Source organism: Equus przewalskii, chromosome 22, assembly GCF_037783145.1.
Source record: "Equus przewalskii isolate Varuska chromosome 22, EquPr2, whole genome shotgun sequence".
NCBI lineage: Eukaryota > Metazoa > Chordata > Mammalia > Perissodactyla > Equidae > Equus > Equus przewalskii.
In genome coordinates, this window is record NC_091852.1 from 39,981,116 (window position 1) to 40,125,294 (window position 144,179).

Consider the following 144,179-nt stretch of genomic DNA (forward strand, 5'->3'; position numbering starts at 1 on the left):
TTATATATATAAAGCTCGTACACTTCAGACAGATTTTGAGAGTATAGTTCTGGCACAGATGGGCACCCTTGCTCATGTGCATCAGGATCCACATACAAGAATGCTCATAGCACCATTGCTGAAATAACTGAACGACAACAACAACCCAAGTGTACTTCACCTGTAGAATGGATGAATGAATATTTTCAGCACATTCATAAAACTGTATATAACACTGAACAAAATGTACATCTGGAAAATGGAAGAATAACATACAAACATATATTGTAACACATTCAATGCAAAATTATTACCAAAAGTAAGTTAAAATTCTCATGATGATTGTATTAGTTCTCTATTGTCATTGTATCAAATTACCACAAGTGTAGTGGCTCAAAACAATACATACAGTTTCAAGGTCAAAACTTTGAAATCAGTTTCACTTGTTAAAATCAAGGTGTCAGCATGGCTATGTTCCTTGCTTTTTCCAGTTTCCAGTGGCCACCAGCATCTTTGGCTCATGGCCCTTTCCTCCATCTTTAGAGCTAACAGCATAGCATTCTCATTCTCTCTCTGCTTCCATGCCACAGTGCCTTCTGTCTCTCTGACTTCCTTCTTACCTCTTATAAATGCCCTCTATGTTTACCTAATGCCCAGCTGGATAATCCAGGATAATCTGCCTATTTGAAGGACCTTGACTTAATTATATCCACAGAGTCCATTATGCCATATAAGGTAACATATTCACAGGATTCAGGGATTAGGAAGTGGACATTTTTTTGGTGAGGGACATTATTTAGCCTACCACAATGATATACCAAATTATATTAACTACAAAAGCACTGAAAGTTTCAAATTGAGGAGAAAAATTTTCTCCAAAATAATTGATCGATGTCTAAGTAAAAATAGCAAGAAAGAAAATATTTCTGTTCAAAAACTTGCATTTCATCATGACTAACAAATGTTAATTAGCACCTCGGCTTTGGAGAATAAAGGAACTGACTATAGGCTCATGTCAGCTACCAGTGTTTTTTGTGTAAGTGATAATCCCATCAAACAGTACCTCTAAAAATTTGATGTGTAGAAACTCTTTCTCATTTACAAAAATTTGAGTGACTTTTTACTACCTCTACACTTAGCTCTACCCAGTAAATTTCCTTCATGATCTCAAAACCTCCTTAGTGTAGAATTTGAGAAAAAATGATTTTAAGAAACATTTTTTTCCAGCCCAGTATTCTATACAAGGGTCAAAATATACTTATGTGTTGTCTTCTTATAAACTCCCCATGCCCATTTATTCATTTATTTCATCATTCTTCTCTATAAGTATTTATTGAATTTCTATTATATACCAGGAATGGAGGTAGAATGTGGGGATATATCATGTAAAAGGCAACATAGTTACATGTAATTTTTCATTCAAGTAGCATAAGAAATAAGGGAGGAAGACACTATTACCAGCAGAAAAAGACAAATGTATTGTGCTAAGAATTTTGAGATATGAAGCCATTCTAAAGAAATCCGAATAAAAGAAGGCTCTACCTCCTCATGAGTGATTCAACTAAGGCTGCAAGGAGAAGGTGACACTTTGAGATGATTCCACAATGCATGGACAGTGACACGCAGCTGGACAAGGCCAGGGAAAAGTCATTCCTAACACAAAGAGCACATGCTAAGCCAGTGGTTCTCAGCTGGGAGCAGTTTTTCCCCTGGGGAACATTTATCAATATCTAGAGACATTTCTGGCTGTCACAAAGGGCTGGGGTGGGGAGTAATGCTACTGGCACCCAGGAGACTGAGATGTGGATGCTGGTCAGCCTCCTGCAGTGCCCCGAATAGCCCTCTACAGCAAAGAATTGGTCAGCTTAGCCTATCAATAGTACCAAATTTGAGAGACCCTGTCCTGAGTCATGCAGGGGTGAGATAGCATGTCATGTTCTGAAATCACAGGAAGCCCTGTTTATGGCTATTATTTATTAAGACCATACTATGTATGTTACTGTTTGAGCATAAGGACAAGTTGAAGTGACGATGAAGAACAAGTGGTGGGTGGTAGGAGGAAGCTTTAAAGAAAGGATTAGTGGAAATAATGGTAAGAACTTTCATGAGAATGAGGCAAATGATGATATATTGTCATTAAAGAAAAGCCCTCCAAAACAAAATTGCTTAAGCATTGAATCTAATGTACACAGGTGTAAGGTATCCTCCTCAAAAAGTCCAATGTAGAGATTATAGTTAGAAAAATATAATTTCTGCAGTTACCTTAAGGAAATCAGGCTTGGTTGATCATTATATTCCACAATTAAGCATCTAGATTCTCCTAGTATGAATATATATTTTTATTATGAACTAGTTTTGAAGATATATTATTATCATTTTCAAGATCTCAGTTTTCTTTTAGTATCATACAAATAGTACACACATATTTCTTACCAAGTTCCAGTCAAAGATTCCGCAAGCCAAAAGACAATTTTATGATTTGGAATCGTTATCATGTTTTAGGGGCCCAAAGGAGGAAGTGTTCAAGTGTCTGAGAGCGTTCCCAAATCCCCAGATGCAATGCCAGGCACATGCCCAGTATTTTTAATTGTTTTGAGTACTTTGGAAAAGTTTCAGAAGCCAAGCCAAGCTTGAAATAAAATTCAGAGACATTATTATACAGTCAGCACCCCCAAAAACTATCAGAATTTTGTGGGTGTTTGGATATTGTTTTTTTAAAAATGCAGAGCAAAATCCATTTTAGTGCACAGTGCCCTCAGAGAAATAACTTGTCAATTATGCTGAATAGTCGCATGGTTTTCAATGTGTAGAAAACAAACAGGGACTGACCTTAGACTCCTTAAAGCAATGAGCTCAGCTGGTTCTAAACCCAGATCCTTAGGGTGACAAGGCGGCTGCATTACCCTCCGCATTAACTAGTGTGTTTGTTTCTATTGATGTCCTGTATTGTGCTTTCTCAGACAGAACCCAGCAGTCACAAGTTAGTGTCCTTGGCATTAGAACTTTAGAAAATGTCTGCAGTTTAAGCAACAGTGATCAAAAGTAACTATCTCATATCACGAGGGGCCAGTTCTGGTTTTTACAGTAATCCAAAATAAGTAAAGAACATCATGTTCGAAGGAACTGTTTTGCACAAGACTTGACTGTTAAGTCTGATGAATTTGTGGGTGAAAAATATTCTTTTTGATCCAAGTTCAGTGGTTGTTACCTCCTATGTGAAGAGTTAGTCGGATAGATAATGAATTAGATTGGAATGTAAAACTGAGAAGGTACAAAGTAATAATTTCTCTAAAAGGCTGGTCTCAGAAAAAGTCACATTCAGAAATGGTCCAGTTTCAAAACCACAGGAACCAGGCTGCAGAAGAGAAGGGAGTAGAAATTTGATGTTTGGGGAAATTCCTCCTTTTGGAAATCACAATTCTGTTTCTTTAATCATTAGGAGATCTACTCAGGCATCTGAGAATCAGCTTTGACTCCTTAATTCTCATTTTCTCCTGAGATTTTCCATTGGTCTATATAGCCCTTTTCCCTTTAGACAAGTCCTGCAGAGCTGTCGATCTCATGGGCATCCATGCTAGTCTGATGACGTGCAGCTGACAGAAGTCTCAGTACTTGGTTTCTACGGTTGGAGTTCTATTATTCAGTTATCGACTTTCTTCCCTTGAGGTCAATATCAAAATATATTCAAATAAGAAATCCTGTTCAAACAAATTCAATTTTGGTCAAAAAGTGAAATTCAATACATCGTACCAGCCTGTATGATAAAATAAAATAATTCTGGGGATAATAGTGAAATGATCACACAAATGCATATATCTTTTATACTTGACTGGAAAAAGAGATGATTTGGTAATGTGATTTGGAAATATTTCCAGCTCTCTTACTCTTTTTATTAATAAATTATAGCAGGACCAATGTGTTAATCTAAAAAATAAAACCAAGATCTTCGAAAAGTTAATAAGAAAGATTCAAACTATTTGTGGTATCACAGGTTGGTTTTTATTGGATACGCATGCCTTTGCGAAAGATCTTCTCTGAGATGTCATTACTCACATACTCTAAGATTTCAATCATTTATTAATATGTTTTGAAATGGCCAAAGAAAGCATCTATCAATTAGCAGTTTTAAACAAGAAATGGTCTTTAAATATTTAGTATAAGAAGTTCCCAGACTCTCTTCTTTCAAACCAAGTAGTTACACTGGCATGTCACAATGCATTGAAATTAAAAGAGAAATTCTATATTTCTTCTTTTCCATCGACTCCCAGCAATCAGAACAATACCCAGCTGCACAAGGAGGCTGGGATCTGCAGGTCTACTGGGGAGGAGATGTTCTGGCCACAATTCATTTACTATGAAAGAAGGGGAGATGAGATTTAGTTTAACAGCTAATGGTTTCCACTGTGCAATCTGTTTTTAAAATTAACAATTAGCTGATCTCTTTTCTCTAGGATGCTTTATCCCCTCAAGAAGCTTCATGTAAATATAATCCCTTGGGATCTGCCTCATTGGTCCATCAGAAATTTCCCAAGAAAATCACATAGGGTCCGGCCAGTTCGCCTCCTGTAAAAGCCAGTATGACTTGCAGAACTTGGGTGCAGAAAAGCGTGAATTAGGGGTTGGTTAGCTTGAGGCTCCTCACTTAACGTTTTGAGTTTCTTCATCTACAATGAGTGTTGCACTGGGTGATCTATCAGCCTCTTTCTTTGTCTAAACTTCTAGGATTGTTGAGATCAGGGGATAATTTACTGTGAAGCAAATCAAGCCTCAGATTGAAAAGACCCTTCAGTTTATACATTGGGAAGGAACCTTGCAATATGTTATAGTCATCCAATTTTGTAAATTTTGCAAGACTAAGACATTTTAATTGCAATCAGTAAAATACTTGTCTCGGTCATACTTCCCTTTGTGTCAGGAGCACTGGTGAAATGGATATTTTATATTAGCAATTTGGATTTCTTTTGTTTTAAAAGGAATCCCAAAATTCTATGACCCTCAGGCTCCACAAACACTGGATCCCCTTCTACTTAAGATGTCTATGCTTTCCCTTTTTGGGTACCTGTAAACTCAAGACATTTAAGTAGTCAGCTGTCATAATTGTTGTAGTACAAATTGGAGTGAATAACCTCCCTAGACTCCTTTCAGCCCAAAGGTTCTTCCCACCTTTATACAGTAAGAATGTTAGTTGTTTCAGATTCCACAGACCAATATTTGTATCCAAACAGCAATTATAACTCTAAATGGGATAATAAGAATTGAGAATTGTCTTCCTTTGGTTAGCAGTCTGGGTTGCCGTATCCAGGAAAATATAGTATCCATGGCAACTTGATGTTCAGCTTGTAACTTTTAAACACTTTGCCTTTTTCTTTACATTGTTATGATTTATAATCACACTAATGACCTCCCAGTTAGGCGTTTTCTGGCCATTAATGACAGGCTGGTGGATTAAAGGCCCCCAGCTTCACCTGAGACCACCGAGGCTTTCCATTTGTCATTAATGCCAAGAAAATACCTAGTCTGAAGGTCATTATTGCTTAAATAGTAACTTGGAAAGTCATGCAAGGCTAGCAATTAGGTTGGCTTTCAGACTATTTTAGAACGTCTGTATAAGCACCACAATCAGACAAAACAACAATAATAATGAAAGCTCAGCCCACTGATGAAACTGAAGAAAAGGTAAAAATTTCTCTTCAGGTTGTTAGCCTTTTAAAAATAGATTTGAGACTTTAATAATGTGAGAACGATGTGCAGTCTGGAATTATTAACTTGCTTACTCTTCCTGAGTCTCCCATTAAGAGTCCACCCACTCCTCTAGGAACTGTCTGCCCCAGAATGCATTTCCTGCTGTGTTAATTACCTTGCAAAGTCAGGAGTATCACTGGCCTGTTTGTGTTAATTGCCCTTGGTGGTTTTACAAGCAAGAGGGAGGAGAGAGCCAAAAATTAACATGGAAAGCTCTCAAGATCTACCATGAACAATCAATTGAACTCATGTTTTAAAATTTGAGTCATTTAAGACGTTTCGTTTTTCTTATACAAACAGCATACATTAACACAAAGGGCAAGGGGCCATTTTGGTCACAAAATACATTTTGTCCTTCTTTCTCTCATGGCAACTATTTATCCACTTCATTGATAACCTCTAAGTGACCCCCCACATTTTTCTTCTCAAAACAAAAATTGTTTATGAGTTCCTCCGCTCTTAAAAATGAAAACCTTCTATACTTTGCTCCCTTCATAGCAAGCCCCCTTTATCTTTCCTTCAAAATCAAGTATATAAAAATTATAGGCTACAGTGACCCTCTTCACACCATTTACTCCTTCATTCCTCAGTCCATCCCACCCTTCTGAGACATCACTTCAACGAATGCTGCCACAGATAGCCTGATAACCAAATTGGACTGACATTCTTTACTTCTTATCTTATAAAACCTCTTGGATCCACTTTCTACCACTCCATATAATCTCAAAAGTCTTTTCTTTTTGTTCACACAACTATATTATACATTATAGTTCCATTCTCATTACAAAATTCTCTGTGTAATCCTAATCTGATCATCCTTTAAACGCTGCTGTCTGTAGGACTCTATCTTTTCTTCTCTCCTTTCTTTATGTACTTTTCCTGGGTGATTTATCCTAACTCCGTGGGTTAAAATGCCATCTGTATTTGAATAGTACACAATCTGAGCTCCACATCTCTCCTGTGACCCATTTCCTGTATATATCCATTTGATTTTTCATTACGTTATCCTAAAATTGCTTTTAATGTGTATGTCCTTCCTCATTGGATGGTGCTTCCTTCCACTCAGTCACCAAATTTAAAAATACAGAAATTATCCTCCGTTTCTCCTTTTCCACAACTCTCATATTCAATCTCCAAATCCTATAAATTCTACCTTGTTAACATTTCAAAAATCTATCCCCTCTAAGATACCATGCCACTGATGCAGCCTGAGTTCTATTTCTCCCTAGACATGAAGTTTTCACCTGTACACACCAAATCCATTCTCAAATATAGTTATCTTCAAAAACACAAATTTCATTATGTTTTCCTTCTGCATAAGATTTTTCAGTGACTTAACCTTTGCCCATATGACCAAGTTTGAATTTCTTATCATTGTTTAAAGGATAAGTCAAATACTAAAGATAAGCTCCATGAGAGCAAATTCTGTATCTTTTCATTCATCACTTTTTCCCACTTGAGATCTTACTGGACCTCACAGCAGGTGGAGCTGAATGAATGAAAGGCTCTCAGACAGGCCTATGATTAGTTCATCTGTCTAGCTTACTTATCTGTCTCATCTCTTGACAAGCTTCCAATTACACCCTATTTTCCAGCCATTTGGAACGCTTGGGACTGAAATTTCCTGAATATGCCATTTTGGGTAATGCTTTTGGGTTTTGCCTCCTTTGCTTGGATTAGCCTATCCATTGGCTCTGACTGCAACTGTTTATTCACTTTTTAAGTTTCACTTTAATGCATCTGAACACTGTTACAGTATTATGCATATATTTGTTTTACCTTTAAATCGGTAGATATTTTATACATTTAATTACCTGTCTGTTTTATCAATAAAAACACGTGAGAGGGTTGTGACACCACATTTTTCTTTAAATAAAAAGGATAGAATAGAAAATACTACATTCTTAGTAGGCTGAGGATCGTTTTATGAAATTTTGTTTCAGATACACACAAATACACAGGATGCATTTGTGAACCACATTGTAAAGTGCAATGTACCTTGTGCAATGGATCATGGCCAAAAAGGGTTAAAAAGCCGTACTAGACTGAAGTTTCTTTAAAAACAGGAACTGGATCTATACAACTTTTTATTTCCAGCATAGAGCACTTTGTTAGGCATACATTAGTTGCTGAAAAATATTTATTATTGAAATGACTTTCTCTCAAAAAGCATGACTTCTAGACCTTCTGAGTAGTGACACAGTATAGGACTCAGGCACTTAACTTTATACCACTGTGTGCGAGTTCTCATCTATGGTAAACAGAAAAATAGTCCCCTAAATTATATGTCCACATCCTTACCCCTGGAACCCTATCCGATATATTACCTTACATAGCAAAAGGAATTTTGCAGATGTGATAAAGTTAAGATCTTGAGATAGAAAGATTATCCTGGATTATCCAGATAAAATGAATATTATCACAAAGGCCTTTAAAGAAGGAAGCAAGAGGATCAGAGCCAGAGAGAAGCTGTGATGACAGAGCACAGGTTGGAGTGATGGGCCTTGAAGATGGAAGAAGGGGCCATGAGCTAAGCAATGCAGGTGGCCTCGAGAAGCTAGAAAAGACAACGAAATGGAGTCCCTCCCAGAGCCTTGAGAAGAAGCTAGCCCTGCCAACACTTTGATTTTAGCCCCTAAGACCCATTTTGGACTTCTGATCTCCAGAATGGTAAAAAAATAAATTTGTGTTGTTTTTAAGTCACTAAGTTTGTGTTATTTTTTTACAGCAGCAATAGGAAATTAATAGACCATCTCCTCACCCAAAGGAACACCCCCCACACATTGTATGTTCTCCTATTGGAAGCACTGAGCTAAACGTACTAGAATCCAACCCTAACTTCCTGACACTACATTCTGTTTTCCTTAGAGGAGCTAGAAAAAGGACTTCTGGCTGCTGCCCTGGTTTCACTAGACTCTATTTTTAGTACATATTTATATCTTCCCAAAGGACTGGTAGAGCCTCAAGAGGAGAGGAGGAAACTTAACATCAGTCTTTACTCACATCACCTAGCACTTTCTCTTGAATGTCAATAACACCAATTAATGTTTATTGGTTGACACTGTTTGTGTGCTTTTGCCTCAGAAGACATTCACATTGTCCTGGGCAATGGATGTTTCTGAAGCTGGATATGACAAAACATACCCTAGACTTTCAAATTTTGAAATCTGCCTTTGTCATTTTGATAGCGTCCCTGTTAATATGTCTAACAATTACCACGTTTTTAATGCATGCAGATATAACGTCTGCGCTTTGTAGTATTTGAACTCTGATTTAATCTATGGCCATCTTGTCTTTGTAATGCCAAGAGTCTCTCAGTTCTAATCTCTGTGCCGAATATCATCTTAAATAAAAAGAAACATATTCATCAGATAAGCACCACGCATGGAAAAGAACAACACTGAAATGAACATCCATACATAGCCAGTGCCGTACATGTGGGAGGATCCTAGTCTATAGCTTAGAATATCAACTGGTGTTTCTTCAACCACATGCTATGCAGGCTAACGTGAGAAAGATAACAATTGCATGCTTTTTCTTTATTACAAGCTTTGTTAATACATGCTTACATCGATCCCAGTTATCTAATCATTTAAAAAGTTTTCTTTATTATCTGATTGTTTTTATTTGTGTTTATTTGTGTTTTTTTTCCCCAATGTCCAACAACCCATCACTTTGTCTGAGGTATCCATAATATATCTTGTTAGCCAGGACATTACTGGGTTTTCATCCCAGGACTGAAAAGCAATGATGAAGGTCGAACTGTACCCCTACACCTGGAGAGAAGGCTTTTCTTCTCCTCTGGGATCTTTTCCCTCACAGCCACTGCAGGCTTTTCAAGGAGCGGATCAGGAAATCTGCCATTTTGAATGTTACACTTAGGGTTATGGTAATTTGCAGTTCTTACTGGTGTGGAGCTTAGCAGTCTAAGTCTGTATACTTAACGTGTTCATGTGATTCTGGAAAGCCCAAACAACGTCCATTCGCTAAGATTTAAGAATTGAACTTGGAATAGCTGATTGGTCTTTCTAGTAATAAAGATTTGAATCCTTACTCTAAAAAGAATATAAAGCATAAAATAACATTTCCGGAAATAAAAGCTTAGTTGATCCTTTGACTTCATTTTAAAACTGTGTGAGCCCTCTAATTGCTCTGCTAGAGTTTCTGGCATGGGTTATATCATTACATTATCCCAATATTTGTTGTACTGTGCAGTCTATATTTACCACTGTTATGTGTGACATTAATGTCCCACACAGAAAATAAGCAGGAAAGAACAGGTCATTTTTGCAAATGTACTGTAATTTGTTAGCTTCTATGAATTATGTATCAGTCTGCCTGTCATTTTATTAGGATTTGTAGATATAGAGAACAAATGCCTCATTAATTTTAAAAAATGCATCTTTCTCCTTATTTTCTACAAGAAGTTTTTAACATATAAAACAGTGACAATAACGTGAGATCACGGATGATTAAAATAAAACACTTACTTAGGTCCTAGCCTGGTATCATGTAAGCACTAAACTCTGATTTAAGAATCCTGGGTCCTAGTTTAGGCTTGTTACTAACTAGACAGTGTTCCTAGGACTCCGACGTCCTCTCCCTTGGCCCTAGTTTGCTCATGTGCAAGGTAAAATATAGATGATCTCTAAGTGACATGGTGCGGTATAGTGCAGGCACAAAAGCTTTGCAGAGAGATTTGCATTTAAACTGTTTACTAACATGTATTAGCTGCATGAACTTGAATGAGTGTTTTAGTTTTTTGAGTATAAATTTCCACATCTGTAAAATGTAGCTAACACACATCTATCATTGAGAAAAGTAAACAAAAATGAGATATTTGATTATAGCTTGTGTGTGATGGGTTTCCATTATTCACTATCAGATTTGCTCTTATTATAATTCTTTCTAGCTCATACAATAAAAATAATGATAACAGCAAACACGTATAGCAAGTACTATGTGCCAAGTCCTGTGCTAAGCAATTCACGTACATTAAGTCACTTAATCTTCATGACAACCCAATGAAGTAGTAACTACCATTTTACCCATTTTGCAAATGAGAGAAGTAGGAGCACAAAAACAGGAGTTAGTTATCCAAGTTTACTCAACTGGTCGGTGGCAGAGCTGAGACTTGCACACTCAAAATCTGGATCTTGAGTCCATGCTCTTAGTTATCATGCTATGTTGACAACCATGAAACAGTGCCATCTATCATATATTATGATGAACTTTGTTTCTAATTTTAATTAGACAGCATGTATTAGAAACAGGATTTGAATAGAAATCAAGAGACCTGACTTTTGGATCCAGCTTGTCAATCACTAGCTATAACATGTAACCTCTCTGACCTACTTTCTCCCTTAATAAATCATATTTAACCTCTCAACTTTATAATTCTATTTAAATAAAATGAGAGAGATAATATTTAAACTGATTTTGTGGGTTTTAAAGCAATAGCCAAAAAATGGAATTTGTATCTTTAATCACGACATCAAAGTTTTACAATTTAGACAATAAGCAAGTAAATAAATAAATACATAGCCCTCCTTTTCTCCTTAATTGTTATAACCCTATCAGGAACACTCACACAAACAAACTGATTACATAGAGTGAGGGACAGGACAGGTATTAATTATCTAGATTTTGTGGAACTGTGTTTGAGTCATCTCACTTAATACTCACGAGAGTGTTGCCAGGTCTATACCATCCATCTACAAAAGATCACTTACCAGAGTTAATCAACTAGTGAGGAAAAGACTCAAGACTTGCACTCCGACCCCTGCTATTTGCACAGACTATCTCCCACTGCTCTAGGGCAGAATCCAGAGAAGACTATGGTATCCAACAACCTTTCAAGAACAAACTGGAATAAAATTTTGCCCATTAAATTTGAGTTAACTATTTTTCCTTAAAATGCTTTTTAAAGGAGTTGGATGTTTCCTATTTTACATCATGAGCAATAATAAATCAAAAGAAAATTCAAAGAGGAAAAGATACTTTTTAAATGTTCCATAAATTGTCAGCATGCTTCTAACCCAGAAATTTTTTGAAATTGGCTTCTCAGTCCTTCCCAACATTTATGATATTTTGTTTGATACTTACCATTAAAACGAAAGAAGGGAGACATAGGGAGCACATCCAGCAAGAAGGAGAGATAGAGAGAGTGGAGGAAGAATGAGAAGGAAGAATGGTTAAAGAGAAAAAAGCAAAAGTATGTAAGTGATCAAAACAATTGAAGTTGGGGCAAAAAAGATGTTTCCTTTGATTTTTTTTCAGAAGCTTAAAATGTTTTTAGAGTCTAAAATTGTCTGACTGTAGAAGTTGTAAGGATAGGGACAAGTTGTATATGAGACTCATGTACTCTTTCTCCCTCATTCTTAAGAATTTTGTTAACTTTATGAAAGTTATCTGATTTAAATGGTGAATTTCTTGCTCAGAGACTTGTACTTCAAAGAATATGTTAAGATAATGACTACATACCAGAAAAGAAAATGTGACAATAGAGAAAAATCGATTCAACTGATTCTTTGAAATGCTCTGAATACAGTCCCTGTTTCAACCTGATTGTTGCTTCTTATTTTATTTTTAATAGAACTTTATAAATTAGTGAAAAATACCCAGCTACATTTTGTACCCAGTTTGCAGTTCAAGGAGCTGCCATAAAAAAATGGCCACCCATTTTGTAAAAATGCTTATATTCATTAGTTTTGGCGAAAATGTTCTGGGATATCTCTGATCACTAGCAAATACATGAAGTCTGTTATTAAGTATATTTGATAATGCAAGAGATACAATCAAGGAAGGAACTAAAAGACATAAATGAAGAATTTGGGGAAATTGAAATGCAATATCACTGGAGAGCATGACACCCGGATGGGTAAAGACTGACTTGTTGGGCGTACATCTGCAAGGAACTCATCCCAGGAACAGGAGGTCCTGGGTCTTTGACACCTAGACTAACTCAAGAGCGTACTCAATTGTGGACTGTATTGTTCAGGATTACCTTGAGTACTGGCAGGTTGAATCACGTGTCACCATCAATATTTGACAAATTTTAACCTGCAAAATAGTCAATTCCATACTCCATATACTGGATAGGGTTAAGCCTGCATATGGAAAGTATCTTTGAATCCAGCTTGAATGGGGTGGGAAGCCTACACATACTCAAAATAGAAAGGTGTTGCTTTAGTATATTAAAAGAAGATGTTGTATAATCCAAGAAAAGGTGAGCCACTATTTTCCCCTATTGTATGAAAAAGAGAAACAATTCAATTTTGGGATTCTTTACGTAACAATAAAACCAAAAATCATGACACTTGAAACACTCTTGCTGAGGTTTCACCGAGTCTATGCCGACCACAGCATGTTTTTAAGAAGGAATGATTAGTTATCATGGTCTATTTAAATCAAGTCTGCTCTCCTTACAAAAATGTGCACATTCTAACTTAATTTTAGATAGCTGGCCTGTAGGAACCAGAAAAGAGAATGTAATTGTTTGGCGGTAGCAGTAAGTGACCAGAAGTAACCATCTGCAAAAACACACGTTTGCTTAAGGAAATGTGCCTCGGGGAGATACCACAGCATATCCAATCCCATTGCAGGACTCAGGATGAAGGGTTTGCTTTCTTTCAGTCTTGTCCTACTTAAAAAGTGTAATTGAAGAGACTAGCTGCCAAGTTGCAAGGCCCAATACAACAGTTATACCACTCAACCAAAATGTTTGTTAGCACTAAGAATAATTTCTAGTTTTAATCCTCCAAAAGGATGCTAAACCATGGTTTACGGAAAACATGAGAAATATTATACAAGGCAAAACATGCTACTTTGATTATCACAGACATAATAAATGGGTTAATTTGTACTTTGAAAGCTTCCTGCAGCACATTCTGCATTGACTACTTTGAATTCCAGCCATCTTTGCATATCAGCTTTTTAAGCGCTCAAGGCTGTGGCCATTTGTTCAGATTCGGTCTGTCTTCAGTAGATAAGTCTCTCAGGTAATTTGAAGCACAAGGGAAAAATGCAGTGCTTTTGATGGTCTGAAAGTAGGAAATATCTCTTGCCCAATTAACTAATGCCTTTCTTTTAAATTTCCGATTTGAGATTTGTCTTATGTTCTCACACGTGTGGACACCAATGGGCAGCTTCAAGATGTTATTCCCAGTTGTGTTTGGAAAGAAACACATCTGTGGAGAAAGATGTACCTTTTGCTAAATGACTATCAGGTAAACACTGATGTCTGAGACAAAAATGTACAGTTAAGACCCGGTCTTGGGTCTTGCTTTGCAGTCCCTCAACTCTATCTGCTAATTGTTTAAACTCTCTAAACCATAACTCACTCCCTTGAGACATTAACAATAGTAACACCTTCATAGACTTTTTATGAAGAATAAAGGAGATTATAAAGTAAAATGATTAGTCTAGTACCTGGCCCATACCTGTGTTTTTGTTGTTGTTATTTAGGTTAACAGGGCTGTTCCCTTATATCCACAAGGACAAAGTAAACTCTCCCGGGGGGTCAGGGTTGGGGGTGGTGGGTGAAACAAAGAAAGTTTGAACAGAACTTTCAATGATTGGGAGTTTATCTCAGATAAGCTGTTTTAAAATGAAATGAAAGCGTTTAAATCAGAAGCAACTGAGTTTTAGTTAGATGGATAACTTAACTTTTCCCCACTTCCCAATGAGGTAGAGGGGAAGACTGGATGAGTTATAAGCATTAAGTCTTATTTTGTTAGCACATCTACACTTGTCACCATTAAATCTGAGCCCTTTCCTTTCACATAAAGGGGATTTTGCAGCATTTATTCAGAAAATATTTACAGAAATTTCTGTGTCTTCACTTGACAATTCTATGTGCAATAGCAAGAAGGCTCAAATGTGATCTTACAGGTTATGTTCTAGTCACAGGATAAGACAAGCACACATTCTCCCACCCAAAATAAGTATAAATGGAAAGAAGGCTATAACTTTAATACAAAAGAGACACTAACGTCAGAAACCAACATGAAACAAATGATTCAAAGAACTAAGATATTCATGAGAAAATAGTAAACACTATGTTTTAGTCTTATAAAAAAATTTTTTTGATGGAGAAGATGATGAAGGAGTGGCTACAGTTTGGGGTCCCAGTACAAAATGAAAATGTGGAGTCCCATGTTCAAAAATTATTAAGAATTTCAAATGACAACAGAAGAGCATCAAACAAAGCCTGGGCCCTTCTGAGCACAGGATTCTATGCAACTGCACGTGTCTCACGCACATAAAGCAGGCCTAGCATTGACCAGAATTCAGAAATTAAGATACAGCTTGAGTAGCTAAAGTGGAAGGTGGAAGGGACTGTTTTAGGTAGGGGAATGTGTGAGTTTGGATCCTTCAGGAAGCAAACACGGAGACAGAGTTAGGTGTACAAGAGTTATTTCAAGGAGGGGAGGGGGGAACAATGCAGTGAAAGATAAAATGGGAGGAAGCCAGGATGGAGTAGGAAGACCCATCAGATTGTGAAGAAGATCTGATACCTGTGGAGGGAAAGAGGAGAGAAAGAAAAACTGAGCATGAAGAGCCTCAGACATTAATCCAGATTTAGCAAAGTCTCAGCCAAGCCCATGGAGAGCTCCAAAGTAGATTGCCTATTAAGGGGCCCCAAGTTGGATAGAAATGGCCAAGCCTTAGCAGCTCTGCCATGCTTCGTCACTGGCTGGGAGCTTCCCAAGAAGAACATGGCATTGACTCAAAGTTATGGTGGGTACTGAACGTGTTATAGTTGGAGGCTGTCATATAGTTGCTCTTCTTGCAGCTGAACAGCAAGTTCTATCTTGAAAGGAGATCTGAGCAGCACACTTCCATAGTTGTCACAGGGAGCAACATCAGTGATTTTCCGAACAGGACTGAATTAAAGAAGGAATTCAAACTTAAAACTTTGTTTCGACTCGAATAAAAATCCTTTATATTTATCCATTACTTTATGATTTTCACATCACTTTCATATTCATATCTCTAATTTGATCATAAAATTATTTCTTGCCAAAGTGTTTAAAAGTAAGTGCATCAGTCTGAGCTTGCTCTGTGACTCTGTTCTAAATTTCCCAGCAGGGAGGGTGACAATGCTGGGAGATGGCTATATCTTATTCAAAGTATTGCACTGCCGTCTCCCTTATCAAATAGGACTATCCTGAAAATTCTTTTTACATGAATTATACATAGAAGCAAATTTCAGGTGGAAGGTAACTTAGAAATTGCCCAATCTATGTTCTTTAAAAAATGTAATTTTTCCTCTCTTTCACCTTATAATCAAAGAGTCTATTTTGGAGTAGAAAATAATTTTAAGGATTATCTATCACATTCATTCATTCATTCATTCATTTGATCATACATTTATTGGGGTCTGGTATGCATCAGTACTGTACTAGAAGCTTGAGATAAAATGAAAAATAGTACACAGCCCCTGACTTCTGGCAGTGATTTTTACACTTTAGTTTGTGTAATAATTATTATAGAATCTGTTAAAATGAAGATTCCTGAGCACCAAGTTCAGAGATTTTAATCTTAAATGTGTGATTTGATCTGTGAATCTGTAATTTTTAAAGTGCTCCAAGGAATTTTGAAGAATGTAGCTCTCAGAGATGTTAAAAGATAGACTGAGGCATATTAAAAATTTCAAGAGTTTATTTGAGCATAAATTGATTCTAATCAGACAGTGACAAACTGGAAGTGATTAAGAGTGCTCTGCTGATAGAGGCCAAAGAAAAGACTTACAACGAGAAAGTATGGAAACAAAGAAAGGAAATTATTGATAGGCTCTAGCTAAGTCGAGTTGGCTGTTTGTGATTGACTGTCCTTAGCATTTGGATTTTGTAATCTTGAGGCATTTACAGGCTTAGATTTTGGTTTGTTTTTGTAGGCCTCCAGGGCGTTAGAGTCACATCAGTCTGATGGCATCCTTGTTTATTTTAACAGAGAATTGTTTGAATACTCTTTACTGTTGATTGAAGGTGAAAGACATTTAACAGCAATTCAGTTAATCCTATATGCAGTAGGCTGAATAACGGCCCCCAAAGATATTCATATCTGAATCCCCAGAATCAGTGTGTATGTCATTTTATATGACAAAAGCGGCTTTGCACGTGTGATTAAGTTAAGGATCTTGAGATAGAAGGATTATTTTGGATCATCCAGGTTGGCCCAATGCAATCACAAGGGTCCTTATAAGTGGGAGAAGATAGTGTCAGAATAAGAAGAGGAAAGGTTTGATGACAGAAGCAGAGGGTCAGAGTCAGAGAGGGATTTGAAGATGCTATACTGTTGGCTTTGAGGCGGAGGAGGGGGCCAGGAGCCAAAATGCAGTTGGTCTCTAAAAGCAGAAAAAGCTAAGAAAACGTATTCTCCCCCTACATCCTCCAGAGAACATATAGCCCTGACAACACCTTGATTTTGGTGCAGAGAAACCCATTTCAGACTTCTGACCCTCCAAAAGTGTAATAAATAAATAATAAGCCATTGAGTTTGTGGTAATTTTTTACAGCAGCATTAGGAAACCAAAACACTCTATAACAGAATTACATTAAGCAGAATGGGGACATGGAGAAGGGAATACTTCACTCTGATTTCAAAGAATTCAAAAAGCTTATATTTTTCATGTTTGGGATGAAGGAAATGAAGAAATTTCAAAATCAAGAAAATGAAAACATTAAATCTTGGGGGAGTTGGAGTTTTCCAGGAAAAAGCACAAAACACATTCTAGACGGAGGAAACTTTTGCAAAAGGTGGAGGAGAAAGCAAGCAGGGCACTTTTGGAGAATTGTAACTAGTTTGATTAGCAGGGCCATAGTATGTACGCAAATAAGGCAGGAAAAGTAGACAGATGTCAAACTAAGAAAGATGTGAATAATAGGTCCTGTATTTTGCTTTTACTTTATCACGAAGTGGATGGAATCAAAAGATTTTAAACATCAGCACAACAGGATCATGGTGGTATAATTATGGACTCTGGAAGCCATCTAGACCATGACTGATATAGATGAAATTCTGCTGGAGCTTTCCAGGTGAAAAATGTAGAGGAACTAAGACATCCTTCATGCGGATTGAAATAAGTGGGTTCAATTTACACATTCAGAGATTCTAAAATCTGAAAAGATCATGATGCACCCTCCTCTCCCTACACATAAGAAACAAAGCAGCCCATTGTCAACTATAAGTACAAAACGTAGCTTTATGCTGAATTTTAATTGTTCTTTCTAGGTTTCCTGATTGAAAAGTTCTGGGCACATTGACCAACCCTGAACTTTGCTCAGTGTGTGTGTGTGTGTGTGTGTGTTTGTGTCTGCATGTCAAGCGTGTATGCCTGCATGCGCACACACGTTTGACATGCATACACATTTGCTTTAGATGGTACTTTAAAGATAGTTGGCCTGTTGGACAAGAAGAAGCAAGGGGAAATATTTAGAAGATTTGACAGAGTTGGGAAAATAGGTTTTGAATGCGAGGAAGTGAAGGAAAGCTAGGAATCAAGAATAAATTTTAGGTTTCAGTTTTAAGTGATTAGAGGGTATTTGTGCTATTAATTAAGATCAGTAACATAAGATAGAGATGTTTTTGTTTCGTTTTCCTATCTAGAGGTATACCAGTTCAAATAAGAGCCAGGTTAAAGATTGCTCATTAGATTTTGAATCTAGAATCGTAAGTTTATGAAAATACTTTCAGTGGAAAGGTAAGAAAAATCAGATTGCTTTGCATTGAGAAAAAATTGAGGTGATAAGGTCTACCTTGAAAGATGTAGAGATTGACCTTGAAAAGACAGATTAACAGCAGAATGGCAAAGAAGGGGGAGTTAAGGAAAGAGTTCTTCAAGATAGCAAATAATATTCTTAAATACTTAATAATTCAGCACATAAAGTACCTATGAACCTGTCTTGAAAAATCAGCCTAATAATCAATAAAAATACAGAACTCAAGAATAAAGAAGCAACGTTAAACTCTTGGTGGCCAGTATTGATTTGTTTAAACATATAACAGAGAAAAAAATTAGAAGAATTATGGTAAAAGAACTGAATATAAATGTTCTAATTTCTGACATGTAAAATCAGTAACATAATAATAAAAGTTGAAATTCTAGTGAGAGTGGAATTTGGAAAGTAGTTAAGCTTACTTATGTCCTGACCATTTAGAACAGAAAATAGAAATTGTATAGTATGGAAAGATGTAGTTAAAATTAGGGGAAAAAAGTCTTAATTTTTAAAATAATGACTTCATTTTAAAGAAGAAAATATTTTCTTCATTTTAAATTTCTCTAATTTTGCAGTAATTAATATTTCTGTTCATAAAAATAAAACCAAAGTACAACAATCTTTCCAGATAGATTTGTTCCTTTTTTAATTTTAATTTTATTTTTCCTTCTTCTCCCCTAAGCCCTGAAGTACATAGTTGTATATTTTATTTGTGAGTCCTTCTAGTTGTGGGGTGTGGGACACCACCTTAGCAGGGTTTGATGAGTGGTGCTAGATCCCTGCCAAGGATCCGAAATGGCAAAGCCCTGGCCCGCTGAAGCAGAGTGCGCGAACTTAACCACTCTGCCACAGGGCCAACCCCAAGATTTGTTCTTTCTTTTGTTGAAATATTAAAGAAACACATTTAATTATTTTTTATTTGAAAAATGTCAATTACCGTATAATTTTACTCTCTAAAACTATCTTTATCACTATCTTTCACTTACTCTAAACACACACACAGACATAAACACTCCACTTATCTGGGAAGATCATCATCAAATATTACATTTGATGGGTTATGAGATCTGGGAAATTTATTTTAGTATTCCTTAAAACTTTCGTAGTTAACATATCATTTTTAGAAGAAAAAGTATGGTTATTATTCTTAAGATGTACAGAACTTTGGTGGAATTATCTAATTCTTTGCCTGAATTATTAGATACTAATTATTAATTTCCCTTTCTATTATTTTTTCTTATTGAGGTCACACTGATTTACAACATTGTGTAAATTTTGGGTGTACATCATTATATTTTGGCTTCTGTTTGGAATGCATCATGTTCACCCCCAAAGTCTAGTTTCCATCCATCACCATACAGATGTGCCCCTTCACTCTTTTCACCCTCTCCTCACCCCCCCTTGCCTCTGATAACCACCAATTTGTCCTCCTCTTCTATGTGTTTGTTTGTTTATCTTTCACACATGAGTGAAATCATATGGTATTTGTCTTTCTCTAATTTATTTTGCTTAGCATAATACTCTCAGGGTCCATCCATGTTGTCACAAATGGCATGGTTTTGTCTTTTCTTATGGCTGAGTAGTATTCCACTGTGTATATATACCACATCTTTATCAACTCATTCACTGATGAGCACTTATGTCGCTTCCAAGTCTTTGCTATTGTGCATAACGCTGCAATAAATATAGGGGTATATACATATCTTTTTGAATTAGAATTTTCATGCTCTTTGGATAAATACCCAAAAGTGGAATAGCTGGATCATATGGTATTTCTATTTTTAATTTTTTGAGAAATCTGTTTTCCATAGTGGCTGCACCAGTTTGCATTCCCATCAACAGTGTATGAGGGTTCCCTTTTGTCCACATCCTCACCAACACTTGTTACTTCTTGTTTTTTTACTAATAGCCATTCTGATGGGTGTGAGGTGATATCTCAAGGTAGTTTTGATTTGCATTTTTCTAATAGTTAGTGATGTTGAACATCTTTTCCTGTGCCTGTTGGCCATCTGTGCATTGTCTTTGGCAAAATGTCTGTTCATATGCTCTGCTCATTTTTTGATTGGGTTGTTTGGTTTTTTTGTTGTTGAGCTGGATTAAAGATTTGAAGGTATGACCTGAAATCATAAAACTCTTAGTAGGAAACATAGGCAGTATGCTCTTTGCCATCAGTCTCAGCAGCATCTTTTTGAATACCATGTCTACTCAAGCAAGGGAAACAAAAGAAAAAAAAACAAATGGGACTACATCAAACTAAAAAGCTTCTGCATGGCAAAGGAAACAATCAACAAAATGAAAAGACAAGCCACCAACTGGGAAAAATATTTGCAAATCATTATTCTGATAAGGGATTACGTTCCAAAATATATAAGGAACTCATATAACTCAACAACAAAAAAACAAACAATCCCTTTCCATTCTCTTGATTCTTCTGCTCTTTAATCTCATTTACCCCTTTTTTCTTCACTAATACATAGCCTGTTTCCTCATTTTCATTTTCGCTGTTCCTTTGATGTTTTCTCTCTGGGTTTTTAGGCTTGTTTACATATATTGATATCTCTCATGTCTTAAAAAAATGACTGACACACAGGAGGTACTCAGTATATATTTTTGCACTGAACTTCCTCCAATGACTGGGACTGCCCAAGGCTTTTTTTCTTTTTTGTTTCCTATACATCTCTGAGTCCCCATAATTATTCTCCCTGGAAATGACATTTGTTGAAATTATGCCATAACACAATTTTAAATTTTATTAATTTCTGAATGATATTTTTATTTCATACTTTTTCATACATTTTTAACAATTGGAGTAATTATGTTCGTTTGAATAGTGAATGACAGGTAAAGTGAGAAAGACAGTTTTAGGAACTAAGATTATACCATGTAATACTTTTATTTTTTCTAGTATTTTTCAATGTCATGACCAATACTGTAAGAAAGAGCCAAAATCCTCTACTCTCCTTAATATTGAAGCCATATTGAGAATACTACAATTTCTACTAAATGTAATCGGGACACAAGATCTTTTATTGAGCTTCATCTCATTGGTTTTCCCCTGAAAACTTATTATCTTGAGTCCTTATACCTAAGTGACTCCACCTAATTGTAGACACATGGAATGCAGTGGCTAGAATCTTGTGTTCTCGCTTCTAAAAAGTATGATAGTTAAAGGCATTAGGTACTCTTTTATAAGGAATAACGAGAAATGCATATGTACAATAATAGACACAAATGTGTATGTGTGATTTTCTATTAGAACTAGGACCATCTTAGAGGAGGTCTGATATTCTTGACACAAATGAATGGAGATTCACATTCTCTGTGCTCCCATAATAGCTGTCTTATTTTTGTCACTGCATTTATTGTGTCCCAAACTACATCTCATGATCCTTCTGAAGTCTCAGGCTCTGTTTTATTTATCTCTGAATTTTTGGCACCAAAACACATTCTTATGTATATATCAGATGCTTGGTAAATATTTGTAGACATACATAAATGAATTAATGAATGAATAAATGAAGGAATGAATTCATCCACAGGTATCTCCCCAATCTACAAAGCCTGTGTGATATCTGGTCCCCCACTTCATCTAGTCAGCTTTCCAGCGGCCGCAGACCTGTCATCTGTTTTGGTGTTTGAGTATATCCCTTTTCCTTCACCAGAGTTTTGACTAAGTAAATGGTCTATTTGTTTCTTTAGCTTCATTTTGGGACTCCTTATGAGCTGGCCACAGGTAGCCACAACCTATATTCCCAGTAACTGCACTCTCTCTTTTATAAAAAGGATAGTTTCCAGACAGTGATGGTAAAACTATTATTCTTTGAAAAAGACAACTTTCAGTAAAAATTAATACTTATATAAGTACGAAATATGATTGCCTTACTGAAGAAATTTCTTAGAACCTTCTAATTTTACTAGTTTCCATTGAGTTTCTGAATAGAATAGCCATCGCTAACTCTTTTATATAATTCCATTACCAATTCTTCAAACTTTATCATGAAAAAAGTCTCATTGGTGTATTTAACTAAAATTGGTACATAATTGGATGTTTTTTCTCATCTCATAGCTCTGTTGTATTTTTTTCCTAACAAATGCATTGTTAACACCAGTTTCTTTGAAAGTCTAGCAAATTGAATTTAGCAGTCACCAAAGAATATTGTTTTATAATGAGTCAGAAGACAAAATAAATATTTAAAAAATTTCAATTAGGTCTATAATTGAGAAAAAGGCACTTTAAAAGATTTTAAAAGTTGTTGCTTTCAAGCTGTTCTATTAATTCCTTAATTCATCATAACCCACAATTCACCCATACTGTAATTTTATAACCCATACCACAATTTTGCAATGATTTTATATTATATATATTTTTAATACCTATGCGTATACGTATACACCTTTGCTTTTATTAAACAAACAATAAGATCATATTCTACTATGAAAACTTTTTGTGTTGATCAGACTTTTAAAAGAAAACATAAAGTGAAGATGTTATAAGTAGACTTGTGATGGTGAATTAAAGTAACATTTGATCATTGTTGACATTGTCATCTCAATATAAAAACTGAAAATTCTTTAAGTCTATGAGAATGAATTACAAATATCTATGTGACTAAGCAATTAACAGAAACAACAAAAATTTTCAGTTTGTTGGATGTGTAATTCAGTCATGTTCCACTGGCGTAGACACAGCTTTATCTCCACGAGGAAATATAACCATCTGCATTACTCTAGACCAGTATCAGTCTCCTTCTCTTGGGAAAATGAATTGGAAGCATGTATACTAACAGATTGCAGGTTACCTGTAGCTATGGGATTTCCTGCCTCCTTTCTAGACAGGCTATAACGTCAGCCACTCTATAATGAAGCAATACTTAAAACACCAGAGTTATTCTAAAGTGAAGAATAAAGGCCATCTTACGTAGAGAATTTTAGTGAAGGGATGTAAGCTTTTGATTTAGTTAGAAATTCTGACTACATTGTGGTTTAGAAACTGTTGATAGAGTAATCAAAACATTCCATAAATCAGGGCCGGCCTGGTGGTGCAGCGGTTAAGTGCACATGTTCCGCTTCTTGGTGGCCCAGGGTTTGCCGGTTCAGATCCTGGGTGTGGACATGGCACTGCTTGGCACGCCATGCTGTGGTAGGCGTCCCACATAGAAAGTAGCGGAAGATGGACACTGATGTTAGCTCAGGGCCAGGCTTCCTCAGCAAAAAGAGGAGGACTGGCAGTAATTAGCTCAGGGCTAATCTTCCACAAAAAAATAAAATAAAAATTCCATAAATTTTTTACTAAAAAGAAAAAAACATATATTTAGAGTTTGCAGGACTAAAGGGCTTCATAATACTTAGTTCTTTGTGAATTTACACTACACGGATTTTTTTCATATAGAGGGATGCTAATAACTAAAGGTTGTAAATTATAAAAACAAATAAAAAACAATATAATGCATTAATATGAAATACTAGTTTATACACACATGTACATACATAGATATGCTTGCTTTTATTAAACAAACAAGTGGGATCATATTCTACTATGAGAAATATACATATTGGTATATATGCCTAGGAAAATACTGGAAGAATATACACAAAAAGTAAACACAAATTACCTTTTGATAATAGAAATTTAGGTACTTCATTTATAAAACTTCTAAAATTAGCATGAATTACTTTTGAAATCAGAAGAAAGAACATAAGAAGTTCTATAAAAGTAAACAGCATGTATGTTGTCCTTTAAAGAGTTTGCAAGCGCTTTAATTTATATAAATTATATTCTCATTGAAGCAGCAAAACCCTCAGATGAGGTAAGTTTTATGCTAGACCCACTCTGTGTTTCAGGGGTATCTTGACTAAAAATCCAACAGGCAGAACCATGATTTGAAGTTCCTATCACCACTATGACAGATTGTGTCAAAAACAATGCAAATTGTAGATTCAATGTACTGACATATATTTCTAAATTTTTGACCTGAAACACTTCTGCTGAGAGAATATAAATAGGAATCAAAATAAAATTAAGAAAAAGAGAAATTAGGAACTGTGTTAACAGAATATGTCTAATTCCTCATGCATCAATTATACAGCTATCTGAATTTACCATTTTGTAGCCACTTGATGAGAATTTTATACATCATAGAGCATTTTTACGTCTTTTTTAAAATACTTTGTTTTCTTCAGGGTCCATGCATTTGTTGAGGCCTTGACAATCCCTGGGGAGGATCCTGCAGTCCTCTGGGCACATGACCCATAACCCATACCTTGCACCATATACAAAAAACTAACTCAAATGAATTATAAACCTAAATGTAAAACCTATGACTATAAAACTTCTAGAGGAAAGCACATAAAATCTTTGTCACATTAAGTTAGACACAGATTTCTTAGCCATAACACAGACAGCAAAAATCATAAAAGAAAAGAATGATAAATTGGACTTCACTAAAATCAAAACTTCTGATCTTTGAAAGATACTATTAAGAAAATGAAGAGACAAACCACAAACTGGGAGAAATGTTTGCAAAACGCATAACTGATAAAGGACTGGTACCCAGAATACATAAAGAACTGTTACATCTCAATAAGAAGAAGATACATAACGCAAAATAGAAATGGGTAGGAAATTTGAACAGATGCTTCAAATAAACACACACAAAAAGTAAGTAAGCACATAAAAACAGATGCCCATCATCACATCATTAGGGAAATGAAAACCAAAATCACAATGAGATACCAAGACATATCTATTGAATGGCTAAAATAACATTGATAATAAAAAACCTGAAAATATCAAATGGTGACAAGAATGTGGAGCAACCGGAACGCACATACATTGTTGGTGGGAAAGCAAAATGATGTAGCCACTTTGGAAAACAGTTTGATAGTTTCTTCTAAGGTAAAACATACACTTACCATATGAACCAAAAGCCCAATACTTAGATATTTACCCAAGAGAAGTGAAAGTATTTGTCAAAAGAATCCTCCATGCAAATGTGTACAGCAGCTTTATTTATAATTGCCCCAAATTGGAAACACGCCAATTGTCTATTGACTGGTGAATGGATAAGCAAATTGTGGCACATCCACGCAATGGAATACAACTCAGCTCAGCACCAAAGGCAATGAACTGCTAATATATGCAACTACATCATGTCCATCAAGTGAATTACAGTAAGTGTAAGAAGCCAGACTCAGAAAGCTGCATGCTCTATAATCATGTTTATGTGACCTTCTGGAGGGGAATGACTTGATAGCGGTCTTTTGGGGATGATGAGAATGTTCTATATCCTGATTGTAGTGGTGGTAACACAACTGCAATCATTTATCAAAATTAATCAAAATCAACAAGCAAAAAGATTATTTTACTCCATTTGCATTATACCTAAAAAAATCTAATTTTAAAATATAGGCTTTCAAGAAATAGATATATCATTGACAATAATTAAATATGATGTAAACATACATATTCAGCTTTGTTCTATGGCTCTGTGCTATGATTTATTCTGAAATTAAATTTGTCATGAGGTTTTTTTTTTTCCCCCACATTTCTTAGAAATCTATGCTCTTCACTTCTCCTTTTTTTTTTTTTTTTTTTTTTTGCTACATCTATATCCTGATTGACTTGCATTAATAGCAACTTTCTCCATGGGTCCTTTCTTAAAGGAAATATTCTAAGTTAATCTCTTGGTACCCTAATAGATATGATAAATTGGAATAAAGTTAAGATCTTCTTCTGGCCATTTTTCAATTTTCTGTGGTCACTCTTTCATCTGAGAGAATATGTCATAACATCCCACTGGGTCATCATCAACAACTTTTTCAGCCATAGAGAGCTGATCTGCCGTCAAAACTTCTGGAAAGCACTGGAGAATTGCTACTGAAATAACGTGTACTTGCTTCCATTCATTACATCTTATATTATTTCACGTATAAAAGCGGCTTGGAAAATCCACATTATGATAATGTGTGGGCTGTGGAGGAAATTTAATTTTGTCAGACACAATATTTTATCCTGTAAGCAAAAAATGGATTTAATCAAACATTATTTATTCCACACAGGAAACTCATTCCATCACTCAGCATACTTTAGACACTTAACATTGTGATCTCTCAAACCAAGGATTTATTATTATGGACAGCCTGTTATAGAAAACTTTTATATTAGAGTGAAAGTCCACTACTTCCTGACACTTAACTAAAGAAAGAACCCAATATGTTGTAACCTCATTTCTTTTCTCTTGACATAAAAGCACATGAAAATTTACATTCCAAGCTGACGATTATCTCTGATTTCTTTGAATCGCATAACAGGCTATTTACAATTAAAGCAGAGTTGCTTGTATAGAATGAATAGAGTATATATAATAAATATATATATGTGTAGTGACTATTGTGAATTTTTTTCTCATATGTTACTCTGTAATGAAAAACAAATAAGTTTCAGCTTTCCATCCAAAATGAAGTTACAGATTCCGATTTCTGCTTTCAGATTTTACACTCATCTGATGTGACATTAGGAAGAGGCAACGTTTCAGGATCTTATAGACTTAAAGTCTGTCAAACAATTCTCATTTTTAACCTAAGAATGATGTGAAATGAATATTATTCTTTCATTTTCTTTTATCTTTGCCTTTCTAAAACATTTGGACCAGCTGAAAAGTAAAATAGGCCCACTTAACAAGCGTATGTGAAATAACACACACTCAAGTAAGCTTGTTCAATCTAATTTTTAATTTGTTTTAAAAATTTTAGTTCTGTTTATGTGGCCATATTTACAGGAAAAATCCAGAGAAAATCAAGATTTCTCTGTCTTCAAGCTTGGGATAGATGGATACACACTTAGGTTATAAGGCCAGGAAGGATTGTGGGAGGAGATGACATTCAATTTGAAACCTGAATGAAATGAATAAGCCACCTTAGGAGGGCCTGAGGCGAGGAGAATTCTGAGCTGAGAGAATTGCAGTGCAGGAGATCTAAAACAAGCACAAGTTTGCTGTGCATATTTTAAATTTTCCAAATGACTTGGAGACAATTGGCAGAATTGGATATTAATTTAAACACTTGAAGTTCAACATCCTTGTCTATGAACCAGAAAGCCAACTTGAGATTTCCTCCCGCTTTTTCTTACTTATTTTTCAGCGGTTACAAAAGTCTACTTCCTACTGTGCCATCCTGAATAAAACTTACTTCTAGTCTCACCAGAGTCCTAAGGACACGCACATGAGGGAAAAAAAAAGTGTCTTTAGCAAATTTAGCATCTGTTTTTGTGGAACTTCTAGTGGTTGCAGGTTCTGGAAATCCATAGTCTATCTAACAATGTCCTTTTCCCGGAGATCTTGAAATGTTTTCCTCTATTCTTTAGAAAAAGAAAAGGAAGGAAGGAAAGAAGGGAAGAAGGAAGGAAGGAAGGAAGGAGAGAGGGAAGAAGGGAGGGGAAGAGAGGACAGGAAAGGTAGAAAGGAATGAGAGAGAGGGAGGGGAAGGACCGAAGGAAGGAAAGGAGGGAGGAAGAAAGGAAGAAAAAAGGAAAGAAGAAGAAAAGAAGGAAGGAGAGAAAGAAAGAAAATAGTTATTTAATGACTTCTAAGGGTTATTCAAGGCCTTATTTAAATTGCTTAGTATCTCACCTTTTCACATGCCTTAACCAGCAAATCAGTGACTCACAATATTAAAGTTCTATTTAAGGGAAAGTGGGCAGAGAGAGATTGGAGAGAGCTGCACGTGCAGGGAGAAGGAGAGGAAGGGACCCTTCTCCTCTAGTCTTCTCTCAGTGCCTCCTATTGGCCAAACTTATCAGGAAGCCAGAGAACATGGGGAGGAGCATGAGAAATGTCAGCCCCTGCCATTCAACACAGGGCACTGGAAGGGTGAAGAGTTGGTCTGAGAGCAAACGCACAAATGACAGGTATGCTCTGTGAATGGGCATCCTACATGTATACTTATATTTTCTATTTTGAAAAAATGGTCAAGATTCAAACCAATATGTATACATATTTTCTCCATAAATACAATGTCAGAATTTTTTTTGCCACAGCATTTATTTATATTTATTTTAATCTCATTAGCTGTAGTTTCACCTGACAGCCTACATAATAGAGATTGTACTTTGGATTCTCCAGGCTGCATTCCTGAATGTGGGAAAAAATTGAAGGTTATCTATGGACTGAAACACCTCAAAATATTAGGAGTGGTCATGGATTGTTATGGGCATTTTACTCATTCATTATTTCTTTTGTTTCCACGTGTTTTCTTTGCCAAGTCTCAGAATTCTACTTCCTACCTTCTTTGCTATACTTCTACTTCTGATGTTTTTAAGTCAGTTTCCACCATGGGCATCAGCAAATATCACAGCAAATGGTCAGTTGGTTATTTTATTACTTACAATTATTCCACCTTCTTTCCCTCATGAGACACTAAATCTCCCGTATATCTATTCATGCTCATTTGCTTGAAAAATTAATTTGGTTATGCTTCTATGTCATTTACTTTTAGCATTGAACTTAAAAAAATCCTGCAATAAGTGTTCCTCAAGAGATATTTTCAAAACTCTGAAATATTTTGTACAAAAAATTAGATTCCTGATGTAAACACATATTACTCTTCTTGCTCCTTACCTACACTCAGCCAACTTCCCATAACCTTCTTGGACACGGATTAACATTCAATGTTAAATTCCATTTTGGTTGCAAAATACCATCTTGCTAAGCTTTGATGTGTATATGTACATAGTAATATCTTATTTAAAATTGAGATAACTTTTCTTTAAACATACAAAATTTTCACTTATCTTCTCTTTGCTAAAAGTAAAATATACACTATTTCTAAAAGCATCTAATTCCATTTTTTAAAAACAGTAATTAATATTTTTCACCATTCGGAGAAGTAAGCAATATTGCAGAGAAAGTTGGCTCTGAACAAGGGTAAATGAAATCATCTCTTTGGCCTAGGAAGTCATGGCTCCACCCCAGACCTTTCCTTCTTTCCATTTGAAGATCTTGCTTCTGTGTGAAGATCTTGCTTCTTTCACAGATTTCATGATATGGCCCATCAGCAATTTGGAAATAAAATCTACTGGGTCATTTGAAGAAGAATAAAAGCTAACAGATATATAGTTATTACTATGTGCTAATTTTACAAATTACCATTTAATGTTCACAACAATTCTAAAGTAGATTCAATTATCATAATCCTTTTAAGACAAGAAAGCTGAGACAAAGAGAGGTTAAACTGACTGTTCATTTTCATCTTATTACTCCTTTCTCTCCTGGGCCAATTTATTTTTGCTCCTAGCTCATAGTACCAGATAGAAATGTATAAATATAGCCTCAAAAATACATAATCACAGCATCTAATTACTATGTAGTACTTTAAAAGGTTCAAGTCATTTTAAAATCATTAGTGTAAGACACCTATGATGTTTATTCTGAAAGATGGCTTTATTCTCGTCTACCAATGCCTGAAGCCGATCATACCATGCTTCTTCTAAAAGCTGGGGAACCCTTGAATTACTGTGGATAAATAAAATTCTGAAACACATAAAGATACCATATAACATTGTCTGCCATTATATTTTGCCCTCTTTTGTATTCTGTCATTATAATTTAGCTCTTATAGAAACGATTTGCTGAGGCTTAACTGCTGTTTATAGCCCTCCCAGCTTTCTTATGGCAACATGTCTAACACCTGTCAGGAAGGAGAGTGGCTCCCTTTTAAAGGATTTGGATAACTTTAGACTGGCACAATTCATTCTTTATGAGCATTGAGCCCAACCTTTTTGCTGCATTCTGCAAATTACTGTCAACTCTAAAAGGTGATGCAATCTGCAGAAGTCAAAGGGGAAAATGTGGGATCGTATGCTCACCAGAGATCTGGCATTTTCTAGTGCAATCTGAAATTAGGAATGCTTTTCTTTGCAAAACACTGAACGGCATCAGGGATTAAGATAAGAGCATCACCCCAAAGCCAAAGATAGCCAGAGCTGTCAAGCGTGTGTCAAGATATTTCAGATCAGAACAAACATGCATCAAAAACAAGTGCATTTCCTTCCTTTTCTTACCTAAGAACTGTCTGTGAATGTTGATTTTATTACAAAGTGGGGGGAGATTTGCCATGCAGTGTTTTCCCAGGTTTTGCCAGCTGCATTTTTTAATTCGAATGAAAAAGTCTCCCTCAGACTAATATATATATTTCTGCTTGTGTTTAACTGCAGTCATTTGAACGTGCTTGACCATCTGGCTGTCAGGTTTTATAGGGTCATGGTGAGAGAGCTAAATCCCAATTGTTTTTATTCCTGGCATGGCAAATGTTAAGGAGTTGTCTGGGTAGTGAGGTATGGCGTCTCTGGTGAGGCGAGTACCGCCACAGACATCGAGCAGACTGTAGAGTCAAGGTTAAGAAAAAGAAAAAGATACAAATCAGTTTTAGTATCAAAAACAGGTCTTACTACCCAAAGGGGACAGAGCAGAATATATAAACATGAAGCAGCACTGCTGTGCCGTCTTTTCTGTGTGGAGTGAGGTGCGTAATTAAGACAGTAGGAACTGATCTGGCTGAAACGAGTTAGTTAAGCAGAGAAAATACATTTGGCTGCCATCTGAGTCCTTGTCCTTACTCAAAGTGTTCAAAGACAGAGTACTGAAGCTCACTCTGTCCGCAGATTCCCACACGTGTTTTTTTCATCCTCTTTTCTGAACTGCAAGACCACACAGGGCTGCCGGCAGCCAAAGGCTCCTGCCGCTCTTGAGAAGGCATCCACCACTACCTCAGGTCCTCAGTGCCTTTATAATTAGTTGATGCCCACAACGATTTGGAGACAATGTTTCTCCAAACGCCTTACTTGCCAGGATGCTTGGAAGATTCTAATCTTTCCCCTTTTTATCACATTTCTCACTATTTCTTCTCCATGGGCACAACCCCAGGTTTCCTCCTAATAAATAGAAGTATAGCACGGCCAGCAATTATGACAGCAGGTGACATGAAGAGCAAAAGCAAGGGTTGGTTGGATGAGGGGCTGAAATCTTGAAAATTTGTTGAAAATGTAAAGAAAGGTGATCCTGGCAGCTAGGAAGGAAAATCTGAAGCTTTTAAAAGAAAAGTAATAGTGTGGCCCTTCTCCAGTCTGGATAGGTCCTACTTAATAAAACAGATGCCTGCAGGTGCAAACATCAACTGACACTTACAGTCACATACATGGACACACCCAAATCACTGCCACCACCACCAAATGACCCATGTTCCTTGCTACCGTATAATTTGAGGAAAGTTATAGAGACCAATAAATTAATCATTGCCTATCCCCCTGAGTCAAATTTAGAGGTAGAGTTCATGAAAGTGAAGGGATGTAAAAAGATACTCCATGCAAATGGCAATGGAAAGAAAGCTGAGGTAGCAATACTTATATCAGACAAAATAAACTTTAAAACAAAAACTGCAACAAGAGACAAAGAAGGGCACTACCTAATGATAAAGGGAACAATACGACAAGAGAACATAACACTTATAAATATCTATGCACACATCATAGGAGCACCTAAATATATAAAGCAATTATTAACAGACTTAAAAGGACAAATAGACAACAACACAATAATAGGAGGGGACTTTAACACTCCACTTACACCAATGGGTAGATCATCCAAACAGGAGATCAATAAGGAAACATTGGGCTTAAAGGACACATTAAACAAAAACCAACACATCCAAAAACCACAGAGTACACATTCTTTTCAAGTGCGCATGGAACATTCTCCAGGATAGATCACATATTAGGCCACAAAACAAGTCTTAATAGGTTTCAGAAGATCAAAATAATACCAACCATCTATTCTGACCACAAAGTTATGAGACTGAAAATCAATTAAAAGAATAAAATCAGAAAAGCCACAAATATGTGAAGGTTAAACAAAATGCTACTGGACAAGGATTAGGGCAATGAAGAAATCAAACGAGAAATCAAAAATACCTGGGGACAAATGAAAATGAAAATGCGACATGCTGAAATTTAAGAATACAGCAAAAGCAGTTATAAGAGGGAAGTTTATGGCAGTACAAGCTTACCTCAACAAACGAGAAAAATCTCAAATAAACAATCTAACAGTGTCCCTAAAGACACCGGAAAAAGAAGAATAAACAAAACCAAAAATCAGTAGAAGGAAGGAAATAATAAAAATCAGAGCAGAAATAAATGAAATAGAGACTGAAAAAACAATGGAAAAAGTCAATGAAACTAAGAGCTGGTTCTTTGAAAAGATCAACAAAATTGACAAACCTTTAGCTAGATCCACCAAGAAAAAAGAAGCCTCAAATAAAATCAGAAATTAAAGAGGAGAAATTACAACAGACATCTCAGAAATACCAAAGATTGTAAGAGAATGCTATGAAAAACTATATGCTGACAAACTGGATAATCTAGAAGAAATGGATAAATTGTTAGAATCATACAATCTTTCAAAACTGAAACAAGAAGAAATAGAGAATTTGAATACACCAATCACCAGCAAGGAGATCAAAACAGTAATCAAAGTTCTCCCAAGAAATGTGAGTCCAGGACCAGATGGCTTCCCTAGTGAATTCTACCAAAGATTCAAAGGAGACTTAATATCTATCCTTCTCAAACTCTTGCAAGAAATTCAAGAGGGGGCAGAGCTTCCTAACTCATTCTATGAAGCCAACATTATCCTGATACCAAAAGCAGACAAGGACAACACACAAAAGAGAAAATTACAGGGAAATATCACTGAGGAACATCTACACAAAAGTCCTCAACAAAATACTAGCAAGTAGAATACAACAATACATTAAAAAGATCCTACACCGGGGCTGGCCCCATGGCCGAGTGGTTAAGTTCGCGCGCTCCGCTGCAGGCGGCCCAGTGTTTCGTTGGTTCGAATCCTGGGTGCAGACATGGCACTGCTCATCGAGCCACACTGGGGCAGCGTCCCACATGCCACATCTAGAAGGACCCACAACGAAGACTACACAACTATGTACTGGGGGGCTTTGGGGAGAAAAAGGAAAAAAATAAAATCTTTAAAAAAAAAAAAAAAAAGATCCCACACCATGACCAAGTGGAATTTATTCCAGGGATTCAGGGATGGTTCAACATCTGCAAATCAAGCAACAAGATCTATCACATTAATAAAAATCACATGATCATCTCAATAGGTGCAGAAAAAGCATTTGACAAGATGCAGAATCCATTTATGATAAAAACTCTGAATAAAATGGATATAAAAGAAACACACCTCAGCATAATAAAGCCCATATATGACAAACCCGCAGCTAATATCATTATCAATGGCAAAAAAACTGAAAGCTATCCCGCTAAGAATAGGAACCAGACAAGGAGGCCCACTTTCACCACTCTTATTTTAACATAGTTTTGAAAGTCCTAGCCAGAGCAATCAGGAAAGAAAAAGAAGTAAAATGGATCCAAATTGGAAATGAAGAAGTGAAACTGTCACTATTTGTAGATGACATGATTTTATATATAGAAAACCCTAAAGAATCCACCAAAAAACTTCTAGAAATAAGAAATGAATATGGTAAAGTTTCAGGATACAAAATCAACATACAAAAGTCAGATGCATTTCTATATACTAACAACAAATGGGCAGAAAAAGAAATTAAGAATACAATCCCATTTACAATTGAAACAAAAATAATAAAATACCTATGAATAAGCTTAACCAAACAGGTGAAAGTCCTGTACATGAAAACTATAAAACATTGTTGACAGAAATTAAAGAAGACACAAAGAAATGGAAAGATATTCCCTACTCTTGGATTGGAAGAATTAACATAGTTAAAATGTCCATACTTCTTAAAGCAATCTTCAAATTCAATGCAATCCCTACCAAAGTTCCAACAACATTTTTCACAGAAATAGAACAAAGAATCCTAAAACTTATATGCAACAATAAAGTCCGTGAATAGCTAAAGGAATCCTGAAAAAAAAAAGAAGAAAGCTGGAGATATCAACTCCCTGATTTCAAAATATACTACAAATCTATAATAATCAAAATAGCATGGTACCGACACAAAAACAGATACACAGATCAATGGAACAGAATCAAGAGCACAGAAATAAACCCGCACATCTGTGGACAACTAATTTTCCACGAAGGAGCCAAGAATATACACTGGAGAAGGACAAGTCTCTTCAATAAATGATTTTAGGGAAACTGGACAGCCACATGCAAAAGAATGAAAGTAGACCATTACCTTACACCATACACAAAAATCAACTCAAAATAGATTAAAGACTTGAATGTAAGACCTAAAATAATGAAACCTAGAAGAAAACACAGGCAGTAAGCTCTTTGTAATCAGTCTTAGCAGCATATTTTCAAGTACAATGTCTGACTTGGCAAGGGAAACAATAGAAAAAGTAAACAAATGGGGTTACATCAAACTAAGAAACTGCACAGCAAAGGAAACCATCAGCGAAACGAAAAGACAACCTAACAATTGGGAGAAGATATTTGCAAACCGTATATCTGATAAAGTATTAATATACAAATTATATAAAGAACTCATACATCTCAACAACAGAAAAATTAACAACCCAATTAAAAAATGGGCAAAGATCTGAACAGGCACTTCTCCAAAGAAGATATCCAGATGGCCCACAGGCACATGAAAAGATGTTCAACATGGCTAATTATCAGGGAAATGCAAATCAAAACTACAATCAGATATCACCTCACACCCATCAGAATAGCTATAATTAACAAGACAGGAAATAACAAGTGTTGGAGAGGATGTGGAGAAAAGGGAACCCTCATACACTGCTGGTGTAACCGCAAGTTCGGTCTCTGAACCTGATGCCAATCCAAATAACGAGAACAGAGTCTTGAGTGGAAGAGGAAAGGTTTTTACTATGCCAGGCACAGGGAGCAAAGCAAGGGCTCATGCCTCAAAAATTGCTAGCTCCCCGATGAGGAATGGGTAGGGATTTTTATTTGGGGTTTTGGGTAGGGGAGGGGGCGCATGTAGCTTGTGCAGCTCGGTGCTTTCCCACCAGCCTGGTTTGGCCTTGAGAGGCTGCTTGCAGCAAGGCCGGGGGAGGGAGAGACAGGAGGATGGCAGGTGGGTGTCCTTCGCCGTTGTCTCTTGTCTCGTCTTCCTGTTTGAGGCGGGTTCAAGCGCCGGGAGTCGAGGAGTTGAGGTCTGGGAAGCCTCCGCTCCTTGATACTCTTGAGACAGCAGCTTTCCTGGCAAACTCAATGACACATGATTAGCTAAACTTTAGAGTGCCTCCAACTCCAGGCCACCTGGGCTTTTAATAATTTGTAACTCCCATTTAGTTGTAAAGCTCAAAGAGTCCAAGTTTAAAGAAACAGGTATTTACATGTGAGTGGAGCTAGAGAAGCAGGAAAGGGGGTGGTGGGTTTTAGTTTTAACCCCAGATACGCTGGGTCCAATGTGGGGAACTGATATCAGGGCTGATGTTAAGAGCCTGTAACACTGGTATGAGTGTAAACTGGTACAGCCACTATGGAAAACAGTATGGAGGTTCCTCAAAAAAGTTAAGAATAGAACTACCATATGATCCTGCTATTCCACTGCTGGTTATCAATCCAAAGAACTTGAAAACACAAATGCATAAAGATACATGTACCCTTATGTTCACTGCAGCATTATTCACAATAGCCAAGACCTGGAAGCAACCTAGGTGACCATCAAGGGACTAATGGATAAAGAAGATGTGGTATATATACACAATGGAATACTTCTCAGCCATAAAAAAAGGATGGAATTTGGCCATTTGTGACAACATGGATGCACCTTGAGGGTATTATGCTAAGCGAAATAAGAGGAAGAAAGACAAATACTGTATGACCTCACTCACAAATAAAAGAAAAAACAACAACAAATAGATACAGAGAAACAGAGATTGGATTGGTGGTTATCAGAGGGCAAGTCGGGGTGAGGAGGGCAAAAGTGGTGATTAGGCACGTGTGTGTGGTGATGGATTGCGATTAGTCTTTGGGCGGTGAACATGGTGTAATCCACACAAAAACTGAAATAGAATGATGTACACTTGAAATTTATATAATGTTGAAAACCAATGTTACCACAATAAAAAAGTAAAATAAAATAAATATAAAAAAGGGGTAGAATTCAGTACTTTAACCTAATCTTTTACATTTAATTATTTCTTCACCTTGCCTTCTAGTGAATTTTCCAAACATTTATTTTTTCATGATTATGAAATCATTTAAAGATGAAAAGCAGTTTGGTTTTTGCTGGAAGTTGTGATTGGCTTGAAAAATTGACAGATTTCTCAACATTTATAGAAGATATTCTTTAGGGGAGAATACTAGCGTTAGAACGGCCTTGAAGGTGAGGGAAGTCTTTGTGCCAGAGGGCTAGATGAGTGAGTGTCCCTTAACTGCATTCGCCTGAAGTCTCTGCTCTACCAAATTCCCAAACTTCATTTTCATTGGCTATTAATGTTACAGTCCAGTCCACTGGGTACTGCCTCAGTGTCTACTGTTTGTAACTGTCGAGCTATACTTGATACTTAACCCTGACCTTGCCATAAGGCCTCATTGAACAACACTCTTTTGAGAGACCAAGGCACTTAAATCTTCCAAGCTGTTTCAATCCTTGGTGCCTCTGCTAAAAATATCAGCAATGATGACAGCAGCTGCGTGTTGTGGGGTCACTGTCATCACACCATATCTCAACTGACCGTTGACAATATACATACATCATTGATTTTCTGAAGCCCTGGATGATGCTGAGCTGAGGTATTGGACTTCTGACCTACATAATTTTAAGATTTGTGTTGTTTTAAGACATGGCTCATATGAAAAAAACAAAATAGAAATGCTCAAGGGACATAGTAGGTATTAGTAAATATTTAAGAAATGTTGACTATGTGAATTATATAGAGCGGAAAACCATTTTTTGTCCTTTAAAGCCATCACACTTAAGTTCTCAAGATGTAAAACCCAAAAAGCCAAAGAAAGAAACAAAAAACCTACTCAAATTTTCTCTTATCTTTATTTTACATACCATAACCTTAAAAATAGTTTTTTAAAATTAAAAACAGCCATATTCCTAACAGCCTAAAATTATTAACATAATAATATTTTATTCTATCCTTTTCTCCATTTAGTGCATATATATTTAACATAATTGCGGTCATATAGCATCTGAATTATTCGTTCACTTTTTTAAGTTTAAATTTTATAAGAACTCTTTCTTATATATCTGTAAAATCTTCCTGACTGTATCATGAATGTAGATATACCTCATTGAATTAATGAGGGATAATTGATCAATTTATCCTTTTGTTGAAATTTAGTTTATAACTTTCACTATTAAAGGTAATCTTTCAGTGAACATCTTTGAGAATATAGCTTTTGCCTTATTTCTTATTTTGACTTATTTCCCTAAGATGGATTCTTAGGAGATTGCAAAAACAATATTTATGAAGATTTCTATAACATTCCCAGTCACATCCAGTAGGTCTTCTGTTTCTCTCAAGTCGCTGCATTACCGCTTGTTATGTTTCACATGAAGCCAAGAGAGTTTGTTGGCATTATCATGCTCCACATAGATTTTTATGTATGGTCAGGTTCCATTTAGCTAATACAAAAACATACGTATTTCTAAAATTAACCAAAATTTTACATATTTATTTGAGTAAATTATGATTTTCTGGCAAGGAAATAGAAAGAAAGATAAAGCCTGGGTACTGACTTCAAATGACTCACAGTGTATCGGGAGAGGTAACTTTAGGGCAGTGACGATAGTGGGTGAGAAAGTAGAAAGCTTACTAAGAGGCAGTCACTGAGAGAGACTTTCCCACTTTTGCCAGCAATGGCAGTTAGAGAAGGAAGCAGATGGAGTAGAAGTCCAAATAATATTTCTCTTTGGTCTTTCAAAACCAATAGGTTTCCTCTTTGCTGTGCAAAACTCTAACCGAGATTGCTATCTCCTTAACTTATCCTCCTCATTATCTTCTTCCATATAAAACTAAACGTCTACAGTTGCAGGTTTGTGCTCTTTTTTTCCTCTCCTCATCACCTTCTTTCATTAGCTTGATGTAATCTTTTCTCTACCATCAATCCTCTTATTTCATTGTCCTGTCAAAGTGTCTTAAATGACCTGGATCTGTGCCTTCCTGTCAACACAGTATGCAAAACGTTGCTTTTAGCATCTTAAATTCAGAAGCAATAAAAGAAGGCAATTGGTCCCGATAGCTATTTCTTACCCAAAAGAAGTTATTATGAATTATAATGACTAAAATCACACGAATCATTCATCTAGCACACATTTACATCATACCTAACGCCTACCAAGACCAGTAATATACACACAGAAAATGGAAGAAGTCCTTGCTGTCAGGAAGGAGTTCACTGTTGGACAAGGAAGAAATGTAAACAGGTAAGTGTGCTTCAGTGATAGCATAACATAGGAAGAGATCAGTTCTAACCTGGGCTCGGGAAAGTCCTCAAGAAGAATTAGATTTGAACGGATTTTGAAGGTTGAATATAATTCCCTATGTAGGTAAATCAAGGAAGAGTATCTAGCCAAAGGGACAGCTTATAAAGAGTCATGGGTACATGAAACAGCATGATCAATTTCAATTGATGTAATAAAAATATATTCTCTTTGATATCATGATTGTAATCATATTCTGTGTCTTCACTTGCTAGTATTATCTTCATAGGCAGAATTTTCCCAAAACTATTGATACTGCCTCCTGGCACCTTAAAATTCAGAGTCATATTCACATTTTGAAATTAACAATCTTAACCTTAACTGAATCTTTTGATAAGTTTCTTTGTGGCCACCCAACTAACGTAGGAACTTCATCTTCATGCTTGCTTATCTTAAATGACCTGCTACCTGCTCCAAGTTTTGCACACGCAAGAAAATTATTACTTAGCTCCCATCTATGGAAAATTGTGGAAGTTTGTCCTCACATACAGGACATCCATGACAACTCTCTTACTTTAAAAAGCTAATTTTGATATCACTCTTGTCTTTTGACCTTAACATAACAATTGGAGGCATAGCTTGTTTCTTGTTTTTAGGCACCAACTCGAGGTACCAACAGATAAAAGAATTCATAGGGAAAATTTATCAAGTATTTGAGTTTTCTGTGAAACACTTATTATAAAATGTTTTTATTGTACAAGAACTACAAATTAAAAATAATAAATAGCATTAACAGGTTAACTACTTTCATTTCTTTAAAGTGGATCATTTTCTTGGTCCTCATCTCTTGTTATTCATCACAATTCACCACAATTTCGCAGCAAAGAGAGAAAGGATAGCTGAAAAGGGACTTTGTCAGGGTCATTGTGCAATTTACCAATGTATCATTGTAATTAAAAAAACAAATAAAACGCACTAGTAATGATATCATGTATTGACATACCAATATTGTCATGCAACCTAAGAACTATGTATTATTCCAATTTAAGCAATTCGAAAATTGGTTTTCAGCTCATTAAATATCAGCGTTCTGTTCAAATTCCATTGGATAAATATGAAAAATGAGCAAATATAAATAAACTGAATCTCAGTTGCATTCTGATATTAAGAGAAGAGGTAAAAACATCTACTTTCATCACTCTGCTGCTTTATGTTAATGACACAATATGGCTATATGGAGAGGAGAGATAAATGCATGAAAACTGAGTAGGGTAAAGCAGAATTCAGAGTGTTATAAAAAAACAGGAAACATATGCAACTGAATCAAATAGAATTAGAGTGAATGGGAAGCATAAAAATAAACACAAAAAGACAATTCAGGGAAAAAGTAAACAATATAACACTTTTCTACTATCTTCCTTTATTTTAATAGAATTGAATTTCTCTGATAACTGAAATGCTTTGGGAAAAATGTGCTTTTACATAGAAGGAAAACATTTAGAAATATTGCAAAAAAAAATCAGTAGGTGGTCACCAACTGTTTCATGGTGATTTTTCATTATTTTCTCCTGTGCCTGAGGGTCGGAAGTAAGAAGTTAATTAAATAGGACCACTTCTGCCTCCAATAGTTGTTTTCATGAAAGATGCTTGGGAAAAAAATGTCTTTGTTACTAAGGGTAACGTTTGAGATAAAGCAGCACATCTGTGCTTATGCGATAGTGACCAATCCATTGTTGCGTGTCCCAAAGTGTGTTAATAAATGGGTCCTGGCCTTCTGTGGATTTAGGATCCTGGACAGGCAAGAAATTCCTTCTCTCTTCCCTAAAGGTTTTATATAACTGAAACAAAGTGAAATAAGCAAGAGCTGTCTGAAGCAGGGGCAACTTCAGCAGAGGGCCCCATGCATCCTAATCAGGGTGGTTAGTGGTCCTGAGGAGGTATGAGGTCTCCTGCTGGGAGCCGAGGGGAGTAATGGGAGATGAAGGCTGATATATGCATGGGACTTTCCTCTTTTTTTTTAAGCTCAGTTTAGTGAAAATACTTCCTCTCCCCTTCTATGTTAGATTTTTTTTTTTAAATGCAAAGGCAGTTTGATGCTCTCGTAGTTACACCTTGGCCCATTAGACAAAGAAAGGTTCTACAGATTTTATTCATAAGATACATCAAGGAGTAACTGATGATGCCATGCTGTAAACCACTGTGACCAGAACTCCAGTCCACAGAGCTGCAAACTTTGGCTGATCCAGGGGCACAAATAAATGCCGGATTAAAACTGGTGTTTTTCTTTTTTTCTCTCTCTCTCTGCAAAAAGGTAGATAATTGAATGAGAATGCTTGCCTTGCATAAAGTATGTGTGACTGTATGTGCCAGCGGGGTGTCAGGAGGAGTATAGGAATGGGAAAAGAAATACTGTGCAAATCCAGGACTAAAGCAATCGCTCCACTTAAGCACATTGGCTGCTTCCTTTCCAGATTCCCATTCCTACCCCACAGTCCACACACCAGGCATGTGTGATATTTGTGAATGCTGTTCACAGATATTTGGTTCTCATTCACTTTGAGAACACGGATGACTGAACTCCCAGATCCCCTAAGCTTAGCCAATGAGGTGAGTGGAATGATGTGACAGGGTATAACCTTCCAGAGACCTTCTTAGCTCTGGCACAACATTCAAGATGATGGCTGTTTCATTAGACCAGGATCCTAAGTGATTATGGTAAGCAGATTCCCTTTGACAACCTATGAAAGAGATGAAACGTAATTCACAAATCAGCCTTTGTGGTTTTCAGCACCAAGCTTTGAAGACTGTTTGAATCATAATGCGCATAACCTATTCTGACTACAATTGGCCTGGGCTAGTCTGTAACAGTAGCTTTCATGTGTTTGGGGAAACCTCATCAAAACTTTCTCAGAGAAATGAGTATGGATAAACATTATGCCTCTTTTAGCCTATGATTTTATAATTTGTTTAAGATAAATGCCTAATCTTTGGTTTCTAGGCTGTGGACAAATTGTAAAAATGCTAAGCTTTAAGAAATAATATTTGTTAATTGACTTATGAAACACTCACTATGTGCCAAGCACTGTCTTTAGCAAATTATTAGTATTAACTCACTTACTTCTCATACTGTGTGAGTGGGGAAATTGGATTACAGAGGCCATGTAACTTGCCCAAGGTTTCCCAACCACAAAAAAATTTTTATTGGAATTATTCATTGTCCCTCCCTTACTAAAACCATATCCTCAGCACACAAATATTTTTTCCCTCTCAATGAATAACACTAATGTCTTCTCATATAAGCAAACGAGAAATTTTATATTTAATAGAAGTGATGCTCATTTCAGCAGTCATTGAGTTTCAGAGACTCTCCTTACATATACTCTATTTTTTATGTTTAAACACTATAGTTTTCCATGGGTCTTGCCTCCATACTTGACATGCTACTGAGAAAGAAATTCAGAAGGTGGGAGTGCTCTGATAGCAACGTGATATACATATCTTTAGTCTTGGGACCCTAAAATTCCAATAGTTTCTTTGTTTGGATCACGGTTACATTTTCTGAAAAACTGAGAATTACCTGTCAAAATGAGCTTTGGGCATTGTTTCATCACTGAATCCAAGTATGTGATGCAATTTCTCCTTCAATTTCTAACCAAGAAGAAGGAGGTGATAAAATCAGCTATTAGTTGGACTTCAGACGGCAGAGAAAGTTTTGTATTATCTCCCTCCTTTGGAGCTTTTAAGAATAGAAATATTTAGTATTTATCTTTTCCTGCAGTAGCCATAAATATCTTTTGAGCTAGGCACAATAACCAATCCCTTGTTATAAAAGAAGTGTATTTGCAAACCTAGGCATTTGGGTTTGCAGATACCTAGCTTTGTGTATTTATAATCACGTGTGTTCTAAGCTTACTAGAAAAGGCCTTATAGGCATCTATAGTCACATAAACTTTCGAATCCTTATGTACCTATTTTGAAAAAATGATATTATCATACTAACCTAGAGTGTTTTAGTGACAATCGATTAAGAGAAGTTATAAAAGTATGCTGTAAGTGCTAAGGCACAATAAGGTAATAGTTATTGTTTTTAATTTTTATATTATTTGCCATTATTTTCTGTGAACCTTAATGGGCATTGAATTATTATAATCTATTACTGATGAATATAAGATGAAAGAAGGTGTGTAAAGGGATCTTGGAGAAAAGAGAGTACTACTGTACGTTGTCTAAAAGTAATACCTTTTCTATCTTATATAGATAATAATTTGTTCTTTAAAAAGTATGCCATCTAAGACATATCCACAGTTAGTTTCTTAGTTTAATATAAATTTTAATGTCTTTTCAAAAGTGTTTAATGAATGATAAGAATCTCTGAAGCAATTAATAACACAGCAAACATGAGAAAAACTACAGAAAGTTTCTTTGTGAATAACAAATAGAAGAAATTTCAGATCTGAGAAAAAAAGGAAACATTAAATATAAAGCTAACAAAAAGAGCAAATGTACATTACTATTATTATTCTTGGAAAATGAAAGTAATTTGATTATGACTGAAAATTTCCCCAAGTTTCAATGTTAAGGAAAATCATCTGCTAATAACAGAGAGAAAAAAGATTAAATCTCTGGACGGACTGATCAGGAAAGAGAAAGAGAGGGAGAGAGGCAATAGACTGATATCAAGTATGAGAGAACTGAGATCACTACAGATTCTATAGCATGCATTTTTCAAAGCGGGTGATATTTCCCCCAACGGGGTAAAACTGATTTGTGGGAGAAAAATATCTTACTCTTTTTATGTAAAGCACAGATTATATATAATACATAAACAGATATATAGTATATCTGTGAAGTTAAAAACAAAATTTTATGGGGGAGCGATTAGGAAAAAAAGTCTAAAAAGCCTTCTTAAGGGAATGATTACAATAACATTGAGGAATATTGTTCTATAGATGTTAAAAGGATAGTGATGGAATATTACAAACAACTTTATAGAAATAAATTCAACAACCTAGATGAAATAGACAAATTCTGTAAAAGACCTAAACCACCAAAGTTCACCCAAGGTGAATAAATACCAAGAACAGACTTATGTCTATGAAATATATTGTATTTCTAAGGAAAAACCTTCCTGAAAGGAAAACATCAGGGACAGGTAACTTTACTGGTAAATTCTACTAAATATTTCAGGAAGAAATTATATCAATTCTATACAACTCTTCCGGAAAATTAAAGATATGGGAATACCTTTCAACTTATTCTTTAGGCCAGCATTATATGTTGCCAAAAACAGAAAGACATTACAAGGAAAGAAAACTATAGATTATCCTTTTGGACATAGACAACAAAATTCTCATCAAAATATTAGCAAATCAAATCCAGATACATATAAAAAGATAATACCTCAAGACAAAGTGTAGTTTATCCTAAGAATGCAAGGCTGGTTTAACATTCAAAAGTCAATGTAATAAAAGACTAAAAAATACAAAATATTTATTATCAATAGGCACAGAAAAACATTTGACAAAATCAAATGGTCATTCCTGATTAAAACAAACAAACAAAACCAAAAGAACCCTCAACTAACTAGGACAAGAAGAGTATTTCCTCAACCTGAAAAAGAAAATATTCTAAAGAGCTAACATCACACTTATTGGTGGAAGATTGAAAGTTTTCTCCCTAAGATAGTAAAAGCCAAGGACATGCAGCCTTACTGCTCTAATTAAACATTGTTCAGGATATTCTAGACAGTGCAAATAGGAAAGGAAAATAAAGAAAGGAAAGATCCAGATTGGAAAGGAAGAACTAAAACTGTTTCGATTCACTGACAGCATGATCATCCAGGCAGAAAATCCAATGGACTGTCCAAAAAACAGGTAGAACTAATATATGAATTTAGCAAGATTTGGAGGGTGCAAGATCACTATGCACAAATCAATTGTATTTATGCATGGTATGAGATTGAAATTAAAAAAATACCATTTAAGCTAGCATAAAGTTTAAAATATTTGAATCTGATAAAATATATGGATGATTTAGACACTGAAAAATGTAAAACATTCCCAAGAAAGATTCTAAAACCTAAATAAATAGAGATATATTCCTTGTTCATTCGTTGGAAGGCCCAACGCTGTTAAGATATCAGTTTTCCACACAATTCCTTTGAAAAAAAAGATGATTTTATGGAATAAAACTGATTTTCAATTCACATGGAAATAAAAAGTACTCAAATAACAACAAAGCAATTTTTGAGAAAGTGGGAAAGTTTATAAATCTATGGTAATCAGAATAGTGTAGTAGCAATACAAAGATAGACATATATATCAATGGCTCATGTCAGAGTCCAGGAGTAGATCCTCACTGTATATGGACAACTGACTTTTGGCAAAAATGCAATTAGTCTTTGCCAAGGGGCTCTGCATGCATGTTGGGCATATCTTCAACTCTCAGCCAAGTATTTATGAGTTCCTTCTTTGCCTTCACTTCCTGCCTGCACAGAGCCACAAGTTCAGCCAGACATGAGAGCTCAGGGTCTCCTTGTGTCTTTCCTGAGAAAGAAAGAACACTACCTGGGGCATGTGCTCTACACATGTATGTGGCCTTCTAGAGTCCCAGTAATATTTCAGAGCTTTTCAAAGCTCTATGGGTATCTCATTTCCAGCTTTACTGTTTAAGCTTTTTCTTTATATAATTATTTGCCACAACTGTTATCCACTATCTCAAAAAACCATGAAATTGAACAATTGCCTGTAATTTTTTATGACGAATGCCCTCCCCCACCTCATCCCCAGGGAAACAGCTCTTCACACTGGATGAACTCCAAGTCATGTCAATATAAATCCTTTACAAGTGGGGTCTTCTAGGAAACTACTAGACAAGTCAAATAATGACTACTTCTAGGAAACTACTAGACAAGTCAAATTCTTTGAGAATATGTCATTGGAAAAGATCTAGCCCTTTTCTGCACCCTCCAGTGGCTACCCTGTTGTTAGTTTTCACCACAATGTTGGAGAGCAGGAGGTGGGAATAGAAAAAGCTCAAATGCCACAAAGCTAGCAGTTCTTACAGAGATTCAGACTTTTTTTTTAAATAAATGCACCCCTTTTTTTTAATACAAGCGTTTGGTTAATTACCAGAGTTCTGAAATAGTTGATTGACTTTTTTTTTTTTTTGCCAGTTTTCTCATTGCTTTTAGAGAGAATTTTCAGAGGTCTCATTTTTACTCCACATTGTCTCCCAATGTTTCATTGCCTTTCTTCTCCTCACCTCCACACTCCATTTCACTCCCTATGTGTATCTCCTTTTCATCCTAAAGTCGTGTTCCATCATTTCAGCCAGATTATATCTAATAATATCAGTTCTGATATTTCTTTCTTTATCTGCCTTTCCTGCCACCCTATTCCAGAGCACTCCTATGGAAAACCACTAAAACCTAGATTTTAGTGTCACCATGCAGATTTAATTGCAGATGCCAATGAGTCCTCAGTTCAGCCAGAAAATCTGTTTACTTTTCCTTGATTGCATCCTCCTCTAATCACCCCAGCTTAGATGTTTTCCCAAATTTGTGCTACTCTTCTAAATCCTTACAGCCACTTTCCTGCACATTTGTGCATTTTGCTATTTTTTCAGATAAACTAGAAACTGCCTTACGGGAATTTTTGCAAGATTCCTGTATTTCATTACCCTTCAAGCAAGAATTTATCTTTACCCACACATGATCCATATTGTTTCTTTCCATACACAAATTATCATCCATCCTTTTACCAATCCCAAACTAATTCCTCTCCGTGTGCTCAAATCTCAGGGTCTTCGGTCAGAGAGAAGGTAGGATAAGGACACAAAAAGTCTGTGTGGTAAGCCGATTAGGAACAAGTATTTTCATTTTGGAGAATGGGACTGAAAATGATGCTGGCTGGTCTCCAAATCTGCCTATATTTCACTGAGTATGATCATATAGTGGAAGGAAGCCGTCAGCAGTTATCTTAACAGCCCATTTTGTTCGTTGAGGGGAGGGTTAGGTAATATGTAAAATGGCGTGCTGCCACTCAAGTCATCTCTTTTCTCCTCTCTGAAATCTCCTTTTCCCCTCCAAAGTCTTCTAATGACTCTCAACTCCCCTTAGGTCATTTTCAACCTTTTCATTTTGGGGTTTAGTTCTCTGCAGCTCTTAGTCCCTAATATATTTCCCCACTCATATCATATATCTTTTCTCATTTGATTGTCTTTTTGATGCTTTAAAACATAATTTCTTGGTTAATTTAGTTGATTCTTACATTAGACGTTTCCATCTATGAGAGAATGAGTCCTTACAGTGTACCTTGTTGATACTAGACTTGTGAATGTGCAGCGGGCGAGGAGCTCTAAGGTTTCCGAATTAATCCAAGTGTTTATCTACAAAAACACCTGCAACAAGAAAGCGAGATAGCAAAATCACCGAAGAAATCAAAATGTGAGAGTTGAATCACAAAATCTCATTTTATTTTGGTGATCTTCTATTATAGGTATCTACCTCAGCACATCAATAAAAAGATAATTTTGTGTAGTAAAACAAAGGAGCTCATTATAAGGATGTAAAAACCAATGACATTAAAAGCTTCATTAATGCTCAACAGACTAAAACCAAATAATCAAGTATAATGAAATGATACGCTTGGAGTCTTAATAGATTGTAATTGTTAAGAGCATCAATTATAGCTAAAATATTTCCCCATCTATAAGGTAAGCATTGAAAACAATTTTAAAATGCAGAGACCTAAACACTAACGTAGGATAATATTTCCTTCCTTATTCAAATATTAAATAAGAGCAAATGAAATTAATATATTAAACTACGTTTTTTTTCCTATTTTGTTTTACCATCACATACTGAAAGAAAAATTAATGTTTCAAATTCTTGTGGTGAAAGAGCCAGAGATAAAGTTGCTCTGCAAATATCTTTATTGTTCATTACATAAAATAAATTGTTCTGTAAGATAGCTAACATGACTCAAATAACAAAAATAAATTACTTATTAGAACATTAGCAAGTGTTAAGTAGACCAATAAAAAAGAAATGAATGTAGGTGGGAATGAGCCAGCTGGCGGAAGAGCATACAATGGAGGAAATTGTCTAGCTGAGGGCGCAAACTAGACTGAGGGCAAAAGAGAGTTCACGAAACAAACATCAGTTCCTCAAAGAGACTTGGTTATTCTCTGAAGATCGGCAGGTCTAGTCTCAGTTCCCCTTCAGAAAAGCAACTGCAACTATATCGATAAGCATTGGGCTTCTGGTTTCTCTTCTCCTATCAATATCTTCATAGTTGTGTAGCATTGGGAATATGCAACAGTCATTGGTAGGAGAAGTAGCTTAGGAGCCCAAAGCATAGACTATGGTGTCAGCAAAACTTGGCTTCCATTCCCAACAGTGTCACTTACTAACAGTGTCACCTTGGGCATGTCATTTACTTTTTCTGTTCTGAATCCATAAACTGATAATAATAGTAGTTCTTACCTCAAGGGATTACTTTGAGGGTGGAAATGAAATAATGCATGAAAAGCACCTAGTATATCATAACTAACTTTCACATAAATATTAGCTATTGTATTACATATAAAAATAAAAGGACAAGTAAAATACAAATGTTGAAGTACCACTCAAATATAGTATTTATTTCTAAAAGGATTGTATTTCTGACCATCTGCTAAGATTTCTGGATCTCCCATTTTAATTTTCCACTAACCCATTGGAGCAATCCTATTAATGTATTGAAAGTTCCTTCCACCTTTACTACCACTTAAGGACAAACAATTTGTGTAGATTACTACCACTACTCTGTCCCTCCATGCTTCCACGTAGACCTCTGACCCGGTCTCTATGGCTTTTTTAGGAGGAGGAGGAATAACAGGCTTGGCATTCTGGTCTGAATTTTTTATATGCCTGTTTGTAGTTCAGTTCCTCTAGCTTTTGCCCCATTGCCAATGGCAAGATCTGGTTCCAGGCCTCAGATCTCACAAATTGGGAGCTTTTTGCTCTAATTACCTGTATGTAGAGTGATCCAGTTATATTATAATACTCACAATCTTACAGGCTTTCAGTGGCAGACAAAAGATTTGAGACGCTATCCTTTGACAGTGGGGCATCATTTAAGGTGCTTTAACACAGAAATGGAATGGAACTTTAGCTGGCTTGGATGAGTTGAAAGGACTAGAAGCGAGACTACCATTCTCATTAGAAGGCTGTTTTAATAATCCACGTGTAACTTAGGAGGATGACAATAGCCACAAAAAGGGTATGAACATCAAGCAAATTTCAAAATATCTTTGATGGAGTAATAATTTTGGGAAAAAAATGCCTTCTAGCATCACCTTTATTCAAAAGTCAGTAAATGTGTAGCATAATAAAATGTAGTAACAAAATGAAATACTTCAAAAAAGAGAAAGCTAGTGGTTTTCTTTAAAGCCTTACTTGATATTTTCTTAATTTTAATAGAGGAGACAGAGTTTCCCAAAGCAAGATTTTAGAATTGTCCATATCAGCTGTCATGGAACTCTTTCTTTCGCTTTTAAAAAATCTTTGATAACATGCATTTTTCTATTTATATTTATAATATTTTCAGAGTACATGTTAGTACTATCAATTCTCATTACAACTCACTTTAGGCAAAGTTCCTAATGTGTCAAACTAAACACAGAAATGAATACATTGTAGAAATATAGACATCCTAGGTATTCAAGTCAGAGAGGTTACAAACACAACACCTCATCTGAGATAAGAGGGGTTATATAAGTGTATTTAGCTTTTAAAGAAATCTGTAATTTAGACACACGATCTATGTTTTTTAGATTTTAATTTTAAAGGATATGTTTGACTTCTCAGAAAACCCACTCTCCAGTGTAGATATGATACCCCCAGGTAAACGGTATAGCATTCCTATGTAACATTAGGTATGATACACATTCGCTGAAGTTAGTTCACTTACAAAGTTTTCAAATCATATTGTTCAAGCTCTTTAAAAGGTCTTCTTTGGGATGTGGAGAAGAATTAAAAAAAAAACTGGTTTCAAACCCTCGCTCTGCCAAAATTGGCTGGACGTTTGCATTGAGTTCAGTTGCTTCCGTGGTTTCCCCTCCCTTTAGATAGACAGACATCTTATCATGACCTCTGAGGTCCTTTATAGTCAAACTCCTGCCCCTTTGCCAGCCTGATTCCTGCCCAAGGGTAGTTTGCACACACACCGCCCCCCAACCCCATTTCTGTCTCTCTCTTTCGTTGTGGCTGTTGATGTTGTTTCAATGACACATAAAATGATAAAATAAATAGTGCAAAAGGGTATTTTAAAATTGGGTCTTATTCTTACCTCAGACGCCTTGTTCCATTCCTTTCAATGTTGTAACAATCAACTTCACTTTTTTGATTGTTACATAAATGGAGCCAAATTATATACATTGGATTTTATATTGCATTCCTTGCTTCAACTTGTTCACTTTTTGCAACAGAATTATGAACCTACTTCATGCTTTATAAATGCTGTGTGATATACCATTTTTTGATGCTTAGCAATTTGTTCAATTGGCCCTGAACAGACATTTTGACGGTTTCAATTTTACTATTAGTAGTAAGAATAATAAAATTAACATGCATTTGTATATACATGTGATTATATTAGTTGGATGAATTCTTAGGTTTGTAATTTCTCAATGAAAAGTAAAAGAATGCATTTTGATAGAGTATTCTACATCATTCTCTAAGAAATTTTATGTTTCCCCATATCTTCTAAATCTCCATGTACTACCAAAATTTTCATTTTTGCCAATATGATAAATAAAAACATGATGTTCCTATTTACAAGAACTTTGAGTAGCACATATGAATATATGTATATATGTATATATGAACATACATATATATGTGTATAGCTAACGGCTCTCATAATCAGGAAAGTATCTGAGGAGGGGACACATGTACAGAAACTAAGAGGTGTGAGAATACATGTTATGTGGATATCTGAAAGAAGCACATTCTAGTTGGAGGCAACAGTACTTCAAATGCCCTGAGGTAGGAGGGTGTTTGAAATGGTTAAGGAAGACAAGGAATAGTGAGACAGGAAAGGAGTGAGCAAGCGCAAGCGTGTTAGAAATTGATGTTGACAAGGAAGCTATGGATCAGATAATGAAAGATATTTCTTTTCAGAATATGAGCCCTTTGTCTGCAAAGTGCATTGCAAATTATTCTCCTAGTTTCTCTTTTGCCTTTTGCCTTTGGTTTTGAACGATTTTGCCATAAATAGGTATTCAGTTTTTACGTAGTCAGTCTTATCATTTTATTGTTTGTTTATGGCTTCAGGGACTTTATTCTGAGAATATCAAGCATCCCTTCCTTTTTCTTTTACTACTTTCACGGTTCCACTATTTTATATTTAAATTTCTGCGACACTGGGGACATATTTTGGCATGCAGAGTGAGATAAAGATGCATTTATGTTTTCTAACATGGCTAATCAGTCGTCCCAAGAATATAAACGAATTTATATATATATTTTTTAGTAAACCAACTTTTCACTACTGTTAGTAGAACCTTTTTCATGGTTGCTAAGAAAAAAAGAACATGGCTTTAAATTGTTTAGCACCATTATTACCAATTTATGTTAAATATCTGCTGGTTGCTAATCAATTCCAAAGAGTTTAGTTTTACTCTATGTAAAAAGTGCAAACTAAGAAATTTCTCAGAATTTTAATCAGCAAAATCCATGATATAATCAACGTTACATTTTGTCTTTTCATATCCACAAATGTGATTTTTTTAAACTTTTTATTCTGAAAAAAGACATAGATTCACTGAGAGTGGCAAAAGTAGTGCAAAGATGTACCTTCTCTCAGAGTAGTTACACTTGGTACAAAAAAAATAATATCTAAACTAGGAAATTTAATAGCAATAGCAATAATAATGATAGAAAATGCTATTCTTCTAATGCACTCTTTTCTCATTTCATAAGTGTCCTACATAGTTTTATACCATTTTAGTGTTTGGATTAAAATAGAAAAACTGGTTTTCTTCTAGAGCTAATTTTTCAACAGGTATTCCTTATTATGCTTTTTTTTTTACATACCTCTACAAATATAAAAGAGGTTTTTTTTCCTCTGGAGTGTAGAGTTTTTACACACATGATTTGATTTAATTTTAATTTATAAGCCAACATTTCAGGGGAAATAAGTATGTCATACCTCTCCTTCCCTCCCAAGTTGTATAACTGAAAGGCTTGTTCAAAAATAGCAAACAATTATCCACCTAGTCTCGAATTGTGGAGATGGATAATATGGCAATGTGATTTAAAAAATTGATCTTAGCTCTACTCAGCTGAGCATAAAAGAAAATATATGACCTGCTAAAGAGACATGGTAAGCCTGCAGTGTATAGTACATCACTGCCAAAGCTAGAAAATGCTTTCAAAGACCTTTCTACTAAGGATGTAGTTTGCTATCTGCTGTATAATCCTCGCCAGACTTTTCCCTGACCTTGAAAAGACTAAAAGCATAATCAATGATCATCTAATAGCAGTTGCTCAGGCACTGGGTATGGTGTGTGCTTCCTGCTGAACCACAGATGATGTTTACCTCATCTGAAGAAGCCGTACTGTCAGACAGTCAGTAAACAAAGATTCTTCTCTCTGGAAATGCCACAGACTGTAAATACCAAACTGGTCACCTGTAGCTATTTTATAGTCCATTCACATTAAAAATATCATATTCTAACTGTAAATTTAATGTATTGATGATTCTGAAAACATTAGTAAGATTATGGCTTTTGAAAAAAATCACTTACGATATGATTTTCCAGTAGAGGCATTTAAGACCATGTCCAAAATTGTTTATAGCTGCCAAAAAGGTCATTCTGAAGTGAAAATACCAACTTTTATGATTCAGAAAGACAGAACCTTTTGAATCAGTATACAATGAATTTGCATCAAACTGGTCAGAATACTATGTGCATGTTGATGAATAAGATGGGCACAGTATCATGGAGTCAGACAAGTAGAAAAAGAAATCCAAAAAGGTATCTGGACCAATAATCCTCTCCCAGTTGGGTGACTGCGAAGCACACATTATGAACAGGATGTTTGTTGGCGGTAAATTCATTCATCAACTCAAAAAACCTTTATTATTTGCTAGGCACTGCATTAGGTGCTAAGGATAAAAAGGGAGGACACACACCGTGCTCTTGAAGAGTTCATAATCTAGAAAAGAAAACAGGACACAGGGGTAATGAGAGTCAATTATTTCTGGACTCTAGGAGAAATTTTTCAAGTAGTGCTCATCTAAGTAGTTGTTATTTTGCCATGAGAAAATTGAATATGTTGCTAAAAATTTACTGCTATTGCAGAACAAAATCAAAGATGACAGAGGTCAGAAAAAAACCTGACATTTGAATTGCAAGCCAAGTGGTACAATGCAAAACAGCCACTGAAGAAAGACAAGCTTCCATAAGCATTGTAAAGATCTCTCCAATGGGAAAATTGAAACAAAAATAGCTAAAATTCTAGAAATGCATTTGTTGAAAACTTTTTATATGCAGTGCAAACTTTACTAATTGCAGACAGAAATTGAGAAGTCACAAATAAGCACAAATGCTGTGATAAGCAGAGATGGTTGTTCTGGCACAGACTAGGTCATGCTGTGGCTCAGCATGGGCCATAGAACTTAAAGCAACCACAGAGAAATAAATGAATGACACAAGACAGAAGGTCCTGATGGGGTCAAAACAGGCTTTTCTTCTGGTTAAGGCTTCACCAACACATTAACTCAGCAATATTGGAAGTTCGTTTTATGTAAATTTTCTTAACTTATACGTAGTGTTTACAAAACTTTGTGTTGAGGGTTAACTATAATCACTAAAGCATTTTTGTTAGCATTACAGTGTCCTCAGGCAAGGGAAATCACTGCAGGGGCGAGGAGAGAGCTCACATGGCCCTAGCAAGCGCCCCTTCCTCCATGAGGCAGGCTTCCAATAACCAAGTCTCTGGGTATTATGGGCTCAGCAATTTAATGTTTCTTTTTTTTTTACAGGACAGTGGGAATAAGAATGGGAGAGGACGAATTGTTGATATGGTCAGTCCAACTGAAACTTATGATAAGTTTCTGGTGTACAAATTAGGCAGACTAGAGAATAGATTTTATTACACACTGATTTTCCAGGCTTTCCTTTTTTTTAATTTACGTGTGTAGTATACTGCAAATGCAGACACTGTCTTTGGGTGAGCTATGGTGTTAGATAACCAATTTTAAAAGTAAAGGATGCTTTGCCCAGCACTCAGGTAGGCGGGAAATGAGATGGTATGCAGAGCTCAAAAAGGAAAGAAATCTTTAGGGAATTACTTCCAAAGCAGGCTACAAAATAGCAGAACACCAGGAATAATTTCCTAGGTTGAGCAATTCTAAAGGCCAGGAGACCGTCAAGGCTTTCCTTTTTTCCAAAAGTTTTCTTCTTTATAGCAACTAAGTAAGGAAAAGATTGTGATAGATGACCGCAATGACAAAAGCATTTTATAAAGTGCACGGCATATCTGGATACTTTAGTAATAAAATATTGAAAGACAAATTTTTATCAAAAAAGTCTAACGTGAAAACAGAAATGACTGAATCCTCTGATAGGTAATATACAGTAGTGAATAAGGTACCAAATCATACCAAAATATGCAGATTGGTTTCATTATGTATTAAATCATAAAAGGAGTATTTTATAATGCTTTACCCAAATGTTTTAATACAGTTAAGTAGATATTGTATCTCTTTTCTTTTTACCCATTAGCCCTACCTAGTCAGTTTTTCTTGGTCTTGTATATACTATTTCTTCATTGCTGTTGTAATATCCACAATTCTAAATTAATTCAGTACCACCTTATAGTTTAAATAAAATATTCTTCTTTCCACACTCAGTCTCTTTGTACTCTCCAAACTCTACACATTCTCCAGATTAATGTTATTAAATTCAGTTTTATATGTATCACTCTTTTGCTCAAAAATTTTTTAATGATTTTGTCATTTCCTATACCAACATTCAAAAAATGACCCAGCTTACCTTTTCAACTTGATTACTTAATGATTGCCCAAACGCTCACCCCACTCTTCCTAATTGTTCCACTCATTAACCCCAAGACATTCCCTGTCTTTCCCAACTGCATGGTTTGTCTGTGTTTTCACTTACCTTTTAGACACAATCTATATTTGCAATAAATGTTAACAAACTCAGCTCAAATTCACAAACTTATTATTCCATTACTTGAATTATTCAAACAAGTTGAAAGATTGGTTACTTAAATATGATTTATTATTTTTAATTTCTTGAAATTTTCTTCATGAGACACAATCCAAAAACAAGAGGAAACAAGGTTTTTCCAGTGTTCTTGTTTTTGCTCCTGTTCTTCTTGTTGGGAGAGGAGACACAGTGATTTCTAACTAAACAGAATCTTAGTAATTTGGAGACCTGGATTCTAATCAGATCACAATACTGGTTCCATTGCATTGGGAAAGAGATAGCATCTTTGTGCAATAGTTTTAAAAAATAGAAAAATCCTTGCTTCAGTTACTCATTCAAAATAAATATGTTGATATTTATTCCGTGCCAAATTGGGAGTCAAGAGCAGTGAGAACAAGGATGTAATTCACTATCTACAAAGTTCCCCCAGGTTAAAAAGGGAGATGGCACGTCAACAGATGAACAAAGCATAGTGGATGTATAGTTTTACAGACATATGACTAGACTACTGTGAACCCAAGAAGGAGAAAAGGACAGCGCCTAGTGGAGAGTATTGCGCTTATGTTTGTGCCTCTTTATCTGACCCACACTGCTAGAAGATTTGCAAACAATACTTGTAGATTTGTGAATTATATTTATGAGTTTTATTTTATACACGTTTTAAAACAAAGAGTGAATCCTCAAATCCTTTCCTCTCAATAGACCAACTGCATCGACAGGAAGTCTAGTTGTTTGGGTTACATAGTATTTTAAAACACTGCAACACGCCCAGGATTTAGTATGTCAAACACAAAGGAGAACCAGATCAGACTGTATAAAATGCATGGCATTTACACTGACTTATTTTCAGTTGGCTTCCTCCTGCTTTCTTCTAGCTGCAAAGGAGGAAATTTAAGACAATAATAAAGATGGGCCTTATTTGCTGAGCTTAAAATTCTGGTTGAAACCTTGAAGCAATCGTAGAACTCAAGAACTGAACCATTATATTTCTACTGAAAACTCTTCTCCATATAATATTGCACTATCTGACCATATGATTTTGTACAGTGGCGTTAATCTCTATGCATCATAATCAAGACCTTAATAAAAATTAGATTACAGTAATAAAGGTATATGCTAGCATATATTTCAAAATGTCTTAATATAGCTTTTACGAAATTTGGATCCTTAAAATGATGTGATGTACGTTCAGGGAGTGGGAAGTTTTTGTGCATTGCTGTTTTACAGTGTGGAAAACTAAGAAACAAAGAAATGAAGTGACTTGCTCAAGCTTACAAATATTGAATACATAGTATAAAATTATGTAACCCATTTAGGAAGTTTTTTTCAAGTTAGAAGTCCTTGAAACATGGATCCAGATGTTTCATATGCTGACTTACACAGGATACATGTGACTAAGCTGTATCCTGGAACCCAGCCATTGCTTTTCTTCTTCTATTCAGATAATTGATTTTCCCCTTATACTCTTCATATGGTCATTTACATTGGTTGACTTTTAAATATGAAGCTAACTCTGCATTCCTGGAGAAAATCCAATTTAATCATGATGCACTTTTTGTGTATCATTGGATTCAACTAGCTACTATGTGTATTTATTAGCATGAGATATTTTTCACTATATTCATGAGAATGGTTCACCTGTAATTTTCCTTTATGTAATGCCCTAGTCAGACATTTGCATCATGATTATACATTAGAAAAGTATTACTTTTGTATTTTTTGCAACATAATTTTTTAAAAATTTTTATTGAGTTAATGATAGGTTACAATCTTGTGAAATTTCAGTTGTACATTATTGTTTCTCAGCCATGTTGTAGGTGCACCCCTTCACCCTTTGTGCCCACTCCCCACCCCATCTTTCCCCTGGTAGCCACTAATCTGTTCTCTTTGTCTACATTTTTAAATTCCTCATATGAGTGGAGTCATACATAGATTGTCCTTCTCTATCTGCTTATTTCACTTAACATAATTCCCTCAAGGTCCATCCATGTTGTTGCAAATGGGACGATTTTGTTCTTTTTTACAGCTGAGTAGTATTCCATCGTATATATACCACATCTTCTTTATCCAGTCATCTGTTGATGGGCACTTAGGTTGCTTCCATGTCTTGGCTTTATTATTATTATTGTAAATAATGCTGCAATAAACATTGGGGTGCATAGGACTTTTGGAATTGCTGACTTCAAGCTCTTTGGATAGAGACCCAGTAGTGGGATAGCTGGGTTTTATGGTAGTTCTATTTTTAATTTTTTGAGGAATCTCTATACTGTTTTCCATAGCGGCTGCACCAGTTTGCATTCCCACCAGCAGTATACGAGCATTCCTTTTTCTCCACAACCTCTCCAACATTTGTTACTATTAGTTTTAGATATTTTTGTCATTCTAATGGGTGTAAGGTGATATCTTAGTGTAGTTTTAATTTGCATTTCCCTGATGATCAGTGATGATGAACATCTTTTCATGTGCCTATTGGCCATCCGTATATCTTCTTTGGAGAAATGTCTGTTCATGTCTCCTGCCTCCTGCCCATTTTTTGATCGGGTTGTTTGATTTTTTGTTGTTGAGTTGTGAGAGTTCTTTATATATTATGGATATTAAGCCTTTGTCAGATGTATGACTTGCAAATATTTTTTCCCAATTACTGTGTTGTTTTTTTGTTTCAATCCTGTTTTCATTTGCCTTGAAGAAGCTCTTTAGTCTGATGAAGTCCCATTTGTTTATTCTTTCTATTGTTTCCCTTCTCTGAGAAGACATGGTGTCTGAAAAGATCCTTTTAATACCAATGTCAAAGAGTGTACTGCCTACATTTTCTTCTAGAAGCCTTATGGTTTCAGGTCTCACCTTTAGGTCTTTGATCGATTTTGAGTTTATTTTGGTGAATGGTGAGAAATTGAAACATAATTTTAAAAAAATATGTAAAATTAATTGGCAAGCTATACATACCTAATGTTTCCTTTGGGAAAAGGTTTTTATTTATGTATTCAATCACTTTAACAGATACAGAACTATTCAGGTTATCTGTATATTCCTGTGTTAATTTTAATAAGCTTATTTTCCTAAGAAATTATCCATTTCATCTAAGTTGATAAATTTTCTGTCATAAAATTTCTGAGATTATTGCATTATCTTTTTAATATCTATAATATTTATAGAAATATCCTCTTTTAAATTCATGAGACTTGTATTTATATCTTCTCTCCTTTTTCATCTGTCTTTCAAATCATGCATCAGTTTTATTAATCTTCTCACAGGGCCAATATATTTTTTCTGTATTAGATTTGTCTTAGCTTTGGATGACCCAGACCTTGATACAAGATTTCAAATGCTAGTAGTTTATTTAGAAGATAAAGGAACTGCCAGTATAGGAGTAGAAAGGTGAAAGCAAGATAGTCAAAAAATTATCTATTATCAAACTCTGTGTGATGGAGAGTAATTCCACTGAAAACACTTTGTGAACCAGTGTAAAACACATTCCTTAGAGTTATTCCTGTCCTCCTACTAAGGGGTAAGGGAGCTGTACAATCTATATATGCAATTGCATCAGTTACTGGTTGAGAGCTTTTGGAAAATTGTTTTATAATTTTTTTTCCTACATATGTCACATTTCCAAAACTGTTTTTACAAAGTTAATAGCAGTTATTGCTGAGTAGTAGATTATAAAAGATTATTTTTAATTTTTTTATGTAAAACTCAAATTTTCTATAATACACATATATTTTAGCAAAGATTATGAAGAACGTAATATATATCTCTTAAACCCATGGACATGAGAAATGTAGGTTAGTCTGAATTTTTATTCATTCATATATGTCAATCCATATAAAAGCAAATGTAATACACATTCCAACTTGTGTTTATCCATTTGGTTTTAGGTGTCCTTGGGGATTTCAGGTTCTTTTCCTGCGTCCAGATGCATAAACTACTGAATTGAAATGTATGGTAGGTTATAATAAATAATACAGTAGGGGCAGCTATCATCTTCTGAGTTTTCCCATCGTGCTGTCAATGTCACCTAAAGAAATGTTAGCGTCCCATAACTATGCAGCAGTGGAACATGACATGTCAAATCCCAAATCACAGAGCTTCAACTAATAACTGTCAACATCATTAGTGTGGGGGGGTATTTATTCTATTTTTTCCATCTGTCAGAATTCCATATGAGTTATTTGGTTTCTTGGGTACATCTTAGTTATTGCAAGTCACAGATGGCTAGAATTTCCCCCAAAGTCCCTTTTCTTAGAACCTTTTGCTTATATTAACCTTATTGTCCTCCTCCCATCACTGAGGTCACTGCTGGGATGTGCATTGTTATAAGGCTAAGGAGTTATTTTTTCCTCAATGGATTAGAATTAGGCCATGAGATTGGGAGAAAAATCATTGTCTCCCAGTGAGTTTAATTACCTAACACATTTTCAGCTCTACTTTGCCTGCATTGCAGTAGTTTTAAATACTATTATTCAACTCAAGTGTCTAACCCTCTTTGATCAGATTATTATCTTTTTGGAGAGTGGGAATACTTGCAAAATACTAAGTGCTAGTAGTCTATTCCTAACATTGTTGTCCCACAGGAAAGATTGGATTAAAAACTTAGGTCAAACAGATCAACTTTACATTGAAATAACTTACTGTTGCCAGGAAAATTGATGCATAAATACCACTTGTGATGTCTATGACGATCTTAAATGAGAAAGCAATTCTACTTGATACAGAGGTAGTAGACATAAAAATTCAAAATCCCCTAACTTACAGAGTCATATTGTAATATTTTTCTGCTTTTTTGCTAGCAAATAAAAATACTTTTTAAACATGCTTTCATTTTGTGTGTTAGAAAGCAATGTGGGCATAGTTCTTTCAAATGTCCCTGCCTTGAACTCACTCTTAAATTAACATGCATTTATTTATGCTTCCCATTCAAGGAATCTCCCGTGAGATCTAACCATAAGTGTTGGTTACCTTAAAATATTTTTATTAGTTTTTGTAGAAGCTGCACTATCGTGTTTCAAATGAACTTTACATTTAGATTATCAAAGTCGATGAAGACGCAAACTCAAAACTATTAGCTAGCATTTGTTGGTGCTCCTATCTTTTCGTACTCCACAAAAGGTCTGTTAGGGATGTAAGGAAGAAGTGTATAGGGCACGCTGGGCTTAGAGAGCTGATAGATGGTTGAAATTAAGAAAGTTGTATACTGTGAATTTATTCATAAGTTTTTGTGCTTAAGTTCATGTTCAGCAACAATTTCAAGAGAGGTAAACCAATATCAAATCACGTGCATCTGGTTCCTGATTGCTTTGAAAGAAAGATTTTAGCCATTGGACGCCAAGGTAGTATAGATAAGTTTATCAAGATCACATTACTGTAATTGTTACAAAAGCGAGTTTTACTTATTTCACATAGTTAAGATTCTTTGAAGGAGTCAATAGAATGCATAGAGGGTTTGTAATTAAAAAAGACTGTCAATAACTTAGTGGCTTAGTGTCATTTTGAGTGGCTTTTTTGAGTCTCTCTCCACAGGCTACCAAAGAAACCTGAAAACTCTGGAGTAAAATTCTCTAATAAATTATAAAACTAATTAAGGGCTAGAAAACAGAATATTTGTAAATGACCAAATCTGAGCAGCTGAGAAAGCTAGCAGCAAGTCTCACAGATTATCATGTGTCAGACCTGTCAAATTTATTTAGTACGAAAATGGCAAGTATGGTGAATATATTGTACTCATTTTGGAAAAAAAGGGGAAATTGGTATGCTTCATGAAATATTTATTGAGTGATGATCATGTTTCAGGCAGAAGAGAAGATAATGCCACAAAGACTAAGAACATATGATTTTTTGACATCAAGGAGCCCAGAATCTATACAGTTAATGTCAATAATAAGTAATATGATACAAGGATGCACAGAGGGAGATTCAAGCTCAGAGCAATAGAATTTGACCCTGTCTGAAGGAAGGTTATCAGAGATTGCTTCCTGGAAGAAATGACACACAAAGTTATTCTTGAAATATGAGTAGAAAGTGGTCAAGTGAAGGAGAAGAAGATAAGGAGAGAGTATTTCAAACAGAGTTTTCAGAGTAAGCACAGATAGAGAAAAGTGAAATGCAGATTTTCAACGTGGCAGCTAAAGAGAGTGTCATGAAGAAAGGCCAAACGTGTAGGCAAGGGATGGTTTATGCAAGACATTTCATTCTAAACAAAGAGATTTGGATTTTATGTTGTAGACAATAGGGCTCAACTGAAGCTTTTTAACAAATGAATCCCATGGTCAGTTTCTTATTTGAGTGATCGCTTTGCCAATAGAGCAGGACAGGGAGAGGAAAAGTCGGTTTAGGAGGCGATCACAATGGTTTGGGTGATAATTAAGGTCCAGACAAAGAGTACAGATGAAAGACGTATAGATTCAAGAAATGCTTCAAAATTAGCATCATGAGACATCAATTTGGGTATGGAAAATGAGAGAGTAGAAATAAGAAGTCAAAGGTATTTTCCAGGAGCAGAAATGCACATTTAGAAGTAAGAGAGAGAGTTTTATCACTCTATCTACTAGCCTTGGAGAAGGGTTATGAGCATTTTGGTGAGCCACCTTGGAAAGTCTAGCCCTACTCTTGAGAAAGTAGAGCAAGAAATAATACCTGCCTTTAAAGAGTTTATTATATTGCTGCATCAAGGTTTTCTTGATACCAAGATATTCTGGGCTTAGTAAAATCATTTCTTGCACTGAAAATAAATAACTGATTCTGGAATTCAGCGTTCTTTCTTATTTATGACACTCAGATATAGTTCAAGACAAGATAAACTTCTTGTAGAAAAGGACATTGACTGGTTTTTTAAAATAATGTAAAATAGTAGGACATTTTGTCCATTTTATTAACTCTACTTTTTCCCTAGCATGACCAACAAGTGGTATGTAAAGTTATTATAGCCCATGAGTCCATGATAAGAAAAATCCACATAAAGAGGAATAGGCTACTAAATTGTGAGATCTTTGAGGGAATGGAATACATCTTAAGCATCCTCAATCCACGGCACTTCACATATTGTTTAGTACACAGTAGGAACACAAATAATGAGAGCTAGATTTAACTGAATGACATTAAAATAAAGTTGTTTTGCTAATTACTTCGTAGGTTAAGCTTTGCAAAATGTGTTGCAGAGACTTTCAGTGCAATTTCTTGATGGTTGAAATCGTTACTTGAATTGTGCATAACTGGGTTAAGCAGGAAGTATTTTTTCAAACAGCACCCTATTATAAAGAAAGGATGATAAACTCATAAAAACATTTTTTGTGTATCCATCTAGAAGGACTGTAGGCCCTAATTATCAAGAAAACAGTTTCTCTGCTCATGTCTCTCACAATTGTCCTTGGGCTTAATGTTACTAGAGTCTATCCTGCTTGGCCACAGTTGGCTTTACCCTTAACGCAGTCCCTGGCTCTTTTTTCTCTTGTGGTATTTAGATATTCATGCCTGTGATGTTGACTCTTGTTTTACTACAAAACCCTTTTATGTTTTGTTTTGTTTTGTTTTGTTTTTGGTGAAGAAGATTTGCCCTGAGCTAACCTCTGTGCCAATCTTCCTCTATTTTATCCGTGGGTCACCACCACAGCATGGCTGATGACTGGTATAGGTCCTCACCCAGGATCTGAACCTGTGGATCCAGGCCACCAAAGTGGAATGTGCCAAATTTAACCACTATGCCACAGGACCAGCCTCCCAAAATCCTTTTGTAAGCTCTGCAGAATGCAAACATACCTCAAAACGATTTTCTACAGGAAGGAAAATTAACATTTATTGTGTACCCAAAATGAGCCAAAATTGTGCTGAATGTTTCACATAAATTTACTTAATATTCATGATATTCTATAGGGTAAATGGTATTATTATTCATTTTATATGCATAAAAATCAAAGGTTGGAGAGATTAAATAATATCCCAAGATCCCACAGATGCAGAAGTACAGATAGAAGATCAACACGGATCTCTGGGCTTCAAAAGCCACGGGCTTTCTCTGAACCATGTAGTCTAACAAATGCACATTTGAGGAACTTCCCCTGCTTGCATGTGTTAGGCTCTAAATAAATGTTTCACCTGGTGCAGTCTCCATGTTTTCAGATTTAATTTCCTAAAATGGCAGATTACCTATTCAGTACTTGACTCTTTGTTTCACTTTCTCATATCCCTGAATACTGACATCACTGCCCATTGTATTATTATGTCCTTCGATCATCCCTTCAACCTGATTCACCTTCAAGTCTCTCCCTCTCCTGGCTTTTGGGTCCACTCTTCTCCTTGCTGACTTTTCTTCTGGCCTACTGAACTCTCAAGCTGCCCTCACAGTCCTTGAGTCCCTTTTTCATATGCTTCCCTTGTCTGTAGTCACTCCCCACGCTCAGTCAACCAATCTGAACTGAGTAATAATATCCTTCTTCCTGCTCCTTAGTCTTATTTCTTAGTGGGTCACCTCTGACTCCATCCTACACACGAGCCACTCTGAAATGCATGCAGTTCCAGAAATATACTACATTATTTCATGCCACTGTGCTTTTGCTCATGCTACCATTTTTACTTGGAGTTTTCCAATCCTACCCTATGAAGAACACCTGACCATCATTCAACATTCATTTCAAGTGAAAAGTCCTTTAAAACATAGCATCACTCTTCCACAGGATAAAATACCGTATTCAAGCCACTGATTATAGGACATAAAGACTGTGAAATGTAAGATGTATATTAGTCAAAGCTTGAAACGAGAGATAAAATAAGAAGACATGGAAAAGGACTTCTGCTTTTTTCACAACAATGGTTCTGCTTTCAGCTGACTGCATCTGTCATACCACAGCCAATTAGGTGAAGGAGCTCTGTGCTGGTGATTTCTTTGCCCCATAAGTTTGTTTGATGGTTAGTGTATATGCTCTCAGAGCTACCTCTGCTGACCTTATTCCAAATAAATTAGAGAAGATTAATTTTAGGTTCTTTTGTGCTTGTGTATCTTCCAGTACTCATTTCTCTCCATTTGCTTTAATTTTAATAAAAGCATCACTGTGTAAGGAGAAATATGTAAAAATAAGCCTAACTAATTTCTTCCTTTTTAAAGAAAAATAAAAACTCTGAAAGTGCCCTGGGTCTCTGTGGAGCTGTGCGTCTGAAGGCTCAAGATGCAAAGCTCACAGTGACAAGTGAGCTTCATCCAGGCCCACAGCTTCCTTTGAAGATCCAGCATCCAGCTGAGATACTTGGTATCATTTCAGATGTGGTGGGGTTCCTCTCCGGTTTTAAATTCTGTTAAAAATCCTAGCCAAGGGTGATAAACTGATTCCAATTTAGCTGCTTCTTTAAACAGAATCTAAGCCTAGAAATGAAGCCAGCCACACCTTTGAAGTGTTGTTGAACATGGCAGCTGAGTGGGGGGTGGGAAGAAGCAGAGAGAGAGAGGTGAGAATCGAGCTGAGTTTAAAAAGAACCCCAGGATTTGGATTGCATTTGCTCAGCCTCTGGGTTGTTCAGGTAAGGAAAAATATCATTAAAAATAGTGGGGGACCAACAAAACAGTTTAAACCACGTGTATGCTGGGATTTTCCATAGCCAGACTAAGCACTTTAGATTCAGGTCAGGTTCTCCACCGAAGATAGAAAAGTTCAGAAAGTATCTGTGCCTATGACTTACAAGGCAGTGGGTTTTTTAAAGGATGTTATTGCCATGTACTCAGTTTACTTCTGGTTTACCTTTTGAAGTAACTTCCTAGTGACTAGATCTGTCTAAATTTCTAAGTGATTGTATGGTGTTGTCCAAAAGCTTCTGGTATATTCTCCAGAAACACTTTCCCAACTATGTAAAATTTCTAATTTTGGAAATTATTTCAGAAAATTGGGACATGGCATGTTCATGACTGCTTTTAAAAAGGACCTATCTCTGGGAGGGATGATAGTAATAGTTTAACACTTTAGAATGACTTCATTGGAGATTGGAAAGCAATGACTCGACAAAAGGTTCAGAAGGACTAGGAAAGGGGACTGGTAATTTTGATTTGTGAGGTGAGAGAAGAAGATTGATGAGCTAAAGGATGACATAGAACCACAGGAGCTTCATAGGTGGAGCAAGAAAAATCAGGAATACTGCAGAGGGGTCTGCATATGTGGGAACTCCTGCAATATTTGTTTGACCATAAATACTAAAAAGAGATAGAGTAGAAAAATGAAACAACTCAGACAAATTACTTCAGACTCATTATGCAAAATTCTTTGTGGTATATGTCTAGGGACAGCAGCTTTGTCATTGAATCTCTTAGGCTCTCAGTTTTTCCAACCTATAAAACCAGAGCATTGGACTATTGGTTTAGATGATGTTTAAAGTACATTTTGGGTAAATATATAATATATATTAATATGTTTTAATAATAAAAAATATATTTAGTATATAATATATATTAATATGTTTTAATAAAAAATATATTTAATATATAATATATATTAATGTTTTAATAATAAAAATATATTTAATATATAATATATTTATATTCTAGAAGGTACTTTAAACATCTAATTTTATATCTATATATATTTTTTATATATATATTCTATTAAATATATACCTATTCACCACATTATGTCTGTTTAATAATATTTAAGCAGAAGCATACAGAAAGGATATTGAATTGAGAGTCGAGAATCAGGGGTACTTTGCTCCATTCTCAGCTCTGATAATAACTTGCTGAGTGACAATAGAGAAGTCATCTACCAGCTCTTGCCTGTAGTTTTCTCACCAGCAAAAGAAAGGATGAGACTCTAGGACCCTTAAACTCCCTTTCATCTCTAATCTATCACGAATCTATACTTTGTGTAAATGGTTAAATTTTCCACATACCAACTGCAGGAGGAGCTGTTATCTTTTCCTACGCCCTACAGATTTAAAAGTGGTCCATGGGCAGGCCCCATGGCCTAGTGGTTGAGTCTGGTGCACTCTGCTTCAGCAGCCCAGATTCGCAGGTTTGGATCCTGGGCACAGACCTACATCACTCATCAAGCCATGCTGTGGCGGTGTCCCACATACAAAATAGAGGAAGATTGGCAACAGATGTTAGTTCAGTGTGAATCTTCCCCACCAAAAAAAAAAAAAAAGTGGTCCAGTGTGTTGTCCTGTCAGTTAGGCATCTAGACCCATCTGACATTCCAATTATGCCCCATAGTCCTCCCCATAGACCTGTAGGAAATCATTCTGCTTCCCTTTTCTTTTCATAGGGTCACTCCCCACTTCATTTCCCTCAGGCTGCAAAGGACTATGATGCCCCCAAACCACTTTCTATCCTTTCTTTCATACCAAAGCACCTACACACACAGCCCACAGACAGATTTTTCTTTTATAGTCATGTCCCTAATATATTTTTTTTAGATGATAACTAGAAATTCTCTATCTGGTTTCTTTTATTCCTGAAGGAAAAAAAAATTCTGCTCCTTCAATACCAAATTAGCCAGCAAAGGACATTCTCTCCAAAATTAGTGATGATTTTTCCTGATGATGCAGTTAGTGGATACAGTACATAGAAAACACTTGACTACTTCAATGACCCTTATCTTAAGTGAATAATTTCTTTATTAAAGAAATTTCAGAGAGGAGACTCCGTCTCAGTTTATCTCCAGTTCTGTGCTAGAAAGACTTCCACTTCCACCAGGGAACAAATGATCACAGTACATAAAAGAAAACCATCATTTATTATTGTGTTGTGTTATCTTTCTGTACCCTGAATTCAAAACATTTCTCTCTACAGGAGATATTAGTTTTCTATGCTGAATAACAAAAGACCACAAACTTACTGGCTTAAAACAACACACATTTATTAACTAGTATTTTCTCCAGACAGAAGTCTAGGCACAGCTTAGCTTGGTTCTCTGTTTCAGGGTCTTGTCAGGCTGCGATCTAGGTGTTGGCTGGGGTTGCAGTCTCATCAGAGGCTCCAATGGGGAAAGACGTACTTCCAACCTGTCTTCAGTTATTGGCAGGATTCATTCCCTTATGGTTATAGGACTAGAGTCCCTTTTTTTCCTCTTTTTTTCTTTGCTGGCTGTTGACTGGACTGCTCTCAGCTTTTAGAATCTACCTTTAGTTCTGTCCCACATGGCCCTCTTCACAGGCCCTCTCACAACATGGTAGCTTACTTCTCCCAGCCCAGTTTTAGAGAGAGAGTCTCTGACCTCAGGTAGCTCCCAGTCCCATTTTTGAGAGCTTTTGACTGATTAAGTCATGCCCACATAAGATAATCTCTCTTTTGATTAGTTCAAAATTAACTCATTTAGGACCTTAACTACGTCTGCAAAATTCCTTCACCTTTGCCATATTTTATTGGATAGAATTAAGTCACAGTTCCTGTCTACACTCAAGGAGAGGGGCTTAGACAAAGGTATGGATGCTAACAGCTGGGAAATCGGGGCTCTTTGGGGGCACTTTAAGATTTATCTACTGAAAGAAGTATTTCCATTTCATTTGTATGTCAGATGAGCGCTCCTTATTGATGTATTAACAAACAGCGGTGTTGCTTCATGGGGGAACATAATTGTAATTGTCTTATCTCATACAAGATTGAAGCTTGTGTGTGAGCCTTGGTAGGGAAATGGGAGGTGATCTTTGGTTTCTTCTCCAGTTCATAAGGTTTTAGAAGTAACCGAAGTACGTAACTGGAGTTACTGACGTCCTTTAAATATCATAGCTTTTGCCCATATTATGAATGTTTTATTTTGTACATAGTTATCTTTCAAAATGTCTTTTATAAGTATTTTAGTGTGATTACTATTGGTAGTTTATATGTTAAGTGAGAGAGACAATAATATTTCATCATGACTTAATGATTTAAATATATATAAAATCAGTGTATATCTAAGTATAATTGTGTCTATGATTAGGTAGCTTTCTGTGTGCCAGGAACAGCACAGTGTCATATACTTGGTATATTAGCACATTAACTCCACACAATTACCATTTCACCCAAGTAATGCTATAATTAATCTTTTTTTTTTTTGAGGAAGATTAGCCCTGAGCTAACATCTGCTGCCAATCTTCCTCTTTTTGCTGAGGAAGACTGGCCCTGAGCTAACATCTGTGCCCGTCTTCCTCTACTTTATATGTGGCATCCCTACCACAGCGTGGCTTGACAAGCAGTGCCATGTCCACACTCGGGATCCAAACCAGTGAACCCTGGCCCTCTGAAGCAGCAGAACCTGAGAACTTAACGGCTGCACCACCGGGCCGGCCCCCATAATTAATCTTAAAGACAGGGAAACTCATACCTGGATGAGTTTAGTAACTTGCCCATGATCATCCTGAGGCAAGATATGGATAGAATCTGGATTCGAGTTCAGGTCTATCTAACTCTGGCTAGCACCTGCATTCTTCATTATTACACTATAGTAACTTGTGAGGTGTATATTATTGCCTCCATTTTATGAAGCATAAAATTGAGCTACTTGTCCAAGGTTAATGTGTCTTTCCCACTTGCTCATGGACTACTTCAAGGCAAAGACCGTCTTGGTCACTTTTACATCCTCATCCTGGCACATAATAGTCAACATGTACAAAATGAATGAAGTTGACCATGGTCATGACTTCAATTCACCTCTGCTGTTTTTGAGATGTTTGTAGTTTTCTCTTCCAATCAGGGTCTTCCCAGACAGAGCCCTTAATGTAATAAAAAGTCACCTTGAACAATCTGTAATTTATCCAGTGGATCAGTATTCACATTTTTTTAAATACTTGCATTGCAAGCATGTTAAAGGAATTAACGAGTTTTGGGGAGAGATTTTTCTGGGCAAAGAAACTATGTTATGAGCACTTTAGTAAGCACATTAACTCCTTGAGCCTGCGTGAGTAGTACTTCACCTAAGCAAATGGTGCCCTAGTGGCTTCCATTTTAATGAATTTCCCAAAGATGATTGACTCATCTTATCTGCTAAGATCATTCGGTGAAATGATCTGAGTCACTCCGTGGGAGAATTGATAAAAATGCAAAGTGACTGAAATGAAAGAAAAACATTCTGAACTAAATGAAGACCTTCCATGAGGTTCAAGTTCTTCTCTAAGAAAATTCAGCTATTAATCTCAGATTGCTCTACACGTGACTGAGAACCAGGCAGTGAGCTGTTGCTTAGGGCCTGTGATGTGGTTACCTTGAATACGAGTTGAACAGCCAGTTTAGTTAGCAAGTTTTAAAAAGAAGTATTCTCTGTTACAGCTGTGGCAGCTGTTCCTTCTCAAGCAGAGAATTAAGGCACTCAATTTACTAGTAGTCAAAAGCAACATCAGATTGACAAGGATAGACTTTTTTTATTAGTCTATATTAGTTTTCCCATTCCAGCAGGTAGAACTAGCAAGATATATTTTTTTTAAACTTTCAACAAATAAAAACATCCTTTTTTTCAAGGTCCTAAAAACAGTGCACACTCATCTTGTTAGAATTATAGCACACAACCCAACTGCCTCCTGCCCCAAACCCTAACTCCGGTCCTCTCTCCAATCTACAGTAAAATTAAAACTATTTTAAGCTACTTTATGCACCTGCACTGAAAATCATTTTTATTACAATATCTTACCTAAATTAGCCAATGTTTTTGTTTAATATGTATATGAAGCCCTTTAGCCTGTAAATTTTCTTCAAATTATTTAGCTACAAATGTGACCACTTCTACTTGCTCCTTAGAACAGTTGTCGTTGGTTCCTTAAATGGAATAGTGCGTTATCAGTGTTAGCGAACAAACACTGTGAAAGTGAAGTGAGTCAGCATAATCATGCCCTACTTTATTGGGGAGTAAGCCAAGGTAACGAGAAGCAGTGACTTTGCCAATGTCAAACACGTCAGCAAAAGGACAACTTGAAAACCCTGAGCCCATGAATCGCCATCCAATTGCTTAATGTGCTGAGCCAAACTGCTTCTCTTTAACATCTGAAAGAAATGAGTTATTTCCACACATCACTAAATATAACAGCAGTGAAGTTAGAACCTGCTGTGTTTTCATGGGACAGTTTTTAACATGATTGTGTTGCCAGATATATTGGTGCAACCTTCTCATTAGAAGAAGCACTTCATATTAACTATCAAAACTTACATTCTACAGCAGTTTTCTAACTCTTAGAAGCCATAAATTTCCAAGGAGCCACACCAGGGGCTAGCAAATGGTGTGAGGGGAGGAAGAGGAAGAAAAAGAGGAGCTGAGAAAAAAGGATGAGAGATCATATATCTTCTCCTTATAACCTTTCAATGAGAGAAGTCTCAGGGCTTTAGATATGAGAGTTTCCCATTGGCTTTCTTTTGATGAAGAAGAGCTCCTATGCTCAGAAAAAATTTGAAAACTACAAATGCACACTGAGGTATAATATCTTTTACATTTTATGCTAATGTGCTAAAACTTGTATATCATTTGTATAGATCTAGAGACTATAGGGATCAAAGAATGCCATCTGCAGATTACAATGAAAATGGGAGATGTTGTAAGGGAGCATTTCTTATGAAAATATACAACCCTCCTTTTAAATTTGTGCTAACAGATATATAGGTAATCTAGACAAATTTTAAATTTGAGCAGCCAATAGAAAATAACCCCCAAAAGCCCTCTGCATGTTAGTATCCAGCTGACTGTGGTTAGGGAAATCAATGTTATTAAACGGAAACGGCAGTTATAACCATAAATTAAAGACATCATGCTGAAGTCTAAGCCTCAGAGAGAAGATTGTAGTCATTCATTCAATCAATTCGTCAATACCTAGAGGAGTATTTATTGAGTCTTACTGTGGAACAAGTGGCTGTTCTATGCTCTAGGGATTAAGCAGACCAAACATCCAGCTCCTGACTTTATGGAGTTTAGGTTGTGTGGAGAGAGAGGGCAGAATATGGGAAAGTAGGGAAGACAGATATTAAACAGACAGTCCTTGTAATAACTAGATATATCATCAATATTAGCTCCATAATCAAGGTGCCTATATCAAGCAGCCTTCAAGGAGCTTGTAACAACACAAATCTTAGAAACACACACACTGTTGCAACAAAGGCCAGCACTTCAGAGACAAAGTTAATGAGGGTTGTGGGCCTGGATTTTTGTCCCTCATCTGCCATAACCTCACCCTCACTTGCGATTACATTCCCTATACTTTTTTCCCTGCCAAAGCTACTAGTTTAATCCCTGACATGCAGTACACGGTCAGTGAACTTTTGTTGAATACATGAATGAGTTTGTTAATATGAAAAAATTTCGTAATATATGCCCAGACCCTCCTGATCAGCTAATACTTTCCAAATGGTTATTTAATTAGAATAATATGTTGCCTTTTTCACACAAGCTATAAGGAAGCTTACACTGGCATTTTGATTCAACCACTGCAGAGAATAGAAAATTAAAATGTTGAATTAGTACATAGTATTTAATACCAGGACACATTTTATTTTTCTTAATCAAGAAATAAGTTGTAAATTTTGGTTTTGCCATAAGAGGAGGGGAGCAAAAGATGCAAATAGTTTACTTATACATAAGCTTTCTTTTCCTGATTATAAAAGCAAAAAAAGAAAAAAATATTTCCGTGGAAAAGAAAATAAAAAGGGAATAAAATTAATACCATCTCTAATATTTTTGGTGTATTTCCTTCTGGTTACGGAGAGAAATAGAGAGAAGAATATTTTGAACTTAGACTGTTAACAACAATTTGAAACCAGATTACTTTGCACTGAAACATATCATAAGCCTTCTCAAAAGTCTTTAAAACTTTTTTAAACATTGCTTTTAGTAGGTGCACCTCATCTTAGCTTATTGAACACTGTCCTACCATCATCCACTTAAGTTGTTTTATTTTGTTAATTGTATATTCCTAGGGTGAAAAGTTATGTACAATGATCTAACTGAATTTTGTCTGAATCTTTTATTTCCTTTGGACTTCTCCTGGAGTTATAGGGCCAACATATAGGGTTTTTTTTTTTTTTCCTAAGATGATATTCCAGATGAAATGGCTTTTTAGTCACCTCCCCTTGTCCTATCACTCTCCCATCCTAGAAACTGATTCTCGTTTGACAAAGCCTAAAGCACGCTGACCTCAGAAATGATCGACTAATGAAGATATGGTGCTACCATGATCGGTTTGTGGAATTCTAAGCTTTCATTAGGAAACTCCGACACTGTGCCACCTTTAGTTCTTACAATAGTGGCATGTGGATAAATCATATTTAGCACATGATTATCATCTCCTAATGCATACATCGGCCGTTTGCATGTGTGTTCCACTGTGGGAGCTCCGTATGTAGACTGTCTTCTCTGTTTAGAGAGCAGGAGAATTTGAGCCTTTTTAGTTCAGTTTTGTACTGCAGCACCATTTCTCTATTTATTTTACATGCTTGTTTAAGAATGTCCCAGGGTGATACCAACTCATTCATTCACTTATTCAATTTTTTTTAGTCATTTAACAAATATGTGAACTTTTCTGTGTATTGAGGATAGAGGTGTGATAGAAAACAATTAGTTATATTAAAATGTTTGGAGGTTTTATATAAAAAAGTTACTCAAGCAAGCAATTTTAAAAAGTTAATTATAGGGGCCAACCCAGTGGTGCAGCAATTAAGTGCACTCCTTCCACTTCGGTGGCCCAGGGTTCCCCCTTTCGGATCTTGGGTGCAGACATGGCACCGCTTGATAAGCCATGCTATGGTAGGCATCCCACATATAACATAGAGGAAGATGGGAATGGATGTTAGCTCAGGGCCAGTCTTCCTCAGCAAAAAGAGGAGGATTGACAGTTAATTAGCTAATCTTCCTAAAGAAAAAAAAAAAAGTTAATTATAGAGCATAACATAAACTTTGGAGGATAAGAAAAAATAATAAAACAATAGAAACAATAATCCAATTCATAATCAAATATTATATCTCTTTGTGACTAACAAGGCCAGCAGCAGTTCTATTTTGAAACGAAAAAGATTGTGTAGTGTCTATAAGATCTAGCAGATACCACCAGACTATGTCATGATTCTCATGACATAGTCAGTGATACAATAATATTATATTCACAGATGCCTCAGTCAGACTGTTGGAAAATAGACAATATAATGTTGAAAAGTCCCATAATTAGAATAAGGAATTATAATGTGAAACCTTTTTCGCAGTGCTTCACAGAATATAATTTCTGCTTTCATTTTCATGATGGAGCACCTATTTTGAATACCTCACTTCACTATACAAATAGAATTTTATTTTTTCAGAATTTAATTATTCTGATAGTTTAATCTAGGAAGGTAGACCAGGTGGTATTATGATGGAAATCTCTGGTAGACATGGGGATGTGCCACCCAGATATCATTTTAAGGAAGACCTTGTCGCCCAGCTACAAGGAGTGACATCAGGAGAGAGCATTCAGCTTTCCACTCCTTCAGCGTCTGCCTCACCTGCAAAGACGATTTGGCTAAAGGTCAAGCACTTCCCAAGGCGGCCTGCCTCCAGTGACGAGTGAGACGAAGGATTGCAACCACATGTGAGCCACTGTCTGTAGAGCTCTCTGGAGGGCTGGTGAAGGCTGTGCCAGGCCTGCATTACAGGTTGACATCTTCCTCTCACCAATGCTGCTTCTGAAGGGACTTGATGGACCAGAACTGCATGACTAAGCAAACACCCATTGCAAAGACATTAGAGAGAATGTTACAAGGGATCAAATACAGCTTTCTAAACTTTATAAAAGCTCACAGAGTGGGATGAAATCATTCTTCTCTAATTCCATAAGATAGCACATGTAAAGCGCTCATCTGAGTCCTGAACATGGAAAGGTTATTTCAATCACTCAGTTAATAATTTCTGGATTACAGGCCCCGCCTGCAATAGGTGCTAAGGGTGCAAAGATAAAGGTCAGGCCCAGCAAGGAAGGAATACATAGATGGGTAGCAAGACTGAAGGTCTTATGGGTCCCCGGTATGTGTTAATTATGACTGAATAGCAAAAAAAAAAAAAACAGAATAGCAGAAAAACATAAAGGAGCATTTCTTGTCGCCTAGGATTTCAAATTTCTGTGCTCAAGGATATAGCTACAGAGCACCACCACCCAGCAGAAGTCAAAAAGCATAATAAGAGCAATACACGGTGCCCTTTCTTGCAGATTACTAAGAACAGACTTCACAATTTCTCCAATTCTTTTTCCCATGAGACTTGTTCTTCTCAAAGAGAAGCACATTACAAACTAATTATTTAAATAAGTTACTCTGGAGTCTTGCTGACACAAGAGAGGATTTGTGTACGTTTTCAAGCTGTTCTTTTTTATTTCTGATAGGGACAAGATAATGGGCCAGCGTTGTGTCTTAGCAAAGAAAGCTGAATCCATTCACAGACATAAAAAATGTGAATGCCAGATCCAGATGAGACTTGAGCCTGTTTGGGGCAATCTGTAGACAGGCAAAGATTTAGAACGTACAGCCCGCTATCCAGGATCAGCTACTTAAGTTGCTGGGAAAAATTAAAGATTCCTGTTGTTCAAAAACAATTAGGATTTCAACACAGCAACAGGAAAACATTAAACCAAGTGCAGCGTCTGTCTGAGCATGAGCCCTGTGCAAGTACAGGTATAAACCTGTGAAACTGGCATTGCCGCTATCTTTCCCAGTGAATGGTGGAGAGACCAAGTGTGATTTTTCTGCATGCTATGGCTGACACAGAATAAACCCTCAACAAATATTAGCTAAATGATTAAATATAGTGACTGTAATTTATATTTTACCTGTCACGCTCAACCTACCAGGGAAAGGGAGTCTCTTTAGATGATAGCTTCAGCCTAATAATGCCTGAATTTTCCATGATGCTTTAGATAATTCTGGTGGCCCTCAAGTTCCCCTAGTTCCAGTCTGTTCTGATCTTGCTTTTCTTCCCTTTCCCATACTCAGAATATACACATATGGTTATCCCAAAATATTTTGGCCAATTTATGAACATTCATGCACTACAATAAAATAGAAATATTGACAACCTTAGAATTTGGACAATATAGATGGAAACAAGATAAGACCAAAGAAAAAGATCATATGCAGGTACACAGTCCATAAAAGCCTATATATTAATAAATTAATATGCATACTTGGCTCTGAGGTTCCCAAAAAGCAAAATGAAGAAAGGTATAATTAGCTTAAAGATTCACGTTGTTTATAGGAACAAAGTTGTATAAATATATTGAATAAGCAGGACTTGTAGGTTCACTTATAAGCAACAAGTTGTTTCATTTTGTTTTTCTGTGGGGCAAGTTCTTTCCCTTCCACTGAATGGAATTTGGGGCAAATCACACTAATTTTGAATCACTATCAGGTGGTAAAAGGTCCTCCAGTCAGTAATTTAAATGTCTAACCTGGTAATTTAAGTGCCTAAAAGAATCAATATGTCAAGCTTTCTCAAAGTCATAGCTACTCCCCTCACCAGAACATATTTTATTTAAGAGTTTGTTGCTTTAATTCATAGCTAACTCTTTCGACATATGATGTTATTTGGTGCCTCAATTGAGGTAGGCATGCTGGAGAACAGGGGAGAAAGACAAAGAATTTCTTACTTGACTAAAGCTGTAATTCTGTGTCAAGATCTCTGAATTTCACATGTGTTTCAAAATGATGCATTTTCTTGTAGGACGTTCTGTGGGTTCTCAGAAGGCTTGCGTCACTGGGAAAGAAACAGTGTGTTGTGGTCAGTATATTATTCCTCCATTAAAGAAATATTAGGTTCCCTGACCCTTGCCCCTCTAGTGATCTTCTTGCTCAATATTTAAGACAGCCCTGCACAAGCTCTCCATTGTATGTGGTCTAAATCTGGTCCACAGGAAACTTTCATACATACTTTGCTCTGGCAACATCTAGCCTTACATAGCGATCTCTCTGTTGTTCTACTGTGAGAATGATTAGCCTTCCAGGCTCCTCCTTGAGAGTTGCTAAGCTTGGTAGGACATCAGTTGACTTTTGCCTCCACATTTCAGCAAAAACATCATAATTTCTCCAAGAGGTCTTCTTAAAGTTGCTCTTTGAATTGAGATGAAGGGAGAAACCCACTTACAAGATGAGGTCTCACAAAACCAACTCTCTCCAAAGAATCATCCTTTAACATCCCACTTGCTAACGTCTTTATATCCTTGTTGTGATGAGGAGGTTGAGTTGCAGAACACATTTTCTCCAAACTTACTTTGCAAGTCGTTCATAGTGGTCTTGTATTTCAATTTAGTATATGGCATATACTGTTTTGGGGCTTCACTTGAAACTGAGAATAACATAGTTGCACTTTCACATTCTTTTACAAATGCATATGATTTGTTTTCCAGGAGAAACAAAGATTTTCTTTTCCTAATACTTAGATCTAAAGATATTTATAACTGAGGTCTTTATATAAGGCAACTTATAATAAATAATAACAATGATAATAATAACAACTACCATTTAGCAAATACCTACTGTAAAAGTATGTCAGAAGAAATTCTGAGAAGGCCAAATATGCAACATAGAGTAAAAAAAGAGGTTATTTTATCAGGGGAATCAGTAACATCCTGGGAATATTTTTGCAAATTTTGTATATAAATATGTATGTGTATTTTTCTGAGAAAAACAGCCTTTGCTTATTGTTATTCTCATAAAGTGAATCACAAAAAATGGTTAAAGTCATTGACTAGGAGGGTGACAAGATCAGCATTGCTTATACAAATTATGGAACCTCACCATAGCTCTCACCAGATGAAACGGTCATCAATAAAAATGGTCAAAAGATAAATAGATGTCAAAACTGCTTGCAGCTAAATTTTTGCCTCTTTTTCTAAAATGACTTTGTACTTTAGATTCACTTGCAAAAGTTATTAAAACTTTGAATGTTCAGGTGCTATGCAGAACAACTAATAGGATTTACAGTATCCTGGGAACCTGTTTTCTCTCTCTCCTCTCTCTCTCTCACTTTTTCTCTTTCTCTCTCTCACATACACTCTGAAGTTTTCTAGTTGATTTGGTAAGTAAATAGGTTTGAGAATCACTCTTTTAGAGTCCTAGTTCTCAGTTGGGTAGGATGGGCAAACATCACACAATTTTCAAAATACCTGGAGAAATTTATTAAACTCTACATATTGATCCCCTTCTCTTCACTGAAAAATGAAAATGGTGCTCCAAGGAGATCAGTTAGGGGGTAATAATAAGAATCCAAGTGAGGGACTATAGAGATGTAAGTCAGAGCAATGAAAATGGGAAAGACAGGACATGGATTCAAGATTTTTATCCAGGGGCTGGCCCTGTGGCCGAGTGGTTAAGTTCGCGTGCTCCGCTTTGGTGGCCCAGGGTTTGGATCCTGGGCATGGACCTAGCACCGCTCATCAGGCCATGCTATGGTGGTATCCCACATAGCAGAACTAGAAGGACCTACAACTAGAATATACAACTATGCACTGGGGGACTTTGGGGAGAAGAAGAAGAAAAAAAAAAAAGATTGGCAACAGATGTTAGCTCAGGGCCAATCTTTAAAAACAAAATATATTTTTATTCAGCAATATTAACTATGGAGATTAACATTTCATGATCCATAAGATCCCACTAAATGACTGTAACACCAGAGATAATACGGTCTAATTACACAGAATACTTGAAAATATACATTTACCTTGAAACCTCCTATGTTTGTGAATTTGAAGGGATATTTTGAGTGGCATTAAAAATTTTGTGAAATTTTGGGGGCCGGCTCTGTGGCCGAGTGGTTAAGTTCGTGTGCTCCACTGCAGCGGCCCAGGGTTTGGATCCTGGGCGTGGACATGGCATTGCTCATCAGGCCACGTTGAGGTGGCATCCCACATCCCACAACTAGAAGGACCTGCAACTAAGTTATACAACTGTGTGCGGGGGGAGGGGAGGGCAGGTTGGGGAGATAAAGCAGAAAAAAAAAAAAAGATTAGCAACAGTTGTTAGCCCAGGTGCCAATCTTTAAAAAAAAAAAAAAAGAAAGAAATATTAAAAAAAAATTTTGTGAAATCTTGAACTTTTGCATTTTGAAATGTCTACTTAAAGATATATTTACCATATAAATTTCTAGTCTTACACATTAACTACATAAATCTTTGTTATTTTGTACATTTGTGACACCAGATATTAGTATTTCTGGGCACTTTACATACTTTTTAAAAATTCTTCTTTTCATGCATCCAGATACTCACTCCCATGAAGACATCAGATGGTTTTCCTATTACTGATTATCAGTGTTTCCACTCAGAGATGAGAATAAGAGTGGTGTATTTAACTTGACTATATTCAAAGTCTAAAATGGTACAGTTAGAATAATATTGGAAACACCCCCTCCCTTGATTTCAATCACATTTTCATTCATGCCTCCCGCCTTACGTCAAATTGAAGTCCTCCTCTTACAATAGTATTGACTCTACCAGTCATTGGAAGCCTATTCATAGTCTGCGAAGTGTACAAAACTCCCCTTGAAAAAGCTACTTCAGAATTTTGCTCCTTGTGTCGTGGACATTCATGTGATGTTTTCAAACCAAGTAGTTCTTAACTACATATAAAAATCTGATTCATACAGACATATCATTGTAGACAAGTATATGGAAGCATGGTGTTTGCTTTCTTATTGTTTTATCACACTGGAAAACATCCTTAAATTGGGTGATGGGAGGATTATGTAAATTCCCCTTAGGTGAGCAGTTCAATTGCCATCAGAAATAGGGGACTAACCAGATGAAAATACATCTTGATAAAAGGAAAATTCTAGCAGTTCATTAAAAGGACATTAAGTGCATATGAGCATGTCATAATGGTATTAACTCTGAAGTTCTACCAGCATTTTTTTGCTTTTCTGTAGTCACTCCTTGAGGATCTGGTTTTGTCCTAGTTGGGGTAGAAGGGTAAATTGCATGATCTAGGGTGTTATTTTTTCCTCTGATTCCTATAAACTCACACATGCGGCAGCTGTAGAGATGCATAGTGTGGTCCCTGGGTCGTTCTACTTGCCCAGTAGGAGTGGTTGGCTTCACACAGAGAACAGGTCACTCAAACACTAACTTTTCCAAATGATAACACTGAAATTCTAGAATAGGGGTGGACTGAACCAAGAAATTGTGGTTCTCTCTAGATAAATATTTTATGCCTGATCTGTTGTAGCTCATTCTATGGAAAAAAGAAAATAAACTTTATTTCCATGTCGAGCTTCTCTTATTTCTTGGGAAAGCATTTCAGGTACTTGCTCCTCGGTGGCTTGCGATATTTGAAACATGAATTCTGAATTTGTGGCTTATCAATAAAAACACATTGACTTTCACAGAGGTTGTCTGGTGAATTCTAGTACAGGAGTAGAAACATTTACTTACATTGTGTTCACAGCTGATAAACTGCAGTTGCTAACAGTTTGTTAATTAAATCTTAGTTAAGCTTTGTCCTTCCTGCTTAGAAATGGGAACTCTTAACATTTCAGGCTGCAATTTGCATGCATCAGTCAACACAAATTCTGAACAAAGTGCTTGTTTAGGTAATAAGATAAGGAGGTGCCCTCTCCACATTTCAGCTCTAACCGCCTCAGAGGCACCATTTCCCAAGATTCCCAGCTGCTGCTTGTTCAGGCAGCTCTGTGGTTTGCGCTGCATATTAATTTCTGTTCGACACGGGAATTCAATTTGTACTGTACATTTCATTTCTTCACAGATTTAGATTTATTTCATGTTCTCTGCTTTTAATTAACTCTCTGGCACAGCTGCTGGACAGGATAGAAAAACTCATTGCTCTCCCTGTGTTATGAGTACACCACCAATCATTTGCCACTTAGATGGTGGTGCAGGAGCTATCAGTTTCTATGGCAACCAGAGCCGTGGTGATTGATTCCTTGCCAGTATGGCATCACCACAGGGAGTGCAGCTTGTGATTTTTCTATGCTCACAACATCCATCTAATTAAAACAGGATTATGGAATCATCCCAGTATATGTTCGACAACTATACCGCAATCCATTTATGTAAATGTCAACACTATTAAATACAGTGGTCAGAGTGTTTAGGAAGAAACATTCGTTTTAGTCTTTGGTTTGTGCATTGGAAAGCGAGTGCCCAACCACCTGGTTTTGGCTATTCTATTCTCTTATATGGTAGCCTTCAATCCAGCACATTTTGTATTTGATTTTCAAATGAAGCAAAACCAAATGATTACGCTTCGACTGGTGCAATTCTAGCTAACTCTAGAATGCTATAATAATCCTAACTTGGAAATTGGTCAATTAATTTAGCGTGTTTGAATTATTTATTCATCAAAAGGTCTTAATTCACATGATTGATTTTCCTTTCAGTGTTCTCCCTTGAGAGCAGAAGGCTATCCTCCTGCTCTCATGATTTCCTCCCCACAGAGCATCCCTTACATCCTCTAACAGTACCTTGGATTTGGGGATGACTCACCTATCAGGTGAGATGAAAGACACAGTATTCACAGTTGTTCATGAAGGTGCCAGATGACAAAGGCAGCTCAGGGATTTTGGGAAGGGCTAAATGGGGAGGCGAGCCCTCTAGAGAATTGTGAGATGTATATGCAAAGTAAAAAGGAAGGACAGAGGGTGACAGATCTGTTAGCAATGTTGTTTCATACATCAGAATTTTTGCTGGATGAGGCTGACAAAATACTCTGTTAACGTGAAAAATGACAGTCTGCACTACCTAATAGCTTCATGTTCCTGTGCGTTTCATTTTCCAATGTATTTGTATGTTATAGAAACTACTACTATGACATATATCAGTGTGTGCATATATATAGGACATATATATAAGTATGTGCTGTATACATATACATGTGTTTTTTTCCCCTTGCCTTCACATATGTTATATGAAGAAATTGCACATCCAAATGATACCATGAGAGGTACCTCTGGTTAAACTTTAATTATTAGTACTATATTTTCCAAAAGTTTTGTGACATTTCAAAGTTCTCATGAATTGACAATAAAATTACTCCCAAAGCAGGAAACTCATAAAATGACAAAAAATATATAAAACATTTTGACTAGAGAAAGAAAAAGGATTCTAATATCAGAACAGCCATCCACAGAATGTGGTGATCGGTTGAGATAAAATTGATGGAAGTAGGAGTGCCTCACTGAAGATAACTTTGAAAATACAAATTGTTCTCTGATTGTGATATTGCCAAGAGTGACAATAGATAGTGGGTGTGATTCGCAGTATTTTCTTTATCTTGGGCACACAATTTATACTACATGTATGTATCTATACTAGACAATAGTACGTTCACTCCTCATTACAATATACGTTATTTATTGCTAATTCATTGATATGAAGCTGACGAGCATCCATTTTAACCATACCAGCAGCAGCAGCATTCACCTATTATAATGTCTAATCTACTTTCAGGTGTTTATGCTATTACCAATGAGTCCTTTGCCCCAAAAGAAAATTTTTATTAACACATATCAAAAAGATATTTTTGACGATTTCATTTTGAAAGGCAAAAATTATATATTACAAATCCAAAATGTTTTAGGATAATTTTGAGGGGTTTTTTTCCAAGTAATGTGATGAATAAATTAACATTTTTAACTGTCTAATTATTTTTCTTATTTAACCTCAAAGAATGTAAAACTATGCTTTCCTTAAATATTCCTCTGTTAAAATGATGTAGTATGTTCTCTCCCACAAAAAGAGGAAGAGTATATCAGAAATTTGTATTGCTTAATTTATATATAAATGCTGATATCCTCACTGAATACTTGACTAATAAAAATAGAATTACACAAGCTAAAATTAGTAAAATTTTAGGCATATTGTCTCTGTCTGTCTCTATAAGCACCCCCTGTCCTGAAAAATTATATTTTATTATAGATTTTAAATAATCGATGTCTGCACTATTCATAGGTAGAAACTGATATTTGCTTGACTAGTCACAAAGTTTATCTAAAATACAGTTGAACATGTTGGATGAGAAATAATGAAAACGTATTTCAGAACCTAGAATACCCTTGAAAATTATATTTCCTCTCTCTCTGAATAACATCACAAGTATTATTTAGATATCTGTTATTTTATACATTTTTATGCATCGTTTTTATGGCATCTTTGATGACATATCGTAGTTTCTAAAAACGAAACTATATACTACTTCTAAGCAAAGTCTTTTTTGAGAGTTTATTTTTTAAGGTCCTTACAGCAAAACTGGAGTAAGTGAAATATTGAGTCAAGGACTTGGTTATACTGCCTTCCAGATGGCTGGAGACATATTTGACAAGGCAGGTGCCATGTTAATCTGACAGCATTATTTCTTTTAAGTGTGTTTCAGGTTGATGGAACCCAGGGAATCATTACCCAACTAGCCACCAAGCAGGGAACAGCTGGTCAACCCAAGATCTATACCTGTGAGTGCACAGACTTTATTCAAGTTTTGATGGCCTGGAAAAAATTAGAGAAAGAGCCTTTCCTCCTTTTCTTTCCAAGTGAAACAATTGAGAAACAATGAGCAAAACATTCTTTGCTGTTGAAGTGAATGTTCTCAACACAAACTTCACTCCAAATACAGTTCAATTGACTTGGACCAAAGGAAATGTTTCCAAATTAAACTTTTTCATTTGTCCTTTGGCATCTTTTCTTTATTTCTGCATGTGCTGGCATTAAGCTGGATAGGCATGGAAATATGAGCCTGAGAACAGCAGCTCACCTCTCAGGAGTCTGGAAAGGATAGAATGAGACATGTACAGATTTAAATTTGAGTTTTATGAGTTAAATACATAAACAGTAAATAGGTGGATAGATAAACAATAGAAATTTTAAAATACAGAGAGAGACAAAGATGAGAGATAAGTAGCTAGGTAGATGGATGATAGATAGATGAACAAAGGTTTGTGATGTAAAACGTAGTTTTAGTACGACACTTCTAAAAATGTTAGACTGTCTCTGATACAGAAAAGCAGGAAAGGATGGGTTCACAGGCTGGGTATACCAGCCTTAAGTTGGCCAAATACATAATAGTTACTGCTTATTGACTACTTGCTGTGTTAGATGCTGTGTAAAACAGTTTTATGAAATTGTTTAATTATTACAACATCCTTGTGAGATAGGTATTCGTCGCTGTTTTGCAGATGTGGAAGCTAAGACCTAGGGAAGTACAGTCCTATGTGCATGGTCACAAAGATGGCGCATGGCAAAGTAGGAATTCAAATTCAGAAGCTCTAAGTGCAAACTTTTGTTATTATCGTATTGCCTAGCACACGAATGCCTGGTATGCAGCATAAAATATGACCTGGAAGCATTATAAGAGGCTTCGGAGGAGGCCATGAGCAATCAACATGGTTCCAGGAAACTCTGTGACCATCTGAGAAAACTTAAATGTTTCTAGCATATTCCCTAAATCTGCTAACTTGTGCTGAAGCCTGAAGATAACACATTCTTTTCAGTGTTGTCCCGGACTCCAGGGTCACAGAGGGATGGTGTTGGTCCTTGGGTAGAATTCTGTCATCCATATAAAAGAGTCAAGGTCCAGAGATGAAGATGGCAGCTCCTCAGGAAGTAATAAACAGAAATACAAACATCCATTAAATCCTCTTTCTAATCACCTCCATTTGATCTGGATTCATTTCTTACCATGTGGCTTTGTCGACTTCAGCTAACAGTTAAAAATTTACGTACTAAAAATATTTGGGACAGCCAGGAATCACATAGTTATTTTAATTAGATATGGACATATCACTTTGGTATTTTCTAATATATGTGCATAGTATATAAACATTTTTAATAGCATAATAACTCAAGTATTGGCCAGGAATCCCTTGTTCTTTGCAGATCTAGTTAAACTTGGTGTGAACCGACATTACACAATCTTGTAGATTCTATGAATTGTATAAATCACTCCTGTTTTTCTCTCTCTTGGTGCTCCTGCATCACTTTGCATTTGCTCTTCTATTCTCCCCCAAATCAATCTGGATGTAGATTCCAGCTCTATCACCAATTCCCCCAAAGAAATTAATTTGATAATTTTATTGAAGATTTTTATACCCCGGGAAAAAGTGACTCTGAATATGATTGTATCATATAGTTATAGTCTTTCCCAACTCACTAATTCAATGCCCACTTCCCCTCCTTCTAGTTTCCTCTCTGACTTGTTGTAGAAACGAGGATATTCTTACCTTTTATGTATGTAAAATGACTGGGGTCCCACTTTCTACCAAGTTTAGACTGGCGTCTCCTTTTCTACACTTGCTTAAATATACTTCTTTCCTAAAAGAAATTTCAGTGAACAGAATGATTTCCATCTTATCATGAGACTCTCATATTTTCTCCCAGTTATATGTTTATATATATTTTCCTCTATCTTGTTAAAAGCGTATGAATGCAACCTCTAGCATTTCAATCAGAATATAAATTTATGAGATTGTTGTTGTTTTTATTATTATTATTGGCCTAAATGAACAATTGAAATTATGAACTTAAAGGTCTAAAGCAAACTGTATTACAAAAAGACCTTAAATCTTGGGGATTTTTTTCTCCTCAGATTTAGGTTTCCTCTTCTCCTTGACTAAAATAATTTAGGGGAAAAAATGGTAATGTGCCAGAAGCTTGATTTTTTTTAAACAAGGAAAGTAACCAAACCTGGTAAATGAAGTGGATTTAGTAAGTAATATGATTTTCATGAAACGTCATTGGATCTTAAGTAATCAGCAAAAGAAAAATACTGTTTCTAATTCAGTATTCCTAGCTGCAATCATTTTTTACAATTTCTTCAGTGTTATTCTTTTTAATTATCAAGTAATATATTCCCCTTGTTAAAAAGTTCCAGCGAGATTTAAGCCACTGAGGAGATTGAGACTATCCCTCTTTCCCCTACTTTGTGAATCTTTTCCCCATAGGTAACAGCTACGAAAAGTTTGATGTAGATTTTTCTAGTTAATTTTTCTGTATATGAATAAATAAAAAAGAAGTACAGGACAATATAATTCACATTTTGAATTTTATTATTTAATAATATACTTTAGATATTGGTTTATATAATGTTAAAATAATAATATTTAAATAATAATGTTTATTATTAAATAATAATAATAAATGATAATGTTTATATTTCATAATATGCTTTAGGTATTGTTTTATATACCCTAATTTGTTGGTTTTATATACCATAAGTCATTTTCTTCCATAATGAAGGATGCATAACGTGTCAGTTATTATCAGTGTATCTACCACAAAGAATGACACTGCATGTATACCTCTGCATACATATGCAAGCATTTCTTCATAACAGACTCCTAGGAGCACATTTGCTCTGTCGAAATTAACACACATTTTAAAATTCGATTGATACTACCAAACTGTGCTTAAAAACACTTAATTGTGTTTAAAAAGCAAGGGGTGAAATTTACCAATTCAGTATCTAATTTACCAATTTAAAGATTTTTCTTTGCCTCGGTCTTCAATAATGGTTAGACATATTACTGCACAATCTGATTTTGTTTGTATTTAAAGTTTTGATATTTTATCACAGACTTTTTTACACTGATTTTTATTTTTTAATTTTTACATTAAAATATTATTTATCTTAATTACTAAGGCTTTTAGCAATATGTTCCTTAGTTTTCCTTGTTTTAGAAGTTTGTAAAATTGATATCATACTGTGTAGTCTGTGTAGGAATACTGTGTAGGAATAACTTAATTGTTTTCAATACTGTATTCATACTAATATTTCCCCATTCCACTACTATAGCATTTCATTGTGTGAATGAATACATCACAAATTATTTATCCATTTTTAATAGCTGGCCTTCAGTTTTTCCCAAGGTCTTTGCTATTATGGACAAGGCTCCTAATGACATTCTTGGACACATCTCCTAATTATTAATGTGCAAACATATATACCTAAGTAAAGAATTGCTGAGTCGTAGGGTATATGTGTGGGAAAGTTCCAATTTTCAAGATAACAACAAATTATTTTCCAATGTGACTGCGCTATAATGAACATAAAGTTTTAGTTTTAATAGTTGTATGCATTATTTTATGATTAGTACATTTATTTTATCAGAGGTAAGGACTCCTTCTCTGTCTGTGACATCTTGCATTTTCCAAAAATGAGCACGACAAGAAGCCCATCCCCTATAATCTTCTATCATGTGACCTCATCCTTCTCCAAGCTAGAGGTGGAATATAATTCCCCTGCCCCTTAATCTAGACTGGCCTTAGTGACTGTCTGAGCAGAAGTGACATTCTGGGACTTCTGTGGCTAGGACACAGAATGAGTCTCTTACAATGTTCCCACTGTGGGTAACTTACTTTCAGATCCCAGCCACCAGGCTCTGAGAAGCCCACGCCACAAGGAGAGGCCACCTGTAGGCAGTCAGGGAGATTGCTTCTACTGAGCTCCCTCCCAAAGTCAGAACTGGCTGCTGTCCAGGTCAGTGGGCCATCTTGGGTGTCCAGCCAAATCAAGCCTTCAGAAAACTCCAGCCCACTCACTATCTGCCCATCCACTATAACCACGTAAAAGACTTCAAGTGAGATGACCCAGCAATGAGAGATAAGAATAAATTGGTGGGGTTTTTATAAATTATTTTTTTATTGAGGTTATGATAGTTTACAACCTTGTGAAATTTCAGTTGTACATTATTTGTCAGTCATATTATGGGTACACCACTTCACCCCGTGTGCCCACTCCCCACCCCCTCTCCCCTGGTAACCACTAATCTGTTCTCTTTGTCCATGTGTTTATTTATCTTCCACATATGAGTGGAGTCATACAGAGATTGTATTTCTCTATCTGGCTTATTTCACTTAGCAAAATACCCTCAAGGTCCATCCATGTTGTTTTGAATGGGACGACTTTATTCTTTTTTATGGATGAGTAGTAGTCCATTGAAAATATATACATATTTGTATATATATATATATATGTATATGTATATATATCATATTTTCTTTATCCAGACATCAGTCAATGGGCACTTAGGTTGCTTTCACATCTTGGCTATTGTGAATAATGCTGCAATGATCATAGGAGTGCATGAGTCTCTTTGAATTGCTGATTTCAAGTTCTTGGGTAGATACCCAATAGTGGGATGGCTGGGTCATATAGTAAATAAATTGCTGTTTTAAACCACTACGGTTTAGAGTAGTTTGCTGTATAACAACAGATAACTAGACTATCACTCTAAATACGGAAATAATTTGCTTTGTATTCCTCTAAAATTTGACACAAAAAAAATTTTAATATCCATATCCTTAATCCACTTGTAGTTGATTTTTGTTTATTGTGAAGTTACAGACCCAATTTTATATCCTTCATAAGGTGAACAATATAAAATCAGGTTTCTTGTAAAATTTTTTATTTTTGTTTTTAAATGTGGTTGTTTCTAGAATCTCTTAATTTGATTTGGGTTTATAGTTTCATTGAGTTTTAGGTTAGTACAAAAAAAATTTAACCCATGGCAAATTCCCAAAATGTAATTTGTTGTACATGAAGCATCTAAAATTAGTCATTATTAGTTAAATAAATGTATTACTAAGAAGGCAGGGAATAATAGTTAACTACAACCTCTTAAAGATCAAATAAATTATATTCAAATCTCATGCTCACAAAGTCACCGAACGTTTTTATCTCCTTAAAGGAAACGACGGAACTGATATTTCAGAATTTTTGTGGTAATGAAATAAAATAATCATATTAAATTACTTAACATTAGAGACTGGCATAAATTAAATTCTTAGTAAATGGCATCTCTCTTGGCCCACAAAAAGTAGAAAAGAAATTAAGTAATTTGTGAGAAAATGTGTTGGACTTGAATCTATACCATTTTACCTGATGTGTCTTTGAAATAGAGCCTTGCATTTTCAGAAAAGATTTAGGAATAAAAATGTCTATCTTGCTTTATAAGACTAAATGTGTTTCTAAATCCTTTTCTATACACCATATGTGATGCTTTTAATTCCATTTTCCAATGTTTTAAATGATCAAACTAAACACGTTCTTCTGAGAAAATGTTTCACCATAAAGAATAGTAATAATTTAAAAATATTATGATGTATATTTTGGAAAACTGTGCCCTTTTCTTCTGTATCCACAATAGTAAATATCAAGCCTTTACTTTTTTGGCAGTGATTTGATTTACAGTTTGCTTAATCTGTTTATGTACATAAAGAGGATAGACAAAAATAAAATATTTTCCTCAGGATCTCACATTCTGTTATAAAGAGCTCTCATATGTATAACCAAATAGTTGCTAGAGTATAATCCTTTAACTTAATTAATGTGAAATTTAAGCTGCTATACTTTTTATAAATAGAGTTTACATTTTAGAGCCATTTTAGGCTTGTAGAAAAATTGATCAAAAAGTACAGTCAATTCACAAATACGCCCTTACCCCACCCACACACAGCTTCCCCTATTATTAACATCTTGCATTAGTGTGGTACATTTTTTACTATTGATGAGGCAATATTGACACATTATTATTATTAAGTAAAGTCCATAATTTATATTTGGATTCACTTAGTGCTGCACATTCTATGGGCTTTGACAAATGTTTAATGATATGCATTCGCCATTATAGCGTCATACAAAATAGTTTCACTGCCATAAAAGTCACCTGTGCTCCACCTGCTGATCCCTCCCTCCACCCATGCTACAGACAACCACTAATGTTTTTACTGTCTCCATAGTTTTGCCTTTTCCAGAATGTCATACAGTTGGAATGACATAGTATGCAGCCTTTTCAGAATGGCTCCTTTCACTTAACAATATGCATTTAAGATTCCTGCGTGTTTCTCATAGCTGGATAGCTCGTTCCTTTTTATCACTAAATAATATTCCATTGTCTGGATGTACCATTGTTTATCTATCCATTCACCTGTTGAAGGATATCTTGATTGCTTCCAAGTTTTGGCAATTATGAATAGAGCTGCTATGAACACTCATGCAGCTTTTTGTGTGAACATCTATTTTCAACTCATTTGGGTAAATACCAAGAAGTATAATTCCTGGATCATATGGTTAGAGTATATGCAGCTTTGTAAGGAACTGCGAAACTGCAATCCAAAGTGGCTGTTCCCCTTAGCAATGAATGCAAGTTCCTGTTGCTCCAAATCCTTACCAACATTTCGCATCGTCAGTGTTTTGGATTTTAGCCAGTCTAGTGCGTGTGTAGTGGTATATTATTGGTGTTTTAATTTGCAATTCCCTAATGTCATTGATATTGAGCATCTTTTTATATGCTTGTTTGCCACGTGTATATCTTTTTCATGAGGTATCTGTTCAGATCTTTTGCCCACTAATTAATTAGATTGTTTGTTTTCTTATTGCTTAGTTTAAGAGTTTTCTGTATATTTTGGATATCAGTCCTTTTTCAGATATGTGTTAGTCAAAGATTCTCTCCCAGTCTATGAGTTGTGTTTTCATTTCCTTAACATGGTCTTTCACAGAGAAAAAGTTTTCAATTTTTATGAAGTCCAATTTATCAATTTTTTCTTTTTATGAAAGAATCATGCTTTTGGTGTTTATCCAAAAATTCATCAACTCAAAGTCACCTAGAGTTTCTTTGATGTCGTCTTCCAAGATTTTTATAGTTTTCTGTTTCACATTTGTGTCTATGATTCATTTTGAGTTAACTTGTGAAATGTGTAAAATCTATGTCTAGGTTTTTTGTTTGTTTTTTTTTTTGCATGTGGAAGTTATTTCAGTACCATTTGTTGAAAAGACAGTCCTTTCCCCATCAAATTGCCTTTGCTGCTTTGTTAATGATTAGTTCACCATATTTAGGTGGGTCCATTTCTGGGCTTTCTCTTCTGTTCTGTTGCTCTGTATGTCCATTCTTTGACCAGTGCCATACTCTCTTGATTACTATTGCTGACAGTAAGTCTTTAAGGTGGGTAATGTCAGTCCCCCAATTTTGTTCTTGCCCTTCATTCTTGGGTTGGCTGCTCTGAGTTGTTTGCCTTTCCATACGAACCGCAAAAATAGTTTGTTGATAGCCATAAAATGACTTCATTGGATTTTGATTAAGAATGCTTTGAAACCATAGATCAAGCTTGGAAGAACCGATATCTTGACAATATTGAGTTTTCCTGTTCAGATGTGGAAGATATCTCTCCATTTATTTAGATCTTTTGATATTTCTTTTATGTGAATTTCATAGTTTTTCTCATAAAGAATTTGTAAATGTCTTCTTAGTTTTATACCTAAGTATTTCGTATTTTTGATGCTAATCTAAATGGTATTGTGTTTTTAATTTAAAGTTTTAATTGTATACTAATGGTATATAAGAAAGCAATTGTCTTTTGTAAATTGACCTTGCGCCCTACAAACTTGCTATAATCACTTACTAGTTTCGGGAGGTTTTTTTGTTTTGTTATTTTAGGAAGATTAGCCCTGAGCTAACATCTGCTGCCAATCCTCCTCTTTTTGTTGAGGAAGACTGGCCCTAAGCTAACATCCATGCCCATCTTCCTCCACTTTATATGTGGGATGCCTACCACAGCACGGCCTGCCAAGCAATGCCATGCCTGCACCTGGGATCCAAACCGGTGAACCCTGGGCCACTGAAGCAGAACGTGCGCACTTAACAACTGGGCCACCAGGCCAGCCCCAAGGAAGTTTTTCAACATTGATTCTTTGGGGTTTCTCTACAGAGAAATCATGGCATTTGTAAATAATGACAGTTTTATTACTTCCTTCCTAATCTGTGTCCCTTTTGTTTCCTTTTCTTGTCTTATGGTATTAGCTAGGATTTCCAGTACAATGTTGAAAAGCAGTAGTATAGGACACATCCTTGGCTTGCTCCTGATCTTAGTAGGAAAACATTTACTTTCTCTTTATTAAGTGTGATGCTAGCTAGAGGTGTTTTGTAGATATTCTTCATCAAGTTGAAGAAGTTCCCTGCTATTCTTAGTTTGCTGATAGTTTTATCATGAATGGGTGATGGATTTTGTCAAATGGTTTTTCTGCATTTATTGATATGACCAGGTGATTTTTCTTCTTTGGTATGTTTATTTGAGCATTGTTGGATTCAATTTGCTAACATTTAGTTGAGGATTTTTGCATCTATGTTTATGAGAGATATTTGTGTGTATTCTTTTTCTTGTAATGTCTTTTTCTGGTATTTATATAAGTAACACTGGCCTCAGAATGGGTTAGGAAGTATTCCCTCTGACTGTATCTTCCAAAAGGGACTAGAGAATTGGTATAATTTCTTCCTTAAATGTTTGTTAAAATTCACCAGTGAGCCCCTTTGGGCCTGGTGCTTTGGTAGGTTTGAAAGGTCATTAATTATTGATTCAATTTCTTTAAAAGATGAAGGACTATTCAGATTATCTATGTATCCTTGTATGAGTTTTACTATATTGTGTTTTTCAAAGAGTTGGTCCATTTTACCTAGGTTACCAAGTTTGTGGACATAGAGTTGTTCATAATATGTCTTTATTACGCTATTAATATCCATAGAATCAGTAGTGATGACCACTCATTTATTTCTGATATTACTAATTCCTGTCTTCTCTTGTTTTTACTTAGCATGGTTTATAAATTTTCTTTAATTTAATTTAACTTAAATGTTTTTAAGACTTTCAGAGAACCAATTTTTTATTGTGTTCATTTTCTCTGCTGATTTACTGTCTTCAACTTCACTACTTTATGTTCTAATTTTTATTATTTCTTCTCTTCTGTTTACTTTGGATTTAATTTGCTCTTCTTTTTCTAGTTTTCTAAGCTGGATGCTTAGATGACTGATTTTAAGATCTTTCTTCTTTTCTAATAAACCATTCATTGGCACAAGTTTCCCTCCCAATACTGCTTTTTCTTCATTCCACAAATTTTGATATGTTGTGTTTTCATTTATTTAAAATATTTTTAACTTTCTCTCGAGATTTTATGTTTGTCCCCTGGGTTATTTAGAAGTCTTGGCTAACCCCTCCATTATTTTCTGGTTTTTAGCTGCCTGTCTTGATATTGATTTCTAGTTAAATCCATTATGATCTGAGAGCATATTTGTATGATTTCTGGTCTATTCAATGTGTTAAGTTGTGTTTTATGCCCTAGAACACAGTCTATCTCAGTAAATACTCTATGTGAGCTTGAGAAGAATGTGTAATTTGCTGTTTTTAGATGAAGTATTCTATAAACGCCAATCAGATCCAGTAGTTAAGGGTGCTGTTGAGTCAAACTACGTTCTTAGCGATTTTCTGCCTGCCAGATCTGGCAAATACTGACAGAGGGGTGTTGAAGTCTCCAACCATAGCAATGAGTTTGTCTATTTCTCCCTGCTCTTCTCAGTTTTTGCATCATGAATCTGGACACTTTGTTATTAGATCCATACACATTAAAGATTACTACGTCTTTTTGAAGAATTGACCCCTTTATCATTATGTGATATCCCTCTTTATGTCTGATAATTTTTCTTCCCCTGAATTCTGCTTTCCCTACAATTAATACTGCAACTCTAGATTTCTTTTGATTAGTTTTAGCATGGTCTATCTTTCTCTATCCCTTTACTTTCTGTATCTTTATTTATTTATTTTTTTGAGATTTTCTTTTTCTTTTTTTTTTCATTTTTATCCCCAAAGCCCCTCAGTACATAGTTGTATATTCTTCATTGTTGGTCCTTCTAGTTGTGGCATGTGGGACGCTGCCTCAGCATGGTTTGATGAGCAGTGCCATGTCTGTGCCCAGGATTTGAACCAACGAAACACTGGGCTGCCTGCAGTGGAGCAAACTTAACCACTCGGCCACGGGGCCAGCCCCTCTGTGTCTTTATTTTTAAAGTGGGTTTCTTGTAGACAACATATAGTTGGTTCTTGTTTTTTTTATGCACTCTAACAACCTCTGTCTTTTAATTGGTGTATTTAGACATTGACATTTAAAGTGATATTGGTATAGTAAGATTAATATCTGCCATATTCGTTACTGTTTTCTATTCATTATTCTTGGTTATTGTTGTTTCATTTGTTTATTTGTTTCCCATTGTTTTCTGCCTCTTCTTTTTTAATTATTCATATTTTAAAAGTATTGTTAATGTGATGTATCACTTTGATGATTTCTGGATATTGAACCATCCTTTCACCCCTGGAATAAATCCCACTTGATCATGTTGTATGATCCTTTTAATGTATTGTTGAATTTGGTTTGCTAATATTTGGTTGAGGATTCTTGCATTTGTGTTCATCAGGGCTATAATTATGCATTTTATATGATTCTACTTTCTATCCTCTCTTAGAAAATCTATATATATATTTCTTTTCTGCTTTTTAAATAATTTCCCTAGAGTTTATAATATACATCAATAAGTAGTCCAAATCCACTTTCAAATAGTTTTATACCACTACATGTGTAGTGCAAGTACCATATAACAGAGTAGTCCCAATTCCTTTCTTATAGAATTACTGTCATTCACACTCAATCATAATCAATTAATATATTGTTACTATTACTATTTTGAATAAATTGCAAGATAAGAATAAGAAGAGCTACAGATTTTATTTTAGCTTTGTATATTTCTTTTCTAATGCTCTTCCTTTCTTTATGTAGATTCGATTTTCTGACCTATATCATTTTCCTTCTCTCTGAAGAATTTCTTTAACATTTCTTGCAAGATAGGTTTACTGGCAATAAAGTCCCTCAATTTTTGTTTGTCTGGGAAAGCCTTTATTTCTCTTTTACTTTTAAAGGGTAATTTCACCAAAGACAGAATTGTAGGTTGGTAGTTTTTTCTTTAAACTCCTTAAATATTTCACTCCACTCTCTTCTTTCTTGCGTGTTTTCTGAAGAGAAGTCCAATGTAATTATTATTCTTGCTCCTCTATATTGCATATGTTTTTCCCCCACTGGTTTCTTTCAAATATTTTTTAGTCTTTGATTTTCTGCAGTTTGAATATAATATGCCCAAGTATAGATTTTTTATATATATATTTATCTTGCTTTGTGTTTACTGTGCTTCCTGGATCTTTGGTTTGGTGTCTATCGTTAATTTTGGAAAATGCTCTGCCATTATTACTTCTAACATTTCCTGTCTATTTCTTCTACTCCTATTATTCCTGTTAACATATGTTGTACATTTTGTAGTTGTACCATGTTTCTTGGATATTTTGTCCCATTTCCTTCATTCTTTTTTTTTTACATTTCAGTTGCAGAAGTTTCTATTGATATTTCTTCAAGCTCTCTGATTCTTTTCTTGATCATGTCCAGTCTACTGATGAGCCCATCAAACTTCTGTTACAGTGTTTTTTGATTTATACCCCTTCTTTTTGATTTTTTCTTAAAGTTTCCATCTTTTTGCTTACATTACCCACATGTTCTTTTGTGTTGTCTGCTTTTTCTGTTAGAGCACTTTCTATTTGTTCATTTCTTGTTAGTATCGTCAAGTCAACTCTGACTCCTAGTGACCCTGTGTACAGCAAAGTGGCACCCTGCTCGGTATTTTTACACCATCCTCTCACCTTCCAGCACTGTATCAGACAATGCTCCACTGCTGTACATAAGGTTTTTATGACCAATTTTTTCAGAAATGGATGGCCAAGTCATTCTTCCTAGTATGTCTTAGTCTGGATGTTATGCTGAAACCTGTGCACCATGGGTGACCCTGCTGGTGTTTGAAATACCAGCGGCATAGCTTTCAGCATCACACCAACACACAGCCACTATGACTGGGTGTCCCCTTGGAATTTTAATTCTCAATCTTGTCCACGTAGAGCGTCTAGAAATTCATCAACTGCAGTTTAAGTCTTCTTAACCCTGTAGTGGCTCCAGCAATGGTTTCTGACCCTGGCCTCCTGCTCTGGAAGCTGTACTTCTCTATATCTGCCTGTCTATCTCCTTAATTTTGGAGGTAGCAGTTTGCCATGTGATCTCTATTTTCTAAAGGATATAAGAAGAGTTGTTGATTTTCAGTTTGCTTATATGTTTTCTTATTGTGAAGATAGACATGAGACCTTTCAAGTTTCTTACATCCTGGGCCAGAAACCAGAACTCTTCTATACTTTTTAAAAACTTTTTATTTTGAGATATTGCACATTCACATGCAGTTGTAATAAATAATACAGAGATATCCTGTGTTCTCTTACTCTGGTTTCCTTCCTAGTAACATCTTGCAAAACTATAGTACAATTTCACTACGAGGATATTGACATTGATACAATACACTGATCTTGTTCAGACTTCTTCATTTTTACTTGTACTAGTTTGAATTTGTATGTGTGTATGTTTAGCTCCACGCAGTCTTATCACATTGCGCAGGTTAGTGCACCCACCACCCCAGTCAAGACTAAGAACAATACTTCCAATGCCACAAGAATCCTTCTTGTTGCCCATTAATCAGCACATTCCTCCCACTGTATTCCATTTTAACCCCTGGAAACCACTATTTATTTCCATTTCTATAGCTATGACACTTTTTTGATACATTGAATTTATACTTTGTACTCAAGTCCAACAATATTAGAATACTGGTAAAGAAATTCTCCTTCTACACCATGCTTTTACAAATAGCAAAATGATGTTTCATTATATATATACTTTTCTGTGTAATATGTGAAAAGAAGGGGCATCTACTTCAAATTGGAGTGTGATCTCCCTACTCAAATCTCCTGAGATATGATTCCTAAGATGAAAGTCAGCTGATGGCATTTGTTGTCATGGAATTCCTTCTCCTGTCAGTGAATATAGAATTCTAATGGTCAGAGAAGATGGGAGCTAATGTCAAAATGGCCTCTCCCTATGTGGTTAACAGCAGAATGCCCCATTATATGTCTGCCTGAAACAGGAGGCCACTGACTCTCTTTAAAAATGAATCAAGGTGAGAGTGCTTTGGGATGTGTGGCTCTGTAGCTGAAGGATGCAGAGAACATCAGGTTAGAAATGGGATACAGTGGGAGGCTACAAGGCACTGGTATTTTCTTTACTGGAATTCCAGTTATTAGTATACATATAATTTAATACTATTATGTAAAATTATCACTTTTTAATTTCACATGAGATTGTGTTGTTCTTCCTCTGATTTTCCTTATATATTTATACTTTTTGTATATTATTAAACGATATTTTAACAGATTACCTTACTTGAAGACACGAAACTAGCTTTATGCGGCATTTTGCCAAGAAAACATTAGTGGTCTCATGCATGGATTTAGTGCTGAATTGATCTTTATATTGATTATCCATCTCACTTTTAAATTATGCAAAGCTCCAATTAAAATATAAAAATAAAATGTGAAAGCAGGGAAGAATCTGTCTTTCAAAATATGCAGATTAGATGAATACACTTTATTTAGGACATCTCTCCTTTTTGCATCTGTATTTTGAACATATCCGGTTATATGCTCCAAGGATAGATATAAATATTACAGAGAAAATCTGCTTTTTAGATGTACTCAGTAACTATTCACTAATCCTTTCCTCAGAGAGCTTAGTCTGCTAAATATGATACAACATATTCTCTTACATGCATTGACTGAATGCCAGAACAAGACTCTAAAGATATCGTAATCTGAATACCCAAGGGTCCTGAAAGAGGAGATGATTTAATCAATAGCTGTAACACTAAGGTTTAGCAAAAGGAAAAGTATTTGAACATTATAATGTCAGGGTGGATGATTTAAGTTTTTACAATTATTTTGATGCCAAAATATATCTATTTCAATTTATCTATCTATTCATTATCTTTCTATAATGTGTATATTAGAGAGAGAGAAAATTCACACATGCACCAAAATTAGATCAAATCTAATAACAAGCATAGGACAGTATCATGGGTAGCTTCTTATTCATAGGAAATTTTATCCTGAGAAAAACGTCCCTTCAAAACATAGGAATATGGCAAACCATTATGGCGTGAATATAGCTGTTCTTCGTCTTTATTCACTTAGAAAAAAATGTCAATATCAAAGTTATATGGGTATATTTGCTTTGCAGAAAAGATTGAGTAACCTGGGACAGTACTTTCCTTATCTAATACTCCTCATCCCAGTTGCAATTTTTTTGGAAATTTCTCTTTTAGGGACCCAGGTGAGTCTACATGGGCCAACTCACAGAGGCATTTAAAATGAAAAATGAAGTCTGTGTAAAAGGTAAGCATGTGCTGTGTCTCATATCCCCTGCCCTTATGTGGGTGATAGAAATAATTACTTCCAGACATATCATTGCACTGGGCACAGTTGGCACACGGGAGTCAGCCAGGTGTTGGACGTGATAGGAAATGCGCCGCCTGATTAGACGGACTGGAATCCAAGTGCAACAACATTCTCTCTTAAATGAGATGAGAGGCGGGAATTTAAAGATGCCATTTAATTTTTCATCTGTGGCCAATGCATGCCAGCGTTTCAAGATGATTTTGTTAATCACATGGGACTAGTCACTGCATGTGGTAATGAAAGGACAGAAAAATGTTTTTCTCAACAAGGCAAACACTGTCCAACTCAGTTCCATTGCAATTGGTTGAGTTGAGGATTTTTTTTTAATTCTCTTGGTTTAGTTCCTCTTATAACTGCATAAACATATTTTGCTTTGTTTTGTTTCTATTTGAGGCAAAATTTTCTGTGCAGCCATGCTAGGATTTTCATTTCACTGAGCCTTTTTTATTGTGATAATTCAGTCCTACTCTGGGCCATATGGATGCCCTGGAAACTTTATTACGCTCATCTTTGAGTGTAATAAAGCTCAGAGTCTTAGCCAAGAAGGTACAAACCTTTTCCCAAAATACAGATCATAAACATAAGATTGTTTAACTTACATTCTTATTCAATTTTCAATCATTTACTGATTTTCGACTCCTGTCACATATTAAGAATTCATTAATAATAATAGTAGTAACATTTACTGAGAATTTGCAATAGACTAAGCACAGTGCAAAGCATTTTATGTGCATTCTCTCATCATTTACATTGCATAACTTTTTAAAATTAATATTATTGTCATCACTATTTTAGAGGGAGGAAGTCTTGACTAGAGAGGTTTCAGAGGCCACTCTAGGTCATATGGCATGTAAGCAGAGGCACTAGGACTTCTTCTGAATTCGAAGCCTGGGGTCTAATCACTCTGATGGATGCATCAGTTTATTCTTATCCTCTGTTTAGTGGTTCCCAAGGCCCTTTCAGACAGTTCATCAGGTAAAAACTATTTTCATAATAATTATTCGCGCTCTTTGTTAGATTCTCACTTCCACACAAAAAGTCCATTGATGTGGTTCCATATCCCATATTACTACTAACCTTTAAGACACTACTAATAATCAAGTTTTAATGCAGTATTAAAGAGGAATAGTCTCAATTATCTGAAAAGGCTATTAGAATAGTCCTCCATTTTCCAGCTAAATATCTGCATGAGGCCAGATTTTCCTAATGTATTTCAACCAAAACAACAGATTGAATGTAGAAACAGACACAACAATTCAGCTGTAGTCTATGATGCCGGACATTTTAGAGATCAAAAAAAAAGTCGCTCTTCTCCTTACTTTTTTCATTTGTTTGGGAAAATACCATTAATTTTTCAATAAAAAATGTTATTGGTGGGGGCTGGCCAAGTGATGTGGTGTTTAAGTTCACGTGATCCACTGTGGTGGCCTGGGGTTCACAGATTTGGATTCTGGGCAAGAATCTAGCACGACTTGTTAAACCACACAGTGGCGGCATCCCACATAAGACAGAGGAAAATTGGCATAGATGTTAGCTCAGTGACAATTTTCCTCTAGCAAAAAAGAGGAATATTGGCAACAGATGTGAGCTCAGGGCCAATCTTCCTCACCAAAAAATAAAGAAATGTTATTTATATTAATATATAATGGATTTATTTTGTCACTTTTAAATGAATTAATAGCTAAATATTTTAAATATCTAACTTTTAACTTTGAATAATTTAAATAGTGATAGACATAACCAACATCAACAAAAGCTCTCAATAACTTTTAAGAATCTAAAGGGATCTGACAACAAAAATTTTAGAACCTTGCCTTTAGCACATTCCCCAGAAGAAACACTGCTTCTACGCTAGTTCCTACATATAATTCAGTAAGTGAATGTGTTATTTTGCTCTTTTTATTCATATAGCTGAACTCTAGCCTTCCAACAGAGATAATATGATAAGGCTGATAGCATAATGACTTCCAAGTAGGCTGAATTTTCTTCACCAATCTGAGAATTTTGAACAATACATTGAAGGAAACTAAGAAACCTTGATGCTTTCGAGGTTAGGGAAAACATAATTAGTGTTAAGCGTTAAGAATGTTCTTCAGGGCTGGCCCCGTGGCCGAGTGGTTAAGTTTGCGCGCTCCGCTGCAGGCGACCCAGTGTTTCGTTGGTTCGAATCCTGGGCGCGGACATGGCACTGCTCATCGGACCACGCTGAGGCAGCGTCCCACATGCCACAACTAGAAGAACCCACAACGAAGAATACACAACTATGTACCGGGGGGCTTTGGGGAGAAAAAGGAAAAAATAAAATCTTTAAAAAAAAAAAAAAAAAGAATGTTCTTCAGATTGTAGCGTACAGAATAAACTGTCAAAGAGACCAACTGGGTTGTTATTGGATTAGTAGAGGTCAGAAACAGCAAAAATGGAAGAGAAGAATTGAAGCCATAAAGAGTGACTGGCACAAGACGGAAGCACTGTAACTAGTTTCAGGATGAAGAAACATTCAGTGTTAGGACAACATAACTTAGAAGCAAGTATCAAACTGATACATGGGACGGGGAGAAGGAGAAGATACAGACAGACTACACTGAGGGACTTTATTTATTTATTTATTTATTTATTTTTTGGTGAGGAAGATTGGCCCTGAGCTAACATCTGTGTCAATCTTCCTCTTTTTGCTTGAGGAAGATTGTCACTGAGCTAACATCTGTGGCAATCATCCTCTATTTCACATGCAGGACGCCACCACAGCTTGGCTTGATGAGCAGTGCATATGTCTGCACCCAGGATCCGAACCCTGGGCCACTGAAGTGGAGCACACAAACTTAACCACTATGCCACCAGGCTGGCCCCTACACTGAGGTTTTGAGACTTGTTGGTGTATGTCTCAAATTTTATTATAGTTAGCATGAAAACTATGGTGATAAAAATTGAAGATGATTTGCAAATGAAAACGGAAAATAATTTTCTTTTGTACATATGAAACAATACAATATTTTTTTAAAAAAATGAAGATTGTTATTAACTATAAAAAAGTAAGTAGGATGGTTTTTCCGAACTACAATTTATGCTCCACTAGAACAGAAGTATGTCTTTATTCACTTCTGTAGCCCTAGACTCTAAAAGAGTAGCTGCTCAATAAATATTTAATGAATTAGTAGTTCTGTCAGACCAAATAAACTGAGTATGTTTAATCAAGAATGAGACTTAGAGATCTGATAATCCAAATTGACCCTTCTTTGACAGATTAGATTCTGAAGTCCCCAAGAGAAAGCTCAGTATCTGAAAGCTTGTGATTAACAGAACCCAGAACCCAGGACACCTGACTCCCTGACCAAGGATGAGAAATTCATCATCCCTAATGATTACAGTTCTAGTGGAGATATAAACAGGACACCCTCCAAAACAATATAATTTAGATTTCAGCTACAGCATATGTAGTAAATGACTCACTTTGTATTTTTTTAGAATCGGCAAATAGCTATGCCTCTGAGGATTTGAAGGAGGTTGCAGGAGGGGTTGTCACAGTTCCCCACTTGAGAATCAAGCGGGCCAGGCCAGTGGCATAGTGGTTAAGTTCTTGTGCTCTGCTTTGGCAGCCCGGGGTTAGGAGGTATGGATTCCAGGCACGGGCCTAGGACTGCTCCTAAAGTCTTGCTGTGGCAGCATCTCACATAAAATAGACAAAGATTGGCACAGATGTTAGCTGAGTGTCAATCTTCCTCAAGCAAAAAGAAGAGGACTGCCAACAAATGTTAGCTCAGGGCCAATCTTCCTCACACACACACACAAAAAGAATTGGATTTGGAAGTTTTTCCTGTTCCATAACTACGTTAGATTCAGTGACTTTTTGTCCATACTAAGGTATCATATTGTTTTGAAGAATTCTTTGTTTGACAAACAGAGCCAGTCAGAACCTTCACTTTCAGTATATTAGAATATTTGTCACTCTTTCCATAGAGGATTCAGGAAAGGAAGGTCCCTGTGGAACACAGGTGGGAGTTTGTCAAAGTCCAATAGCAAAGATATATGAGTATCAAGCACTATGAAGAAGCTTTCAAAGAACAAGATAAGATTGCAATATCAAAATAATATTTAACATTTCTTTCTCACAATGTTGGATTTACCTCTCAAAAAAAAAAAAGAAAAGTAGTCTCAATAAAGGTCATGTTAATTTCTTTCCACTCCCCAAGTTAACAAGAGTAGTAAATATGCTGTTAAAATGGAGCTACATTAGGAGATCATGAAAGTTACATGTTCCTATGTTAGGAGATGATGTTTCTTCAGGTGCCATGTTATCTGTCTCCCTGTGGCTTTTTGGTAGCTTGAGGATGATCAGATATCCCAAGTGACTGCTCGCCAGATTAGTCTGTGTCTTCTTCTAATTATATGAGGGACTCACGAGTAAGTGCTTCTGAAAACAGGGTATAACTTTACAGTGCAACCTAGGTCAATATGAGTTGACATATGAGTCTTTCAACATGATTGATATTCAAGTAAAAAAATATTGAAAGTATTTTGAGGTTGATGTTCAGATACTTTTGTTTTTGTTTTGTTTGTTTGTTTTGGGTGAGGAAGATTGGCCCTGAGCTAACATCGGACAGCTTTCCTCTTTATGCTAAGGAAGATTGGCACTGAGCTAACATCTGTGCCCATCTTACTCTATTTTGTATGTAGGACACCACCACAGCATGGCTTGATGAGCAGTGCATTGGTCCGCCCCTGGGATCTGAATCTGTAAACCCCAGGCTGCTGAAGCAGAGCATGCCAACTTAACCACTAGGCCACTGGGCCAGCCTGCAGATATTTTTTTCAATGAATACAAATAAAATATGTAGATTGTGAAGAAAGGCGCACGTCAAATCTAATACTCTATGTTCCCACTTATTTTCTAGCTCTTACTGAAATGGATTATTTTTAGTAAATAATGGCTATTAAAAATATATCTAACACAGGGGGCAGCCCAATGGCCAAGTGGTTAAGTTCACACGTTCTGCTTCAGTGGCCCAGGGTTCAGATCCTGGGCACGGACATGGCACTGCACATTAGGCCATGTTGAGGTGGCATCTCACGTACCACAACTGGAAAGACCCACAACTAAAAAATACAACTATGTACTGGGGGAACTTGGGGAGAAAAAAGCAGAAAAAAAGAAAAGAAGATTGGCAACAGTTGTTAGCTCAGGTGCCAAGTTTTGAAGAAAAAATATATCTAACACAATTTAAATAATTTTATACAGTAAGAAACAGAAAATTCTGGTTACTTAAGCAAATATAATGACTAGTATTTCCCATTTTGCATAAATCAATAGCTTTTATCTTTGACTAAGAATATCATTGAACAATGAAAAAGGAATATATATGTACAAAACAGATAGGTAGTGAGTGAACTATTCTCTAATCAGAGCTATAATAATATGTCCCTTATGCGTAGAATAAATAATTTCAATAGATGAAAACTATGCATGATAATAGTGTACTAATTTGTCTCTTTAACAGTTACCTGTTGAGACCCAGTTTCCTAACCATCTTTTAAGCCTCAATTACTCAACATTAACTTTTTTTTATATCAAGAGGACTTTACCTTGATTTTCCGTCGATAAGTATCTTTAAGATCTTGTGACAGTTGGTTTGGCCCTATGACAAATACCTTTAATAGTTTTCTTTTCAAATTGATGTCACCTTTACTCTTTCATAATCTTTGAACTACTCACTTTCAGTGAGATTAATAACTGTCATTCTGTTCTCCTTTTTAATTTCTATAAACCAGGGGAAAATGGGCCAATCATCAATCCAGCAAGGCCATGAATAAAGTGCATGTCTTTCCATCCATTCCCTTGAGCAATTAATTTTGATATTTTGCTTCTTGGCTCTAGTGTACTTATTGAGGTCTCCAAAATCTAAAATGTTTAGAGTAGGACTTCTCGTATTTCTGATTTGTTTCAAATACCAAATCTTTTGGAAACATGGTACATTATTTCAAAGCCTCAAAAAGGTAAATAAATCCCCTCTTTTATCCAGTGGCTACATCTTCTTTCTTATAAAAATGAGACATTTTAACACACTCAGTGAAGATAATCCCCTGCACCCTAGGTGGAAGCATTTTGGTCATTCTTTACAGCTCCTAACCTCTGAATAAAATTGAAACATTAACATTCTTAAGCTATTATTTCATAATAACCATAGAGCTCTGTTTCAGTCTTCAGATATGTCAGATTATCCCATTGTATTACATTTATTCAAGGAAGTACAAGAAATACAAGGACTCTGTTACCCGTTTGGTATAGTGGCATTCATAAATATTTGGTTTATTCCCCTAATGTTATAAATATGTGATCAACCCCAAGCATAATGGTATAAAGAGAAGAAAGAATGAAATTACACAATTACAGAAACACTGTAAGAAACTGATCTGTTCTATTTTTTGTAATTGTATAAGTTAGTGAAATTAACTGGGAATTGAGAATTTTAGATGAAGAGTAAAATAATCGTTGATTCCAATTAAAATAGATCTCAAAGGTAACTTTCCAAGGAAAAGAAGTGAGGAACACAAGAATTTGTGACTACATAGGTGTGCATGGATAAAAGAGAATTACCAAACTGATCGATTAGCAGATAGACACTGACATGACATAAATTGATTCCAGAAAACAAATAATAATTATTTTAAGAAAATGCTTGCGGACAAAAATGGTATCATGATGATAAGATTCTAACGAACGTTTGCCCTATATTTTTTGAACAGCCTTTTCACAATGTGGCACTTTCCCATATTATGAGTTCTACCTTCCCAACGTAGGAGCCAGGTAACTCTGTCTCACCTATGCTTGCCCTTGAGGATAGCATGTGACCTGGATTTTACCAATCAGATACACCCAAAATAGACACTGATTTGAAAGAGATCAATGTGAAAAATCCATTTTGTTAAATGGGTGGCAGTGTATGGAAAATAAACTTAAGCTTTCAAAGCCAGCAATGGCAGAGCTTGGGCTAAAAATTGTGCCATATTTAGGTTCTTACGCTCAATCTTCACTATGTGAGCTGCAGCGCCAATACTCAGTGGCCGTGCCATTGCATCTGAAAATTGTCGGCAACGTAGTATGTGTGTACTCTTCCTGGTTGTATAACCTTGGATGGTAATTCTCTGTCGCCATGTTCCCAGAGAAACTGTGAAACATTTAACATCTTCTAACAAATTCATTTTATATTTTTAATGTACACTGGGTCCCAGGGCAGACCACCCCAAAATATCCCACAATGGCATTTTGACTATTTTGAGTTAAAGTTACTCGAGAAGAAAAAGGACATTCTGACCCTCCTGTCTCTGATCCGCCCAAAAGCAGGAAATCCATCTCTCCTGTGAAAGGGGCCCTGCATCCTCATCCCCAGAGCTGGGGGATTTGGGGGTGAGAAGCCTGCAGAAACGAACCTTGCTAATTTCCTACCTATAGCCTAAACTCTGCTTAAGCTCCCCACTAACTACGTTCCTCAAATCTAAGTTCCTTTGTCCTGTCACTTCTTCACAAATGTATTGTTTCTTTGTGTAACAGATGTATAAACTGCCTGCTTTGTTCACTGTCTGAACATCATTTCTTTATGGTCTCCAATACATACATATTGAACTGAGTTTTTCCCCTGTTAATCTAGTCTTGCCTCAATTTTATTATTAGTCCAGCCATAAGAACACCGGAGGGAAGAAAGGGGATTTCTGGCACCCAACAGTTAGAAAGGGTCTTGTGGTCTGCACCTAAGATCTCTGAATGAAACAAGGATCATACCTTATTTATCACCCTTAGAATAAATGGAGAGCTATATAATCAAATAAATATCATAAAAACTAATTGCAGAAGCTAGGTAGTAGGTATATGAATGATGTTTATTGTACAATTCGTTCACTTTGTGACTTTCAATTTTTTTAATGTAAAATTTATTTATAGATTTTTTTTTCTTGGTGAGGAAGATTGGCCCTGAGCTAACATCTGTTTCACATCTTCCTCTTTTTTTTATTTTCTCCCCAAAGCCCCAGTACATAGTTGTATGTCCTATTTGTAAGTCCTTCTAGTTCTTCTATGAGGGATGCCACCACAGCATGGCTTGATGAGCAGCAGTATGTAGGTCTGCACCCGTGATCCAAACTGGTGAACTCTGGGCCACCCAAGCGGGGCATGTGAATTTAACCAGTACGCCATTGGGCCAGCCCCGAGTTTGAAATTTTTAATAGTACGTTTTGGGGAAGATGTTATAAAAAAGCCAACGAAGGTAGCTCTGTATTATATAAAAATAAATGCCCAACATCATGACCTAGACCTAACACAGCAAGAAAATTTTTACTCTATTTAGTTTTTCAATTTAATGCATTAGACAAATGTATAGACATGTGGTAGTAAAAAGAACCATCAAAAATGCTTATAAAGGGGGCCAGCCCAGTGGTTCAGCGGTTAAGTTCACATGTTCCACTTTGGTGGCCCGGGGTTCCCAGTTCAAATCCTGGATGTGGACCTATGCACTGCTTGTCAAGCCATGCTGTGGCAGCATCCCACATAAAACAGAGGAAGATGGACACAGATCTGAGCTCAGGGCCAGTTTTTCTCAGCAAAAAGTGGAGGATTGGCAGCAGTTGTTAGCTCAGGGCTGATCTTCCTCAAGAAAAAAAAAGGCTTAAAAAGATTTAAATGAATAATCTTAATGCATATGATATCTGTTACTAGTTTCCTTGCACATTTAACAATTCTTTGTTGTCATAGAATGTATATTTCCTCACTATGCTAAAACATAGGTTCCCCCCTCTATCCAAAAGTACAGCACTCCTATAAAACCTTTCATAAGGCAAAATGGCATAAAGTGAAGATGCAATGACCATTAATTTTTATGGGAAAAAATTTTGAACATTCCCAGATGCAAAAAATAACCTATCAAAATAAATCAGGATAAAGCACAGATGCTCACAGACACAGTTGAAAGCTATGGCAGCTCGATGCTGAGACGGATGCCAGAGTGGTTCCCAAACAAGGAGCTTGGCAGTGCCACTCTCACTGCTGGGGTGCGCCCTGCCTCTCTGAGGGCTCACCGCAAAACTAATGGTGAATGCTATTTTTGGCTTTTCACCTTTTTTCCTAAAAGTGAAAATCCTCTTCAGATTTCTTTCAGTTAGCAAACACAGGAACTACTGGTGTCTTTCATCAAAGCAAAGTGCTATAAAGTAAACTTTCAGATAGCGGGGGAAACCTGTTTTCACCGTTTCTCACAATTGGGAATCAGAATTAGAATGAAAGTTTCCTCAGTGTTAAATTGGCTTGGGCCTTAGAAGTAACTGATTAGAAGCTCCTTAACTGTACACTTGAACATTTAAAGTAACCCGTCTAAGCTCAACTGTCTGAGTGATAAGAGACAAAGACTCATGTTTTCTGACTTGCAGCATATTACTCTTCCAAATTCACTGTCTTTTGTTGAAAAGCCAAGTTGAAAATTTGTGTTAAACATCATATAAACTCTGTATAAAGCCTTTCATCATTAACAAATAGGGCAAAATTTCCGTCCTTTAATTGAAACCTAAATTCAGAAACAAAAGATTAATTTCACTTTCATTTTCCTATGTCATTTGTGAATATTATAAAATTATTCTCATGGTTTATTATATCATATGTAAATATATGTGTATATATGTGTATACATATACGTGTATGTATATTTTCTAGAATCAGGAGTGTTAAAACATGCCCTTTGGTTTCCAGTGACGTTGTTAGTTAATGCAATAGGTCCAGAAATACACAGCTACCTTTCAAACTGTGGAAAAGATTCTATAAGTAGAGTTCTATATTCACACAATTTTATCAGAGAAAGATATTTTAAAACAAAGATGTTTTAAGAGACAACGTAATTGCATTTCAGCATAAAAAGGCACCTACTTGAATATGCTCTTAAGATTCTGAAGGGTCAATTGTTTTTAAACTGAAGATCTTAATTGCTTCTTATTCTGTGAATGATAAATGAACATTGCAAAAGATAGACTCTTTCAGCTACCTGAATTTCTGTCATCTACCTGACTGACTGAAGGACATTAAGAGACATGAATTCTATGAGTGAGGTCAGAGAATTTGGTTTATTTCTACAAGTGATTATTACTCGAAAGTGGTAAGACTCCATTTTAGGCATTGAACATTCTGTTTTCATACTTCACAATATTTTACTATAAAATTCTCCTGTTGCGACTTCCTGGAAAATAGAAGAGTGAGTAGAATTTTTGTAATCATTTTTTTTGTAAACCTCATAACCAATTGAAAAAAATTTCTAGTATCTCTAGAGAGGAAATAATTGAGTATATTCCATGTTTTTAAAGGTTATTTTTCTTTCTCAGACTTCAGTGTGTGATAGAATCACTTGGAGTAATTTCAAGCGATGTTTTTGTTCAATCCAAGAAATTCTGATTCATTAGAAGTGTCTCCTCAGATGATTCTGAGGCCAAGGTTTCAAGGTCGAGAATTTGAGAATCATTGTTTTAAGAATCCTTACCAGGGCTGGCCTTGCACACTCTGCTTCAGTGGCCTGGGGTTCGCAGGTTTGGATCCCAGGCGTGGACCTAGCACTGCTTGTCAGGCCACGCTGTGGCAGCATCCCTCATAAAATGGAGGAAGATCGGCCATAGACGTTAGCTCAGGGCCAATCTTCCTCACAAAAAAGAAAAAGAATCCTTATCATTTTTAGAATTGATGGTACAGAATCAAATCAATCAAGTATTATGTGTGCAGTTCATATGACTCCAACCTCAGTGATTCTAGAAGAGCATTCTGCTTTCATCTTAAATCTTAGAAGAAAATTCTGTTGAAAGTGTCTGAAATCCAAGGGACTAAACACTCAGATCACCTGTCATACTTCTCAGTCCCAAATCCAGGAAAATGCTGTTGATGATCCTCGTGTGGTTGACAGGATTTGAGTTTTGGGTCATTATTTGCAGGCTGGATCATTGTGACTCTCCTTCTACCTTCCACCTTCCCCACTGGCTATAGAATTAACTTTAACTTGTGCTTTCAAAAATACTTCCAGTAGCCCTCACCATTTCACCCAACATTAGCATGGAGAGCTGTTACTTCTCACAAAGTTATCACCATAAACAGGATCGTGGCGCCGTGCCCCTGAGGGCCTATTTTCTAAGGAAGCTTGAGTAAGCAGAAGAAACAAAATCTAGCACCAATCATCAACATGTTCAGCAATATAAAAATGCAAAGCCAGCAGAAAAATGAGTGGCATCTTTTTAGTAACAATTGTAGAAAGCAAGAGTTTACTGCGGCAGGCCCCGTGGCCGAGTGGATAAGTTTCCACACTCTGCTTCGGTGGCTCAGGGTTTCACTGGTTTGGATCCTGGGCACGGACATGGCACCACTCATCAGGCCACGTTTAGGTGGCATCCCACATGCCACAACTAGAAGGACCCACAACTAAAATATACAACTATGTACTGGGGGAATTGGGGGAGAAAAAGCAATTAAAAAAAAATGAGTTTAGAAAATAGCTGCCATCTATCCTCTGGGAAAGGAAAAAGGACATAGTTACCATAAAATAAAAACAGAGATTTGTCACTTATTTAATGGACATGGTCATCAGGGGAAACACTGGATAGTAAAACCAACCCTGAAGAAATCCAGGTCAGTGAAACAGATAATAGACTCAAGGTGTATATAGATATATATATATATATCTATATACACATAGGTGTGTATATACATATATATACACACACACACTGACTAAAGAAGGATGAGGAGATGATGAAGTACACACTTGGAATCTAGAACCCAGGCTATGAGGTCAGCTAGCCCTTGTTTTGAGTTGTAGCTCTGCCACGTATCAACAGTTTAACCTCAGGCAAGTTGCTTAATGTCTCCAAGACTCAAAACTTTTTTCCCACTGAAATGGAAATTATATATACTTGACATGATCTTTGAAAATATACAGACAAAAACTTATGCAAAATGCCTAAGTATCTGGTGCATGGAAATCTCAATAAGTGACACAAGATAACAACACTTAGAGAGAACATTAATATTCACTGTGCATTTAGGGAAAATTGCTAAAAGAGAAGTCATAAGAAACAGTTTTAAAAAAAGAGTTAAATTACTTACTATCCCAAATGCTTTGCATATGTTAACTTACAAAAAAACTCCATGAGGTAAGTGCTATATTGTTTTCAGATGAAGATATTGAGGCACAGAAGTAATTGGAACTTAGAGAAAGGACCATAATTGGATATTTTGGAAAGAGATTATGATGGCAAAATAACAATTTATAACTTTTAAGGGAGAAATCTGATGAAATTCTACAATTCAAGAAAATAATAAATATTTAAGTATCTAAATAGGGAAGCCACCACCGAAAATAACAAAATATTATTTTCATAGCTGCTAAAATAAGAGTGGCTTTGGAAATTTGCATAACAAAAATTGTTGCAACTAATCAAGCTATAATCATTTGAAAAGTTATAACAGAGGCATCTATGTACTTCCAAACAATTGAAAAATATATACCTTCTGCAGACGATCGGAGCAACCTCAGATGGAAAACTCACTATTGGTATAATTTACAAAATCCGGCTCTTAGTATAGAAGTAAACAAAAAACCAACAAAAATAAAAGATTTTTGATAAAAAATAATTACATAGACAATCATTATATGGGGCCACTGAGGGTTGGCACATAGGCAACTCCTCACAGACATATTTAAAAATTATTCCATTTGTTCCTGAGTAGTTAATGCAAACCCATGGTGGCAATCAAATATGTCTATTTCTACTTTTCCTTGGGAGAATGTAGAATAGTGCTTTCTTCTTTAAAATATGTACTTACCCTGCAGATCCTTTGTAAACTGAACATCCGTTGTAGAGTCACGTTTTCCACTTGTGTTTTATCTACTTTGTGCAGTGAATGGTCAGATGTCAGTGGTTTGGTTCAAAGTCTGAGACCTGCCAGAACTGCTTCCCAGTTCTTGAAGAGTCAGTAGGCTGTGATCCTGCAGCAAGGAAGAATCAGTAGGCTGTGGTCATGCTCCCATGATATTTGTGGGCATTCTAGAAGAGTTCGTGACAGCCTGGCTTATTTTTCAATGAAAATGCATCATCTCATGTTCTTTTGACATCCTTTACAAATACACAATTATCTTTTTTTCAGAAGGTCAAATTCCATTCAGGTAGATGATGATGTTTTCCCAATTGAAATTTGCAAATGAGTTAGCAGAGTAAGATTTATTATGCAGGACCCTTGGTATTTAGGGGTTCACATTTAAAGCTGTGTGTAGGAAGACCATGAGCTGGTGCAAAGATTAACTCTGACATAATAACTGTTTTTAGATCTGCTGGGTAACAGTTTTCGTTTTATTTATGAGCCTCATATTTTAAATTGACGTTTATGCTGGGCAATGTGTGAAATTATTTGACTGTGACCAGACTTATTTATAAATTCAATGTGAAGACTGACACATTTCATATGCTATTTGTATTTTGAATATATTGGAAATGGTACAATTAAAATATCTGAGCTTAAAAAGTGAAGGGGAGCAATACAGATCCAGTTAAGAAATAATGTTTGAGTGCACACAGATTTAAAAAGTTATAAAAGGAAAAGAAGCAATATGAACTACTTATTTCAGTGCCTGAAAATATGCAGGAAGCAAAAATAAGACCTGCTAAGGCTGGCATATGAAGAGGACTTCATGAAATGTTAACTTAACACATTTGAAATCATATTATAATTAGTACTGGGTGAGCCATAAATGTTCCTAAAAACACCTAGAAGTTAATATGGTTTCTCTCTCTTCCTCTCTCCCTCTCGCTGTTGTCTTCATATCATCAGGTAGGGAGGTCTTAATTGAAGACCATTTTCCTAGAGAATGTGCATCTTGTCAAATGGCAAAATGTTACAACCTCCAATGAGTTTTCTTCAGGTATTTCACCTGTGAGTAGACTTTGGAAATAGAAGGTTCTAGAGTCTGGTTTGTGCATGACTGCCTGTCATTTACCCTGATCTCTTCAATTTACCTGACCAGCAACAGAGAAAGGACTGTATATCCAAGGGGTTGTAACAGGTTCATTTTATTGATTCTGAGGCAGCTAGGAAAAGGAATGATACTATAATTACCAGCAAGAAAAATCTAACAGGCACACACAATTTGTTCCTTTTTGTGTGACTCAAAATTTCTGACTCACATTTAGCATAATTCATTTCCTTTTAGCGAAAGTGTCAGTATCATCCTTTTCAAAATATTCCTTCTTCAGAATTCCCCTCTGCATTCAGAAATGACATACAATAGCAATAATTATAGTAATAACAATACCATGTATTTAGTGAATCAGGATAGAGTGATTGACATCGAAGACAATTATTGCTAGCATATAGTAAAGAAAAACTGGTTTGTTGGTAGGTAGAAGCATAAGACACTTGGCAACTAGTAAAATGATGAAATCTGTTACCAAACACAAGCTCATTAGAATTGGGGAGTCTGTCGGGCTGAGGGTGGCGACAGACTACTACGAAGCTTTCATTTTTATGTGTAGATCATTTATCTCACTACTGGGCACACAGTAGGCATTTAATGTAGTTCATTTTATCAGTGGTGACTGCAGAGTAAGCTTCTAGAAAAAGAAGGGTTGAGAAATCCTTGAGGAATGAGGGAATATTTAATTTCTGAACAAAGAAACTCTTTCAATTAGAAACTGATAGGGAAGTAGAATCAAGGAATATATCAAAAATGAGGCTAGGTTAAAGCAGCAGATCAAAAGGTCTGTTAGGCAAACAAGAATCAAAGGATGCATATAGCATCAAACAAAATGATGTGTGCAAAGTCCAGGTACACAGTCAGGAATTTACCATCTGCAGATGCAGAAAAAAGTAAGAGAAGAAATGTGAGAGGCTAATGATGCGGGCTCGGTGAGTCAAAGAGTCAAAAGGAAGATTTCTTGGACTCTTAAGATCTGGCAGTAGTGCTCTTTTATTCAGGGAATAGTATGGAATAGCATGGGGACAGGACCCATGGGCAGTAAAGAGCTGCAAAACATGGGTTGAGGGTAGGGCTAAATTTAAGGCATAGGTGTGTGAGTTATCTTTTTATAAGACAAAAGAAAGAATATGTAAAAAAAGTTGTTAAAATGGTATCAGTGTAGGTGGGGTCTGGTTATTGGGTGGTCCTATAACTTTAGTTAAGAATCAGATTAGGGGCCGGCCATGTGGCCGAGTGGTTAAGTTCGTGCACTCTTTTGCAGCAGCCCAGGGTTTTGCGGGTTCACATCCTGGGTGCAGACATGGCACCACTCATCAGGACACAATGAGGTGGCGTCCCACGTGCCACAACTAGAAGGAACCACAACTAGAATATACAACTATGACTGGGGGGATTTGGGGAGAAAAAAGCAGAAAGAAAGAAAAAAAAAGATTGGCAACAGTTGTTAGCTCAGGTGCCAATCTTTAAAAAAAAAAAAAAAAGAATCAGATCGGATTAAGTAAATAGCTGAAGCCACTACCTTAAATATCATCTTCAGCTAAAGACAAAGGAGGATGTTGGTGCTGGGGGGTGGTCAGTTACATGAGGTTACCAGACAAGTACACTAAACAAGAGCAAGATTATTATGCAGACAAGAGCAAGATATTAAGGCCTTGCCTTCCTGTTAAGAGTCTCTAGAGATAAGGTCATACCCATCCCCTCCTGCCCTTCTTCCCAATGCAGAGAGGGAGACACTCTTACAGATGGAGATTTCCCTTACAAACGTAAATGTCTCCTAACAAAAAGTAAGTAAATTCTACTTTTCAGAGTTTCTTTCCCATCTGCAGTTTTTAAAAGTAACCAGCCCAAAACAAAATGATGGGTGCAAGGTCCAGGCACGCAGTCAGGAATTTACCATCTGCAGATGCAAAAAAAAAAAAAGGTAGAGAAAGAATGTGAGATGCTAGCACTAAAGAAAAACCTTGATAAATGGTCTAGGAGTTCTTCTAGTCTAGTATTTAGGTGAACCCTTTTAAGGAGGTATGCAATGGCAAATCCAGAGCTCAGAGTGGAGAGAAGTGTTAATAATAGTAGATGATAATGATAACAACAATACTACTACTATGTGTTTGTTTGTTTATCTTCCACATGAGTGAAATTGTACGGTATTTGTTTTTCTCTGTCTGACTTATTTTGCTTAGCATAATACTCTCAAAGTCCATCCATGTTGTTGTAAATGGCACTATTTTGTCTTTTTTATGGCTGAGTAGTATTCTATTGTATATATAGATATCACATCTTCTTTATCCATTCATACATTGATGGGCACTTGGGTTGCTTCCACATCTTGGCTATTGTGAATAATGTTGCAATGAGTATAGGGGTGCATATATCTTTTTGATTATTGATTTCATGTTCTTTGGATAAATACCCAGAAATGGAATAGCTTGATCATATGGTATTTCTATTTTTAACTTTTTGAGGACTCTTCATACTGTTTTCCATAGTGGCTGCACCAGTTTACATTCCCACCAGCAGTGTATGAGAGTTCCCTCTTCTCCACATCTTCTCTAACACTTGTTATTTCTTGTCTTTTTACTAATAGTCATAGCCATTCTGATGGGTGTGAGGTGATATCTCATTGTAGTTTTGATTTACATTTCCCTAATAATTAGTAATGTTGAACAAACAAACGAATCCATAGATAAGGAGAACAGATTGGTGGTCACCAGAGGGGAAGTGGGTAGGGGGGAGGATGAAAGGGGTAAAAGGGCATATATGTATGGTAGTGGATAAAAATTGGATTATTGGTGGTGAGCATGATGCAGTCTACATAGAAACTGAAATATAATAATGTACACCTGAAATTTTCACAATGTTATAAGCCAATATGACCTCAACAAAATAATTTTTAAAAAATACTACTAATGATAAATCATGGGTATTCCACAGGAGCCAAAAAATCTAAAAATTGGCAAGTGGGTTATAGAATTTACTGTCATAATTTTTTCAATGTAAAGTTTACTGGATACATTTAGTAGAACGTGTAATTATTATTGTACTGAATAAATATTAAGGAGTTTTAATAATTATTAATGCAGTTAAATTTATAGTATTTTCTCTTGCCTTGTTAGTAGTTTAATATCTATAATTACCATTAATTTGATCAGATATCGCTGAAATATTTAATCATAACCATTACATCATGTTTATCTTACAAACATCCTAAAGCTTAACCCCCAGGAATTAGAATTCTTCAACTACTAGTCATTCTCACCAGAAACGGAGAAATATCACCCCAAATAAGAACTCCAAGTCCCTTAAATGAAGGAAATGGGGACAGAAAGAGAGGAAAGGAAAGCAACAGGAACAGAAAAATGAAGAAGTGTGAGGAAGAGGCTGACCTCTACATATATCCGTCTATCTGAGAGCGCCACAAAAAGTAGCAAAGCAGGTTTACCTTAGAAGAATATGATTTCATGGGTGGCAAGTAGTCCTGATGTATCAAGGCTGCCCCAGGGAGAGGAGCCCAAGGCTTCCTGGCCTACATGCCGATCTATATGACCCAGTTCATATCTAAAATTACACAACCACAGAATAACCAGACCCCACCTGCGTTGATACCATTTTAATGACTTTTTACATCATCTTTCCTTTGTTAGTAAAAATAAGTCACATACCCATGCCTCATAAATTTAGCCCTAACCCTCAACACATTGCAGCTCTTCATTGCCCATGGGTCCTGTCCCCACGCTATTCTCTGAATAAAGGAGCGCTACTAACCAGACCTTGATAGTCTAAGAAATCTTTCTTTGGACTCCTCCGCTCCCCAAGCTCACATCAGTCCCACTCTCCCAATTCCTTCATTAAAATAAAAAAGAAGACCCAGTCACAATTACCTGTGGTGCAAATGTTTTTAAACGATCACGAAGCATTTAATTCCATAAAGAAAGATAAGAGACTTAGACTACAATATAAATTTCTTTAATCTTCTCTCTCCATCTTGCCTCTTATTAAAATCTCTTCAGCCTTAAATCTTCTATATATTGTTCCAAAATGTCACTTTATCATCTTGAATGATGCTGCTCCTTTTCCTCAGGCTGCATACCACTCTGAAGAAAAATCCTACTAGCAAAAATATTTCAGCAAAACAAACCATGTATTAGTAAAAGTGTGACTCCTATTATCCCTCTGTGGGCCTCATACGAGCATAAATAAAAAAATTCCTGGTTACAATGAGTAAATAGGAGAGCCAGAAAGATTATGAGAAACATTCATTGTTGTTGTCATCACACATAAAAATATGCTAAGTTCCAGATATTTAAAAACAATTTTTGACAAACTTTGTCTCCATAAAAAATTAAAGAGCTTAATCTGCATTCTCTCTGTTGTTTGTTTTCTTTTTTCCTTTTGCTTGTTTCTCTTTTGTTTTATTTTCTCAATAATAGTCACTCCTATCCAAACTTGAAAATTTGTTGCTGTGTAATTGTTTTTAATTGTTTTTCATGTTTAAAGGTTTATTCCCCATTCCTGTTCCTAATACACAGGAGTGAGTTCCACACAAACTGTTTCCCCTGAAAAATAACGGCTATGGATTCTGTATAAAATGTAAAACAATAAAAATAAACTACCTAGGGCTCTGGAGACTGGAAAAAGAAATAACAAGCGGCAGATTTTGGAAGGGAACCACAATGGAGCAAGCAACAATCACAGACTAAGTTGCTCCTTTCCTGGTGGCTTTATCCTGAGGACAGCCCAGGTGCAGAGGGCTGGGGAGAAGGGCTAGTAAATTTCAGGGAAGTCTCGCCCTTTTTTTTGAGTGTCTGTCTTAACCCTTACCTACATATGTGTTGGACAAATTGAAAACAATTTGCAACTAAGTCTTCAAGAATTGAAATGAGATCTGAGCCTCTGACCTCTACAGAGTCAGAGTCAGTCTGCACTTTGAGTATAGTCAGTTCAATTAGCTACTAATACAAACACATCAATGCTTTTTGGAGGAATATAACAGAATTGAGAATCGCTATAGTGCAAAATCACATCTTTGATAAAATCTGAAATCATGTGGCATACTCAACCTTAAAAAGAAAGGAAATACTAAAGCATCCTACAACACGAGTGAACTTTAAAGCATTTTGGCAAGTGAAAGAAGTCCAGTACAAAAGACTATAGTATATGACTCCAGATTGAGAAAATTAATATTTGTAGAATAAATCAATTACATTGGTATTTAATTGTGAAAATTGTGTCAAGAAAGTTTATATATAGAATAGGTCATTCCATAGCAAGGGGATAAACAAGGTGTTTCTGTAAATAAACAAATACACTCTGCAAAAGACATTTATCAATTATTTAAAAATATTACAAAATAAATATTTCACAGAAGCTGAATCCCCTTCACTTCAAAAATGTAAACAACAATTACCATACATTAAGATTTCTTAGTCTTAAAAAGTATACACACTGAACTATTATACAATATATTCAATTAAGTGCCTTTAGCAGTTTGGGAAAATATAGTGTTTAATTGTCTCTTTCCACTATGTGTAAAAATTAATTTTGAAATGTTTTAATATCAAAGCAACTTTGGTTTTTATTCCACAAAAAAAAAATACACCCTCACATATTAATTTCTAATGGTAGTTGTTACAAAACTCAGATTCCTACTGATAAACAGGATGAAATGGTGACAAAGAAAAAACAGAAGTCAAATAAAATAAGAATTAAAACAGTAGAATTTTTTATTTATTTCCTCTCTCATTGTGTCTCCTTAGTCCTGACAGAATAGAGCATTAAAGACCCATTAATTGAATCTTACTGGAGTCTTAAGTAATTTTAATAAATGTGTACTCTATTACTAAAAATTCACATATGCCACTCTATAATTAAGTAGGCTATGAATTTAAATCTATTAATTTTTTTCATATTCATGGTTCAAATCACTTTTTTAAAGTCTCTCTGTGTTCTCCCAGTATTTAAGGGGACAATGAACAATTCAATCTTTACACCTTTCAAATATCCATTTTGAGCTAAACTAAGTGAAAAATCATCAAAGAGAAAAAGCTTATATTTTCTAAATAATTGCCAGTAATCTCTTTGCTAACATAGGAATTTAGAACACTATAAAAAAGTAATGTATTCAAATTTCTTCAAACTTATAAAACTCCAATTTTACCTTAATTATTCAGTACAAACAGAGATATAATGACATGTGCAATATTTAGTTTAATATTTTTGAAATTTTTAATTTGGCTTTCTATGGAGTCTACTTTGCTAATTGCTTTATGTCATGTTTGCTGTTTTTCCATTGTTCTTTAATTAGAGAGTGTCGGTGAAGAAATAGAAGGTTCACTCTTTTCTCGGAGACAATAATCTACTTCTTCCAGGTTAATGTTTATTTCCTTCATTTTCCCCATGTTAATCCACCTGATGACTGGCTTGATATGTGACAATAAAAGAATTTTTCCCTTCTATTTTATTTTTTATGTAAAAAAATCATAAAATTTACCATCTTTATCATTTTAAATGCACAGTACAGTAGTCTTAAGTATATACACTTTGTTGTGCAACATATCTCTACAACTTTTTCATCTTGCAAAACTTAAACTATACCCACTTAACAACTCTCTTTTTCCACCTTCCCTCAGTCACTGGCAGCTACCATTCTGCTTTCTGTTTCTAATAATTTGACTACTTTAGATAACTCATAAATGGAATCATGCAGTACTTTTCTTTTTGTGCCCTGTTTATTTCACTTAGCATAATGTCCTCAAGGTTCATCCAGGTTGTAGCATATGGCAGGATATCCATCTTTTTAAGGATGAATAATATTCCATGGTATGTATATCCTACATTTTCTTTATCCATTCTCCTCAGTGGACATATAAGTTGATTCTACCTCTTGGCTATTGCAAACAATCTTTCAATGAACACGGGTGTGAAAATATCTCTTTGTGGTCCTGTTTTCAATTTTTATGGATATACATCCAGAAATGGGATTGCTACATCATGTGGTAATTCTATTTTTAATTCTTTGAGGAACTTCTATACTGTTTTCCATAATGGCTATACCAGGTAAAATTCCTACCAAGAGTGCACAAGGGTTCAAATTTTTCCGTATGCTTGCCAACACTTGTTATTCTCCTTTTTTTGATAGTGGCCATCCTAATGAATGTGAAGTGATATCTCATTGTGATTTTGATTTGCATTTCCCAGATAATTAATGATGTTGAGCATCTTTTCCTATACTTGTTGGCCTTTTGTATATATTCCTTAGAGAAAGTCTATGCAAGTCGTTTGCATATTTTTAAATTGGATTATTAGGGGTTTTTTTTCGTTGAATTATAGAAGTTCTTTATATATTCTGGATATTACCCACTTATTAGGCATATGGTTTGCAAATATTTTCTTCTATTCTGTAGGTTGTCTTTCCACTCTGTTGATTGTTTCCTTTCTTGTGCAGAAATTTTTAAATATGATGTAATCCCATTTGTCTATGTTTACTTTGTTACCTGTGTCACATCCAAGAGAATTATTGCCAAATCCAATAACATGAAGCTTTTGTTTTATGTTTTCTCCTAGGAGTTTATAGTTTCAGGTGTTATGTTTCAGTCTTTAATCTAGTTTGAGTTAATTTTATTACATGGTTTAAGGTAAGAGTTCAACTTAATTCTTTTGAATATGAATATCCAGTTTTCCCAGCATCATTTATTGAAAAAAACATCCTTTCCCTATTGTGTAGCTTTGGTATCCTTGTCAAAGAAAGTTCTTTTATACCCCTAGGAGCTTTTCCTAGTCCTAGAACACACAATTTCTGCTTTAAACATCTGCTAGTGAAGGAATACTTGAATATGAAGTTTGAATGGCCACTTCTATGGCTGGGAAAAGGCAGGGTCAGCTAAGATCAGATTCTCTAAATTTGATTGACTATGAACGTTAGTTCATATTGTAAATATTTGAATGAGAGAAAATTTAGCAAATCAACTGGCTAGCTTTGTAAAATATATTTAAATTACCCCAATAATACAAGCATTATAAGATAACATAAGCAATATATATAAGTAATAATATAAGCAATATACAATTTTTTAATGTATCATTTATATTTGATTGATTTAATTATTCTGTTTATATAGATTTTAAGGACTTATAAAACAACTGAAGAGTTTCAATTTTGCAATCAAGCAAATAGAGGTTTTCGTTGATTTGTGCCACAAAAACAGTGCATCCATTATTAAAGGCTTACACATTTATTAATAAGACATTTTTGACAATGTTATACTTAAGTCTTGAATAAAACACAAAACAAGCAATGGAGAGTAAAGATATCAATTTTGGTAAAAACAAACAAAATCTACATTTTCCATGAAATGAAAGAAAAAACACCATACCTGCAGTGTTTATGCATACCAGAGTCTCATCTATTTTAAAATTTTAAGAGAAAAGATATGAGTGTTGCCCCTTTTAATTCAGAAAAAGGGTAGAGTTAACTTCACAAACTTGAATGTCTGGTTTCCTTTAACAGCCACCCCTGCCAAACAAAGAGCAGTGGAGACAATGATGCTGTCCTAAATACTGAGTTCACTTCTTCCTTTTGGGATTGATCAAAATGGTCTTTCCTAAATATTGAGTTGAGTTCTTCCTTTTGGAATTGATCGTGACACCAGCATTTTAATATTCTAAATTTTACTCTGAGGAAGAATACAAACACGTTCAAGGCTTCATGTGCATATGTTATGAATATCAGCTAATATCAGCAGGGGAGAGAAATTGGCAAATTCGTGACTTATCCTTCTGCTTATGTGTTTATACAAAGAGCTAAATGCTAGTTTATCAGCCTTTATGCCTTGATCACAGGTGTTAGCATATGAAAGTGGTGAATAATCTTGACTCCCTGATGTGAAATGCAACTCGTGAAATTCAAACCTACTTGTGAAATTCAAGAACTGTTTCATAAATTAATGATCACTAATGGCCTATACATGCACAACCTGTTAGTTAAACAAAGAGTGTGTCTGTGGCTAGAAATATAAACAGAGAATTTATGAATTTGCTTGCTATTTCCCTCATTGCATACTTTAGCTAGTCCTGTGGACTCAATTATGGCATACGTTAAATGGTTAACTTTATGGGACATCACCAAACAGATAGAGATATCTGTAGCTCCATAAATGCTTAGCAAGCCAATGCTATAATTAATTTCATGACTTTGTATTGAATTCATTCTCTCAATTTTCCTTTTTTTTTTTTTTTTGGTTCTTGTACAATTTGTTTAATGATATTTTGCATCTGTTTTGCAAACCTAACCAGAATCAGCAGAGAATTCTGAAATGTAATTAAATTTTGGAACTATTTCCTTTTGATCATTAATGTTCTATCCCTTTTGGAAAGAGTTTCCTTCATTGCAAGATAATTACCTTAAGAGGCCTTCATCAAAAAGCAATATTTTCTGGCAAGAAGTTAGTCACTCTTTTGGTTAATACAATAATTAGGAACAACATGTCAAGGGCAGGATTCTGTGGTATAAGAGTAATTCTTGTTATGTGAAATCATGATATAACTCTCATTAAAGGAATACTTTTATGGCTAGATTTTTAGTTTCCTTTTTATATTTGCTATTCTGCCTGAATAGTGTTGGGATAGGAGAGGAAAATTTAATACAGGAACTTCAGGCTGTACTAACTCTAATCTTTCACTACTTTTGCAACTCATGCTTACAATAGCAAATGTAAAACTCTCTCTAGATTTTTGCTCTGCAGAGTGATATCCATGGACCAGCAGCATCTGTAGCCCTGGAAACTTGTTAAAACATAAAATCTGAGGTCTGTCTCCAGACACACTGAATCAGAATCTGCATCTTAATGTGATCTCAGTTTATTCAATGGCAGGCACCAAATAGATGCCTATCTATTGCCCCACATTCCTGTTCCCAAAGAGAAGTTTTCAATACAAACGTTAGACCAATAGAGTGAGAAAAAGATAACCACAACAAAGGAGAAAGAGACAGGAAAGGCTGTGGCTGTCATTGCCTTATGCCATTTAGGGGTCTTGGTCTGAAGGTTTTGCTTTGACCCTGTATGTATCCAGTAGTCTGCTGCTTGATCCAAGGTTCTTGGGAGAGCATCTCCTTTGTCACAATGTTTCTGGAGAATCCTGAGAGAGTCTCAGTTTTAGATATCCCATCATTATAGAAGCCAAAGAGGTGGGTGCATGATGTTTTTCAGCTAAGAATCGTGAATGAAAGATTTTAATTCTCTGGAGTTCTCACATTATGAGGGCTTTACGTCCCTAAACCCTGGGCCCTCATCTTTCGTATGTCGCTGAAAGAGTGGAACCTGAGTGAGACTTAAATAACACCACCCCAAAACTATTTTATAACAATCAAAGAAAATAGCTCATTATTTTCATGGATTTCCTGTTTCATCTGTCTGCTCTGGAAGCAGATTTACATAACTCAACATCCCTTGTATGTCTACTATAAATAGATAGAATAAATTATTTGGAGGTTCTGAGGATGTACGAAAACAATAATTATTATAGTAAGCATGCCTACTTAAAAGAGGCAAAAGAAATCTAAAGTTTATTACATATAACCAAGACTATAGCATGACTTTTTATTTTATTATAAAAATTGGCTAAGGTGTATTAATATGTTTCAGTAATGTGGGGACCTGAAATTGGTCACCCCAAGATATGTCTCTTTGGCATCAGGATTATTTGAGGCTGATTGCTTTTGATAAACTGGGACAGGGAAGGAGGCTCTGAGGAATGGAACTTGCCCTTTGTTAGGACACATTTACATTTGTAAGGTAAATCTCTATCTGTAAAGGTGCCTCCCTCTCTGTACCAGGAAGAAGAAAGGAGATGACCTTCTCTCTAGCAACTCTTAATCAATACCAAAGGCAAGGACTTAAATCTGCATTTTATTGTGCTTGTCTGGTAACCTCCTGTAGCTGACTTCCCTCCCCCTCCCAACTTTGGCATTTCTTTAAGGATTAAGCATCTTTCCTTAGGGAAGGAACTGATTGCTGCGCTCACCTGTGACCGCCCAGCTCCAGACAATCGACTTGCCTCCTGCTATGCCCACTGAGACAGCAGACCACTACCTGCTGTGTCCATCAAGCGCTGTGCGGACAGGGCAATCTTGTGACTATTGTGGGAGGGACATTTCAATCACATGTGAAACACCCTGTTTGGGGGTATATAACCACTATGTGCACCCTACTTCTTTGGTGCCCTTTCTTCCTTCGGGAAGAAAGGCCCCGGGCCATGGTTCCTCATAAAGCTTTGTTTAATTTTCTCTTGCTATTCTGTCTCATGTGAATTTAATTCGTTCTCCGGCCAGACGAACCCCTATTTGGGAAGAGGAAATGTCTTCCTCCCCTACAGTAAATAACACTTTGTTACATCTTTGCAAATGCTTTCTCTGGTTCAAAAGCTAAACTTTTTCATTCACAAATATTACTATATTTGCTTCTTGTACTTCTGTTCTTATTTTTTAAAATGTTCATAAGATTTTTAAATCTTGAAAACAATAAGTCTCTTCTAGATTTGTTGATTTCAGAGTAATTAAGACAAACCTTTGAGGCCATCTTCCCTCTCATTGCAAGGAGCAAAGTAGCAAATGCTTTATTTGAGTAGGCTCCAAACAAAACTATTTTTATGAGTTAAATTCACAAAACATTTTCGGTTAGAAGATGTATAGCTCTGCCAAGAAGGAAGAATATGGAAAAATGCAGAATTCAATCAGCTTATAAAAAGATTGATGAAAAACTTAGCTCCAACTTTAGTGATGTGTGCAGTGGAGTGAAGACCCTTGTTTATTCAGATTAGAGGAAATAATGATTTAAGGGTCTGATTGGAGGCATCAAGCTGTCTCAGAGCCAAATGGAAATATATTAAAATGTTTTCAGAGAAACAAACAAACACAAACTACAACGAAGCAATGAAATAAAATAGTTAAAATTTTAATAGTGCTTCCAGATTCATTTATTCAAAGCAAAGAATTATGTAACCATATATAAACAAAAACTGTGAAAATCAACTTTTTATAAACATTATGGAATTGTAGTCCTCTGATGCCATAGCAGCCACAAAAATGGCTTCTTCTGTCCATCAGTGATATAGAAAGAATCATCCTGACATGTGCATTATGTTTGGATTGAAAATAGCATAATGTCCATCAGTAGGAAAATGTTTGACTATATTGTACAACTAACTTTACGAGTAGAATTTTGCAGATATGCAACAAAAGATGCCATAGCTCTAATCTCTTGACTTGCAGAAATACTCATGTTTTGCTTTTCAGTGACCAAAGCAAATTCAAGAGTAATGTGATTAACATAACTTTATCCGTGTTAAAAAAAGACAATGGAGATTGTATATGTAGATAGTCCCCAACTTAATGATGGTTCAACTTACCATTTTTTGACTTTACAATGGCACGAAAGTAATATGCATTCAGTAGAAACTGTATTTTGAATTTTAATCTTTTCCCAGGCTAACGATATGCCTAAGATCCTCTCTCCTGATGCTGGGCAGCAGCAGCAGGCCACAGCTCCCAGATAGCCACGTGATGACCAGGATAAACAGCCGATCCACTTACAGCCATTCTGTACCCAGACAACCATTCTGTTTTTCACTTTCAGTACAGTATTAAATAAATTACATGAGATATTCAACATTTTATTATAAAATAGGCTTTGTGTTAGATAATTTTACCAACTGTAGGCTAATACAAGTGTTCTGAACACATTTATGGTAGGCTAGGCTAAGCTATAATGTTAGTTAGGTTAGGTGTATTAAACTTATTTTTGACTTGCGATGTTTTCAACTTGCAATGGGTTGATCAGGATATAACTCCATTTTAAGTTGAGGAAGATCTATAGACTAGTCTAAATTTGTATAAGAAACAACACCAGAGGTTCGCACATGAGGATAAATGTTTTCCACAACAGGGGTGAGTGTTCCTGGAAAACCATCTCTTTCCCTCATGTTTAATTGATCACACAAATGTATATTATGTCTGTAATTTTGTAGAAGAAATATACAAATTGTTCTTAAAATTAAGGTAGTAAAATTTAACTTGAATATAATCAAGGTTTTAAGTAAAACTTCCAATTTGTAGAAATGCAAAGGATGGAGCAAGTAATTTAAAACAAACAATATTGTAAGCTAAATTAAAAGAAGAAATGTACCATGTTTATGTATGAGGAGAATCAACATTGTTAAAATGCCAATCTCTGCAAATTTACCTAGATTTGTTGCAGGTCCGTTTGCATATGCATGTATGTGTGTATAAATTGACAAGGTGATTCCAAAATGAATTTGGAAGTTAAGAAATCTTGAATAGGTGATACAGTTTTTTAAATAAAAACAAGGTTGAAAGACTCAAATTATCAGATTAAATACTTACCTTACTTAAGATAGTGTCTTTCTGTGCAAGGATGGACAAACGGACCAGTGTTCAACAGCGAAAGTCAAGGATCATATGTTCAGTCACACGTGTTGTGGGAAAGGTGTTACTGCAATTCAGTGAGTAAACAGGATCTTATCAATAAATGATGTTAGATTAGTTGGCTATCTACTTGGAAAAAAATTACCTCACACAATACACAAAAACTTATTCACAATGAATCATAGACACGAATGAAAAAAATAAAACAATGAAGCATCTAAAAGAAAACATAAGAGAAGATTTTCATGACCATTGGATAATAAGAGATTATTAAACAGGACACGTCAAAACAAACCCAGTAAATGTATTGAAAAGTGAAATGGCAAATAAGAGATGAGAAAAAGATACTTGCAATACATATATATCATATATTGCTATAAATAATACATAAAAGATATCCTATAAATCAATGAGAAAAAGATACACAATATAATGAAAATGCTTGGATTTCTGTTTTCCACCAAGATGGACTAACCGGGAAAGATTTATTCCCTTGCCTTAACAATTAGAAATATATGAAACAACTAGAATATGAGGTACTCAACTATGTGAAGCAATTAAACAACTAAAACATGCAAAAAAAAATATTTCCAGTCATTTGGCAATTAGACAATACAGGACTGTGATCCCTAAGAAAAGGGAAAGAAACAAAGTGAGGCTTATGATTGCATCAGCTTACTACCTAAAATGGCGGTCTCATTGAACTGGTGAGTCAGATATAGAATTTGGGCTATTCTACCACTTTTTTTGTTTTTAGTGAGGGAAAAGTGTTTTTCATAGTTATTATAAAAGTACCTATATTTAATAATTGTGACATAAATACAGTCCTTACTTATGACCAAATCATACAAATAAAGTTGACTTTTTATCCTGGACTTCACACAACGATAATTCAGTCATTTCCATCAGTAACTAAAATCACACTCACAGACTAATGAACAACTGTCATGGGTCAAATAGATAACACACTTTGCGCTTACCAAAGGGACAATGAAATTTTCCATATAAATATAATAAAATAATAAAGAATTTAACGCTTCTTCCTTCACTTGATTTCATAGATTTGTCAGGTACTCACCCACACAAAAATACAGTCTACAGCTTAAAGCATAGAAACAATAAACAAAATTTCAAGATAGTGCTTATCTCTCAAGTGAGAGGCATTGGAAATGATCTGGCCAGAACACGCAAGAAAGTTTACCAATAATGATAATGCTGTTATCTAGTATTCACATTATATTGCTGTAAAGGAATTCCAAAATACAGTAGCTTCCGTAAGACAGGAATTGCCCTTCTTCTTTTTCTTCTTCCCCTCCTCCTTGTTCTGTTTCTTTTCCTCCTCCTCCTTATTATTACTATCCTCCTTTTTCTTCTTCTTCTTCTCCTTCTTCTCCTCCACCTCCTCCTCTCTCTCTCCAGTGTCAATGACAAAGTGCTGTGCTGATAAGGGAGTCGGACAGGATCAATGAATAAGACTTCTTCAGTCTAATTTGCATTTTTGAAGATAGCACAAAACTATATCCTTCTACTATCCCATAGGAATGATAAAAAAGAAAGGAGACACAGAATTTATAGTTCTTTTTTGAATAAAAGTTTGGAGGATTCATAGGTCACTTCCCCTGCTATCTCTTTGCTGAGAACCTAATCATACCCACATCAAGCTTTGACGCAGATTTGAACTTCCAATCTTTAACTGTCCCTTTGTGCGTGGAGACAGAACTTTTATTACCACAGAATAAGGGGACGGGGATATGGAGGACAGAAGCAGCAGTCTCTGGGAAAGGTAATGTTTTAGATCTTTAGCTGAATGTGGGGTTTATGGGTATTTGTTTATCATGAACCTTTATAAATTACGTATTTGTTTTATATATTATTACATCATATTTAAAAATAGAAAACATAACTAACTTTACATAGACTAAAATCTAGACTCTAATGGAATAAAATTAGAAATTAGTAACAGAAACATAGCTGAAAAGGATACTATGTTCTAGAATCAGCAATAACTGTTCCATTAAATCAAGGTGAGTTACAGAGAAAATCTTAAGGGCAATTATAAAATACATAACCTTGAATGAAAATTCAGCACCATAAATGACAGATTTTGTGGAACATATAGGAAAATTTACTTAGGGGTGATCTTATCATTTATCAGAAAATAAAAAATATTGGAGAAAGTGATCTAAATATTTAATTCAAGAAGTTAGGAAGAAAAGAAAAATGGACAAACCTAAAGACACAAGGAAGAAATTAATGATAGATGTAATGGCAAAATCAATGTAATAAGGAAGAAAAATAATAAAATTAGATCTTGTTCTCTTAAAATTTATTAAGATAGTTAAGTTTTTGGTGAGTCCAATGATGAAAAAGAATATTTACGTAAGCAAACTAAACAAAAAAGGTTTATATATGTCCAAGTATATTTTAAAACAACATTAAGGGGAATTATCAGTCAATAAATTTAAAATTCAAAGCAAAATGCAAACAATTTAAAATATATATATAAAATGGAATCTTTATGTGAATAGAAAAAAGTCTCTGAGTCAAGCAATGAGTCAATGTAATTATCACTCAAGAACTTTGCCTTTTAAATGAAATGTTTTTTCGTATGTTTTAGTTGTTTACTCGCTTCGTATAGCTGAGTACCTCATAAAATACGATTTTAGAGGTGAGTCCTATCAAAATTTAAAAATGTATGTGTTGTACAAGTTACACCATACACCAAGTGGGAAAAAGAATTTCTCAAATATATGAAATTATTCTAAGCTTACGTTGAGAGTGTTACAAGATGGGGTAGTATAGTAAGTCACAAAACAGACACGCACATAAGAAACTGGCATTACAAATCAATGAAAAAATGATGAGCTATTCAATTACGCTGGAGTAAATGGTACGCCAGATGGAAAAACTAAATTACATTCCTCATCTGAACATACATAAAATCGATTACATATGCAATAAAAATATAAATATTAAAACTGAAAATTTAAAACTATTAGAAAAAATGTGGAAGAATTCTTTATAATAGTAACATACATAATAGAAATATATATTTTAAAATATAATATAAACAATATTTCTTTATAAAATCATGTATATAAATTTTATAGTCATATAATTATACAAAATGTAAGGACTGGCCACATACTGGGCAAAAGATGTGTAAGATAAGTGTACCACCTATAATTGACAACAGATTAGTATTTAGACTATGTTAAGAAATTTCTTCAAATCAATAAAAAAAGACAAGCAACCCAGTTTTAAAAATGGGGAAAAAATTTGAGCACTCCCATCATAGAGAAGGAACTCTTAGTGATTATAAAAATATGAAAAAATGTTCAACCTCTCTAATATTAGGGAAACGCGATTTCCGTAATGTAATTTAAAACAATAATTGACAATGTCATATCTAGAAGATTGTCATAAATGACTGGAAATATTGAATATCAATGAAGATGTGAGGAACTGAGAACATTCCCACTGTTAGTAGGGTGTGTAAATTAGTAAGAATTTTCTATAAAAATTTGCTGATAACTAGTAAAGGGAAGAAACAAATTCTTTATGATCCAGAAATTCCATATGTAGTTGTGCATCAAAAGAATTTCTTCTTAATGAGAAAGGGAAAATACAAAAAAGATAAAAAATTAATTGCATGATTTTGATATATAGGTACATGTATGTATATATGTATGAATGTGTATGTATGTATATATGAAATATTATATAGATTACATAAATAATTTAAATTCTCATATATAGAGAAATTGGCAGATAAAATAACATGCTCAGATATCGAGAGAAAACTCCAGTTAAAGTGAATGTCCTAGATATATGAGTAAACAATGGATACTTTTTTTTTTTTTTGAGGAAGATTAGCCCTGAGCTAACTACTGCCAGTCCTCCTCTTTTTGCTGAGGAAGCCTGGCCCTGAGCTAACATCCGTGCCCATCTTCCTCCACTTTATATGTGGGACGCCTAACACAGCATGGCGTGCCAAGCGGTGCCATGTCTGCACCCGGGATCCGAACCGGCGAACCCCGGGCCCGGCCGGGCCGGCCCCAACAATGGATACTTTGTAAAACTTAATGTTACAAGTTACAAAATAATGAATAGCATATTGTAACGTTTATGCACATTTTCATAACAGCTACAACAAACCCCAATATTACATATTATCAGAGTCTATGTAACTATAGTAAAATTGAAAGCACACATTGTAATGAAATATATAACATCCGTAGGATAGTGGTTATGTCAAGAGTGTGCAGCAAATGCGATCTTTTAGGCAGACCTCCAGTCTTAACTCTAACGTTTTATATCTTTTTAAAATATCGATCTGAAGCAAATACGGATCATGGTAAGATTGTTGTATCAGTAGACAGAAATTTGCTTACTGTTATGTAATATTTTTTATGTTTGGAAGATATTATAATTATGAGGAAAATGAAAGTTTTATTTCTATTTGAAATATTTTATCGTTAAAAAAAGGAAAGAAAAAAGTTAAATGAGTTAAACAAGTTGCATTTCCTTTGTTCGATTCTCCTCAGAGAAAACCTGTCCGAGTTACCAGGTTTCAGAACACAATTCTACAATTGCTATGGGTCTGTAACTTGGTTAGCATCCACGGTCCTCCTCTGCTTTTGTCCTCTCTTCCCTTCTCTTCAGTTTGCTCAGGTAGCTGATTTGATTAGAGTATAACTTTTTAACAATTTTTCCCATTGGGTTTTTCCTTTTTGTTCATTTCTCTTTATGTTCCTCTTTGTCTTCGATGATATCGGTGTAATGTATAGCCTCTATTTCTGTCATTTTTTATTATTTTATCTTCTTTCTCAATTTAGGTTTTCTACTATATCCATACCTTTATATTTTTGTGTTCCTGAAGTTTTATTTTGTCATTTTATTTTATTCTTTGTATGATTGGCTCAATATTTTATCTTCAATAATATCCCCATTGAGAATTATCTACTTCTTAAAATATTGTTTTATCATCCTTCTTTGTTACTATCAAGTATGAAAACCACTCTGGAATAGGAGTGGTGATGGCCATTGTCCACGCCCTGAGGGATACTGAATGCATTTTCTTTACAGATACACCTGCACAGAATCTTCCAACGTCCTACTGTTGATTTCTACACTCTCTTCAAACATGAATTATCTGATTTTAAGTTCCTTAAGATGAGCAATCTAATAGACATAGACAGGAAAACCACCTTCACAATCCTGCTTCCTCTACAGTACACTGTGTCACTGGAATGGTATTTTCTTTTTACATAAAGTATTCCCAATCCCTTTACAAAATGTATATGTATAATCATAGTCATTTATCTCATGTTTTCTTTTCCAAGTAAATCTGGGAGAGTAGCTAATGTGTAGACAAACTGTGTCACACCAGGAGAGTAGAGCACAGGAGAGAATCATTTGGAGGGGGCTGGGATTCGGGAAATGTTCTCTATGGGCAGCCTGACTTGAGAAATGCAAGACCAATTCAGTGCACTGCTATAGGTTAGGGCTCAAGTCTTGGTCATCACTGTCTTCGCAGTACTTGGCCTAACACACAAGAATTCAATAAATGTTTGAAAACATTAATGAGCAAGAAAGAGGTTTTCCATTTACTATGTCAAAACTAGGCTTGTCCTACCTCAGAGGTGGGAATGAGTTGAGGCCACACAACTTTAAACTGCAAAAAGCAGATGGCTTGACCTTGTCTGACCTTGTGGATTCCCTGGAATATAACTTTCAGTGATTTCAACCCTTTTCTGAAAAGCGTGGCTAGCGTTCAAAATGCAAAAGACTTAACTTTTCACACAAAATCTAGTTTTATGCTATTAACCTGCAAGAGGTCAGCCCCTAATATTTCAGAAATTTATTATGAAATTTCTCCATATAATGGTCAAATTAAATTACATATATTCTTATTATGGTTATGCTTTCAAATGGAGCAGAATCATGTCTTATACGAAAGATACAGGGACTAGCAATAAAAAAAATACTGAATTTTACCACATTCTGGCATGAGTGCTTAAGAAAGTGAGTTTATTTGTCTGGGATCTTAGTCTTCTATCTGTAAAATGAATAGATTAATTTAGATCAGTGGTTTTTAAAATTGATTTCTTAAGGCCTGTTAGTAGATCATAAAATCAATTAGGTGATTACAATCAGCATTTAAGCATTTTTAAAATGAAATAAAACAGAAGAAAGATTTTTATAGAGTATCACATATAAGGATAAGTAAAGTATTACGAACATTAGTTTCAAATTCATGTATGTGTGTTTGTCAGTGTATGTTCTGGATCATGATAACACATGCCTTTAACTGTAGATTGTGGTTAGAAAAAAAGACGCTAGACCACCTATCCTCCAAACTTGACCAATTCTGATTTGAATGTGTTGTGCATTTCAATCAACCAAATTCATTCTGTGAAAAACATAGAAACACCTTTTTTAGAAACTGTGTTCTCTACATTTTTAACCTATTTGATGGACAGAAAATAAAGTTTGATTTGAACATATTACCTGATTGGCCTCCTATTTATTAGGAAAGTTACACAAGACTCTCTGCTCATACTTCAATTTGCTTTATCATAAAATATTTTAAATTTGTATGTACAGACACAAAATATGACATATGAAATAGGAGAACAAAAGTCATAAAATAAATCTTTGAAAAAATTCCTGCTTTGTAAAAACCTGATGTATTTTCATAAAATGTGACCAGTTTTTAGACTCAAAAGCAATTTTTTAATGGTTTGAATATCTACCACTCATGATCAGATAATTTAACTTACGTATTTGTATACGTTAGTACAGTGGATGGTTGGAATAGTATGTTAATGTTTTCAGGCAAAAAAATTGTTTTGACTTCCTTGGGACCAAAAGCATGAAGATAATTTTCTGTAGTTTATTATTTTACTTTGCCTAAGGAATTTTACTTCTAATTATTGAACTGTGCCTTTACATTGACTTTAATATTGTTTTTGTAATTTTTATACTATTCTAAAAAATAATAATTGTTAAAATGTATTTCTTTACATAGATCAAGATTAAACTTCATTTTGTCCTAGAGGAAAGACTATAAATGTTGAACACCAAACCATAAAAGACACTAATAGCTTTAGATCGTTAGTTGTCAATGAACACTTTGAGCTTTTAGATGTTTTTTCAGAATTTTCTGATATTCCATTCCTGGGATATTAATTTTCTGTTTGTTGTATTTACTGAATCTTTCACCTGTTGATTCATTTTCCTGTGTAGACTGTAACATGGTTTTGTGAGGTCATCTTTATATTTCTTTTAATGCAAGTGGCTGTGGCCTGGAGTGGAGCATTTCCTTCGTTTGCGTTGACTCTGGAGGAGTGAATTCAATGACCCTGAATTCACCTATATTTTACTTTTTGACCTTCCAAGTTCTTCTACATATTAATAATTCTACTTGATTCCTCAAAGGGGACTCTTGTGGCTCAAAGACATAATAAGGTTGATTCCCTAGAAAGAGTATGAGGATTTCTAGCCCCTATTCTTTGGAGCTGCAAATTCTACATAAGGGATTCCCTTTCTGATCTCTCGTTTTCTAGGGATCCAGGGCACAACTTCAGCCCCCAGGGAGTGGGGTCCATATCTAAGTCCCAAATCCCTGAGGGACTTCGGCCGTTACCAGCTCTCATTTCCTGAACTGGTTTTGATTTTGCTCTTTGTTTCTAGCACTTGAAATTTCACTTTATTTTAAAGAGATTATTTCTTTTGAAAATTGTTAGATTTCTGTCCAGAATTTCTATGTTTCTATCAGTTGGTCTGCCTTGCCGTGTCAGTTCAAGCTATCTTAGGGACACAAGGCACCCCACAGCATTTCTCTGGTTGAAGGTTTCACCGCACATATCCACTTATTGAAAGTAGTACAGATGATACACTCAGTTCAAGAAGAAGGATTAGACCAGTTGATTACCCCCTTCCCAACATAAAGCCCACAAAAAAAGGAAAGGATAAATTGTTTGTAGTTATTAATAATTATTATCATTATATCATATAACAAAAAGTTGCTAAGGGAGTCAGACTTAAATGTTTTTACCAAAAAAAGAGATAAATATGAAAACAAAATATTATTTAAAACGTGTAATCTTCAAATGAAAAGGGCACATCAAGTCCCAAGCAGGATAAATGACAGGAAACCACTCTTAGGCCTATCATAGCAAAATTCTAGAACACTGGAACAAAAGAGAAAAATTATAAAAGCTTCCTAATGAGAAGTGACAGACTATTTAAATAACAGAAATCGTATAGACCCTAACTTTCCTATTTGTTACATTGATTTTAAGACATTATCTTCAAAGTACAAAATTTAAACAAAATTTTATATATTTATAGATATAATAATAACTAAACTGTCATTACTATGTGAGGGAGAAAATACAGATTTTTCTCAGAACTGCAAAGACATGGACATTTAAATATTACTAAAGGATGCATTTTAGCAATAAAAATATATCCAATAGGAAATGAGATACAAGAAACAATGAGGAAGGAAAAAAAGACCTATTATTACATCTAAAGTAACTATAAAAAATAAATAGAAGTTTGAAGCTAAAATTTCAAATGATAGAAAAAAAGTGAACTTATTTTTTTCACTCAAAAAGAAAATATAACAGTCAGAATCAGGTTCCATTGCATATATATAGCAATAAGTAATTTATTTTATTTATTTATTTTTTACTTTTTTGAGGAAGATTAGCCCTGAGCTAACTACTGCCGATCCTCCTCTTTTTGCTGAGGAAGACTGGCCCTGAGCTACCATCTATGCCCATCCTCCTCTACTTTATATGTGGGACGCCTACCACAGCATGGCTTTTACCAAGCAGTGCCATGTCTGCACACAGGGATCTGAACCCGCGAACCCAGGGCTGCGGAATCTGAACGTGCTCACTTAACCACTGCGCCACCGGGCCGGCCCCAGCAATAAGCAATTTAAAAAGACAGCGATTTATTTTTTCTCTTTAAAAAAAACAGTTTTGAGGTGGGTGATCCAGTGCTAACACGGTAACTCCACCATTATTTATATAGCATTTATATTAAACATTTGCTTAATATTTAAACATATTTCTCTATCAACATGGAAAGCTAATCAGCAACTATAACATTTCCTTCCAAACAAAAATACTTTTTGCAAGCTGTCACTTTCTCCTTTTCCTTCCAATATCCCATATTTTGTTGAAATCTTCTGGAGTTTTAATTTCTGTTTTTTATTATATTTTCAATATGCTTCTACTTTTATAGACCGAAACTTTTATAAGGTTTGCAATCACGCTTTCAACTATTATATAGATTTAACTCTAACTTTTTCTGGTTTCCTTGCTCAACCTTGTTTTTCATATTCTATGAGTCCGATAGTGCTTAACCTCAACTTTTTTGTATTTTGTTGGAGTAAATCATTGTTTCTGGAAGACTTTCTCACCATCCTGTAAGTTGGAAAATGTCATTAACTTGCCCTCAGAAGTGAATGATATTTTTGAAGAATATAAAGTTCTACATCTACAATTTTCTTTTGGAATTTAGAAATATTTGTCCATTTTCAAATATCCTGAGTTAGAGACATAAATCTGACACTAATTCAATCCTTTAACGACAGTCACCTTTTGTTGGCCTACTTTCTTCATCGGAAGCTAGCATGAAGCTTTGTGACTTTAGAAGTCTTAAATTTCTACACCAGGTCTGCGGGTCTCCTTCATCCAACCACCAACACCCACGCTTGAGGTTGTATTCAGCTCAGGAAAATTATCTATTTCTATATTTCTCTTTCTCAATTTCCTTCATTCATTTTTCCTACAACTCCTGTTAGACAGATTGCCCGACTTCTAGTACTTTCATAATGCTGCCATCTCTCTATCTTTTCACAGTGTATTATGAGATAATCAACTGACTCCATGTACCAAATCAAAGATTCAATCTTCAGCTGTGTTTACCCCAATATTCAGCCTGTTCAAGTTTTTTGTTTATTGTCTGTTTGCTTTTAAAATTTCACGCACCATATTTTTAATTTCCCATGTTCTAATTGTTTCGTTTTTGTACAACTGTGACTTGTGATTTTTGTGGCTATTACAACCTCTCAATAATCTCAACGAATTTGAATTATATGTGTGTATCTTTTATTTCTTTGACATGTGCTTTTATTCTGTGTAGTATTTTTCTCTTTTGTTGTGATTGATTCTCTCTCCCTTTTGTGAGGCTGATTTCCTCAAATACTTGGTGATTCTTTGTTGTGGTGCGATGTTTAAAGGTGCAGGTTTATACTAATCAATACTGGTAGTTTGAGCATATTTCCCCAAGCTCACAGGAAATTCGCTGGTCCAATCTCAGTGGGGGCTACATCTGTTACAGGTGTCCGGGTCTTGTTCTTGGGGTTTCAAAGTTGGAGGGCAAGAGCATAATATGTGGCTAAAGGAAAGTCTCCAGGGTGTCAGATTAGCTAGTTTGGGGAGTGAATCTTTTGTGGTGGCTGCTATTTAACTCTGGACCTAACACTCCTCTGTTCCCACCTGTTTTCAGAAAGTGATCTGAGTCAGGATTTCCTCTTTCATTTGAAAAGCTGGGCTGGATGTTTTAAAACTGAGATACGTGGAGGATTAATCCATTTTAGATGCATAGCCTTTTAAATTCCTTAAACTGATGAATCGGTATGGTCCCTGTCTCTTCTCCCATTCCCTGCTACCTTCAATCCTGAGGGTATGCTTTTTTTCTTCTAAGACTCACTGTTTTATTTTATTTATTTTATTTTAATTCCCACTTTCATTTCTATCATTTTGGAGACTTCTCAGTTCCATAGGGTTCTGATTAAATCTAATTAACCGTCAAATGTTCCAGAAATTCCTGACAGGGTTCCGATCAGCTGATGGCATCCTTCATGGCTTTTCCACGTTATGAACGTGTTCTCTTATATAATTTGTTATTTTAATTGTTCTAAATAGGATTTTAGAGTAAAGATCAAGTGAAAGGGTTTACATTTGGCAGTTCAAGTCAGAAACCCTTACCCTTTATCACTTCATTGTTGTCTCCCTCGTGATTTCATTAACAGAGAACTAATGTGGGGATCTGGGAAGCATTCGGAAAAGTAAGGACTTTGGAGTTAGATATGGACCCTAATGTGGTTCTGCAACTTGCTGCGTGACCATGAGCAGGTCATTTAAACTCCATCAAACTTGGTTTTTCTTCATCTAAAATGAGGATATTACTATCTACTTTACAAGTAGGATTTATGAGAGGAGTAATAAGATAAATGTATAAATTAACCAACATAGTCTCTGATAAAACAGAGTAATAAGAGAGTACTAGTTTCATACACCTTGAAAACATTGGCTTTTGTTGCTTTATGTCTGCAGTTTCACAGGTGAACAATACTGACATATTTTAATGCTTATTTCTTTAGCAAATAATTGGCTATTTTTAAATTTGTTTTGCAAACTAGCAAACATATCCTTAGCATTATTTTCTAAGGCTATTATCCATTAATATGTGAAAAAATGCTCAGTTTTCACTCCCACCTAATTGATTTTGGTATTTTGGGCACAATTTTTTAAACTGTGTGGATTCAAATCTATAAAATATTTTATTTATAGTTTCTTTCCTTTTATACTCAGAAAATCTTTAACTACTTTGATATTAAATGAATAAAAACCATATTTCTTTTACATATTTCATGGATTAATTTTTTTATATTTCTTCACTCAAAAAAAATAATTGGTAAACCCAGAAAATCCATTATACAGTATGCATAAGAATATCATTTTACTTTACTTTATAACTGATTCGTTTTCTCAACAATTGATTGAAAATATAGTCCAGACTTATTAACTTATTTGAGATGCTATCTTTAATATTTACTACATTTTAATATACCAGGCATTTGGGGGGAATTATTTCCTATTGCAAGTATCTATATGTCTATTTTTCCAGTGGTGATCTATTCCTTAAATTATTGTACCTATATAAAATAATTAATATCTGTACATAAAATATTCTTTTTCAGCATTTCAGTTTTTGCTACTTTCACCTCTTTGTATTACGTATCTTATTTAATTCTATCGTTATTTCTAGATCATTTTCAGTTGATCCTCTTGAGTTTTCTAAACAAACAATTATCTGTGTATTGATAATATTGAATTTTTTCCTATTTTACAAAAATCTCCCTTTTTATTATTTCCTTCATAGTAGGCATGATGGTGTATTTTAATGTTTTCTAGATCCTAGCTTCCATGGAAAGATCTCTGTTGATTCATTATCAAGTACTAAGTTGGATCCTTTTTTAAGGATAGTCTTCATTTTGTTTAAAATCTTTCTATTCCTGGTATGGCGCAATTTATTTCATTTGTTTTTTAATCAAGAAGTTTCTTCAGCCTCTATAAAGATGGTATTATTTCACTTATGAAATGTAGATATATGAATTGTATTATTACTTTTCTTAATAAAAATCATTTTGGGGGCTGGCCCCGTGGCCAAGTGGTTAAGTTCGCGCGCTCCGCTGCAGGCAGTCCAGTGTTTCGTTGGTTCGAATCCTGGGCATGGACATGGCACTGATCATCAAACCACGCTGAGGCAGCGTCCCATATGCCACAACTTGAAGGACCCACAACGAAGAATATACAACTATGTACGGGGGGACTTTGGGGAGAAAATGGAAAAAATAAAATCTTTAAAAAAAAATCATTTTGGAAAGATTAATAAAACCTCTTTGGTCATAATTTGCTATAATTTTAATTTATTGCTGATTTTATTTATTTATTTCTACATTAGGATATGCTTATAAAATGAAAAAAATGATAGTGGTAATTTTTTTATTTTCAAATATGTACAAAATTTTGTCTAAATTTCAAAATTTTACTAATTTGAGAAAAATATTCCTTTATTATGATCTGGAGTAATAGGTATGTCACAGAAATTATGTGTTGCTTGAAAGTTTAGAGCCTTTGCTGTTAAAATTGTTGAATTTCATAACTACTGTTTACATAATAACTTATTATTATTATCCTGGAAAATATTTCAAAGATCTTATGTAGGCTCGATAAAGGTGTTTATTTTGCTTGGAGTATATCTTAAGTTTTTAAAATTAGATTCTTAATTTTTTATTTTATATATTCTGCATAAGTGGGCATGTCTATACCTATCTATATGTATAATTGTTATTTTTCCCAAAAATAATAACCTTATGGAATGATGAACCATAAAGTATACATTCATTTCCCCTTATGTGTCTTTCTAGGAATGTGTTTTATTAATTTTAAAAGCACCAATCAGTATTTACTCTCCCTGTCAAAGGCATGACTCTTAATAACCATATTTATTTTTTTCTTTCTTTGACTTTATCTTAATTCGTCTACCTACTATTAAATTATTTATATCCCTCATTTCTACTTTTCAAAAGATCTAATTAAAATGTCTCAGTATTCGTAAAGTAAGTTTTTTCTTAATAATCATCATGTAGATAACTTTTGAGTTAATGATCTTTCCATAATCTGGAATATTTTGGAATATTTAGCATAGTTTTTCTTAATAGCAAAGAATTAACGTTAGTAAAACTGTTGAACTTTCAGCCAATAACCAATGATCAGTCTTAATATGCATTACGTGACTCACTCTGTTGTTACCTCACTAATGTGTATCATGTCTTCTTTCACTGAATTTTATTGCTACAGCTCTATATTCTTATGTGATGCTTATAATTATTGAGTTCTAGACAAAATAATTTGGAATAGCTTAAAATAAGCCTTTCTCAATATTCATAGCCATCTGTTGAATTAAGAGACATATTGATTTTAAAAGACTATATGGAGCTATGTAGATAACTTTTTAATCACTAACATACAGACTTTTGGAAAACAGTTTCTCATTTGCAGTTTAAGTTCTGTGCTTTTGGAAGGTGTAATCCTTTTTCTTTCACTAATTAGTTTTCCAAAGTCAACTTTTGCCTTTTTCAACAACTGTTCTGCCCCATTTACAAATAAATGACCCACTATGAGAAATAATTTTGGCTAGTTTCACAAGACAAATCAATATAGTGCATAACTTTTTCCTGGCTTCACAGCTAATCCAAGAAAAGTAAAGGACCATAGACTCCAACTGATGGATGTCCCAGACATTCTTAAGTGCAGGCTTCAAACAGATATTTCATCGTGTAAGTTATCTGATGTCCCATAAAAAGTTTATACTTCACCTCATACCTCTTTTAATGATTGTCTTCTGGAGCACTATGCAAAACTTGGGAGACTTTTTAAAATACTGAATTTAGACTGAAATAATTATCAGCACCATGCACAAGTGGGTCAAGCTTGGAAGAGAAAAATTGCACTGTCTGCTTTGAGTAAGACCCAAGAGGCAAAGTATAGAGCATACGATGTGGATCAGCCTTGTTTGATTATTTTCAATGAAGTTCCTCAGCTACTGTAACCTAAATCTTCATTTAGGTTGCTTGTTTTCCTTGGTTCATTGTTTTACATATTCTGAGTTTTTTAAGATAAGTCCTAGACAAATATTAAAATATCTATGAGAGTCTGCATTATCTCTGGTAGCTCGCTTGAGTCCCTTCTTTACACAGAGCAAATGTATTAGCTAGTCTTCTCTATGTCTTGAATAGCTAAAAATGCTATGATACTCCAGTGATTAAAATTGCTTATTTTTATAAAGTCTAGAATACCATTGGTAAAGCTATGCTGAACTAATTAGACATATCTCCTCAGATTTTAGAACTGGTTCTCCAAGAATTTATTGCCAGTTGCTGGTGGGCAATAGAGAATCAAGGTCAAGGTTGGCACACAGTATGGCCCCTAACCAAGAGGATGATTTCTATTTCTCTCTTTCTTCCTTTCTCTTCCCTTTTCTCTCAGACAGTCCTACTGAGGACTCTGGAAGTTTAGCTAAGGCCTCAGCCCTAGAGGAGAGGAGAAATAAAAAGTAGTAAAAATATGTATGTTCCTATATCTGTTTTAAAAATTGAATTCATTATAAAAACTTGCAATAAAGAATATTCCAAGGTCACATGATTTCATTGGTGAATTCTATCAAACTTCTAAGAAATAGTACCATGATTTCATAAAGCTGACACAACTATAACACCAAAATCTGGCAAAGACATCACAAGATAAGAAAACTAGAGACCAACATCCCTCTCAGGTATATGGATACAGAAATTGTAAACAATGTATTAGCAAATGGAACTCAGGAACACATAAATATATAGGACATGACCAAGTGGATTTACCCTAGGAATGCAAGATTGGCTTAACATTAAAAAAATCAGCACAATAGATGCATAAAAGTGATGTAAAAGTTCGAAAAATGGTACGATTGTTTTTCAAATATTCAAGGTAAATTCCTCTTCAGAAAACAGAGAGTCAACATCTTACTTAATGTTCAACTATTGAACCTTTATTCTTTACGGGAATAAGGAAAGGATTTTAATCAACATCACCCTGGAGGTTCTAGCCAATGCAATAAGCAAGAAACTGAAATAAAAGGCATAAATATTAAGGAGGAAGTGAAATTGTCTCCATTAACATATAACAGCATTGTTTATATAAAAAATCCTAACAAATTTTTTAAAAATCTACTGGAATGAATAAGTGAATTTAGCAATGTGGTAGAATGCTTTCCTGTATCTCTCTGTTTAAAACTGGATTCAGTGTACCACCAAGCCATTGGAACTCCCAATATCAATTATCATGCTTAATATGTTTTTTTATTGTTTGCCTTCTTTTATGAAAATATAAAACTTCACAAGGGCTGAGATCCTTTTATCTATTTGCTTCATTAATATATCACCAGCGCCAAGAACAGTATCTGATAAGTATAAGCACACTCAATAAGTACTTGTTGAATTTAAATGGTTTGTATTTATGACTAAAAGAAAACCATGATATGATAATGGAAAGGGATAGTTTTATCTCCACAAAAGGATTTAACTGGTGACTGAATCATACCAACTCTAATTATCTTGCTCTTTTGTTATGAATCAGTTCCACAAGGCTTCAAAGTTAGTTCTAGATGTTACCTTGAATCTGGCCTACATGGTTATAGATTTCTTGGTCTTTTTTTCTTGACTTTGAATACAGAGTACTTGTATTGTTTCACAAGAGTGCTGGACAATTGTCACAGAGAGAATAAAACCCTCTAAACAAAACATAGTCATAGTTTCTGCATAGAATAACCATCTTATATTTGAATGCCTATAGAGTTTCAACTAGTTTTATCCATATTTTCTGAATGATTTCTTCCTGAGGTTTAACAAGATTCCTTAAGGGTCACTGAGTTAAAAAGCTTTTAAAAGAAGTGGTACTCAAATAACTCTATCATTTCCTGAATGGTCATGGACACATTGAATTGTTTAAATAGAAAGTCTTGGTCATTTCTGAGACCCTATTTAAAAGAGAATGTGTGCGTAGCCATGTATATATCTATAGTAACATAGCTATGTAGAAACAAACGCATGCACACGGTTAAATTACTTTCACTTTTATGTCAAGCTCTCAAAAAAATCCACTACTTTGCCATAATGATGTATGTAAATTATTATTTGACATCAGTCTTATTTGTTAATGTTAAAGATTTCTTATAAATGAAACTTTCGGGGTATTCACAATAAACAGTAGCAGTGACTACACAGTAGTTACAAAATCTGTATTGGGAATGTCAGCCCCACTGTGAAGGAAGATTTTTTTAAAGAATATAGATCGTTGAGAATGACTGACTCTTCCAGATGCATATATCGCTTGAGATTGGAAAGACAGTGATAAAGAAAGTTATTTGACTCTTGTCAGAGTGATGAATTTGGACAATAAAGGAAAAAATATAAAAATTGACATGGGAAATATTTGGGAAGTTTCAGCAATATAGTTACAGATGATTATTGGTGAACTTCGCAGCACCTCCAATTTTACATTTATGTCCACAGAAAAAGCCATATTTCCATGCCAGGCCAATTTGTCACATTGAAAATAGCTCACCTACATCACATAAAATACACTTCTTTCCAACGGACTTTACTCTTCCAAAGCTCCTTGCCATTTAGTCCCACTTGCACTAAAATGTTTACATATTAAGTGGCTCATAATTTGAGAGGCACATACCTAAAACAATGGATCCCTGATTTACTGGGAGATTTATGAAGCGGAATCAAATAATGTTACTTTGCCAATGTAATACTTATGCTTTAGAATTATTTGTTTCATCATATTTTATCAGATATATGAAGTAACATTCTCTAGTGAATTCCCAACAGTCGTTTGCTACACTCTTAATTTTAAATTGCTTTCACTTCAACACAGATTCCCAGACACCAAGCATAGGCTATAGTTTTGTTTTTAAACCAACACAAAACAATTTTCACAACAGAACCTTATCAATAAACTGTTGAGGTTTGGGGGGGGGGGGCGAATACCTTACTTAACCAAGTATTTGCAAATATAAGGAAGGAAAAGGATTTTTAACAACTCTACATACATGCATACCTACATGCATAATACATACACATGTCTGTAAATCCGATATCTTCCTTTTCATCTTGGTGTGCTGGCTCATTATCTATCATTCAGGTCTTATTGTCTATGTTGTCATCCACCTTCTTGAGAAGAAAACCCGATGCTATTAAAATTTAGTTGTGATTCATATTATTATTTCTATGATAGTCTTTCCTCTACTTCATGAGGGGTATGTATATTCTTTCCATTCATATTGTGTCATTTGTTCAAAGAATGTAAGTTTCAAGTCTATTTCTCCTTTATTGAAAATAAGTCTACCCTAGGCATACATTTGACAAAAGTAGTGTGAGTAGGTTTTTACAACGTCTTTTGTCTCTTCTTAGAATCTGCCAGTCGGATCACAAACCATTGAACTATATTATGTAATTCCATATTATCATTTTAGGAATCCCACAATCTTGGTAGGGTGAGGGGTAAGGAGCTAGGAGAATAAGCTCTCCTGGAAGAGAAGTCATCTCTACAGGATTTCTGGCTTGTGTTTGTCGAAACTGCTGAGTCAGTGACCCCCTTTCCATGTTTAGTTTTCAGTGTGGCCTAGGATCTACGCTGGGCCCCAGTGTGTCTGAAACTGGCGTTCTCCGTAGTGCTATTGCCTCTTTGACTGGAGAATGCCTGGTCCGTTAAGCTATGCTCCACTGAGAAAAAGGTAAAATGTGACCATTCTGAGTGGAAAAGTTGTATTTAGAAAGATGCTCTGCAACCCAAGGCCTTTGGGTTTAATGAAGTTACTCTTCGCTTTCAATCTCAGGTACAGAGCCTGTCAACTGTTATTAATCCCCAGGGGAAAGGAGAGGTAGGAAAGAACAAGCCTTCACCTTAACTCAATCAGAACTCAGTCCTTGATACTCAAAATTATAGGATAATTGGTAAGTTCTGCTAATGCTTTTATGTGCAATCCACGAATTTCATTTATTCATCCCAACGTTTTATTCATTTAGTAAGTGATTTAGTAAATCAATAATTATTAATTGAATGATGACTATGTTCTAGGTAATGTCCTAGGCACCAGAGATGCAATAGTGAACAAAACAGACAAATCCCTGCCCTTGAGCCCTAGCTGTCTAATAGGAATGTTGACCCACTTTCACAGGAAGGGGAGTTATGAGTCAACTGTAAATTGTGTCCTTTAATCTAGCTCCAACTGTCCTATATCTAATAGTAAATCCTTAAAATACTTATGTTCATCATGCCTTTATAGTTTTAGAGTGCTAATGCAAGATTTTCTTTGTGTTTGATGCTTTGATCACTTAAATAGTTTTTGGAGGACTTATTCTGGAAAAATGGACTTCAATTTTCCCAGAAGAGAGAACAAATATCATTTGAACTACATAACTTGAGTAGGATATGTAGAATGATAATTTTCTTTACCTAACTGGGTCAAAAAAATAAGACTATCTTACTCATCATAAAACTATTCCAATTTCTTTTATTTTCTGGTACTTCCTCTCTCCCGTATTTAATGGCAATTTCTAGCACAGATTGGGATTGTTGCTATAAGAAAATAAGAAAGGGAAATGTTGAGACTTAATGCTTTGAATATAAAAAATATAATGTATAATATTTTCTACAAAAATTATTCATCAGCCCATACATTAGAATATGAATTTATTTTATTGACAAGTATGCCTCATAGATGCATATGCTAATTTATTAGATCAAATATACGTCAACACTACTATGAAAACCAATAACAATACAGAATATGATGCATTCACTTCCAAAAATAACACTGATAATAATTGGCTAAGTAAATTTAACCACCGAAAGCAGAAACTATCCTGAAATATATAGAAATTAGTTCCACAGGCAGGAGAAGAAAACAAATACCCAGATCCAAACCAGTGACAGTGTTGAGATCTTCTGGAAATTAAAGCTGTATTATATTGAATCTTTTATAAATGTGTCAGGATGTTTTTGGCTTCTGGATAGACTACAAACAAAATGTAATAGAAAAACAGCCCAGTCTTTTAGCTTCCTGTGTAGAGAAAAGCCTTGTTCTTCCCCACTGTTTCTTCCCTGTGAGTCTGCTGTACCACTCACATGGAACACTTCACTTCTGACACTTCTGGTCACCAAATGTATGGAGGTTTCTCCCCACAATAAGCAATGAATTCTCTGTGACACCAGCAGC

The 144,179-nt window shown here is 35.4% G+C and overlaps 1 long non-coding RNA gene across 1 annotated transcript; it reads right to left on the reverse strand.

Moving 5' to 3' along the window:
- Positions 1-23,479: 23,479 nt before the first annotated feature.
- On the reverse strand, positions 23,480-110,324 carry LOC139078397 (uncharacterized). The gene is made up of 4 exons (XR_011531327.1): positions 109,957-110,324; positions 75,588-75,694; positions 73,456-73,667; positions 23,480-27,793 (listed from the first exon to the last, which is right to left on the reverse strand). It is a non-coding gene; the product is annotated as an uncharacterized lncRNA (long non-coding RNA).
- Between the last annotated feature and the right edge of the window lie 33,855 nt (positions 110,325-144,179).